This window comes from Musca domestica, unplaced genomic scaffold, assembly GCF_030504385.1.
Source record: "Musca domestica strain aabys unplaced genomic scaffold, Musca_domestica.polishedcontigs.V.1.1 118, whole genome shotgun sequence".
Classification (NCBI taxonomy): domain Eukaryota; kingdom Metazoa; phylum Arthropoda; class Insecta; order Diptera; family Muscidae; genus Musca; species Musca domestica.
This window is the reverse complement of record NW_026712149.1, coordinates 5,170-149,348: the sequence shown is the minus strand read 5'-3', so window position 1 is coordinate 149,348 and position 144,179 is coordinate 5,170. Positions and strand designations below refer to the sequence as shown.

General features: G+C 34.9%; 1 protein-coding gene across 9 annotated transcripts; it reads left to right on the top strand.

Annotated features, from left to right (window-relative positions):
* The first annotated feature begins 66,926 nt into the window (after positions 1-66,926).
* LOC105261542 (putative uncharacterized protein DDB_G0286901) lies at positions 66,927-143,761 on the top strand. Of its 9 annotated transcripts, none has more exons than XM_059132260.1 (5): positions 66,927-67,681; positions 74,783-76,279; positions 86,713-86,724; positions 128,865-128,906; positions 143,334-143,761. In XM_059132260.1, the coding sequence occupies exons 2-5, from the start codon at positions 75,088-75,090 to the stop codon at positions 143,744-143,746; spliced, it is 1,659 nt and encodes a 552-aa protein (XP_058988243.1). In that variant the 5' UTR covers positions 66,927-67,681; positions 74,783-75,087; the 3' UTR covers positions 143,747-143,761. The 9 variants fall into 9 exon arrangements, with proteins under 9 accessions (XP_058988243.1, XP_058988242.1, XP_058988244.1 ...); XM_059132259.1 differs by lacking the exon at positions 66,927-67,681 and adding an exon at positions 67,695-67,716; XM_059132261.1 differs by lacking the exon at positions 66,927-67,681 and adding an exon at positions 74,457-74,728 and having other exon boundaries at positions 74,890-76,279.
* Positions 143,762-144,179: the final 418 nt, after the last annotated feature.

Here is a 144,179-nt window from a genome sequence, read left to right as displayed (position 1 = left end):
AGGAAACCATTGAGAGAAATAATTTTCTACTTTGGGGTCCCGAAGTCAATTGTATTTGATAACGAGCGATCTTTCAATTCTCAGACCATTCGGTTTATGTTGGAAGACGAACTTGGCATGGAAATTTTTACGGCACCGCCTTATAAGAGCGAGGTTAATGGGCAAATAGAGAGATTCCATTCGACCTTATCGGAAATTATGCGTTGCAGTAAGTGTGAGCGACCCGATTACTCTTTTGAGGAGCTATTGCAAGATAGCGTTAACAAGTACAATCACACAATACATTCGTCAATTGGAAAGAAACCCGTAGATCTATTTTTTGGACGACCGACGACCTTTGGACCAGAGGACTACGAAAGGACTCGCCTTAACAACTACGAAAGACTCTTGAGGAAACAGGAAAATGATTTGGCAAATCATAATCGTGTTAGGGAAGAACCAAAAGAATATCAAGAAGGTCAGAAAATATTTGTCAAACAGAACAAGAGATTAGGAACCAAATTATCTAAACGTTTCAAAGAAGAAGTTGTAAAGGAGAATAGGCACTCAACTGTCCTGACTCAATCAGGGAGAATAGTCCATAAGAGTCATATCAGAAACTGACTTACTTATTTACCGGGTTTCCAGTTCTTAATTACAGGTTGCCTAGGGGTCACAGAAATATTGGACTACTCTCAATCAGAAGTGGTTCTTATAGAGAGTGGAATAGGAAAAATACAAACAGGGACATTCAAAATTTTGCATGTTATTAACATCAAGGAATATCATGACACTCTAGAGAGGATCAAGGACGACTTGGCCAAAGAAATTCCAGACAACCACCCACTACTCCCCTTCCTACATAATGACATCACTACCCTATCTCACCTTATAAATCGGCTAATGCCTGAAGAGAGATCTAAAAGATCTCTTGATGAGATTGGAACGGCGTGGAAATGGCTGGCAGGCAGTCCAGACCATGATGACCTTATGCTTTTGAAAAACAAAATCAATGAGTTAACAGACAACAGCAATAACCAGTTAATAATCAACAGAGATCTAATAGAAAGAATGCAGGAGATAACGAATGCGACAAATAGTATTTCAAAAATTTTAAAGACTAGTGAGGACTTCCGTAATACCCTCATATTGCAGGCAAAGTACAAAGTTGAAATTTTAAAGGAGGAAATAACGAATATTAATTCGGCCATTCATTTAACAAAATCCAACATTGTAAACACATTTATTTTATCGGAAATAGAAATTAGGAAAATAGAAGAAATATTTAATATTTGAACTCACTACTGACGCCTCGAAATACGCTTTAGGAGCAGTTTTATCTCAAGGCAATAGACCTATCACATACCTTTCTAGAACTCTCAGTAGGGCAGAAGAGGAATATGCGACAAATGAGAAAGAAATGCTGGCGATAATTTGGGCTTTAAAGGAATTGAATTGTTACTTGTATGGAGCAAGAAGCATAAAGATATTTACCGACCATCAACCTTTGACATTTGCGCTAAGCAACAAGAACACAAATGTGAAGATGAAGAAGTGGAAGGCACAGTTAGAAGAATATAATTACGAGTTAATTTATAAACCAGGTAGCACGAATGTAGTCGCGGACACGCTATCGAGACCACCAGTGACAGATGTTAACTCCCTAACGCCCACGGTTCACAGTGCCGAGGACTCATCGGAAGACCTAATTCCTTCCGCTGAGGTGCCAATAAATACCTTCAAAAATCAGATCATTATTGAGGAATCATCAGCTTCCTCATATGAATTTAACATTGTATTTCCCTCCTACCATAGACATATCATTAAAGAAACCAGTCTAGCGGAATCAGATCTGAAAGTCATATTAAAGAGATACTTAAATCCTACAGTAGTCAACGGCATCAAGACCTCAGAGCCAGTTATGCTTATGATTCAAGCACTGTACCCTCATCACTTCAGAAACATTAAAGTACGATTCGCTCGAACAATGGTTGAAGATGTTACTGATGAGGAGAGACAAAAACAAATCATTATTGAGACTCACAACAGAGCACATAGGAATAATGCCGAGAATAGGAGACAAATTTTAGAGAGCTATTACTTCCCTTCCATGACTAGGAAAATAAAGAATGTGATCAATATCTGTAAAGTATGTAAAGAAAATAAGTATGAGCGACATCCGAACGCTCCCAAACTTAATAAGACACCTATGCCAACTTATCCTGGGCATACAATCCACATAGATATCTTCTCTACAGACAAGTTTCGAGTTTTAACCGCAATAGACAAATTTACAAAATTCGCAGTAACCAGAATGATAAATGGCAAAGGCATTGAAGACATTAGGAAACCATTGAGAGAAATAATTTTCTACTTTGGGGTCCCGAAGTCAATTGTATTTGATAACGAGCGATCTTTCAATTCTCAGACCATTCGGTTTATGTTGGAAGACGAACTTGGCATGGAAATTTTTACGGCACCGCCTTATAAGAGCGAGGTTAATGGGCAAATAGAGAGATTCCATTCGACCTTATCGGAAATTATGCGTTGCAGTAAGTGTGAGCGACCCGATTACTCTTTTGAGGAGCTATTGCAAGATAGCGTTAACAAGTACAATCACACAATACATTCGTCAATTGGAAAGAAACCCGTAGATCTATTTTTTGGACGACCGACGACCTTTGGACCAGAGGACTACGAAAGGACTCGCCTTAACAACTACGAAAGACTCTTGAGGAAACAGGAAAATGATTTGGCAAATCATAATCGTGTTAGGGAAGAACCAAAAGAATATCAAGAAGGTCAGAAAATATTTGTCAAACAGAACAAGAGATTAGGAACCAAATTATCTAAACGTTTCAAAGAAGAAGTTGTAAAGGAGAATAGGCACTCAACTGTCCTGACTCAATCAGGGAGAATAGTCCATAAGAGTCATATCAGAAACTGACTTACTTATTTACCGGGTTTCCAGTTCTTAATTACAGGTTGCCTAGGGGTCACAGAAATATTGGACTACTCTCAATCAGAAGTGGTTCTTATAGAGAGTGGAATAGGAAAAATACAAACAGGGACATTCAAAATTTTGCATGTTATTAACATCAAGGAATATCATGACACTCTAGAGAGGATCAAGGACGACTTGGCCAAAGAAATTCCAGACAACCACCCACTACTCCCCTTCCTACATAATGACATCACTACCCTATCTCACCTTATAAATCGGCTAATGCCTGAAGAGAGATCTAAAAGATCTCTTGATGAGATTGGAACGGCGTGGAAATGGCTGGCAGGCAGTCCAGACCATGATGACCTTATGCTTTTGAAAAACAAAATCAATGAGTTAACAGACAACAGCAATAACCAGTTAATAATCAACAGAGATCTAATAGAAAGAATGCAGGAGATAACGAATGCGACAAATAGTATTTCAAAAATTTTAAAGACTAGTGAGGACTTCCGTAATACCCTCATATTGCAGGCAAAGTACAAAGTTGAAATTTTAAAGGAGGAAATAACGAATATTAATTCGGCCATTCATTTAACAAAATCCAACATTGTAAACACATTTATTTTATCGGAAATAGAAATTAGGAAAATAGAAGAAATATTTAATCAAGATGAAATCCCGTTTCAAAACATTGAACAAGCTTTAAATTTCGCACGAATAAAAATTGTAAACAATAGTACTAATATAATTTACATTATAAGCATTCCCAAAACTGTAAAAGAAATTTGTAATGTCATAACCATAAGACCTGTAAAAAATCAAAATACTGTTTTAAATCTTGATTATAAGAAAATTGTAAAATGTGAAAGAGCAACATTTGGAATTAAAAGTCCTTGTCAAAAAATAAATGGTATTGAATTATGTCTAGAATCTAATGTAGCCAATATAACAAACAATACATGTATTCCTAAATTAGTAACTAATAGCCCACATAATTGTTCAATAGTAAATGCAGATCACATTAATAATTTAGAGGAAATAGAACCTGGATTAATTTTGATAAATAACATAAAAGAAAATATTGTCATAAATGGAAACGAAAAAAATGTAACAGGAACTTATTTAATAAGATTTAGTAATTCTACAATTAGGATAGGCAACAAAAATTTCACCGTCGATGAAGCTGCTTACTCCAAACCGTTGCCTGCGCTACTAAAACACTCAGCTAGAAACAACTACACCGAAGAAATACTATCTCTACAACTACTAAAAACGTTGCACGTGAAAAGTAATAAAAGAATCGAGCGTCTAAATACTGAATTCAAGACCAGTTTATGTTTTAACATCAGTCTCATATTAGCATTGGTCATCCTCCTGATGGCAGTAAAAATGAGGCAAAGGCGCAAAACTAGTATGAAAATTATAAAAATGACCCCACATGAAGGAATGTCTAGACCTCAAATAGAAATGACTGTGTCAGAAAGCCAATTGGCAGCCGGCACAACAGAATCTGTTATCAAAACAAAACAACTAGCAAACCACAATATTAACTTGAATCAACGCGGCAGTCTTTATAATCTGCCATATTTCTAAACACATCAATCGAGACGCTTGATAATTCGAGAGGGAGGAGTTAACGGCTCACCCTAATAAACATCAAACTAAATATGCAAACCAACTAGTAAACATTCCCATCATTATGCTGCGCAAGCAGTCCGACAAATCAACAGGAATATGACACCAGGGCAGTCATCCGCCACAAACACGCGCACTAATACCAGCGCACCGCAAGTGATGACTCAGCGTAATAACGAGCACGACCAGGCTGCAGTATAATATTAGTTTTAAGTTGAAGTAATTCATAATTGTAAATCCAACAAGAGAGGTGCATAGCACCGCAACTTAAATGTTAGTAACAAAATAAAGAAACACCATAGCAGTGTGAAATAAACTTTAACTTCTAACATTAACTTATACTTATTTGGAAAAAAAAAACATGGGCTTTACCAGAAGGCTTTTAAACATTGTATGAAGGCCGCATTAAAAGATGGAGTTTTTGTTTGCGGATATTTAAACCGGTTACATAAGGTTTTACTCATTACTTGGTAAGATAAAAGTATGTAGCAAAAACCTCATTAACAAATAATGGGTTTATCAAGTACATTTTGGCACCAGTAACTTCCAGCAAGGAGTAACCTGACCCCTTAAGAGACATCGAGGTGTAGTAGGAAGTAATTATTTAACAATCTGCCACCAAGAGCCAACAAATAAGTTCAAAAATTTCACTCATTCTATTTTTAGAGCACAAGTGTTGAATTTGTGTTCAATTTCAGTTTTATACGCTCCACAATTCAATCTTCACTTTGTCATACCGTTTGTAACTCCTCGAAATACTCATGTAAGACCCAAGAAAGTATACAGGGTGAGATAAAAAACTGCAACAAAGTCAAACGCCATAACTTTTAATTTTTTTTTTATTTCATTGAACGAAAGCAAAAAAGGAGGGAAATAGCATCAAATTTTAGAATAAGTTTAGATTTGTTGGCATCATTTATAGCCTTTAAATGGCCAATGAAACTGTCACACGCTGCCCTAATGTTGCTCTGCGACATTTTGGCCCATTCCCGGCGAAGCGCTTGCTTGAGGTGATCGACACTTGGTATCCGGAGATTTTGGTGGCCATTGTGCGCTGGAAATGAAGCGAGGAACCTCATTTTGTAACCATTCTTACGTGGCACGTGCTGAGTGCGAAGGTGCTGAGTCCTGTTGGCTTTAATGCACGCTCCAGAATATTTTCCTGATAATATTCGGCATTTATTCTGATAACACGAGCGACGAGTGACCATCGGCTCTTATAGCGGCCCACACTATCACCATGGCTTGCACTAGAGTTCTGGTGGCCAACCGACGGTGAACATTTTCAGCGGACCTCTTTGGCAAGTAAACACGATCATTTTGTTTGTTTACAAACTGCTGAACAACGAATGTTTTCTCATCAGAGACAACCAAATTCGGCAGTTCACCACTTTCGGCCAAGCGAAGCAACTATTTAGCTATTTTTAGTCTATTTTCTTTCTGTTGCGGTGTAATTTCTTAACTTTACCCCGAGCTCATTTTTCAATATTTGCGAATGGAATATTGCGAAATGTTCAGCTCACGAGCCAATTTTCGGCCACTGCGACGCGGGTTTCGATCAAGTCGCTTCTTTACTTTTTGTACCATTTCTACTGATGTTGTTGTTTTCTTACGTCTACGTACTTGACGTCGGGCTACGGTACCAGTATCACGGTAACGGGCGATGGTACGAGACACAAAAAATGTATTTACATTTAAATGCTGGAGTGGTCAAAAGGTAGCCACTTGTGGTTTTCCAGCCAAATATAAAGAAATCACACTATCACACTTGAATTCCATCACGAATAAATTTTTTTCTGGAAAATTTTCACAAAAATTCATTTTTACCCTTGTTAACAATATAACGAGCTGTCACTGGAATAATTTTAAGAGCTGTCGGACGAGTGGCTTAGAAATGACAGCAGTTTGAAGCTGGTTGCAGTTTTTTTCATCTCACCCTGTATATCTAGCATCTCACGCACATTTCAACATTCTCTAAAAATTATCACGAGCTATAGTGCAAATATGGCACGTTGTAAGATTTATATCAGACATATAGCAGAGAGGAGTTGGATAATATTGGCCAACTCCTTCGGACCTACTCCTATAGAGTCTCAACATGATGAATAATAAATACGGGTACAAAAATATGTCTGAATTTTTTGTTTTAGAAATTAATCATTATGTTTTAGCTTAATGACAATGCATAGGGTATGCAGTTGGCATTTTTTGGGTAGCCGGTAATGTAGAGGGTATGTAGTTGTCGTTACTAGTAATGCTTAAAGTGATACATACCAATTTTATGCTTTTTATACCCTACACCACATAGTGGTAAGGATATTATGTCTTTGAGCATTTGTTTGTAACAGGGAGAAGGAAGCGTGATAGACCCATAGTTACTTCTGAAGATATTCATAGAATCACTACTTGAGTCGATTTGTACATGTCAGTCCGTTCGTCTATGTTTTTTGAACAAAATGCAGGTCGCATTTATAACCCGATTGAGATGATATTTTGCAAGCAATATTTGTTTTGGCCCAAGGACGAACCCTATTGAAATTTGTGATAATTGGATCAGATTAAGATATAGCTCCCGCATATCTTCAACCGATTTCTGGTTAATTGTGCACCAAAAAGCCAATATACGTCCTAATGACCTGAATTTCGGTACGTCCGAACGAATTCAGTCTGGAAGCAAGTACATAGAATTTGTAGAAAATCGGTTCAGATATAGCTATAACGCCCCTCACATTCGTAATATGCATTCGATAACAATGATATTTGGTACCAGATATCTTATTGAGCTCGGAAATATCTTTGCCAAATTTTATCGAGATCGGCTAAAATTTGGATATAGCTCTTAAATATCCTGGCTATATCCAAATTTGGCTAATATCAGCCCAAATGGAGTGAATTTCAATAGCAATGTGGTTTGGTATAAAATATTAAAATGTCTCCGTCAAATTTTGTAAAAATCGATTTTTCGATAGTTGCACTAATTTATGTTGGCAGCGAAACACTTGTCTAAACACCATAAGAAAACACCCCCACCCATGATGATGTCCCACTGCAACAAATACTTTCCAGAAATGACATTCATCTCAGTTCACAATGATTCATCGACAACAATCGATCATAAAACAAAATTTGACAGGTACCTCAAACGTGTTGGCAGCAGCGACAGCAACTACCAAATTATTCTTGTAGTTGGAAAATGCATCAAAGGAAGAAAAATGAAATGAAAACTAGAATGTCATTTGTGACAAGTGAAAAAGTAACAGAGTATAATTTTTCATTTGTCAAATCAAAGAGGGAAAAAGAAACCACAGAAAGTTTAATTTTTTTGTTTTTGGTTTCACCATACATACATACATTTATGGATGTGTGAAACGATGTATGTGTGTAGAGCTATTGGCTGCAGTTAACATTCCAAAGTAATTTAAGTTTTAAAAACACTTTGCAACATTTTTTTTTATTTGAAATGCCAAATTATAGCTGATTTGTTTGAAAAATGTGGTTGAAATCTTCAAATACCAGAAATCAGGAGGTGGCGTTGTATGAGAGGCCATGTAGGCCGATTTTCAAATCTAATATATATTTTTTAGACTTTTCAAATTTGGTTTTAAAAACCAGCCTTATTTTACATGTTCGATATTCCGAACTAATTGAGAACCCCATATATATATCTAAGTGCCATTGGTGTGCCATGTTTTGTTACTAAATTATGTTCAATGCCTCCAATGCCCTGCCGTGGACTTTAAGCATTTTTTCGTTATCAAATTTCCCTAATTTCAACTTGACTCTTTCCTTTTATGTTTCACATATGTTCGGTAGACTTCTTTGTTGCCTGGTGTAAAATACATATGAAATGATTGTTCTTGTTTTTCTGCCAGTGAAAGAAAAACAATTCTAGCATTACTGCAAATTTTCCTTTATTCTTTGGATGGATGGGGGAGGGAGGGCAAGTTGTTGGAAAATTGCAAATGGCGTTTTTGGCCATTTGACATTTTGAAGAAGAAGAAAAACAAAAACAAATGGAACACTTAAAATGCTAAACTTGGTTTTTTTCTGGCACATGACAATAGTTTTATTACTTTTTTTATAGGCACTTTACTTGGCATTGTATTAAGCGTCATAATAATGGCAATCTAACGAAAGTCGAGAGTAGGAGATTAAAAACTAAGATAAAAAATGTTTTATATATATTTTAAGCATATATTGATAAGATAACATTTGAAATAGTTTCAATGAGGAAACACTTGACTTTTAGAATTTTGAAAAAAAAACTTGATTATGACGACTTGATTTTTGGCATTTTTCCGCTGCGGTGCCTATGACAATCAATAGACATATTCAAGCATATATTATCATAATTTTTATGACGTCATTTCATTGATATTCTTTTTGGATAATTGATATGTTTGATCACCTTTTTACTGTCTAGGCTAGAGATAATTCCCCGAAACTAAGTTCAGTTAGGATTCAGTGATTTGTGATAACCTATCCTCAAAATAATGAAAAAATAATAAATGATACCCTACACCACTTTGCTAATTTAGTAGAGATCCAAATACAATTAAAAGTTTTTATGGGAAAATTCAATCATACACGCTATGATTATAATTATAATTTAAAATTCAAAGGACTAAATTGCCGAAGCATTTGTATCTTTTAAATTCGGACTTGTATTGCCCATTTGGTGCGAAATTAATTTGAAATCGGATAAAAATATATATGGGAACTATATCCAAATCTGAACCGATCTCGATAAAATTTAGCAAAGGTATTTCTGAGCTGCATTTGATATATTTCCCCAAATATTGTTGTTACACAGTGCATATTACGGCTGCGGAGGACAAAAATAACAAATCGGATTAACAATATATATGGGAGCTATAGCTATATCCGAACCCATCTTCACCAAATTTGACATACTAGCTTCTAGACTCAATTCGGTCGTAAGTACCAAATTCCTTCCCATTTGGACAAATATTAGACGTTTGGTGCACAATAAAATGTAAATCGGACGAAGTTATATATGGGAGCTATATCCAAATCTGAACCGATATCCATAAAATTTAGCAAAGGTATTTCTGAGCTGCATTTGATATATTTCCCCAAATATTGTTGTTACACAGTGCATATTACGGCTGCGGAGGACAAAAATAACAAATCGGATTAACAATATATATGGGAGCTATAGCTATATCTGAACCGATTTCGATAAAATTTGGCATACTTATTTTCGGGCTAATTAATTTGGTTGTATGTGCAAAATTCCATACTATTCGGGCTGATATTACACGTTTGGTGCACAATAAAAGGCAAATCGGACGAAGATATATATGGGAGCTATATCTAAATTTTTACCGATTATCTCCAATTTCAATAGGGTTCGTCCTTGGGCCAAACAAATGTTGTTTGCAAAATTTCATCTCAATCGGATAATAAATGCGACCTGCATCACCAAAAGGAACTATGGGTCTATCTCGTTTCCTTTTGCCTGTTACAAACAAATGCACAAAGACATAATACCCTGACCACCTTGTGGTGTAGGGTATAAAAAGGAAGGTATATTAACTTTGTCATTCCGTTTGTAACATCCCTAAATATTCGTCGTAGACCTTATAAAGTATTTACATATATACTTTTTTATATACCCTCCATACGATTGTATAAAAAAGAGTGTTTGCCGCAGGAGTGTTTGCCGAAGCACAAGTCGATAACCAACAATTAATGTTCGTAACAGTGGCTGAGTACATGATGTGTCCAACTTCCAATCAGAAGATCGCCAGTTCAATCCCCACTCAGGCAAATAACAAAAAAAAAAAAAAAAAGAATTGTAATGAAATTAACTAAAAACTTTCCTCTAGTGCTCCCAAAAAATGACTGATTTTCTTAATTACACTGTGCGACAAAATTTCCTCAATAACTACAGGAAAACCCCCCCCGTAGAGTATGAAGGTAGAAGATTGGTGTATCGGCGTTTTGAAAGTGTACTTCGCAATGTAATAGAGGGGAAAGTTCTCCCACTTGGACACTTTTTGAAATATTCGGGATCAGATTCCTTAGAATCTTTAGAATCAAATGTGGTTTTTGGTACTTTTTTTTTAAATATGGTTAAAACTCTCTTTAAACGGGTCGTTGCAAATAAAAATATCATATAAAAATTATTTAATTTGTTATAAAATTCTAGAATTCTAAAGGTCGCCAGAGTGTAGGATAGATATAACAAAGGGTTCTTGGAAAATTCAAACTTGAAGGTTACGAAAAGTTCTAAAATGACTCTGAACTTCTAAAATGGTACCATTTGGTATGAGAATCAAGATTGGAATCTATTTGATTTGATATATGAAGGTGGTTTTGAAAATGTGTGCGAACTGTACCATATGGCACTAAATTTGGTACAATTCTGTTTTGGGTGAATCAAGAAGCTGATAATTTGAAATGTTTGTGTTGGTGTCCCTGTTGGTGGTAGGTTTGCTTTAAATAGGTGACTTTGTAAATGTGTACTACAAGTGCACGAAAATTACGATATTTGGTACAATTTGGTATTGGGTTAAGAGATGGGATTGGAATCCTCAAATTTGTTATTTAGGTCTCTGTTGGTATCTGGAGGTGGTCTTAGAAATGTGGCACTAAATTTGGTATTGGTTTGAAGGGTAGATATAAAATTCTGAAATTTGATATTTAGATTACTGATGGTGTCTGAGGTTGATATTTGCTATTGGGTGAAGGGATAGGCCTGGAATCCTCAATTTTTATACCCTACACCACAAGGTGGTCAGGGTATTATGTCTTTGTGCATTTGTTTGTAACAGACAAAAGGAAACGAGATAGACCCATAGTTCCTTTTGATGATCTGCATAGAATCACATTCTGAGTTGATTTATGCATGTCAGTCCGTCCGTCTATCCGTCTGTCCGTCCGTCTGTCCATGTATTTTTGTAAGCAAAGTACAGGTCGCATTAATTGCCCGATCCAAATGAAATTTTGCACAAATCATTTGTTTGGCCCAAGGACGAATCCTATTGAAATTGGAGATAATCGGTCAAAATTTAGATATAGCTCCCATATATATCTTCGTCCGATTTGCCTTTTATTGTGCACCAAACGTGTAATATCAGCCCGCATTGTATGGAATTTTGCACATACAACCAAATTAGGCCTGAAAATAAGTATGCCAAATTTTATCGAAATCGTTTCAGATAAAGCTATAGCTCCCATATATATTGTTCATCCGATTTGTTATTTTTTGTCCACCGCCGCCGTAATATGCACTCTGCAACAACAATATTTGGGGAAATATATCAAATACAGCTCAGAAATACATTTGCTAAATTTTATCGAGATCGGTTCAGATTTGGATATAGCTCCCATATATAACTTCGTCCGATTTGCCTTTTATTTGGCATCAAACGTCTAATATTTGTCCAAATGAGATGGAATTTGGCACTTACGACCGAATTGAGTCTAGAAGCTAGTATATCAAATTTGGTGAAGATGGGTTCGGATATAGCTATAGCTCCCATATATATTGTTCATCCGATTTGTTATATTTGTTACCCACAGCCGTAATATGCACCCAGTAATAACGATATTCAGGGAAATATATCAAATACAGCTCAGAAATATCTTTGCCAAATTTTATCGAGATCGATTTGGATATAGCTCCCATATATATCTTTATCCGATTTCAAATTAATTGTGCACCAAATGGGCAATGCAATTCCGAATTTAAAAGATACAAATGCTTCGGCATATTTAGTCCTTTGAACTTTAAATTATAATTATAATCATAGCGTGTACGATTGAATTCTCCCATAAAAACTTTTAATTGTTATGCGCAGCTCTACTAAATTAGCAAAGCGGTGTAGGGTATCATAAAGTCGGCCCCGCCCGACTTTAAGACTTTCTTTACTGGTTTACATTGAGATCCCCGTTGGTATATGAAATTGAGATATGGAGGGTGTTTTGAAAATGTGTAGTATAATTGTTCGAAAAGTACTAAATGGTCCATATTTTGGTATTGGTTGAAGGAAAATTCTGACATTTGGTGGTGGTTTGTAAATGCGTCCTAAAGTACTAAATATCACTTAATTTGGTATTGGGTCATGGGATGGTGCTGGAATCCTCATATTTAATATTGAGGTCTCTTTTGATATCTGGAATTGAGATATGAAGGTGGTTTTGAAATGCGGTGTACTATAATTGTACGAAAAGTACTAAATGGTACTAAGTTTGGTATTGGTTGAAAGTTTAGAGAAAAATTCTGAAATTTGATATTTAGATTACAGATGATAGGCCTCTGGTCTCTGTTGGTATCTGGAATTGAGATATGGAAGTAGATTTGGAAATGTGTACTAAAATTATACGAAAAGTACTAGACGTTTTTAAATTTGGTATTGAGTGAATGCATAGATAAATGTCACTCTTGAGTGGTTATCAAGTTTTGTTAATGTGTACTATAATTGTATGAAAAGTACTAAATAGTACTACATTTGGTATTGGGTGAAGGAATATAACTGAAATCCTGAAATTTTATTCAGATGCAACAGTTGGTGTAACCACACGCAGACATGGAGCTTTTCTTTTGTAAATGTGTACTATAATTGTTCGAGAAGTACAAAGTAATACTAAATTGGGAATTGGGTGAAGGGATTGAGCTGAAATCCTGAAATTTTTGTGATAGTCCTTTGTTGAGAGAAGGGGGTGGTTTTGGAAATGCGTATTATGAACGTTCAAAAAGTGCAAAAATACCACAAAATGTGCCGTTGAGTTTTGGGATAGACTCATTTCTGAAATTGGATATTTAGGAAACTGTTGGTGTCTAGGGTGGAGTGGAGGAGGGGCTTCCGGACTTATGTAGTATAACTGTACGAAAAGCATGGTAATAAATTTGGGATTGGGTCTTAGGATAGAGCTGGAATTCCGAAATTTTATTGGAGGTCACTGTTGTTTTGAGAGAAGGAGGTGGATTAGGGAATGCGTACTATGATTGTTCGAAAAGTTCTAAATGGTACAACTATTGCCGTCGAGTGATACTTCCGCCCTTATATAATAGTATGAAAACTGCTTAGTTCTACAACATGTCCATGTAAGGATTCTGTTTAAAGTTAGTGCTTATACCACAATGTACTTTATAAACCGATGATGTTGTAATGAGATTGTTGTTTGATGAGTTGGACTCGGGATGTTTTGCAAGTTCTACACAAATGCCCAAATTTTTTGGAATGACTTCTATATAACGGTACTTCCTTATTTTCGGTATTTTGAAGTCATCGAGACTAATTTGACAACAAATAAGCGGTAATTTGACATTTCTTATATAATGAAACTTCCGAAGTTTAATACGAATAGGCTAAAATTTTCACATGGTGGAGGGTATATAAGGAGTTCGGACCAGTCGATCATAGCTCTGCTTTTCCCCCCTTGGGGTTCAAAATTGCCTTGCAATGCATATATAATATTGCCCGTCATATCAATAACTTAAAATGGAAATAGAATTGACAAGAAACCAATAAAAGAAAAATGCCATATAGCTACCATCTGCATTACCTTCAGCATAATTTTTTTTTCGCCCAGTTGTATTATTTATTTAAAATTTCTTATTTTGAACTTCTTCTCTCCCAAGGAGTCAACATCAGCACAATTTTACAATAGTCACCATTATAGGAGGAATAGCAAAATTAGAGCAACACACACACATACACACAGTTAAAGAAATGTAACAACATTTAGACAATCATTGGTGTTAGCCAACATTTACATTGTGTGGACGTCATTGTTGTTGTTGGTAGGTTCTTTCTTTTTTCATCTGGTGCAAAAGGTGGTGGTGTCGGCGGCGATGCCAACCAAACACACACACACAGACACATTGATTTTTACAACAAAAAACTAAAATCCAATTCATTTGCCATGTGATTTTCGTTTTTTGTTTTTTTTTTTTTTTTGCTGGCTATAGTCACAGGCGGGTTACTTGTCGTTGGCGTTGTCTAAAAATGCTACTTCAACAAGATGGCAGCGGTATCTGTTGGCCAAATGCCAAATGCTATTCAAGAACGGCCATACGATGACGACGCTGATGTTAGGCAGCAGCGACACTAACAACAACAACAACAACAACAACACCAACAATATATCGTCATGAAAGGCCAAGAAAAGTATTTCAATACAAATTTTCCCTTCCTCTATGGCGTTGGCATCACAACGAACTGAAACTATCGGCTCTCTATTGGTTGACTTAAATTTTTGGCCAAATAATTTGAAAATAAAAAAAGAACTTTTTTTTCTACTTCAAAACTTTAAATTGCAAAGTAATATTGCTATAATGTGTAGGAAATTGTCCTTGGCCATTGTAAGCTGTTTTATTTTGCGGTATAATTAATAATATCGAGTAAATAATAGCCCCAAGTAATGGTCGGGGAAAGTAAAGTAGCCAGACTTAATTTAAATATTGCAACATTTGGTTGTTGTCTTCAATAATAGTGAGTGTGATATATGCGATTATATTCCAGAATGTGGGCTTATATTCAGCATTTTTATATCCTTAGCCATACGGCTAGGGAGGTTATATATCAGAGGGCTGCAATGAGTATGATCGAGTAGGCTTGATCACACACAGTGGAAATACAATCAAACTCAATCAGTCGGTCAGATGCAACATGTTCATTCGAGTTACTCAAGCCAAAGGAAAAAGTTGTGATCAAACATGTATTGATCGAAGTTTTGTGATCGCAATCAAACAGCTCACATGAGTTATTTGTTTACGAACTTATGTTGAATTGTTCGTAACGGGTCGATCATCTATGAGGAGTCTTGTCGGTTTGATTCATCCCAGTTAAGTGAGTGATTTGATTTGATTAAAACACAAATGTTCGAAACTGAGCGAAATCATGATTGTAATTTTACAAAGGATTTCATAACTAAAAGCTGTCCCCATAAAAAAATTGGTGCAAATTATATTTAAACAATGTTTTCGTTTTATTTGGTTTTTTGGTGTGTTAGACTTCAGTGACTTATTTGAAAAAAAAAAAAAAAAAAAAAAAAACAAAATTAATTTTTTTAATAAAGAAACACATCATTGGTATTTAGAAAACTAAAAATGTTTAAATATTTTTTTTTATTTTACAATATTGGTCAAGATTTTTCACAAACTTCGACCTATTCGTTTATCTACACCTGTGTAGTTTCTACTTGCAACAATTTCGGTCGCACTATCACAATATTCTTCCATTTCAAATATTAAAAAAGTCAAAATAAACTGTCCCAACTTGATTAAATGGTTGGATAAACAATGACCCTGAGCGAACTCGATTCAAAGAAGACAATCACGGTTGTGATTGCTCATTTACATTCATGTGTTCGATCAACTCATGTTGCTGAACATATCAAACCGTCTCGAACGCTCATGTTTGATTGTGAGTGAAGTGATTCAAACTGACCGTTCGATTCGATCCGAAGCGAAAACGGTCATTTCATTCAGATCAAACTAAACGACTGCATCAACAAAAATCAGGTAAGAAACCGAGTATGCTTGAATTTTTGCATACTCGTTGCAGCCCTCTGTTATATATCATTTGATACGGCCGAAACGTTCCTAATCGAAATTACGGTTTTAGACACTAGTTCTCTTTGAAGCAAATCCGTTTCAGGACAATTGGAGTCGATCTAAAGATGTCAGTCTGTCCGACTGTGTCTGTCCGGCTGGCGCGAACCATAACATTTAAAAAGAGTATCCGATTTGGTCCAAACTTGGTACATCATAATATTATCAAAGTTAGATCGACTTCGGAGGTGGGCAACATCGGTCCACTCTTTCTGGGACATCTCCCGCAAAAGGTCGAAATTGTCAAAAAAAAAAAAAAAAAATATATATATATATATATATATATATATATATATATATATTTTTTTTTTTTAAGAAAGAGAAAGGATAATCCTATTTTGCTCCAACTTTGCAAATCCTAAAATTTACATCAGGGCTCAGGTGCGAAATGGACAATATCGGTCAACTCCATCAAGTACCTCCACCACAAAGGGTCACAATTTTAAATACTTATAACTCTTATAAAATGTAATGTATGTGTCCGATTGTCTTCAAATTGCACACATATATTACACAATATGTTTATTAAGCAAAGGTCTGCTGTAAAGATGGAATATATCGGTCCACTTCTTCTGGTAGCTCCCCAAAAAAGAGGTCAATATTTTGCATACCCATGAAGCCCATATAACGCGAAATTAACACCCGATTTCATTCAGACTTGGCACGTCTTAGTACTCCCATCAACACCAGATCTGTTGTCATTTCTAAGCCACTCGTCCGACAGCTCTTAAATTATTAAAAATTATTCCAGTGACAGCTCATTATATTGTTTAAAAGCGTACAAAAGCATTTTGGGGAGAATTTTCCAGAAAAAAAAGTTATTCGTGATGGAATTCAAGCGTGATGGTGTGATTTCCTTATATTTGGCATTCCAGCATTTAAATGTGAATAAATCTTTTGTGTCTCGCACCATCGCTCGTTACCGTGATACTGGTAGCTTAGCCCGACGTCAAGAAAGTGGACGGAAGAAAACAGTAACGTCAGCAGAAATAGTTCGAAAAGTAAAGAAGCGACTTGACCGAATCGCTCGTCGCAGTGGCCGAAAAATGGTTCGTGAGTTGAACATATCGCAATATTCCATTCGTCAAATATTGAAAAATGAGCTCGGGGTAAAGCCATTGAAATTCCAAAAAGTGCAAGAACTTACACCGCAACAGAAAGAAAATAGACTCAAAAGAGCTAAAGAATTACTTTGCTTGGCCAAAAGTGGTGAACTGCCGAATTTGGTTTTATCCGATGAGAAAACATTCGTTGCCCAGCAGTTTGTAAACAAACAAAATGATCGTGTTTACTTGCCAAAGAAGTCATCTGAAGAGGTGCACCTTCGGTTGGCCACCAAAACTCAAGCGCCGGCCATTGTGATGGTGTGGTCGCTCTCCGCTCGTATTAATCGACCGTGGCATCAGAATAAATGCCGAATATCATCGTGGGTGTATTAAGGCCTTTGGCACGCACACATTTTGGCCGCAGACCTTGGAATGTCCAGGACTCAGCACCATCGCACTCAGCACGAGCCATCCAAGAATGGTTACAAAATGAGGTTCCTGGCTTCATTTCAAGCGCGCAATGGACACCAAAATCTCCGGATCCAATCCGTTGGACTATTATGTCTGGAGTATTTTGGAAAGCAATGTTGGCACTAAAAAATACCAAAGTGTCGGTCACCTCAACCAAGCGTTTGGCTTGGAATGGCCAAAAATACCGCAGAGCAACATTCGGGCAGCGTGTGACGGTTTCATTGGCCGTTTGAAGGCCATAATTCGTGCCAAAGTTCAATTCGAACGAATCTAAACTTATTCTAAAACATCACAAATTTTGGTTTGGTTCCTATTTGCTTTTATCAATTGTTTCCTCGACCTTTTTTCGAGTTGATGGATGAAAGTAATATAAAATTTCGTTTCTGGCAAAAAGTGTCAAAGGAAGAAATATTCTATATAAAATTTCACTATAAATCTCAGAATAAACCATATATCTGGATATACTAGTTTTTAAGAAAATCACATTCGAAATTTAAATATTACAAGTGAAAATTAAGGGTTTTTTACTACGAATTTAACACGTTTCCAATCTTAGCTAAAATCTCCCTCAATACTTAATTTTTTGAGGTAAGTGTCAAAGGAAGAAATTTTCTAGGTCGAATTTCATTGTCAGTCTCTGAATAAAGAAAATCTGTATACTTAACATATACCATGAAAAAATATGTATAATGAACTTTGGTTTATACAAATCTTTTTTATTTTCGAAAAACTTATTATCTCCTTATTATTTCCAAATTTGCTGCAGTTTTTTCTATAATTTCAATATCCAATAGCAAGTCTGGGTTATGGAATATTCCAATTGGGTTTGATGGTACTTGGTTTGTTGATTAAGAACCCTCAAAGAGTTGCGTATTCTTAGACTAAACCTTTTCATCATCTATGTTGATTTTTATAAAAAAAAAATGTTTTATTCGACCAACTTTTTCTAAATTTGCTGCAAATGTTCCTGTTCAATACCTTGTTTGGTTGGCTTGTTTAAAATTCAGTGTGGATTTGTAGATGAAAAACCGTACAGAGTTTCTTGTTCTCAGGCCAAAATTGTTCTCGGTTTGTAGATGGTGTGGTTGACCATTTACAAAGAAGCCCCGATATTTTTTATGTAATTATTAGAATTCTTAAAATCTTTTCAACCTTTTTTCTATGTACATATATTTTTATACATTAACTTGATAAACACGTATTTTTAAAAATTAAAATTATAATTATTTTTCTCTTTCTTTTCTTTTTAGGTAAGTGTTGAGATGATTCCACGAAATTCATAGTGGTATGCACTAGATACAATTTTCCAAACGGCGGTTGAGTACACGATATTTTTATCAAGTTGTTTGGGTTTGCATTTTTCTACTCAACTTTTTGCTAGTAATTATGTATACAATTCAAATATTTGAAGATTTTCTAAATTAATGGCACTAATGCGCATATATGTGTGTATGTATGCATAACTTATATTTTGCCACACAGTTGGTGCCAACAATAACAAATACACACAACAATGTGAAGGCATTAGTCACATGAGTCACCGGAAACAGTGTTTTTTTTTCTCCTTAGGGCGATTCTTTGGCAGTCATATTTTATGCTATCTTTTTCGTATACAATTCATATACACAAATATTTTCTTACACGAAAAGTGACAGAACTAAAAAATACACTCAAAATGTTTTGATAAAATGGCAAGGATTCGGATGCATGTCGGAGTGTAAATTGGAGTGTGGTTGAAGAGAGACAAGAGAGGGAGAAAAATAAGAAGAATATGTCACTTTATTAAAAACTTTTTATTTTGTATTTTTTTATTGCACTGTGCAACAAAATTCAATATTTACGATAATAACAGGAAAAGTCCAATAGACTGTGAAAGTAGAGCTTAAACTAGAAGACATGTGCATCGGTATTTCGAAAGTTTACATCGCAAGGTAACCTAAATAGAGGTTATATATTTTTATACCCTCCACCATAGTATGGAGAATATATTAAGTTTGTCATTCCGTATGTAACTCCTCGAAATTTTAGACCCCGCAAAGTATATATATATATTCTTGATCAGCATAAAATTCTATGTCGATTTAGCGATGTCCGTCCGTCTAACTGTCTGTGGAAATCACTCTTGCTTCCGAACGAAATGAAGTAGGTTGATAAAATTTTACTCATATGTTTTTTTTGTTTGCAGGACTTTTGGTATTAAAAATGGGTAAATGTAGGTCCACGTTTTGATATACCCCCCATATAATGGCACCTCCCTTTTTACGGTATTTTGACGATTTTAGCGACATTTTCACCGGAATTGTTTCAAATTTGGTATTTGAAGTTCGTACTGGATACTACAGCCCATGACAGAAACTTGTCTGTGCAGGTCCACGTCTTCGTGTAGACCCCAAATAACGACACCTCCCCATATTAGGTATTTTGATGATTTTAGCGACATTATTAACCGGAATTGTTTCAAATTTGGTATTTGAAGTTCGTAATGGATACTACAGCCTATGACAGAAAATTGTCTGTGCAGGTCCACGTCTTCGTATAGCCCCCATATAACGGTACCTCCCGATATTCGCTATTTTAATGATTTTAGCGACATTATTCACCGGAATTGTTCCGAACATGGAATTTGAAGTTCAGCCCAAGACAGAAAATTGCCTGTACCGGTCCACGTCCTCGTATAGCCCCCATATAACGGTACCTCCCAAAATTCGGTATTTTGATTATTTTAGCGACATTATTCACCGGAATTCTTTCAAATTTGGTATTTGAAGTTCGTAATGGATACTACAGCCTAATGCTAGGAACACAATTGGAGCGAACGACGAATTTCGCCCTACGCGGCGACAAAATGAGCCGCGAAAATTCGTCGTATGGAACACAATACCGACGAAATTATAAAACAGCTGATGAAGTTGTTTACTTTTTGCTCATTTGTTGACTACAATGAATTATACAAGAACACATAATTCTTTACGTTCTCTATTATAATTTCACTTATGTCCATCTTCTCTATTATAAATTCACTGATATCCATCTTCACTCAGGCGCAAGTACACAAATAAATAAACAAATTAATTATGTTTTTTTTATACGAGTAACAGATAGTAGAGTGACCATAACAAATTTTAAAGTAAAAAGTAACTTTATTTACTAAAACACATAAAATTCGTACAAGTATGGCCACCTTGTACTATTTTGTTCGCCGGTCGCCGGCGTATGAAATAGAAATAAAGCTAATTGAGTTCGCGGCGACCGACGAAATTTTCGCCGGTGCCTTGATTGTGTGCACTTCCATATACACATATGTGTTTTATTTTTGACGACGAACATACGCCGCGAAAAAATTCGTCGTTCGCTCCAATTGTGTTCCTAGCATAATACAGAAAATTTACTGTGCAGGTCCACGTCCCCATATAACGGTACCTTCCTTCCGATATTCCCTATTTTTATGATTTTATGTTATTACCGATTTTTTTCAAGTTTCGCATTTGAATATTGTAATGGTTTATGACAAAAGTTGCCTATGCAGTTCCATGTCGTCCTAATAGACCCTAACATAACGGCTACATTTGGTATTTTTAAAATTTTTACAGAATTTTTAACGGATTTTATTTTTTTGAAAATTGACAAATTCGTTCCATATGTTGAAGGGTATTCAAAGATCGGTCCGGCCGAATTCGCAGCTTTTTTACTTGTTTTTTATACCCTCCACCTTGAAAAGGAGGATCCCATAAAGTATGTATATGCGCACATACATAAATACACCTATACCCATAATTCTTTGTGACTAATGTCACATGCGACAACTGTCTAAATTTCTTTTATTTATGTTAAAAAAATATATATTTTCTTATGTGTTGGCAATTTCTTATATGTATCCATAAAAGTACCAACAACAAAAACAATTTTACATTAACATTTGTTATGCTGCTCTGTCTGTTTTTGAGATTATATTTCCATTTCCTTTTGACACTTTTTGTTGGTTCAGTATTCGTTGTTGCTGATGTTTTAAAATCGTCTTGATTGAATATCAACCAACATGCATAGTTTCCATATTAGGGTGGCAGGGGAAAATTATGATATTTAAATTTTCGCTTATCCCACAACAACTGAGTAAACAATCTAAGGCGAATTTCAAAAGACAATGTGAAATGTAAGACTTTCTAGAGTTCATTTTCTGTTCTAAGAAAAAATGTGAAATGAAAATTGTTGTAAAGGAAATAAGTTGCAAATTAACAGTTTTTAAAATTTTCATAGGAAAGGAAGCCAGTTACTGGCATAATTATAGGTCGACCCTGAAGCCTAGCTTACTAGCTAAGTTTACTGTCAAACTACATAATTGAGATTTAAAATTCAGTAAAAGTCAAATAAGATTCGTGCATACACTACTAAGCTTATTATCAAATTGTTGTCAAAAGTAGTCTTCTTAGTCGACCACATGCAGGTCTTAATTATAAAAAAGGAATTTCAAGTTTCTTAACCAAAAATCGTAAATCTAATTGACCACCCTATTATACCGTGTTTTTTTTTTTTGGTGAATGAGCACTTATGTTTTACCCTTTTGCTGTAACATTTGTTATTTTGTGCAAATCTCATTTGTCTTAACCTTCAGAATTATTAAGACGTCAGACGCACACACACACCCAAACATGCATAAGATATATGCCTGCCCAAAACATACAAACATACATACATATGTGGTGACATCTCATAAGTTTTATTTGTATGTATGTGTGTCATTGTACATACATTTTTTTTTGTTCCTTTGCTGGCGGTTCTTTTGTATAGTTTTCAAAGAAATGACATATTCTATGGACGTTTTTCGTTGCTGAGTTGTCGGAAGCGATAGTATCTCTTTAAACTGATTCTATGTCTCGAATCTTGGAAAATTTGTTATTGGTGGGAAATGAATGATCTTATATTTAAGAAATAGATATTTGTATTAATTGTTCTTTTTAAATAAAATACTAGAATTTAATGGTTTATTAATATTGATTTAAATGTGGCTTTTATGGGGATATTAAAAAATATATATCAATATATGTATTTTTATGTATACTATTTAATAGTACATAAAACGTACTCAAAATACCAAATTTTGGCGAAATTAAATGGGAAATATAATTAAAACGTAAAAAATATTCGAAATCGGAGTTTATTTTCATAAAGGGATCATTCCAAAAGTGGATCGACATAACCATATTTTTTTCAGTTTAAGATTCTTGAAGTAATCTAAAGTTCTCTATAAATTTTCAAAGCTCTACATCATCCGTATTATTTATCTGAAAATATTGGTACCTCTTTGTATATAGTGCAGACTACATAAAGGCCTTAAAAAAATTGGCCTATCTCGGAGTTTTTATCTTCCAACCGCAAACTATAAAATCCACTTGGAATTTTCACAAAACTCAGAACAGGACAGAGAAAATTTTTCAAAAAAATCAGAAAAAGGGCTACATTTGTCCAAAATAAAATAGAATTTCTCATTATCCAAATTTGATGGTATATTTTTTCAATGGTACATATTTAATATACAAATTTCCTTTGCTCAGAGACTCGTAATGACTTAAGATGAAGATAATTTCTTCCTTTGACATATTTCCCTAAAAATGTAGTATTAAATAAATAGAAACGTGTTAAATTATCACTTTAAAGCTTAAACACACAATTTTCACATGCAATATGTAAATTTCAAATGTAATTTTCTGAAAAACTATTATACTTGGATATACGGTTTGTTCTGACATTTATAATAAAATTTTGTGTAGAATGTTTCGACTTTTGGCACTTTCTGCCAAAAACGAAATTTTATGTTACTCTCAAGCATCAACTCGAAAAAAGGTCGAGGAAAAATTGTTTAAAAACACAGATAGGAAATATAGGCGCATTTTTTGACGACTTTCTTACAAATATTTTCCTGAATTATAAGGGAAATAGAGATTTCTTTTCTTTGGGTACTTAAAGTGAAATGTGATGAAGAATTTTTTTGTCCCTGACGACATCCTTCTAAAATGATGCATTGCAGGAGAATTGTGTATACATTGACATGAAGTGTAGCCTTAACCCTAAAACGTGTTTTTTAAAACAGGTTGAGATAAAAAATCTGCAACCAAGTCAAATGCCATCATTTTTACCCTTTTTTTTTAAATTTTATTAAATGAAAGCAAAAAATGTCGAAAATAGCACCAAATTTTAGAATAAAATTAGATTTGTTCGAATTGGTCAACCTTGGCACGAATTATGGCCTTCAAACGGCCAATGAAACCGTCACACACTGCCCGAATGTTGCTCTGCGGTATTTTGGCCCATTTCCGGCGAAGCACTTGCTCGAGGTGATCGGAAATTTTGTATTTTTTAGTACCAACCTTGCTTTCTAAAATACTCCAGACACAATAGTCCAACGGATTGGTATCCGAAGATTTTGGTGGCCATTGTGCGCTGGAAATGAAGCGAGGAACCTCATTTGCGTGCCAATGGCTTTAATATACCCTCCAGAATATTTTCGCGATAAAATTCGGCATTTATTCTGATGCCACGGACGATTAATACGAGCGGACAGCGACCATCGGCTGTTATGAAGACCTACACCATCACCATGGCCGGCGCTTGAGTTCTGGTGGCCAACCGTAGTTGCATATTTTCAGCTGACCTCTTTGGCAAATAAACACGATCATTTTGTTTGTTTACAAACTTCTGGACAACGAATATTTTCTCATCGGCGAAAACCAAATTCGACAGTTCACCACTTTCGGCCAAGCGAAGCAACTCTCTACCTCTTTTGAGTCTATTTTCTTTCTGTTGCGGTGTAAGTTCTTGTACTTTTTGGAATTTCAATGGCTTCATTTTTCAATATTTGCCGAATGGAATATTGCGTTATGTTTAGCTCACGAGTCATTTTTCGGCCACTGCGACGCGGTTTTCGATCAAGTCGCTTCTTTACTTTTCGAACTATTTCTGCTGATTTTGCTGTTTTCTTCCGTCCGAATCCTTGACGTCGGGCTACGCTACCATTATCACGGTAACGAGCGATGGTACGAGACACAAAAAGATTTATTCACATTTAAATTCTGGAGTGCTCTAACGATAGCCACTTGTTGTTTTCCAGCCAAATATAAAGGAATCACACTATCACGCTTGAATCCCACAGCGAATAACTTTTTTTCTGAAAAATTCTCACCAAAACGCTTTTGTACGCTTGTAAACCATATAATGAGCTGTCACTGGAATAATTTTAACAGCTTTCGGATGAGTGGCTTAGAAATGACAGCGGTCTGAAGTTGGTTGGAGTTTTTATCTCGCCCTATTTTTAATATCGGTGATGACAATTAGTAAGTGCTTGGTCAGTAAAATCGAATTATGAATCACTATGCGCTGACACCGTATTATTTGAACTTCGCAGCGTAACTTTGTTTTTAATTCTCTGTGATTTATTGCCAAGAATATCTCCTATTGGCCCCATTGTATTATACAGCCATCAATTCAACACTCGCGAGGAAACAAATGTTTCAATTTATTTCGGAAGACATCATTATTTCAAAAGAAAAGTAATTTTATTGGAAATTTATTATCAATAAGAAAAAATAATAAATGTCAGTTCATGGCAAAATGAAAATGAAATTTTTAGTTTTATTCTTCACTAAGAATAATTGCAAACCTCCTTTGGAAAAGAAGCAGATAACCACTTAAGGTGCAGAAAGTCTTGTGATATTTTTGATAAATAAAAACAAAAATATTTATTGGAATTTTCCCCTCAAAAACAACAAAAATGAAATTATTGAGTCACACCCACTGCAAGATAGTAAAAGTTTCAATTTTTGAATGTACACACAAAATTTTTGCGCCGAAATTTTGGTTTATTTGTAGATATGTATGGTGTGGTATGTTCAAACGCCTGCACATTTTCGACGTTCTTAAATAAATTGTTGACTGTTATTAATTATAGTCAAATTTGTCATAAACATAAACAATACAATTTTTTTTTTGGTTTTTTTTTTGAGAAACAATTGTATTTGCGAATTAGTTGACAAATTTAGTTATTTCGGTCAAAAGTATTAAGAAGATGTTATTTTGGAAAAACAAACAACAATTGATAAAAAAATAATATACCAAAATTTTCAAATGCACTGGAAAATAGAAACGTATTTTTAATAAAATATTTTCTAAGTGGTTTGGAATGAATTGGAATTGGAAAAATAGATCATATAAGAGAAAGCATAAATTCTAAAAGAGAGCTGAGCAAAATGAGATCTTTAGAGAAAATTTGATTGCATTTTTTTATTATATTTGAACTTTTTTAAACATGAATTTTGTCTAAAATAATATTAAGGCTAATTTTTAAAGAATTAAATGAATTAATCATGGATATTGATTGGTTTGTTGTTTAACAAAAACTAAGAGAAACAGATCGCTTGCGCTTGAACACATTCTTGCTGAGAATAGTTCTAAAATCTAGATTTATGACCATAATATGTTCAAGACCATCAATGCCGGTCACTGAACTTCTTTCTTGGCAAAAACAACAGTTGTAATGCCATTTAAACAAAGGTATTCTTCATATTTACTAAAATACTATTCCATTTATTATTCAGAAAAGAAAATTGAAAAATCTCACTTTTCTGTGTATGTGTCTCACGAATTCATGTGACAACATTTTTGAAACAAAAAAAATGTGAAATAATAACTAAAAATTTATAAATAAACTCAAGACACTTTTGAAATATCTAAACAACTGCTAGAGAAATTATTTTAGTTGCTTCTTCTAAACATTTCGTTTTCCACAGAATTTTTCTTTTTGTAATTGCAAAAGCAACAAACAATACCAAACCACCCCCATATTTCTCTGAGTTGTCACAGTGATTTGTTAAGTTCAGGCTATGTTGGATTTAGAAAAAAAAAAAACAATTTAGAAAATACCAAAAAAATCACATTAAATATATGACAATAGAATTCGGAGAGTGTGGTATTGTTTCGAACAAAATATTCGATTTTAGGGAGATAGATATGTGAGATTTAAAGGCTATAATATGGAATGAGTTATAAGTTGTGATTAGGTACTTCCAACGATGGGGGATCTGGGGTCAGCTGGACGACAGCAGGGGGTTCTGAGATCAGTTAATCCACAATAATCGCATCTAAGAACTCGGTGACTCTATATTAGCAACCCCCATCGCCTACTACCCCGCTGCCGGCTTTTTTATAATGCTAGTCTATTAGTACGGTTACTCTACAGTAGTGACCTCTGTGTCATCAACTTTAAGATGGGGGATCTGGGGTCAGCTGCACTACAGTAGGGGTTTCCAATAGTTGCTACATTGAAACCTTTGAAGTCAGCTACCCTAAAGTAGGCGGCCGTGAGGTCAGCTACTGTTCAATAGTAGGTCCTTTCCTGTACGTAAGTTGTTTCTATGATCAGCTTCTCTGCAGTAGGGGAACTCTGAGATAAGCTATAGCACATTTGGGGGCTCTGATATCAGATAGTTTACAGTAGAGGGCTCTGAGGTCAGCTACTCTACAGTAATGACTTTTGAGATCGTCCACTCTACCGTAGTAGGCTAGAAAATATGCCACTCCAAGTAGAAGGTGTTAAAACCGGCTACAATACAGCAATGCCATCTGAGGCTTGTTATAGTGGAGCACAAGAATGTTAGGTCGGCTAATGTAGAGCAGTGAGGCCATTTAAAATATAGTAGCGACCTGTCAGGTCAGCTAAACTACAGTAGCTCTCTTTAATGTCAGTTATTCTTTGTTATGTCAATTATTATTGAAGTCAGTTATCCTACATTAGCACCTTCTGGTGGCAGATAAACTCAGTAGGGGCCTTTGTGGTCAGCAACATTACTGTGAGAGCTCTGAGGCCATCTGGCCTTCAGCAAGGGACTCGGAGTTTACATACAGTAGCTGCATCCATTTTACCTATTGCAGCTATTTCTGATAACTCTAAAAGTAGGGGTCTTTCAAGCTAGCTACTCCACTGAAAGGGATTTTGTATAAACTACTACACAGTAGGGGGCTGTGTGGTCAACTTATGTTCAATAATGACGTCTGACGTCTGACGTCCTAGGAGGCCACCTAGGGCGGCTACTCTATAAACGTGGCGTCTAAGTCTGGCTACTCTACCATTGTAGCATCTAAGGCAGGTTACTCAACAGCATTTGTATCTACTATCGTTACCAACTAACTATCCTTCGTTAGGAACAACTGAAGCCCGTTAATTTACTTTAGCGACCTCTGTTGCCAGTTTACCTACCTACAGCGTTGAAATCTGAGTTCAAGTTGTATCTCTCTTCTGTCAGAACAGTGGAAGTGGAAGTGGTCCCTTAGGGGCGTTTTTGGAGGATACATTTTATAATCTAAGCACACATCGGCCAGAATGAGCAAATTCGTTGTGTGGGTTTTTTTGGTGGAAAAAAATATAATTTCACGCTATCCTTACATTATTTAAACTGGGGCCTACACATAATGTTAGTGTCATATGTAAAGGGAATTTTCCCAAATTTAAATTTTATAATTTTCACAACATACTTTTAGGCGCACCTAAAGATTGTTCAACTAAAACAAACCAAATTTAGAATGTAGTTATGCTAAAAGTATATTAATTAGTACTAGTCTATACAGATTTTTGTATTTGTTTCTTTTTTGTTTTAAGTGGCTCATCAGGCATATTTGGTGTTGATGATGGCTCTGTTCTCTGGAAAGTATTATATATATCGAACTTATTGCGAATTAGCATATGCGAATTAAACACTAGAAACTCTCCAAGTTCGACTCAAGTCGAAAAAAATATATAAAGATTTTCTTTCTAAATAAGTTTGGGAGCGCCTAAAAGTATACTAGATTATATACTTATTGACACAATGTGTAAACTATTCATAAACATTATTTCTACTGTAATTCCAAAATAACCTTTGAACTTTCATACTTACTGTAAGGAAAATATTTTTGAAATAAAACTAGAATTGAAATAGCACCCTAACGAAGCGGTCGTGTTTCTTTTCTCACAGAAAAAGGGATAGAGTTGACAATCGAAGAGAGAGATTGGACTCTATTCTAATTTACACTTACTTTATTCGTATTTTGGGCCATATATATATATAATTTTTAAATGGAATTGATGTCCCTTTCAAAAATTCCAAAGACAGTGTATTTTGTAGCGATTGCATCCCTCGCTTTCGATGTCTGTCCGCCGAGATTCCTCATTCGCCACAGTGTTGCACTGCAATCTCTCTCTCTCTCTACCAACATGTCTGGCTGTGTTTTTCTTTTAATTTTCGTCTACAAATCATTCTATTCGTCTGGCTGCCTGCCATATTTGTTTAACTTCTCACTCGGATGTGAGATTTAATTTCTGTTTTGTTTTCTATCATTATTTTGTTATTATTTATTTTTTGTTTTTCGTTTTGTTTTGTTTACATTTTGGCTTGCCTTCATTAGTAATGAAATGTCAAAATGTGCTCACTTTATTGGAATGAACACACATAAAATTTAATTTTTAATTCATTTAATGTGCTTTCCATTTCTTTCCTCCTTTTTTTTTTTTGAATGCCCATTATTTTAAATTTGAGGATGAAATAAAGGAACAAATTATAATTACAAAGAAAATTTTTTGAAGGCTACAAAATTAATTTCAAACACATTTCCACAAGTGAAGAAGTTGTCAAAAATGTAATGACTATAAAAAATCATTAATGTGGGACTTTAATTTTTTTTTACTTTTTTTGCAAGAATATAATTTTTTATGGCTGGGTATGAGACACGTAAATGTCATGTTAAATGACATTTATTTGCTTTGATCAAAGTATCAAAATTTATTTCAAAACGACATTGAAAAAACAAAAATATTCTCTACATAGGAAATGGAAAATCAAGCCACCTATACAGGGTGAGAAGAAAAAACTGCAATCAACTTCAGACTGCTGTCAAATTTATTCCAGTGACAGCCCATTATATTGTTTACAAGGGTACAAAAGCAATTTGTTGAAAATTTTCCAAAAAAAAAAGTTATTCGTGATGGAATTCAAGCGTGATAGAGAGATTTCTTAATATTTGGTTGGAAAACCACAAGTGGCTATCGTAAGAGCACTCCAGCATTTATATGTGAATAAATATTTTGTGTCTCGTACCATCGCTTGTTACCATGATACTGCCAGCGTAGTCCGACGTCAAGGAAGTGGCCGGACGTCGGAAGAAAACACCAACATCAGCAGAAATGGTTAGAAAAGTAAAGAAGCAAATTAATTGAAATCCGCGTCCCAGTGGCCGAAAAATGGCTCGTGAGCTAAACATATCGCAATATTCCATTCCTCAAATATTGAAAAATGAGCTCGGGGTAATGCCATTTAAATTCTAAAAAGTGCAAGAACTTACACCACAACAGAAAGGGAATAAGCTCAAAAGAGCTAAAGAATTGCTTCGCTGGGCCAAAAGTGGTGAACTGCCGAATTTGGTCCTCTCCGATGAGAAAACACTCGTTCTCCTGCAGTTTGTAGACAAACAAAATTATCGTGTTTACTTGCCAAAGAGGTCAGCTGAAAATGTGCACTTTTGGTTGGCCATCAGAACTCAAGCGCCGACCATGGTGATGTTGTGGGCCGCCAAAAGAATAAATTCCGAATATTATCGCGAAAATATTCTAGAGGGTGTAATAAAGCCTTGGGCACGCAAACATTTTGGTCGCAGACCTATGCCCGTGAAGATAAATTGTAAAATATAAATGCAATGTGTTGGTGCGCAATGGGTTAATTGAAAAATAGTTTTTTTTAATATTAATGATTTTTACCATTTTTTTTGGATAAATCAACGTATTTTTAAATTAATTTAAATTAAATTAACTAATTAAATTAATTTAACAGGAAAATGACACAATTTCCCGACGAGGACGAATAACCAGAGTGGTGATGGCGGTAGGGAAACTGCATGGAAAATGCTGAATTGCACAAAAACTATGCTAGCTGCGTCATTGAGGCGGGTCTTAAATGAAAGGTCTCGAGGAGTACTTTCTGGCTATATATGCCTTATATTCCCAACTGATTTCAGATAATCGAATTTTTTCGATTTTCTAACCAAAGTGGCGGTTTCGGTAGGGAAACTGCATGGAAAATGCTGAATTGCACAAAAACTATGCTAGCTGCGTCATTGAGGCGGGTCTTAAATGAAAGGTCTCGAGGAGTACTTTCTGGCTATATATGCCTTATATTCCCAACTGATTTCAGATAATCGAATTTTTTCGATTTTCTAACCAAAGTGGCGGTTTCGGTAGGGAAACTGCATGGAAAATGCTGAATTACACAAAAACTATGCTAGCTGCGTCATTGAGGCGGGTCTTAAATGAAAGGTCTCGAGGAGTACGTTCTGGCTATATATGCCTTATATTCCCAACTGATTTCAGATAATCGAATTTTTTCGATTTTCTAACCAAAGTGGCGGTTTCGGTAGGGAAACTGCATGGAAAATGCTGAATTGCACAAAAACTATGCTAGCTGCGTCATTGAGGCGGGTCTTAAATGAAAGGTCTCGAGGAGTACTTTCTGGCTATATATGCCTTATATTCCCAACTGATTTCAGATAATCGAATTTTTTCGATTTTCTAACCAAAGTGGCGGTTTCGGTAGGGAAACTGCATGGAAAATGCTGAATTGCACAAAAACTATGCTAGCTGCGTCATTGAGGCGGGTCTTAAATGAAAGGTCTCGAGGAGTACTTTCTGGCTATATATGCCTTATATTCCCAACTGATTTCAGATAATCGAATTTTTTCGATTTTCTAACCAAAGTGGCGGTTTCGGTAGGGAAACTGCATGGAAAATGCTGAATTGCACAAAAACTATGCTAGCTGCGTCATTGAGGCGGGTCTTAAATGAAAGGTCTCGAGGAGTACTTTCTGGCTATATATGCCTTATATTCCCAACTGATTTCAGATAATCGAATTTTTTCGATTTTCTAACCAAAGTGGCGGTTTCGGTAGGGAAACTGCATGGAAAATGCTGAATTACACAAAAACTATGCTAGCTGCGTCATTGAGGCGGGTCTTAAATGAAAGGTCTCGAGGAGTACGTTCTGGCTATATATGCCTTATATTCCCAACTGATTTCAGATAATCGAATTTTTTCGATTTTCTAACCAAAGTGGCGGTTTCGGTAGGGAAACTGCATGGAAAATGCTGAATTGCACAAAAACTATGCTAGCTGCGTCATTGAGGCGGGTCTTAAATGAAAGGTCTCGAGGAGTACTTTCTGGCTATATATGCCTTATATTCCCAACTGATTTCAGATAATCGAATTTTTTCGATTTTCTAACCAAAGTGGCGGTTTCGGTAGGGAAACTGCATGGAAAATGCTGAATTGCACAAAAACTATGCTAGCTGCGTCATTGAGGCGGGTCTTAAATGAAAGGTCTCGAGGAGTACTTTCTGGCTATATATGCCTTATATTCCCAACTGATTTCAGATAATCGAATTTTTTCGATTTTCTAACCAAAGTGGCGGTTTCGGTAGGGAAACTGCATGGAAAATGCTGAATTACACAAAAACTATGCTAGCTGCGTCATTGAGGCGGGTCTTAAATGAAAGGTCTCGAGGAGTACTTTCTGGCTATATATGCCTTATATTCCCAACTGATTTCAGATAATCGAATTTTTTCGATTTTCTAACCAAAGTGGCGGTTTCGGTAGGGAAACTGCATGGAAAATGCTGAATTACACAAAAACTATGCTAGCTGCGTCATTGAGGCGGGTCTTAAATGAAAGGTCTCGAGGAGTACGTTCTGGCTATATATGCCTTATATTCCCAACTGATTTCAGATAATCGAATTTTTTCGATTTTCTAACCAAAGTGGCGGTTTCGGTAGGGAAACTGCATGGAAAATGCTGAATTGCACAAAAACTATGCTAGCTGCGTCATTGAGGCGGGTCTTAAATGAAAGGTCTCGAGGAGTACTTTCTGGCTATATATGCCTTATATTCCCAACTGATTTCAGATAATCGAATTTTTTCGATTTTCTAACCAAAGTGGCGGTTTCGGTAGGGAAACTGCATGGAAAATGCTGAATTGCACAAAAACTATGCTAGCTGCGTCATTGAGGCGGGTCTTAAATGAAAGGTCTCGAGGAGTACTTTCTGGCTATATATGCCTTATATTCCCAACTGATTTCAGATAATCGAATTTTTTCGATTTTCTAACCAAAGTGGCGGTTTCGGTAGGGAAACTGCATGGAAAATGCTGAATTACACAAAAACTATGCTAGCTGCGTCATTGAGGCGGGTCTTAAATGAAAGGTCTCGAGGAGTACGTTCTGGCTATATATGCCTTATATTCCCAACTGATTTCAGATAATCGAATTTTTTCGATTTTCTAACCAAAGTGGCGGTTTCGGTAGGGAAACTGCATGGAAAATGCTGAATTGCACAAAAACTATGCTAGCTGCGTCATTGAGGCGGGTCTTAAATGAAAGGTCTCGAGGAGTACTTTCTGGCTATATATGCCTTATATTCCCAACTGATTTCAGATAATCGAATTTTTTCGATTTTCTAACCAAAGTGGCGGTTTCGGTAGGGAAACTGCATGGAAAATGCTGAATTGCACAAAAACTATGCTAGCTGCGTCATTGAGGCGGGTCTTAAATGAAAGGTCTCGAGGAGTACTTTCTGGCTATATATGCCTTATATTCCCAACTGATTTCAGATAATCGAATTTTTTCGATTTTCTAACCAAAGTGGCGGTTTCGGTAGGGAAACTGCATGGAAAATGCTGAATTACACAAAAACTATGCTAGCTGCGTCATTGAGGCGGGTCTTAAATGAAAGGTCTCGAGGAGTACGTTCTGGCTATATATGCCTTATATTCCCAACTGATTTCAGATAATCGAATTTTTTCGATTTTCTAACCAAAGTGGCGGTTTCGGTAGGGAAACTGCATGGAAAATGCTGAATTGCACAAAAACTATGCTAGCTGCGTCATTGAGGCGGGTCTTAAATGAAAGGTCTCGAGGAGTACTTTCTGGCTATATATGCCTTATATTCCCAACTGATTTCAGATAATCGAATTTTTTCGATTTTCTAACCAAAGTGGCGGTTTCGGTAGGGAAACTGCATGGAAAATGCTGAATTGCACAAAAACTATGCTAGCTGCGTCATTGAGGCGGGTCTTAAATGAAAGGTCTCGAGGAGTACTTTCTGGCTATATATGCCTTATATTCCCAACTGATTTCAGATAATCGAATTTTTTCGATTTTCTAACCAAAGTGGCGGTTTCGGTAGGGAAACTGCATGGAAAATGCTGAATTGCACAAAAACTATGCTAGCTGCGTCATTGAGGCGGGTCTTAAATGAAAGGTCTCGAGGAGTACGTTCTGGCTATATATGCCTTATATTCCCAACTGATTTCAGATAATCGAATTTTTTCGATTTTCTAACCAAAGTGGCATATATAGCCAGAAAGTACTCCTCGAGACCTTTCATTTAAGACCCGCCTCAATGACGCAGCTAGCATAGTTTTTGTGCAATTCAGCATTTTCCATGGAGTTTCCCTACCGAAACCGCCACTTTGGTTAGAAAATCGAAAAAATTCGATTATCTGAAATCAGTTGGGAATATAAGGCATATATAGCCAGAAAGTACTCCTCGAGACCTTTCATTTAAGACCCGCCTCAATGACGCAGCTAGCATAGTTTTTGTGCAATTCAGCATTTTCCATGGAGTTTCCCTACCGAAACCGCCACTTTGGTTAGAAAATCGAAAAAATTCGATTATCTGAAATCAGTTGGGAATATAAGGCATATATAGCCAGAAAGTACTCCTCGAGACCTTTCATTTAAGACCCGCCTCAATGACGCAGCTAGCATAGTTTTTGTGCAATTCAGCATTTTCCATGCAGTTTCCCTACCGAAACCGCCACTTTGGTTAGAAAATCGAAAAAATTCGATTATCTGAAATCAGTTGGGAATATAAGGCATATATAGCCAGAAAGTACTCCTCGAGACCTTTCATTTAAGACCCGCCTCAATGACGCAGCTAGCATAGTTTTTGTGCAATTCAGCATTTTCCATGCAGTTTCCCTACCGAAACCGCCACTTTGGTTAGAAAATCGAAAAAATTCGATTATCTGAAATCAGTTGGGAATATAAGGCATATATAGCCAGAAAGTACTCCTCGAGACCTTTCATTTAAGACCCGCCTCAATGACGCAGCTAGCATAGTTTTTGTGCAATTCAGCATTTTCCATGCAGTTTCCCTACCGAAACCGCCACTTTGGTTAGAAAATCGAAAAAATTCGATTATCTGAAATCAGTTGGGAATATAAGGCATATATAGCCAGAACGTACTCCTCGAGACCTTTCATTTAAGACCCGCCTCAATGACGCAGCTAGCATAGTTTTTGTGTAATTCAGCATTTTCCATGGAGTTTCCCTACCGAAACCGCCACTTTGGTTAGAAAATCGAAAAAATTCGATTATCTGAAATCAGTTGGGAATATAAGGCATATATAGCCAGAAAGTACTCCTCGAGACCTTTCATTTAAGACCCGCCTCAATGACGCAGCTAGCATAGTTTTTGTGCAATTCAGCATTTTCCATGGAGTTTCCCTACCGAAACCGCCACTTTGGTTAGAAAATCGAAAAAATTCGATTATCTGAAATCAGTTGGGAATATAAGGCATATATAGCCAGAAAGTACTCCTCGAGACCTTTCATTTAAGACCCGCCTCAATGACGCAGCTAGCATAGTTTTTGTGCAATTCAGCATTTTCCATGCAGTTTCCCTACCGAAACCGCCACTTTGGTTAGAAAATCGAAAAAATTCGATTATCTGAAATCAGTTGGGAATATAAGGCATATATAGCCAGAAAGTACTCCTCGAGACCTTTCATTTAAGACCCGCCTCAATGACGCAGCTAGCATAGTTTTTGTGCAATTCAGCATTTTCCATGCAGTTTCCCTACCGAAACCGCCACTTTGGTTAGAAAATCGAAAAAATTCGATTATCTGAAATCAGTTGGGAATATAAGGCATATATAGCCAGAAAGTACTCCTCGAGACCTTTCATTTAAGACCCGCCTCAATGACGCAGCTAGCATAGTTTTTGTGCAATTCAGCATTTTCCATGCAGTTTCCCTACCGCCAACACCACTCTGGTTATTCGTCCTCGTCGGGAAATTGTGTCATTTTCCTGTTAAATTAATTTAATTAGTTAATTTAATTTAAATTAATTTAAAAATACGTTGATTTATCCAAAAAAAATGGTAAAAATCATTAATATTAAAAAAAACTATTTTTCAATTAACCCATTGCGCACCAACACATTGCATTTATATTTTACAATTTATCTTCACGGGCATCGCAGACCTTTGGCATTCCAACAGGACTCAATCGCACTCAGCACGCGCCACCCAAGAATGGTTACAAAACGTGGAAAGCAAGGTTGGCACTAACAAATATCAAAGTGTCGATCACCTCAAGCAAGCACTTTGCGGGGAATGGGCCAAAATACCACAGGACAACATTCGGGCAACGTTTGACGGTTTCATGGGCCATTTGAAGGCCATAATTCGTGCCAAAGGTGACCAATTCGAACAAATCTAAACTTATTCTAAAATTTAATGCTATTTCCGAAATTTTTTGCTTTCATTCAATAAAACGTAAAAAAAAATTAAAAATTATGGCGTTTAACTTTGTTGCAGTTTTTTTTATCTTACCCTGTAAAGGCACCTATAATGTGGATTAAACGGTTTTAGAAGAATTACTTCCATAATAACTAGTAAAATTATGTTATCCTATTCCATGGATGCGAACATAAAAATGCTGACTATGCTGGCAAAGCTTTTTCGTTAGCCAGTTTTAAAACAAGCCACGCTTGATGTACGTGATGATAAGTATAAATGTCCATTTTGAAGTTTGTATAATCCAAAATTTTCCAATTTTCATTAACATTAAATTTTCATTTTAATACCACTACCAACAAAAACCACTTGAAATGGCCACAATTTTTGCCTCACGTCAATTTGGAACCCAAACAAGAACTCACATACATTATCCATGACGTCTTTGTCATTCCCATGCATTACCTTTGCAACATTTTATCTACGTTATTTTTTGGCTACCACAATCCCAGCAACAGCATCATTTGATAATTAATGCAATAAGAAATACGACCATCTGACGTCAATGACTTGGTAGCATCAGTGCCAATGACTGGGGCTGCAATGGCAACAAACCGCCAATCGTCTAGGCTGAATCCAATGTAAACGGGAAAAGCCAACCCGCCACCAAAAGCGAAGGTTGGTGGTTGGTCATCCAAAGCATATGATCAAAATCTCAACAATTTTCATTGCATCATTTTTGTTTAATTAAAAAAAAAAATATGTTTTTTTGGCACTATTTCAAATGCAGCTTTCAAGAAATGCTCATATTTGGGTGTCCTTTTTTCAAAGTGCAAAAACAAACACAAAGAATTTAGATTGAGGGGAGATGTAGTTTTAAGCTATGTATGCCATTTCATTAGTCCTGATACGAAATAGGAATAAAAGTCATCCTGAGCCTGATCTATGATGCCTTACCCACTCAAGACATTTATCTTATTACACAAAAAAAAAAAAAAAAAAAAAAAAAAAGACGATGTCAGGAACCTGGGGCCTGAACCCCTTCGAAATGTTGACTCTTCTAATATTCTTGCAAAGAATTCTATAGATAGATCTTGGAATACGTAAAAGTCAAAATATTTCAGGCGAAAAAAGGCCGGAAACATAGATGCCAAAAGTTTTGATATTTAATGGAAATAGAGATTTTTTTTGGTGGTGATTTATAGTGAAATGTTATGAAAAATATGTTTGTTCTGACGTCATCGTTCTAAAAAAATGATGCTATTTTAGCATAAAATCCCATGAAGTACGATTTTAACTCTCATATATAAAATACCTAGAATTTGGGTAAGATTTAATCTTTTGACTTTTTCTTGGACCTATATTAGCATTTTATGACAATTAATTTTGTAGAGTATTTTGACTTGCAATGATGCCGTTTCAAGGGGGATTTTTAATTATTATTTTAAAATAGGACCAAAATTGCCCCTTTCTGACTGCTTTAAGTGTTTAAATATTCGACTAGAATAATATTTTTATCTGCAATATTGCCGACGACACTATATACCAACAATCGACGAATTCCAAGGAAAATTAATCTGAAAATAAAGAAAACAATTTAAAAAGCAGTAAGTTCGGCCGGGCCGAACTTTTAATACCCTCCACCATTTGCAACGAATTTGGAAATTTTAAAAAAATAAAATCCTTAAAAAATTCTGTTAAAATTTTAAAAATACCGAATATAGCCGTTATATTGGGGTCTATACGACGTGGAAATACATAGGCATTGTTTGTCATAAGCCATGACCATATTCAAATTCGAAACTTGAAATAAACGGTGAATAATGTAGCTAAAATCATCAAAATATCGTATATAAGGAGGTGCCGTTAAATTGGAGCTGTGCGAAGACCTGGACCAGCATAGACAATTTTCTGTCACAGGCTGTAGCATCCATTACGAACTTCAAATACCACATCTCAAACAATTTCGGTGGGTATTGTACCTAAAATCGTCAAAATACCGAATATAGGGAGGTACTGATATATGGGGCCTATACGAAGACCTGGACCCGTACAGACAATTTTCTGTCACAGACTGTAGTTCCCATAACGATCTTCAAATACCAAATTTGAAACAATTCCGGTGAATAATGTCGCTAAAATCATCAAAATACCGAATATAGGGAGGTACCGTTATATGGGGGCTATATGAAGACGTGGACCTGCACAGACAATTTTCTGTCTTAGGATGTAGTATCCATTTTGAACTTCAAATACCAAATTTCAAACAATTCCCGTGAATAATGTCGCTAAAATTATCAAAATACCGAATATCGGGAGGTACCGTTATATGGGGGCTATATGAAGACCTGCACTTACAATTCTTGCACTTACAATTGTCTGTCTGTCTGTCTGTCGGTTTGTTGTAATCTTTCGATCGAATTGAGATAGAAGGCTAAAATTTTGCATACATGCATAGTTTACCAGTAGGCAGGTTAAGTTCGTAAATGGGTCATGTCGATCCACGTTTTCGTATAGCTCCCATATAACGGTACCTCGCGATATTCGGTATTTTCATGATTTTGGCGACATAATTTATCGGAATTATTTCAAATTTCGTATTTAACGTTCGTATGACAAAAAATTTCGTATGCTGGTCCACGTCTTCGTTTAGCCCCCATATAACGGTACCTCCCGACACTCGGTATTTTCATGGTTTTTACGACATTATTCACCGGAATTGTAACAAATTTCGTAAAGTTCGCAATGGGTACTACAGTCTATGACAAAAAGTTTCTTATGCAGGTTCACTTTTTCGTATATCCCATATATAATGGTACCTCCTGATATTCGATATTTTAATAATTTTAGAAACATTATTCACTGGAACTGTTTCATATTTCGTATTTGAAGCTCGTAATGAGTACTACAGCATATGGCAAAAGGTTGAGGTCTTCGTATAGTCCCTATTGAGTGGTAGTTTTCAGATTTTTTTTTGGAAATTTTCAAGTTCCTTCCAAATGGTGGAGGGTATTAAAAGTTCCGCCCGGCCGAACTTAGCGGCTTTTTTATTTGTTGTTATTCTAAACGTTGACCACTTATGCGGGAGACAATGGTTCGATCTCTACCACCTTTATAACAGATCTTGTGTTGATAGAAATATTGGCATGTGCCAAGCCTGAATGGAATCGGATGTTAATTTCTTGTTTTATGAGCTTCATGGATATTCAAAATTTCGACCCTTTGTGGGGGAAGTACTTGATGGATTGGACCGATATTGTCCACTTTCGCACCTGACCTATCACAGATGCAAATATTAGGATTTGCTAAGTTGAAGCAAAATAGGATTATCCTTTCCCTTTCTGTGCAGTAAGTGGACTGATATGGCCATCTCCGGACTCGATCTAAGTTTGATAATAATAATACGATGTACCAAGTTTGGATCTAATCGTATACTCGCCTCGAGAGCTATCGTGTGCACCAGCTAGCAGCGGACAGACGGACGGACACCCCTAGATCGACTCCAAATGTCCTGAAACGAATTTGAATTAGATCCAGGGTCTAAAACTGTTATTTCGATGAAGCACCTTTTGGTCGTATCAAATGATATAGAGCCTCTAAAGCCATGCGGCATTCGCAGCAGATGGACTCGATTACTAACAAACCTTAAATTCTAAAAATAAAACAATTATTATTTCAAAATAACTCCTGGAAAGAATGTTACCAGATAAAAAGCAAGGGGACTGATGAGGATTGGTTGCTCTTTCCGAAATTGACGGTATTGCCTACCTTACCCCCTGGTAAACATTACCATCTTTCTCCACTAATAAATAAATGTTGTTTTTATAAAAAACAACAATAATGGAATTAAGCCTAATTATTTTGCAGCAGCAAAATACTACGGAATCCCGAACAAACAAGCCAACACTGTTCTAAAACAATTACTTTTTTTTTATCAAATTGTTGACTTGCGAAATACTTGTGTTGGTTAACATGTTCTTATAAAAATAAAGGTTTGGTAGATCGCTGTTTGTAAATAGTTACGGTTGTAAAAAAAAATTATGGAACTCCATTTTTTGGTAATGGAAATGTTTGCTGGGTAGCGTAGTTTCATTTGTGATTTTTTTTCTATGCAATTTTTGCCCAATTATCCGTCGATGTACAAAGCTTATGTACTCTCATTTTTTGTTGTTGCTAAACATCGCCCATATATGTAGCTATGAATAAATGTAAGTGTCAATATGTTGAAATGCATTTTGTTAAAAAAATATTTGATTTTCTTTTTTTGTTGCCTTTTTGTTTAGACATGGCGTTCTTTTTTTGGTTTTTTCATACGTTCGTTTTCATTAAAGAATTCTGCATCTGTGATGTGGATGGTTCTTCCGCTCGTCTGTTAACATGTCACTGTGTATTTAAATATTTGTAATTGCATTTTACATGAACATGAACTAAAATCCTCAAATCGAAAATCTGTGATTTGCCATAGTTTTGTGTGTGTGTGTGGGTCGGTGAGATATACCTCAGGGGTTTGTGCCAATGTGTAAGGTTCACATAATTGCTTTTGTGCCAAAGTACTACTGTAAGTAGGTACGTCTAGAAACCATAAATTAATTTTAAAATATGAAAAGTGATTTTTATTTTGTTGTCGTTGTTGTAGTTTTTGTTGTTTTTTCAGAAATCACAGATGACAAATCTTTTGATGATGTTTGCACACAATTATCTGGTCACAAGACTTCAATGCTCACACAACCAAATCACAAGAATTTTATAAATAAATTCGCATGCAATGGCTCTTGGCATGTCGGAAAGTGAATGGGTTATTTTCAATACCCACAAATATGGGGGTGATGATTATTAAATATCTGTTTTTTTTTTTCAATAAGTCGCACGAGATGTATTGAAAACCGCGTGATTCGTTAATATAGTAAAGCCAAAATTGCTTAATTGATATGTAGCTTAACTACGGTTTCAATAACTTTTTATAGGAGTTCTAAATAGTTATTTTTAATATACAGAACATAATTTACGAAATTTATTTTTTATACCCTCCACCATAGTATGGAGGGTATATTAAGTTTGTCATTCCGTTTGTAACACCTCGAAATATACACTTTAGACCCCATAAAAGAACGAAATGAAGTAGGTTGATACAATTGTACTCAAACGTGTATTATGTCTGCAGAACCTTTGGTATTGAAAATGGGCCATGTGGGTCCACGTCTTCGTATAGCCCCCATATAACGGTACTTCCCAATATTCGGTATTTTAATGATTTTAACGACATTATGTACCGGAATTGTTTCAAATTTGGTATTTGAAGTTCGTAATGGATACTACATCCTAAGACAGAAAATGAGCCACGTAGGTCCACGTCTTCGTATAGCCCCCATATAACGGTACCTCCCAATATTCTTTAAAAATTCACGAAATTTAATCGGAGGGTCCTCGAAAAAATATTCTTTAAAAATCCACGATTTTTGTTCTTTACGTCCTTGAAGAAATATCCTTTAAAAATCCATGATTATTAATCTGTGGGTCCTTGAAAAAATATTCCTTAAAATATCCTCGATTGTTGATCTGTGCATCCTTAGAAAATATTCTTAAATCCACGAATATTAATCGGTGGGTCCTTGAAAAAATATTATTTAAAAATCCACGAATATTAATTGAAGTGTCCTTGAAAAATTTTATTTAAAAATACACGGATATTGAAAAAATATTCTTTAAAAATCCCCGACAAGTGTGGGTCCTTGAAAAGAATATTCCTTAAAATATCCTCGATCTGTGGGTCCTTTAAAAAATATATTCTTTAAAAATCCACGATTATTGCTCTGTGGGTCCTTGAAAAATTATTATTTCAAAATCCACGATTATTCCTCTGTTGGTCCTTGAAAAAATAATTCTTAAAATATTTTCGATTATTGCTCTGTGGAGAAATATTCATTAAAAATCCAGAATTATTTTTCTGCGGGTCCTTGGAAAATATTCTTAAAAATCGACGACTATTGCTCTGTGTGTCCTTAAAAAAATATTCTTTAAAAATCCACGACTACTCCTCTGTTTGTCCTTAAAGAAATGTTCTTTAAAAATCCTCGACTATTGCTCTGCGGTTCCTTGAAAAAATATTCTTAAAAAATCCACGAATAGTACTCCTGTAATCCTTGAAAAATAATTCTTTAAAAATCTACGACTATTGTTCTGTGAATCCTTGAAAAAATATTCTTTAAAAATCCGCGATTATTACTCTGTGGGTCCTTCAAAAAATATTCTTAAAAAATCCAGAATGCTCTGTGGGTCCTTGAAAAAAATATTATTTCAAAATCCAAGATATTACTCCTGGGGTCCTTAAAAAATCTCTTTGAAAATTCACAACTATTGCTCTGTGGGTCCTTAAAAAATATTGTTTAAAAATCCACGACTGTTGCTCTGCGGGTTCTTTAAAAAAATACATTCTTTAAAAATGCACGACTTTTGCTCCATGGTCCTTGAAAGAATATCCTTAAAAAATCCATGATTATTGCTCGGTGGGTCCTTGAAAAAATATTCTTTAAAATATCATCGATTATTGCTCTTTGGGTCCTTGAGAAAATATTTTTTAAAAATCAAAGAATATTACTCCTAGAGTCCTTAAAAAATATTCTTCAAAATCCACGACTATTGCTCTATGGGTCCTTGAAAAAATATTCTTTAAAATCTACGTCTATTGTTCTGTGGGTCCTTTAAAAAATATTCCTTAAAAATCCACGAATATTACTCCTGGAACCCTTGAAAAAAAAGTCTTTAAAAATCTACGACTATTGTTCTGTGGGTCCTTGAAAACATTTTCTTTCAAAATTCGCGATTATTACTCTGTGGGTCCTTGAAAAAATATTCTTAAAAAATCCAGAATGCTCTGTGGGTCCTTGAAGATGTAGTCAATGCAGCAAGAACTGGAATCGGTAATTCAACAAATGTTTAAATTTTCGAAAGAATTAAATAATTAAAATAATTAGCTTGTGGAGTCTAACATCATCACATTATCAAATGTCCCCAGCACTACCTGATAAATTTTTGAAATCATTGAAATATATAGCCCCCATATAACGGTACCTCCCGATATTGGGTATTTTGATGATTTTAGAGACAATATTTATCGGAACTATTTCAAATTTAGTATTTGAAGTTCGTAATGGATACTACAGCCTATGACAGAAAATTGTCTGTTCAGGTCCACGTTTTATAACCCCCATGGTAACTCCCTATATTCGGTATTTTGATGATTTTAGCTACATTATAAACAGTTTTTTTTTCAATTTTCGCATTTGAATATTGTAATAGCTTGTGACAAAAGTTGCCTATGCAGGTCCAGGTCGTCGTATAGACCCTAAGATACGGCTACATTCGGTTTTTTTTAAGATTTTAACGGATTTTATTTTATTTTTTTTTTAATTGTTACATTTGTACCAAATGGTGGAGGGTATTCAAAGTTCGGCCCGGTCGAACTTACAGCTTTTTTACTTGTTTTATCTCAATGTAATTAAGAAATGTCTAAAAACGAATAACAAAATTTCATTTTAATTAAAACCCACTGAACATCTTCCTCCCGGCTATCTAGTAAATAATTTTAATGGCAAATTTTAGAATTCAAACAAACAGGTATTTTAATTTATTCCGTTGGCTAACGTCTTATTAAAAATAAATTGCAAGTCTAGCACATGTCATTTACCCTAACACAAAAAAAATATAATAATAAATTAAGAAAAATGTCATATTTGTTTTTTGCCACCATCAAGTTTGGCAATACGAGCAGACTGTAGCAATATTCGTAGCACACAATATTTTGAAATCTGACAAACGCGTATCAATGATGTTGATAAAATTGCAAATTATTAAAATTGTCTTTCAATGAAATTCAGTGAATGCCAATGCAATGACATTTTTACTAATTAATGTGGTGTATCTTTTTTTCTTTATATTTTCAGGTAAGAAGAAATAATAATCGGAAAATTCCTTAAATATTTTCAATATAAGTTCGTGAATGGTATGTAAATTCAATATGTATGTCAGTCCGTCTGTCCGTCCGTCCGTCCGTCTGTCCATGTATTCTTGTGAACAAAATGCAGGTCGCATTTATTATCCGATTGAGATGAAATTTTGCAAATATCATTTGTTTGGCCCAAGGACGAACCCTATTGAAATTGGAGATAATCGGTCAAAATTTAGATATTGCTCCCATATACATCTTCGTCAGATTTGCTTTTTATTGTGCACCAAATGTGTAATATCAGCCCGAATAGTATAGAATTTTGCACATACAACCAAATTAGGCCTAAAGATAAGTATGCCAAATTTAATCGAAATCGGTTCAGATATAGCTATAGCTCCCATATATATGGGTCATCCGATTTGCTATTTTTGTCCTCCGTAGCCGTATTATGTACTCTGTAACAACAATATTTGGGGAAATATATCAATTGCAGCTCAGAGATATCTTTGCCAAATTTTATCGAGATCGGTTCAGATTTGGATATAGCTCCCATATATATTGTTATCCGATTTCAAATTAAAAGTCCGAATTTAAAAGATACAAATGCTTCGGCATATTTAGTCCTTTGAACTTTCAATTATAATTATAATCATAGCGTGTATGATTGAATTTTCCCATAAAAACTTTCAATTGTATGTGGATCTCTACTAAATTAGCAAAACGGTGAAGGGTATCAAAAAGTCGGCCCCGCCCGACTTTAGGACTTTCTTTACTGGTTTTTCAATGGAATATTCGATATTTTCAGCTAACGAGCCATTTTTCGGCCACTGCGATGTGGGTTTCGATCAAGTCGCTTCTTTACTTTTTGCACCATTTCTGCTGATGTTGCTGTTTTCTTCCGTCCACTTCCTTAACGTCGGGCTGCGCGTCAGTATCACGATAACGAGCGATGGTACGAGACACAAAATATTTATTACACTTAAATGCTGGAGTGCTCTAACGATAGCCACTTGTGTTGTTCCAGCCAAATATAAAGAAATCACTCTATCACGCTTGAAATCCATCACGAATATTTTTTTTTTTTGAAAATTCTCACCAAAATTTTGTTGTGCTCTTGTAAACAATATAATGAGCTGTCACTGAAATCATTTTAACAGCTGTCAGAGGAGTGGCGATAAATGACAGCAGTCTGAAGTTTGTTGTTACTAAAAACACATTTTAGGGTTTTAGCCATACTTTGTGCGAGTTTGTGCAAAATTCTCCTACAAAACAACATTTTAGAAGCATGATGTCAAAGACAAAAATAATCTTCATCAAATTTTACTATACGTAACCAAGGAAAAGAAATGTCAATTTCCACAAAATAACAAAATCATATTCGCATCAACTTTCCCAAAAAAAACCTAAATATTGCCTAATTTTTTTGAGCAATGCTTCCTCGGACTTTTTTCGAGTTGACGCCTGAAAGTAACATAAAATTTCATTTTAGACGAAAGGTGCCAAAAGAAGAAAAATTCTACACAAAATTTCACTATAATTCTCAGACTAAACTATGTATCTAGGTGTAATAGTTTTTTATGAGAATTGCGTTCAAAATTATGTACTTAAAGTGAAAATTATGTCTTAGAGCCAAAATCTTCCCTTATACTTCATTGTTTGGTTTAAAGTAAAAATTATTCTGGATCAAATCGCATTGTGAGTCTCTGAAGAAAAGAAATGTGTGTACTTAATATGTACCGTAAGGCCAAGGAAACCATGTTACTGGCAAATCGCTTGCCCATGGTCAAATCGTAAAAAATACATTTAATCGAAGTTATCCTTACAATGGACTATTCCAAAAAGTCGCCCGATGTGTCCCATTTTCTGTTCCAATAATTCTTAATCTAATTCAAAGATCTCTATTAAATTTCAAAGGCCTATCCTACATATTGAGAAATATTTCTCAAACTGTATGTACATATACCCGCTGTTCGAACACTTATGCGTCAGAGAGGGGTCTGCGACCCAACTAATAGTACTACAACTGAGATCACTCACAACATTGATTCACAAGTTAAATGTAATTTAGAGGAAAGAAAAAAACTAGCTGCTCACAATGAACTTCAACGTAATAACGACGAACAATTAAATTCTATAAAATTGCGTTTGTTTAGCGGTTAATTGCAACTATTGAAAAGATAACATACAATTGCTGAACTTTGTAGCGCACAGTTTCAATGGACTCCATAACAGCGGACTGGTAATGATGCAATCTGTGATTCACAAATACATAGATACACATAGATGTTTAATTTCACCACATTCTAAATATTCTAAATGAAAGCCGGGAAATAGAATTGTATATAATAATTTGCGATAAGATAGAAATATTGTATTGAAACTTCGCTTTGCCGCCAAAATAATGTGCTCAGCAAATAACCGCCAATGCTATTGGGTCAATATGACACACAACAAAGGTACTTCTTCAATTTTAAATTTTAAAAAATTTATTTATAGAATTTACATGATATTACAAATTTTTAAGATCTTACTTTTTAAGACAAAGCTGGGCTAACCCATTAAAATGTAATGTAAACAAACTACCGTATGCATTAACAATAGGATGAAAATAATGGGATTTTTCTTGAATAAAAAAATACAAAGAAAAGGAACTTCTCATTACACTATGCGACAAAATTCACATTTTTCAATAGTTAAAGTATAAATCCAGCAGATTATGGAGTTACAGCTACACATAGAGGGTGCGATAAAAAAAAACGCAACAAAGTCAAATGCCATAATTTTTAAATTTTTGATTTTAGATTTTATTGAATGAAAGAAAAAATGTCGGAAATAGCATCAACATTTAGAATAAGTTTCGAGTAGTTCGAATTGGTCACCCGAGGCACGAATTATAGGCCTTCAAACGGCCAATGAAACCGTCACACACTGCCCGAATATTGCTGTGTGGTATTTTTGACCATTGCCGGCGAAGCGCTTGCTTGAGGTGATCGACACTTTGGTATTTTTTAGTGCCAACCTTGCTTTCCAAAATACTCCAGACACAATAGTCAAATGGATTGGTATCCGGAGATTTTGGTGGCCATTGTGCGCTGGGAATTAAGAGAGGAACCTCTTTTTGTAACCATTCTTGGTTACAAAATGAGGTTCTGAGTAATGTTGGAATGTGAAAGGTCTGCGGCCAAAATATTGGCGTACACAAGGGTCTAACACACCCTCCAGAATATTTTCGCGATAATATTCGGCATTTATTCTGATGCCACGGTCGATTGATACGAGCGGAGAGCGATCATCGACTGTTATGGCGGCCCACACCATCACCATGGCCGGCGCTTGAGTTCTGATGGCCAACCAAAGGTGCACATTTTCAACTGACCTCTTTAGCAATAAACACGATCATTTTGTTTGTTTACGAACTGCTGGACAACGAATGTTTTCTCATCGGAGAAAACCAAACTCGGCAGTTCAACACTTTTGGCCAAGCAAAGTAACTCTTTAGCTCTTTTGAGTCTATTTTCTTTCTGTTGCGGTGTAAGTTGTTGCACTTTTTGGAATTTCAAAGGCTTTACCTTATATTGCTATATGTTCAGCTCACAAGCCATTTTTCGGCCACTGCGACGCGGGTTTCATTCAAGTCGCTTCTTTACTTTTCGAGCCATTTCTGCTGATGTTGCTGTTTTCTTCCGTCCACTTCCTTGACGTCGGGCTACGCCACCAGTATCACGGTAATGAGCAATGGTACGAGACACAAAAGATTTATTCACATTTAAATGCTGGAGAGCTCTAACGATAGCCACTTGAGGTTTTCCAGCCAAGTATAAAGAAATCACACTGTCATGCTTGAATCCCATCGCGAATAAATTCTGGAAAATTCTCACCAAAATGCTTTTGTACGCTTGTAAAAAATATAATGAGCTGTCACTGGAATAATTATACCCTCAGCCATATGGCTACAGAGTGTATATATCATTTGATACGGCCAAAACGTGCCTAGTCGAAATAACGGTTTTAGACCACAGGTCTCTTTGGACCAAATCCGTTTCAGAACACTTGGAGTCGATCTAGCGATGTCTGTCCGTCCGTCCGTCTGTCTGGCTGGCTGGTGCGCACGATAACTCTCGAAGGGAGTATCCGATTTGGTCCAAATCTGGTACATCGTAATATTTTTGTCAAACTTAGATCGAGTTTGGATATGGGCAATATCGGTCCACTCCTTCTGGTACCTCCCCCACAAAAGGTCGAAATTTTCAAAAAAAATATATATTTTGCACAGAATGAGAAAGGATAATCCGAATTTGCTCCACTTTGCAAATCCTAATATTTGCGTCAGTGCTAGGTCAGGTGTGAAAATGGACAATATCGGTCCACTCCATCAAGTACCTCCCCCTCAAATGGTCAAAATTTTGAATAATTACAACTCTCATAAAATGTAATGTAAGAGTCCGATTGTCTTCAAATTTCACACATCCCAATATTTATATTAACCCAAGGTTTGGTGTTAAGATGAACAATATCGGTCCACTCCTTCTGGTACCTCCCCCACAAAAGGTCGAAATGTTCAAAAAATATATTCTTTGCACAGAAAGTGAATGGATAATCCGATTCTGCTCCAACTTTGCATATCCTAAAATTTGCTTCAGTACTAGGTCAGGTGTGAAAATGGACAATATCGGTCTACTCCATCAAGTACCTCCCCCACAAATGGTCAAAATTTTGAATGATTACTAACTCATTAAATGGGATGTAAAAGTCCGATTGTCTTCAAATTTCACACATCCTAATATGTGCATTAACCCATGGTCTGGTGTGAAGGGTGAATACATCGGTCCACTCCTTCTGGTACCACCCCCACAAAATATTGAAATTTTGAGTACCCATGAAGCTCATAAAAGGCCAAATTAACAACCGATTCCATTTAGACTTGGCACATCTGTCGCAATATTTATATCATATTTTTGGGTCCGATAGGAAATGGGCAATATTGGCCCATTCCTTCAGGACCTGCTCCATAGAGGGTCAAACGTTTGAATAATCTTAACACTAGTCAAAAAATATTTAAATAATCGAACATAGGCTGAGGGTATATATCTGGCGGCAATACCGACTGATATTTTTTAACTTGTTTTAACAGCTGTCGGATGACAGCAGTCTGAAGTTGTTTGCAGTTTTTTTTTTTTTTTTATTTCACCCTGTATATAAATTTGCATATTTTGTAAGGACATTATTATTCCTCCTCTATATTTTTGTTATATAAAAAAATTTCAAACAAAAATTGTGCGACTTCTATTCCGAAATGTTCGTCTGTATTGCAATATCTCATATGTGTGTGCATGTATTATTATTTTAGCTGTTTCTAATTCATTTTTTCTATTACAATAAAAAAATATAAAATACATTTTTATTGCCACAAAAAAAAAACTGCTATTCTCTTGAATGAACAACTTGTACATTTAGAGAACGCACAATTTGTTTGGACACGCTAGCCGGTCTAGTTCTATTCTTAAATAAGAATAAAATGCCTTTGCTACATATGTATGTACGTACATCCATACATATATTTTAAGTGAATGCAATGCAATTAGTAAAGCCACAAACAAATGAAAACAACAACAAAAAACTCGAAGAAATTTCTTTTGTACAAGTTTTCATCGTTGATGTTCTGAACATCAATGAAATTTTAAAATATTTCTGTTCAAATTGCCAGGACCACCGACCATATGTTCGTTTTGGCCCACCTACATCTAATTGTATCTAAATTGAAATATTTTTTATTGCCATTTGGATTGATAAGGTCTGACCGACATGCCGTGGTTTCAAATAATTAGGTTTTTGTTGTAATATTTATTTCAAATCAATCATTTTGATGTATTAAAAATAAATTGGATATGAAAGAAATAGTTTGTGTCTGTGGAAAATTTTAAGGCTTTCTTGCGATGTGAAGAAAGGAATATACATTCCATCAACCAAAAAAAATTGGAGATCATTTAAATTTATAAAACATATTTTAAAGATTGTAATGTGAAATAAAAATATTGTACACAAATACGTATTTATGTACAATATATTGATTTCACATTACAATAATAAACAATTAAAAAAGCAGTAAGTTCGGCCGGGCCGAACTTTGAATACCCTCCACCATTTGGAATGTATTTGGAAATAAAATCCTTATAAATAAAAATTCTATTAAAACTTTAAAAATAACGAATATAGCCGCTATATTTGTGTCTATACGACGTGGGCCCATATAGGCATTGTTTGTCACAAGCCATTACCATATTCAAATTCGAAACTTGAAATAAACGGTAAATAATGTAGCCAAAATCATCAAAATACCGTACATAGGGAGGTACCGTTATATAGGAGCTATACGAAGACCTGGACCTGCCTAGACAATTTTCTGCCTTGGGCTGTAGTATCTATTTCGAACTTCAAATACCACATCTCAAACAATTTCGGTGGGTATTGTACCTAAAATCGTCAAATTACCGAATTTAGGGAGATACTGATATATGGGGCCTATACGAAGACCTGGACCTGCATAGACAATTTTCTGTCACAGACTGTAGTTTCCATTACGAACTTCAAATGCCAAATTTGAAACAATTCCGGTGAATAATGTCGCTAAAATCATCAAAATACCGAATATAGGGAGGTACCGTTATATGGGGACTATATGAAAACGTGGACCTACATGGCCCATTCACGAACTTAACTTGCCTACGATGAGAAAACATTGGTTGTCTAGCAGTTTGTAAACAAACAAAATGATCGTGTTTACTTGCCAAAGAGGTAAGGTGAAAATGTGCACCTTCGGAACTCGCCGTTTGAAGGCCATAATTCGTACCAAAGGTGACCAATTCGAACAAATCTAAATTTATTCTAAAATTTGATGCTATTTCCGACATGTTTTGCTTGCATTCAGTAAAATTTTAAAAAAATGTAAAAATGATGGTGTCTGACTTTGTTGCAGTTTTTTATCTCACCCTGTATAGGAATTCCTATCATTTAGGTATGATTTTTACTTTTTACATCCTTTAGAATCTATAGAGGCTTTTATGTCTAATAATTTTGTAGAATATTTCAACTGGCTATGATCCCGTTTACAGTAAGTTTTTAACCATTTATTAAAAAAAAAACGCCAAAAAGACCCCATTCTTGACGCGCTTGAGGTTTAAAATATTCTACCAATATGTTCCTCCCTTCTTATTTTATAAGCAATATTCCCGAAGACATTATGTTCATAAAATGCACGGTATCTTAATCTGGAAATTAAAAAAAAAAAAATAATAATAATAATAATAATAATAATAAAGAGTAGAGAGTGGGAACTTGCCCCATGCTTTCAAACGTAGTTGTTTACGCTGCTTACGTGTCAAATTTTGGTTCAGATATTTTTAAAACTTTATTTTTTATAGATTATGGTATTTAATGCTCGGCCCAATCAAATATCCGTTTTTTATTATTGACAACAGTATTGCCATTTCTCAATTTTTGAAACTACTAGTTTTATGGTCACTGCACAATCTTAGTCTACCCTGTCGAGGTGTGTTGCCTTCATTTTTCCTTCAGGGTATTTTTTCCAGAATATATAATGGGTGTTTTTTAAGCCCGATTGAACTTGAAATTGTAAAAAATAATTCGACAGATCAATACGTGACATTATCATTTGAAAATGATTTCGGGCATATGGGCACCGCGGCTGTTCTTGACGAAGTGCATTCTGGATGTCAAATTTTTTGTCACTTTTTCGAGCACTGCTGGTCGTATGTGACGAATAACACGAACAATGCTGGCTTCCAAGGCGTTAATTGTTGCTGGTTTATCAGCATAAATCAGTGAATTCACGTAGCCACACAGGAAATAATCGAGAGGTGTCAAATCGCACGACCTTGGAGGCCAATTGAACGGTCCACTTCTTGAAATCAACTTTGATTTCAATAAGTCGATGGTTGCCTTCGCCGTATGGCATGTAGCGCCATCCTGTTGAAACCTCACCACATCTCCTCCGGATCAATGTCATCCATATTCGTAAACAAAAAATCATTGATCATGGTGTGGTAACGATCTTCATTGACCGTAACGCGAGCTCCGGCCTCATTTTTGAAGAAATAAGGTCCGATGATGCCAACCAGCGTGAAAACCGCACCATACGGTGCATTTTTCTGGATGTAATGGAGTCTGTAGAGTCTCTTGTGGATTGGTCTCACTCCATATGCGGCAATTTTGCTTATTAACAAACCCGTTAAGCCAAAAATGCGCGTCATCGCTGAACACAATTTTGCGATAAAACGACGGGTCATTTGCCAACTTATAAATTTGGATAATTTCGTAGCGTTGTTCAAGCGTGAGTCTATTCATGATGACTTGTCAGAGTATACTGAAACAAATAAAAAAGTTTCATCCAAATTTAATTTGTGTTACTTTTTACAATTTAAAGTCTTATCAAGCTTAAAAAACACCCTTTATAAAATACACTTTGACAAAATTAAACTTTTCAATTAAACGTTAAAAACATTAGCATCTGGCAATGCTTGTGTGTTCACGTTTCCATTACAAAAGCTTATGTGCTCACACACACACACACACACCCGCATACCCCCACAAATCACCAAAGCGCTCCCTAACGGTAAACATTATAACTACATAAACTAGGTTGTTGGACAAAACTATCTAACAATTTCGCTGGCATTGAAAAAAAGCTTTTTTTTCGATGAAAGCTTCCCTTATAAAGCAATGCTAATAGATGATGGCAGCCAACAGATATGAGACCAGTACAAACAAGCAACTGTAGATGTACATTAGAATAAAATAATAAAAATGTGAAAAAATATCTACATATTCCCCCTATCTACGGATATTTGTTAAGAAAATGTGATTTTTAAGAATTCAAATAAAATCTATGAAATGCATTTAACTCAATGTGAAAACAATCCTATACTATATCCAAACTTGTTTCCAAAAATAATATTTATTTTATGACAATAAAACCTAATTAAATATATTTTCAAAAAATATACAAAATTGCAGCTTAAATTGAATGTAATACCAAATTTGAATTCACTTATGTGGAATTTTTAAAAAATTCTAATCGCTACCTCATCAGCTTCATATCATCATCAAATCATTTCATTCGTAATTCGAGAATTACATTTATAATTCCAATATTTCAGCTGCCCTATTAGTCCAATTGTAATTCGAATTTTCTCATTTGTATTTCAAATTATCCCATTTGTAATTCGAATTATTCCATTTGAACTACAATAGAAAAATTCGAAATACAATTGGATTTTTCGAATTCCAATTCCAATGATTCGAATTTCAAATATAATTCAGAAATTACAATTAATATGTTTCGAATTACATCTGAAAAAGGTGTAGTCTTGGCATAGAATTTTTTCTTCTGCGGAATTTATCAAACAACTTAACTTGAAACACATGTTTTGGTAGCAGTTTCCATATTAAATCAGTAAGGAAAAGTCAAAAGCCGAGCAGGGCCGACTATATGATATGATACCTTACACCACTATGCTCAGTTAACAAAAAAATTATTTGAAGTAGATCATACCACCTTTGGTGCTTTGGTGCACAATTAAGTCTAAATCGGCTGAAAATATATACAGGGTGAGATGAAAAAACGACAACTAACATCAGACTGCTGTTAAAATTATTCCAGTGACAGCTCATTATATTGTTTACAAGCGTACAAAAGCATTTTGGTGAGAATCTTCCAGAAAATAAGTTATTCGTGATGGAATTCAAGCTTGATAGTGTGATTTCTTTATATTTGGCCGGAAAACAAGTAGCTATCGTTGTAGCACTCCAGCATTTAAATGTGAATAAATCTTTTGTGTCTCGTAACATCGCTCGTTACCGTGATACTGGTAGCGTAGCTTGACGTCAAGGAAGTGGACGGAAGCAAACAGCAACATGAGCTGAACATATCGCAATATTCCATTCGGCAAATATTGAAAAATGAGAATTTACACCGCAACAGAAAGAAAATAGACTCAAAAGAGCTAAAGAGTTACTTCGCTTGGCCGAAAGTGGTGAACTTCCTAATTTGTGGCATTAGAATAAATGCCGAATATTATCGCGAAAATATTCTGGAGGGTGTGTTAAAGCCTTGGGCACGCAAACATTTTGGCCGGATACCAATCCGTTGGACTATTGTCTGGAGTATTTTGGTAAGCAAGCGTTTCGCAAATATAAACTTATTCTAAAATTTGATGCTATTTCCGACATTTTTTGCTTTCATTCAATAAAATTTAAAAAAAAATGTATATTGTATTTAAAAAAAAAAAATGATGCAGTTCTACTTATCTCACACTGTAGATGTACTTCACACTTCATGCCTCATAGCCATAAGATATTTGACAGTGATATTCGGTACGAGATGTTAGATGTAGTCTGGAATACCTATATCAAATGTTAATGAAATCGATTAAAATTTGGATATAGATCCGATATATATTTCCAACCAATTTGATATAAATGATCCATGTTACGTTTGTCTAATTATATTGCTTTTTGGATAATACGATGAAGATCCGACTGGACAAAGTCTGACAATTTTGGACCAAATTGATTGATATGTGGGAACTATAACTCCATATGTGATACACCCTATTTTATATTTAAGCGTTCTAAATGCATTGATGTTTGGAACGAGAGGTCACATAGAGTATAAAAAAACTCTCTCAAGTTAGGTGAAAATCTATCCGGATTTGATCCAACCATCGGATTTCATTAGGATATCATAAGTGTGTTCTGTCCGACTTTTTCTGTTTTTTAAAGGAAGTCTCCGAAGAAGTTGTTTTTAATTCATTTGTAATAGAGAGATTATAAATTGCAAAAAAAAAAAAAAAAAAAAAAAAAAACAATTAAAAAAGCTGTAAGTTCGGCCGGGCCGAACTTTTAATACCCTCCACCATTTGGTACAAATTTGGCAATTTCCAAAAAAAAAACCGTTAAAAATTCTGTTAAAATCTTAAAAATACCGAATGCTTATACGACGACGTGGGCCTGCATAGGCAACTTTTGTCATAAATTATTACAATATTTAAATGCGAAACTTGAAGAAAAATCTGTTTATAATGCAGCTAAAATCGTCAAAATACCGAATATGGGGGGTACCGTTATATGGGGGCTATACGAAGACGTGGACCTGCACAGACAATTTTCTGGCATGGGCTGAAGTATCCATTACGAACTTCACATACGAAATTTGAAAGAATCCCTGTAAATAATGTCGCTAAAATCATCAAAATACCGAATATCGGGGGGTACCGTTATATGGGGGCTATATGAAGACGTGGACCTACATGGCTCATTTTTTGATTTAGGATGTAGTATCCATTACGAACTTCAAATACCAAATTTGAAACGATTTCGGTAAACAATGTCGCTAAAATCATCAAAAAACCGAATATCGGGGGGTACCGTTATATGGGTGCTACAGGAAGACGTGGACCTGTACAGATAATTTTCTGTCTTAGGCTGTAGTATCCATTACGAACTTCAAATACCAAATTTGAAATAATTCCGGTGAATAATGTCGCTAAAATCATCAAAATACCGAATATCGGGAGGTACCGTTATATGGGGGCTATATGATAACTTGGACCTACATGGCCCATTTACGAACTTAACCTGCCTACTGGGAAAAAATACATGTGTGCAAAATTTTAGCCTTCTATCTCAATTTGTTCGAAAGATAGCGTGATTACAACAGACAGACAGACACACAGACGGACATGGCTAAATCGTCTTAGAATTTTACGCTGATCAAGAATATATATACTTTGTTGGGTCTGACATGAATATTTCGAGGAGTTACAAACGGAATGACAAAATTAATATACCCTCCATAGTATGGTGGAGGGTATAAAAATAAATAAATAAATTATCTGTGACACACCAATGTTTCCGTTTATTTTTTCTACAGAGCAGAACAAATTCATATTTTGAGATTTTTTTAAAATTTTACAAAATATATCTAAAAAAACCTTTACGATTCACCCTAACAAACATACATACTACACTTCCCATACAGTGTAAAGTGTATTGCATCCATTCAATGTTCAATGTACGAGGAGAACTCACTCTTCGCTACGTAGTAATGGTCTCATTTGCTGCTCGTTTCTGTTATTAACAGATATTGTTATTGTTGTTTTAGCTGCAATCAAACAATCGTTTCGTTCTTTTGCTTGGTGCTTTTTTGGTTTTACTTATTGTTGTCGTTGTTGTTGCTTTCGCTGGCTATTATTGTATGGAGGGAAAAGCACGTGTTTCTCAAACGTGATAACGATACTCGCAAAGAAAACAAACAAACACAAATGTGATTCTCTCCCTCTCTCTGTCTCACGACACGATGTTTCAACCTGAAACAGTCATACCAAGTAGCAGTGCTACGTCTAATGTGTTTGCATTGATACGCTGTTGGCGTTTTCTGCTGTTGTGGTTCAGTGACGGCGCTGCTTCTGTCGCTGCCAGCGTTCTGTTTTGCAGAGAGAATTCCCCGCGTGCAAGCTACGCACCAATGTCACTCGAAAAAAAAATATACTACCTATGTACTACTTCATTTCACTTCTTCAGACATTTCTTTTGTTAAACATCATTTTCATAATTAAATAGGTATACGTACTTGGTGGTGTTGGTAGATCATCTTGGAAATCTAATTAATAAAGGATTCAATTTCGCCTGGAACAGGTGGGCGTTCAAATAGCCACAAGGAAGAAGCGAAAATGTGAATAACGATTTTGCGTATCTGTTGAATTACACACTGACTGCTACTTTTGTTGATATCAATTCCATCGGTGAAGTGAATAGCATGGTGTAATCTTCAAAACCCCGTTCCGATATTCATTATTCTGAAAATTGATATGGATTTTTTTATGAATTTGGACGTGGGCTTAAGTTTTTCCAATAGATATCTACTGACATAGGACACTGGGCGTATGACTAATATTCTATGGATATTTCAATTAAGTATACGCTTTGAGGAGTAAAATGCAAATGGTTAGGGGTGCAATTTACACTGTAATTTATTTATCAATTGTTATACCCTACTTCACACTGTGGTTCATTTGTTTGTAACACAACGAGGGGGTCTACATTCAATGATGATCATCAAAAGTACTTTTCATGATCTTCATTGAATCACCTATTAAGTCGATTTATATATGTCCATTCTCCCATGCATTTTAAGAATCCAAGCACAGGTCGGAGTTTGTTGTTCGGTTAAGATCAAATTTTGCACAGTTTATTTATTCGATCCAAAAACGTGCCTCATTGAAATTGATGATAATCTGTTCCGATTAGGATGTAAATTCCAAGTATTATATAATATGATGAAAGTCTAATGTACCCAAGGTGCGTAATATCTTTCCGAAAAAATGGAATTTAGCGAACCGATTCAAACTTCAAAGATAGTGTGTATTAACAAATAATAGATCAAAGTCGATCCGCACAGCATACATATGTGATAGAGGTGTGCCTTTAAATCATTTGGTGTAACTTCACATAGTTGTTGATGAGAAATTCGGAAAATGATAAAATCGTGATTTTATATCTTAAAAGTTACCACAACAAGAGCGAAGTTACCAAGTTACCAGCACTGAAAAAAGTTACCCATTTTGGTAGAATTCTACCAACTGTGGCAATCGTGCCTACAAGCGTAACATTTTAAGTTGATTTAACCATGTTCATCTGTTTGTCAATTTTAATCACGCCAGAGTTCAAAAGACTGAAGATAAGAATCTAAGATTTTGCTCAGAAGTATTTTTTTCTGCAAGCAGGACAAGTGCGAAGATGGGCAATATTAGTACTTCCCGGTATTCGGGCCCCCATACAATGTTACCTCCCCATATTCGACGAATAAAGAAAATAGTTTTGAATTCGGTATTTAGAGCTCGTAATGGAATCTATTTATAGAGTTCGTAATGGAAACATTATATACAGAGTGAGATAAAAAACTGCAAACGCCATCATTTTTACATTTTTTTTTTTAATTTATTAAATGAAAGCTAAAAATGACAGCTGTCTGAAGTTGGTTGCAGTTTTTTCATCTCACCATGTATAGTAAGTTTTTGTTTAATTATTTTTGGATTTATTACCAGCGATCTTTACTCCTCACTTTCTCTTCCAAAAATTCAACTCACTTCTTCCCCACCTAAAAAAGTTCTTCTTAATATTTAATAACGAACAGTTAACCATTAATCCGACGCATCTTTTATGTTGATTTGAAATGAGGGCACCGCAAAATGTCTTCATATCCTGTTGAACTATTAAATGTGTGAACGTGTTAGACTAGTGTTTTCGAAATTAATTTGAATTTAAAATGTCTTTCTCATCTTGTGTCGAAAAACGTGTGCATCATTCATTCCAACATGTGATAGACAGACGCACCGGCATCAAAGAACAAATGGTGTGAGTTGAGACTAAAAAAGTAAATTTGTTGCTGCCACAAGTTGCAGGTAAATATCCAATATTCCCCTACAATGATATGTTGGCACATGATGTCGATATGAATAGAAATGATAAACTTAGAAGTTTTAAAAGTAGAGCTGTAACTTATTAACAAGTTAAAAAGCAGTAAGTTCGGCCGGGTCGAACTTTGAATACCCTCCACCATTTGGAATGAATTAAGAAATTTTCAAAAAATTAAATCCTTAAAAAATTCTTTTAAAATTTAAACAAATCCGAATATTGCCGTTATATTTGGGGTCTATACGACGTGGACCTACATAGGTATTGCTTGTCATAAGTAATTACCATATTCAAATTCGAAACTTGAAATAAACGGTGAATAATGTAGCTAAAATCATGAAAATATCGTATATACAGGAAGGTACTGTTATATCGGAGCTGTGCGAAGACCTGGACCAGCATAGACAATATTCTGTCACAGGCTGTAGCACCCATTACGAACTTCAAATACGACATCTCAAATCATTTCGGTGGGTATTGTACATAAACTCGTCAAAATGCCGAATATGAAAGGTACTGGTGTATGGGTCCTATACGAAGACCTGGACCTGCATTGACAATTTTCTGTCACAGACTGTGGTTCATATTACGAACTCTAAATAAGTAATTTGAAACAATTCCGGTGCCTTTATAATAATATATAATAATAATAATAATAATAATAATAATAATAATAATAATAATAATAATAATAATAATAATAATAATAATAATAATAATAATAATAATAATAATAATAATAATAATAATAATAATAATAATAATAATAATAATAATAATAATAATAATAATAATAATAATAATAATAATAATAATAATAATAATAATAATAATAATAATAATAAAAATAATAATAATAATAATAATAATAACAATAATAATACTAATAATAATAATAATAATAATAATAATAATAATAATAATAATAATAATAATAATAATAATAATAATAATAATAATAATAATAATAATAATAATAATAATAATAATAATAATAATAATAATAATAATAATAATAATAATAATAATAATAATAATAATAATAATAATAATAATAATAAATATCAATATTTTGAAATTGATTAAAAAACATTTTTTTCGTTCATATCACACGGACTGTAGCTATATCATTTTATCGCTGATTATATTCAGTACTCAATTAATCTATTTAAATGTGTGATTTATTGGAAAATAATTGAAATAATTTATATGAGTTTTAATTGATATTTCCATTAAATTACACACAATTTTTTCGTCTACCTCAGCAGAGTTATTAGATGCATTATTGGAAAATTTTCTATTGAAAAATAAATAATTTAAATTCTTCTTTTTCTTTATAGGTAAGTTATTAAGACATTTGAAGAAATTATAACTATAAGGAACGTTCGTAAGTATTACTTAAAAAATATTTTAGCTCTCGCTTTAAATGATTTATATTCTACACAAGATCTTTAAATCTCTAAGAAATATTAGAAAAAACTCAAAAACAGAAACCAAACCAAAATTAATGGTTTAAGGGGGACATGAGTTATTTCACCGATTTTGTGCTAGAAGTTAAATTTAAAATTCAGTATTAATAATATACTTTATATTAGTAACAGTTTTCATAGCAACAAAAAAAAAAACAGTAAAAGTAAATAATATTAATAAACATTAAAAATTAAAAATTCGAGATTGAAACTTGCCCGCGAGAGGGATTGCTCGAAGAGTGCTAGTTTTACGCGGAGATTACTCTTCGCACTTTTCTTTTATGTGAGAGCGCTCCCGAGTCACTCTTTTTTTGAAAAATTAGATTGGAAGCCGAATCGCTCGAAATAGAGTGTGAGTTTGCTCTAAGAGTAAAATCGAGTGTTAAAAATTAACTTTTAAGCTGATTTGTGTGTAGCTGCAGACCGATTTTGAAGTTGCTGTAAACTGTGGAATAGGTGGGTAATCGTATACAATATCAGAGAAAAGAAAACCTGTGGAAGCAAGGAGCTGGCGGATTTGTGTACAAAAACACTATCATATGTTTTGTTGGCATAGATTAGCGACAATATTTTTCAATGTGTTTGGCTGTGTTTCGTTTTCTGCTGAGAATATACATATACATAGAAATAAAACAATGGTGTGATAATAACTGAAAAATTGCTCGGTATGAGAAAAAACTGCTCGTTTTTGAATGCATTTGGCTCCTACTCTAAAGCGCCCTTATTCGAGCGAAACCACAGGAAAGCTCATGCTCAACTTCGAGCGAGTTTCACTCTTTACTCAAATTCTAGCGTGTGTTTTTTTCTGAACATAACACGACATTCGGAATTTTGTTAGTTTTCTCTGAAATATGGTAATCCGATAAAGGGCCCTTGATAACGATTACTCCTAATATTCCGCTTTTTTACGATTTTTTCAATGGAATTGCCCTAAGTTTAGAATTCCAATTACGCAATTAATACCTACCCATTGAAATAGCTCTGTCCCTCTGTCCATAAATCTCAATGCATTGTATTTTGTCTGTTTTTTAATGAAATGATCTGCCTTTTTGAACTTCCTTTGCATATAAGCAAGCAGTTCTACCAATGGATACCTAGCCTCTGTGTTACTCTTTAACATATCTGTCTGATTCGTAAATAACTATATTACTATTCGATTATAAAACATGTGAACTAACACCTAAGTTCGGCCGGTCCGAACTTTTAATACCCTCCACTACTTGGAAGGAACTTGAATTTTTTTTAAATAAATATTCGTCGAAAATTACCTTTTAGATGAAAGCCGTTATTTGAAGGTCTACGAAGATGAGGACCTGCTAGTGCTTATTAGGACTTTCAAATACGAAATTGAAAAAAAAATGTCGTTGAATAATAGGTACAGTTATGTGTGTGGCTTACGAAGATGTGGACCTGCATAGAAAATTTTTGTTATAGGTTAAAGTATCCATTACGAACTTCAAATTCGAAATTTGAAACAATTTCGGTGAAGAAAGTCGCTAAATTCATGAAAATACCGAATATCGGGATGTATCGTTATACCAAGATGTTGACCCACATACACAATTTTTTTCATAAGCTGTAGTACCAATTTCGAACATTAACTACGAAAATTGAAACAATTTCGGTTTAAAATGTCTCTAATAACATAAAAAATACCGAATATTGGGAGGTTCCGGTCTTTAATGTCGTTAAAACCCTCAAAATACCGAATATTGAGAAGTACCGTTATAGGGGGGCAATACGAAAATCTGCCTACTTGCAAAATACCCATATGTGCAAAATTTTAGCTTTTTTCTCAATTCGTTCGAAAGATATTGTGATTACAGCAGACAGACGGACATAGCTAAATCGACTTAGAATGTTATGCTGATTAAGAAGATATATACTTTGTTGGGCCGACATAAGTATTTCGACAAACGGAATGACAAAGTTGAGCATATTAATATAGTATGAGGGTATAAAAACACTGATGAGACCTATTAATACTATCGATAGGTTTACCAGCTCTTGTGTAGAAAGTCCCAACCCTTTTTGAACAGACCTAACGTCTTTCGTGAATTTCTTACAAACAAATACACACACAAACGAACATAGTTCCCTGTACTAAATCCCCCCCCAATCCCCCAAATACAGTGAAAGGGTATAGAAAAAGACATTCAGCGAACATGAAATAGCTCATATGCTGACAATACATCTGACGGTTTTCGTTCAAAACCATTCAACGTCATATTTGTTGCCGTTTATTTTCCGTTGCCTTTTACATTCTCTGTTATTGATTCTCCTGTTGTTGTTTTTTTTTTTTTCTTTACTTTTCGTTTGTTTGGTTGCTGTTCATTGGCTTTGAGTGTGTCACAAACACGTGCTTAGAACATTGCTAAACAGTGGGCTTTAGGTCATACTGAGATCCACGTGACCATATGCGCAATACCAACGTGCGATACACCATCACAAATGCACACACTCATTCTCACTCACTAGCTGTAGATCCGAGAAATGCGAATAAATACCAATTTGACGAAATGCGTGACTCTTTATATAGTAGGTAGTGTGTGTGTATAGTTTAGTTTGTTGGCTGTGGGAGGGTAGTAGTAGTATCTTTGGAGCTGCTGTGACTGGCATTTTTTGTTTTGTTGTTATTTTTAAATATTGTAGACCATTCCATTCATACCACACAGACCTATCTCACAGAGAGTAATTTCTAGTCTCTAGTGTATGTGTGTGTGTGCCTGTATTTTTGATCGGAAAACAACACAGAACCTCATCTAGGCCTGCTGATTCTGTTCCCTTGCAATAGACCGGCTAAGGGTACGATATATATTGCGTTACTGACAGAACAACACTTGGCCATGCTAACACGCCGATGTTCGGTAATTGAATGACTTGCCGTTTAACAGAACTGTATTTTTCCACTCTCATTAACATGAAATTGTTGTCGTTGAATTTCTACACGAACTGCATGCATGCATGCATGCATGCTTGAGGTATATCAGAACTCAGAAATGATTGTGAGACCCAGAAATGATTCGCTCTCCCATAATAGCAGAGATGACAATTTTAACATTGCAATTGAGCATGATCGTTGGACGAAATAAGTTTTTTTTTTTAAAAAATTTAGATACAGACTTGGTTTAGGAAAAAAGGATACTGCAAGTCTACGAAAAAGTTCTTAATGGTTCTAATTTAAATATGAAGAATAGGAACTTATGGAATTTGCTACAAGGGTTACTGTGAGTTAGATAAGGGGCAGGGTTTTGAAATGCTTGTTCTATAGTGTACGACAATAAGTTAAGCTTCATTCCTACTCTTCATATTTAAATTAGTAACCCTATTCCTTCACCAAATACCAAATTTTGTATCATTTAACACTTGTCGTACTTTTTTGGTACATATTTCCAAATCCACCCTCCACAAACAGGGATCCTAATATCAAATTTTAGATTTCCAATTATATTCATTCCCCAAACATTAAATTTTGTACCATTTAATACATTTACGTACGTATTTCCAAAATCACCTCAAAATCTCAATTCTGCGCTTTAACAGCGATCTTAAAAGAAAATTTCAGATATCAACCACCATCCAATACCAAATTCTGTACCATTTAGTACTTTTCGTATACTTGTCGAATGCATTTCCACATTCATTTCTTTTGATTAATCCTACCCACCAGCAGTGACCCCTGAAGCTAAATTTCCAATTTCCAGTTCCATCTGTTCACCAAAACTAAATATAGTACCATTTAGTACAGGTCTTATAATTAGTACATAATTGCAAAACCCCCTTCGTTTATCTAGCCTACTTTTCAAAAACGTAATTCTTATTCCAATTTTCCAGATAATAGCTTAGTCTGTCCTCATAATACCAAATGGTAACACGTTTATTGCTTTTTAGTACTTTTAGTACTTATATAATTCGAATTTCCAAAAAATCCATTGATACATCTATCCTACACCCTATTAAGGACCCTTATTCCAAATGTCAGAATTCCAGCTATTTTCGTTTAACTGATATAATGGATTAAGTTTTTAGTAACTTTGGTACACTTATAGTTCGAATTTCCAAAACCCTTACCTTATCTCACCCTTCCCTGCCAGCATTGATCCACATGCAAAACTTCCTCATTCTGGCTTTAGCCGTTTCACCTTGGCGTTAAAACGGTTAGTCAAATTACTTATTGAAATATTTTCAAAATACATATTTCGAAATGAATGCAGTGTTCACAAAAAAGATCGGTTTTACATAAAAACTTTGCCATTGACATCATCTGTCATATGAAGTTTTCGAATTTCGGTTGTTATATTCCAGAGAATATTTTTACACGTACTGAGATATATATGGTGTTGATATAAGGAAAACGTGCAGACATAGAGTTTTGAATTTTTTTTTCTAAGAAGTTCAGAACTTGGGTTTGGACTATTAATATCAAAAATAAGGTACTAAAATATAGGTATAGGTAAAATATTGGTAATAGGTATAAATATTATAAGTGTGATATTGGGGTGGAGGATTGTGTTATATAAATGTAATGGAGTAATAAAAGATTTTTTCTTGTAATTTTTTTCCAAACGGATGCTGAAAGCACATCAATTGAAATAATTTAGTTTTGCCACACAAGGACTATCTTCTTTTTTTGGTGAGACCCACAATTTCGACCTACTATGTGATTGCCTAGTTTGAAGTGATGGGCTCAGGTCTTGAAGTCATTAATTTTGGTATATACAGGGTGAGATGAAAAAATTGCAACTAATTTCAGACTGTTGTCATTTCGAAGCCACTCGTCCGACAGCAGTTAAAATTATTCCAGTGACAGCTCATTATATTGTTTACAAGCGTACAAAAGCATTTTGGTGAGAATTTTCCAGAAAAAAAGTTATTCGTGATGGAATTCAAGCGTGATAGTGTGATGTCTTTATATTTGGCTGGAAAACCACAAGTGGCTATTGTTAGATCACTTCAGCATTTAGATGTGAATAAAGCTTTTGTGTCTCGTACCATCGCTCGTTACCGTGATAATGGTAGCGTAGCCCGGCGTCAAGGAAGTGGTCGGAAGAAAACAGCCACATCAGCAGAAATGGTTCGAAAAGTAAAAAAGCGAAACCCGCGTCGCAGTGGCCGAAAAATGGCTCATGAGCTGAACATATCGCAACATTCCATTCGGGAAATATTGAAAAATGAGCTGGGGGTAAAGCCATTGAAATTTCAAAAAGTGCAAGAACTTACACCGCAGCAGAATGAAAATAGATTCAAAAGAGCTAAATAGTTGGCCGAAAGTGGTGAACTGCCGAATTTGATTTTCTCCAATGAGAAAACATTTGTTGTCCAGCAGTTTGTAAACAAACAAAATGATCGTGTTTACTTGCCAAAGAGGTCAGCTGAAAATGTGCACCTTCGGTTGGCCACCAGAACTCAAGCGCCGGCCATGGTGATTGGTCCGCCATAACAGCCGATGGTCGCTCTCCGCTCGTATTAATCGACCGTGGCATTAGAATAAATGCCGAATATTATCGCGAAAATATTCTAGAGGGTGTATTAAAGCCTTGTGCACGCAAACATTTTGACCGCAGACCTTGGACATTCCAACAGGACTCAGCACCATTGCACTCAGCACGCGCCACGTAAGAATGGTTACAAAATGAGATTCCTCGCTTCATTTCCAGCGCATAATCCGTATACCAATCCGTAGGACTATTGTGTCTGGAGTATTTTGGAAAGCAAGGTTGGCACTGAAAAATACCAAATTGTCGATCACCTCAAGCAAGCGCTTCGCCGGGAATGGGCCAAAATACCTCATAGCAACATTCGGACAGCGTGTGACGATTTCATTGGCCATAATTCGTGCCAAAGGTGACCAATTCGAACAAATCTAAACTTATTCTAAAATTTGATGCTATTTTTGACATTTTTTGCTTTCATTCACTAAAATATAAAAAGAAATTAAAAACTATGGCGTTTGACTTTGTTGCAGTTTTTTTTATCTCACCCTCTATAATCATATTGTTACGAATTTTGCTAAGCCAGGCCTCAACCAATTTTTTTTTGTAAAACCCATTTCCTTTCAAAGGTTTCCATGCACCACAAATTTACCTGTACATAATCCCTAACGACCACAGCGCGATACTTATCCCTCTATCGTGTATTGGTTTTCCACAATCCACATACACCCCAAACTATAACGAAATTAATAAGTAGCGTTAATTGAGTGGACACATCACGTGTATTTAAACTTGTTTGCTGTCAAACATCTATTTTCAGAATTGGCTTTCACGTTGTTTGTTTGTTAGCTATCTGCATGTCTTGCCAGTACAAAAAAAAGGAAAAAAAATACTGGAAGTACAAAAAATTGCCTACACGTGCGCAACAGCAATACGATAGCAACACCACATCAAAAGCCTGCAAGGTACCATAAAGATAGAGAGAGGGAGGAAGAGGGAAGGGGGCCGTCTAGGCTGGCGAACAACATCAAACCATAACGTCAATCCGTTGATGAAACCGAGAGTAGATGTTCTGTATGAATGAACAGATATTTGTTTGTAAATGCTCATACCTCATGCCTTGGCTTAGTACCAGGTATCTGGGTTTAGTTTTTTAACGCCACCCACCCCCCAAACGCCCAACAAACACCAAAACAATTGCGAAATTTTTCCATACCTAATTCTATTTTTAAGATTTTTTGTATTATTTTTATAGTTTTTGTTTATGACATTTCTTGCTTTTGCCTTAGAAAAGTAAAAAAAATATGAAATATAAAGCAAAAAGTCTGGAGAGAGAGAGAAAGAGAGTGAATACGATTTCACATTCTCAGAACAAAGTAAATAAATATCTGTGCAGCAGCGCTGTTGCCGCTTAATGAGGAGCCTCGGACAGCACAGTAAATGCCACCCACAGAAAAACAACCCTTCCCTTGCAGGTAAACAATATACTTGTTGGTGTTATTATTGCTGCGGCTGGATGGCTGGCTGGCTGTCACTGCTGCTGCGACTCTCGCTTTGGCCACTGCAATTGGCTGCATAGAATTGACGACGACGACCCCCTATCACCGGAACTGCTCACGTTGAATGGGACAGTGCAAACGGCAATGGCTCAAAACTGAAACGACGTATTCGTTTGCCGGTTTTCTGGCATTTGATCGCAATGCTTTAAACGGGCCGGAGAATTCTCAACGTGAAGCGCATCGAACCGATAAGCTAGAAATTGAATCTAGCAAAAATATGTTCATAATAATGATAAATCAAGAAAAAAATAGCAACAACCATTTTAAATAAAGCATTTAAAAGCTTCTAAACAAAAACAAAGAGAAAAAAACATAACAGAGGAAAATAAAATCTTGCAATAAAAAAAAAAATCATAAAATGAAATTATGTGAAAAAGTTTTTGATAAAAAATAAATAAATAAAAATTTCTTTTTGTGACTAAAAGCAATGCAAATCCCTTAAAAAATAGGGAGAAAATCAACACAAATATCCACTTTTAATACTTATATTGAACAAAAAAAAAAAAAAAAAACCAAACTTTAAAGAGAATTCCACAATCGTACAAAAATCGTTTCCGTTTTCTTTTAGCCATCGGTATGACGGGCTTTCACCAAGTTATTTCCGTTTCCGATTTTACTCACGAACAGATTTCAAAAACACAAACCTTCGTCTTGCGGGACATGTTTTGAAAGCCGTTCTCCCTCAGCACCGTTCAACGTCTTAAAGTTATGGATTTACACTCAAATAATGCTCTATTCTATTTTTTATATGTTTGATAAACAAAAAAAAAAAAAAAAAATCAGTTTTGTTATTATTTATTGTGTTCTCTTTTCATAAATAAAAAATAATTTTCTCATCTCAAAACCAATATGTATATGTTACACCAAAAATGCATCATTTCCCTAATATGCGTGTTTTGTTTGCAAAATAAAAATACTGCTCTTTATAAGAAATAAATTTTGAAAATTATCAAGTGTATTATCGAGCATATGTTTTATATTGAAAAAATATATATAAGATTTGTATATTTTAAGTAATATTATTAAAATTTCGAAAAAAAAACGTTTTTATTAAGGGAAAACAAAACTCCAATATAAATATTTTGAAAATGTGACCCTCTTTCAGTGATTCAACAAATGTTTTTTTTTTTTTCAAATATTGGCCATATTTTGATTATTATAATTTTTTTTTTTTTTTTTTTTTTTTTTGAAAATTCATTGTAACGTCGCACAGCGGGGTGAAATCACAAAACATGGAGATTAATTCAAAAGTTAAATTCGTCTTTTGGATTAAATGTTTTGAAACTATTATAGAACATTAAATTCTACTTCAGTAACGAAAATTTCCAAGTCATACGTTGTTTAGTTTTTTAATTATATAGTGGCAAAGAAGAAGGAAAAAATCTGTCTTTGGTTTTTTAAAGTGCAATAATTTAGTTTTTTTTTTCTAATCATAAGTGATCATTTTAAAATTGAAACATCGATTACAGATAGTTATCAGTATTTTAGAATAAAAAAGTTTAAAAAATAATTATGTAAAAATATTTTAAAAATTAATTTAAAATATGACCATATTTTCGCCATATCCGAAAAGTACATGGAGTTTAAAAAAATAATATCGAGAAGGTCTTAAACTTTTAATTTTGTATTTTGGTATGGAATGTCATCTTTCATAATCAACCAAAAACTCGTGCCTTTTTGCCGTTTTTTTTTTATACCCTCAGCCATATGGCTACAGAGGGTATATATCATTTGATACGGCCAAAACGTGCCTAGTCGAAATAACGGTTTTAGACCCTAGGTCTCTTTGGACCAAATCCGTTTCAGAACATTTCGAGTCGATCTAGCGATGTCCGTCCGTCCGTCCGTCCGTCCGTCTGTCTGTCTGTCTGTCTGTCTGGCTGGCTGGTGCGCACGATAACTCTCGAAGGGAGTATCCAATTTGGTCCAAACTTGGTACATCGTAATATTTTTGTCAAACTTAGATCGAGTTCGGAGATGGGCAATATCGGTCCACTCCTTCTGGTACCTCCCCCACAAAAGTTCGAAATTTTCAAAAAATTTAATTTTTGCACAGAAAGAGAAATTATAGTCCGATTTTGCTCCAACTTTGCAAATCTTAATATTTGAGTCAGTGTGAGGTCGGGTGTGAAAATGGAAAATATCGGCCCACTCCATCAAGTACCTCCCCCACAAATGGTAAAAATTTTGAATAATTACAACTCTCATAAAATGTGATGTAAGTGTCCGATTGTCTTAAAATTTTACACATCCCAATATTTATATTAACCCAAGGTCTGGTGTTAAGATGGAATATATCGGTCCACTCCTTCTGGTACCTCCCCCACAAATATTTTTTTTTGCACAGAAAGAGAAAGGATAATCCGATTTTGCTCTCACTTTGCAAATCCTAATATTTGCATCAGTTCTACGTTAGGTGTAAAAATGGACAATATCGGTTCACTCCTTCAAGTACCTCCCCCACAAATGGTCAAAATTTTGAATAATTACAACTCTCATGTGATGTATGAGTCCGATTGTCTTCGAATGGCGCACATCCCAATATTTATATTAACCCAAGCTCTGGTGTTAAGATGAAGTATATCGGTATACATTTTATGGTACCTCCACCACAAATGGTCGAAAATTTGAGATATATATTTTCTGCACAGAAAGGAAGCAATAATCTAATTTTGAAAAACATAACGCTCAAAGAAAGCGAAATAAGGATTAAACTCTTTTCAAATTTCACACATACAAATTATTTTTGCTAACACCAGATCTGTTTTGAAGATGATCATATATATCTGCGAACAACTTCTGGTACCTCACCCACAAAGAGACACATTTTTCAATATTTTTATCTGTCATAAATTGCGAAACAACTCAGTGATTCTTTACAATTCCTATATCCATCTGCTATAATAATATTTATATCATATTTATGTAGGTCCGATACGAAATTGACAATATTGACCCATTCTTTAAAAACCCACTCCATAGAGGGTGAAGAGGGCTGAGGGTATACATCTGTCGGCAAAGCCGACCGATACTTTTTTACTTGTTTAATTTAAAAAATGGTGAAAATAGGCAATTGATTTTGCGGTGAATGTACTTTGATCTAGTTCTCTGCTTTGTTTGTTTGTTTTTTTTTTTTTTGTTCTTTTTAAACCAGTTTCATTTGTATTTTTATCCTATTCTAACCTATATAAAAATAATTTAGTCTCTTCAAAAATTAGTGGTGAGGTTACCTTTCTTACCCTTAACTTTGACTGATGATCCAATTTAAAACAATGAGAGAGATTTAAGAGAACACCATAGTCATGATTTTTTAAAAATCTGTTACATGTTTTTTTTTAATATACTCTGGTCTGTTTCAGATATGAAGATTTAATTGTCAGTCAATTTGGAGGATCTAAACCCATTGGGCCATACAGAGACCTATGTTATGTGTGGTTTTATATTGGCATTTTTTTAGTTTTTATCAACTGAAAAATGAAAGATCGAATAATAAGTTTGTAAAAAAACTCTCTCTGAAACCATTATATAGGGTCAATAAAAAAGTGGATTTCCCTTTCGCTTCTCAAAACGTCTAAAATTTGGTAGTGCCGTTATATTTGGTCAACAAAATTAAGCAGGGAGAGATTCTGACAGTTCTGAACTCAAAATGTCAAGTTACTCATGAATGGGTTTAGAGTTCTGTTCGAAACCTTCAAAACATCGAAAATCAGGAGGTACAGTAATGTGGGGTGGAGCAATCTTAAAATTGTTTATCAATGATAGATTATATCTACTCCTAACTCCAAATGTCAAGTTACACATGATTTGCTTTAGAATTATGTACAAAACAATCAAAATGCCAAAAATTAAGAAGTAACGCTATATGGGGGCCTTGCCGAAACGTGGACCGACATGTCCCACTTTTAATACCAAACATACTAAGGGTAATATAAATGTCTGAGCAAAATTTCAAAGCGATAGAATGCTTCCCTGAATTAATCTCCGTTTTTTGGGGATCTCACCCCACTGTGCGTCGGCTCTGTGGCTCGTAGTGCCATCCTGTTGAAACCAAATGTTCTCAATATACTTCTCTTCCATTTTTGTGGGCAAAAATTCTTTCAACATGGCCCGTTAACGTAGCGGCCAATACTTTCTCATTTTCGAAGAAAAAAGGCCTCTGAACCAAAATCCGCCCCAAGTAGAGGTTCGTTTTGGGTGACATGATTTTGAAAGTGATGTTGCAATATTTTCCAACGCAGTTCAAGTGTATGTACAACCATATAGCGGGAGGATAAAACCAATTATCTTTCAATTGAGACATGAGCTAAATTTTACAGTTCTCTAAAAAAACGTTAGAATGCCGAACCTATATAATACAAAAAAAATAAATAAATAAATATATAAAAATATGTCACCCCAGCAAAATTTGTTTCTAAGTTTAGTCATCCGATTTAAGTACAGAACTTAGAATTTAAAAAAAAAAAAATATTAATGACGATTTTACAACAACAATATTAATGAAATTAAAAAAAATATTAGTTCATTATTTGCTGATTTGAAAAATAACAATATTTCAAAAATTGAGAGAATTTGTGCAAGATATAATAACTTACATAAAAAATGATGAAATTATGCTGCAAATTATAATATTTTTTGTTAAAAATAGTCGTACCATCGTTTGGCTTCAACATTTAAGACATGTCAGAGTAATGATCGCAAACCACCTTTATATAGGAAAATTTACTTTTCATGTAATGTCAGATCGGTCAGATATTAATCCCCAGATGCAAATTTCATCGGACTATGAAATTTTAAAGTAGAAATAATTGACATATCACCGTTTTATTCGCTTAACTTTGTCCAAGCCCGGCGTTTTTCAAAGATAATCCTGGTAATTGAAGTAGAATATATCACCTTTATATCGATAACACAAGCATTGGTGTAGCTCCAAAAATTTCGAATATATGACTAAATGGAAACGTGTGTCAAATCTTTCCTCGTGCCATAAAAACCATTATATCCAACTTTTGGCATACCAATCACCAGATCTAGACTAGTTGAGTCAATGTAGCTGCACGTGGTCCAACCGCCCGTTAGATTATTCATTTTGAAGAACGTCAAACGATTCTCACCGAAATTGCCATTAGATGATGATGGGTGATGATGTAAACAAAACTTGCACCTGATTTAGTCGTTGTTCCACAATAAGTTTTGGTCGGGCAAAAACGACTCCATTTTGGTGATTGAAATGATGAATAAATCAAGACAACCCCTTCCTGGCGAAATTACATTTAAAACAAGGAACCTTCCGGTTTCTTGCCATAAAGACAATTTTTGATGTAGAAGGAAATATAGGGAAATATGCATGTAGACAATTCTACATTTTACCATAGAGTTTAGAATTTCTAATATTATTCTGAAAGGGGATGAAATGTGAGACTAGTTATGAACCTTTTATAAGCTCGAAGAACCGGCCATTCAATTTTCAACGCTTCACAATAGGATAAACGTAATATTTTATATCGCATAAGCCGTATTCCTCCGTATGTCGCACAATAAAAGATACCAGCAAAAGCCCGCTAACTTTTTCAGCGAAAAGTCCACATTAAAATTTTAGATTCGTTCCAACAGTTCGTGTTTGGCCCTTTTTAGTACTAAAAATTCATAATTTGTTCAGTTTGACAAATTCCAGTATTTTTATACAATTACAGGGTGAGATAAAAAAACTGCAACAAAGTCAAACGCCATAATTTTTAATTTTTTTTTATTTTATTGAATGAAAACAAAAATGGTCGAAAATAGCATCAAATTTTAGAATAAGTTTAGATTTGTTCGAATTGGTCACCTTTGGCACGAATTATGGCCTTCAAACGGTTAATGAAACTGCCATACGTTGACCGAATGTTGCTCTGTGATATTTTGGCCCATTCCCGGCGAAGCGCTTGCTTAAGGTGATCGACACTTTAGTATTTTTTGGTACCAACCTTGCTTTCCAAAATACTTCAGACACAATAGGCCAACGGATTGGTATGCGAAGATTTTGGTGGCCCATCTTGGTCAGCGCCTGTTGAGTGCGATGGTGCTGAGTCCTGTTTGAATGTTCAAGGTCTTCTTCAATACACCCTCCAGAATATTTTCACTATAATATACTCGGCATTTATTCTGATGTCACGATCGATTAATACGAGCGGAGAGCGACCATCGGCTGTTATGGCGGCCCACACCATCACCAAGACCGGCGCTTGAGTTTCGGGTGGCCAACCGAAGGTTTCACATTTTCAGCTGACCTCCTTGGCAGGTAAACACGATCATTTTGTTGGTTTACAATCTGCTGGACAACGAATGTTTTCTCATCGTAGAAAACCAAATTCGACAGTTCACCACCGTTGGCCAAGCGAAGTAACTCTTTAGCTCTTTTGAGTCTATTTTCTTTCTGTAGCGGTGTAAGTTCTTTCACTTTTTAGATTTTCAATGCCTTTACCCGAGCTAATTTTTCAATATTTGCCGAATGGAATATTGCGATATGTTCAGCTAACGAGTCATTTTTTGGCTCGTTTCTATAGTTTTCAAATTAGGCGCAAATGTCCTTGAATTCCCTTTTTATTTTTGACATAAAATAATTCAATAAAATTAAAAACAAAACGAAAGATTCAAAATAAACGAGAATTTTTTTTGTATCTCTTAAAATCTTAAAATACTTCTTTGATAAATCCTAAAACTGCTTTCGCAAAAAATATTATATTTTCCTCACTTTTATGCGTCATTGAGTTACTAAATAATATAATAATTGTTGTGTGTAATATTCAAAATTATTTTCTTTTACTTTGTATACCTTAATAATTTAGATTTTATATTTGAAAACGGAAAATATTTTTTGTTCCATTAAAAAATTTCCGTTTTTTAATTTTTTTTGTATTATTTCCAAAAATTCAAATATATTATTAAAATCATTGATTATTTATGCAAACAAAACATGTCTATTAGTACACCAAAAAAGTAGCTTTGTTTTAGTTATTTAAAATGAAATTATTTTCATATAAATAAAATGAAATTATTTCCCTGTCGTACTCAGCAATGCAAACAATCACCTATTCACTCACACATACGTACCCATATTGACATTAGCGATTCTAACGAGAAAAGGTATGGCAACGTGATCACTGCAATATCATTAAAGTATGACGCACATATCTCGCCATAGGTGCAAGTGATCGATTAATTAATTTGTATATAATTTTTTTTTTTTTTATATGTAAACATATTGTTTTTTAAGTTAAGCTTTTCTCATTACAAAAAAAAAAAAAAATATATATATATATATATCATTCATGATTCCCATCAGACAAGTATATATATATATACTTCATTGTTATCTTGTAAAAGTTCATTTTTTGTTATCTATTAAAAATACGAATTCTCAAAACTTATATTAATGTCGCATTTGCAATGAGAGCACCCAAATTTCAGATATTGGAGCGAATTTCCCCCCAACCTATTTTTTGTGTATTTCATTAATTTTTTTATGTGTGACACACGGAAGCAATGAAATTGGAAATAATTTTAAAAAGCCCCATCCACAACCGTCAAATCGCCAATTAAAGCGTTCAGTGAGTTTCTAATCCTAACGAATTCGTTAAATTTCTTTTGTGTCTCCGAATCAGAAAAAAAACTAAACTTCAATTTATTTCAAATTAAAATGCAAAGCTTACGCATGGGTTTCTTGCAAGTTCTGTGGCTTTTAAAGAAATACCATTTTCTCGAGTTAAAGGTTCTAAATACCTAAACGGACTGAATGCGATAAACGCTTAACAGCCAAAGCGCCGTAGCCGAAAACAAGTGAGAGTGATATATATTTGAGTAATTCATTGGAGAAAATTTTCGCCTATCTTTACCAAACTAATTACCGGCAAGAAAGAGAGCAGAGTAGGAGGTCCAAACGGTAGGGAGCTTAAGCTCTTAGGCCATCATGGCTTCGGAGGCCTCACAGTGTAGTGGATTTTTCCAGGATCACGGAAACACGGCGGCCCTAAATCAATATTTTCAGCATTTAAATTCCCAGTCATCGGTAACAGTGGGCGGCGGTAATTGTGCCAGTGATAGTGGCAATGAAAGATCGTCGGCGGATAATACTCGCAGCAGTGTCAGCAGCAATGATTCATCAAAGTCATCAACTAATTTGGGTGGCTCTAGAAATAGTGGTGGAAGTACTGGCAGCAGTAGTGGTCAATGGCAAAATATGCCAACGCAACAGCAGCAGCAACAGCAACAACAGCATTTACAGCAACAGCAACAACATCATCAGCAACAACAACAGCATCATCAACAACAACAACAGCAACTTCATCATCAACAGCAGCAGCAACAACAACAGCATCACCATCAACAACAGCAACAGCATTTACATAACCAAAGCCTAGCGCAAAGCCACCAACAGCAACAGCAGCAGCAACAAATACAACACCACCAGCAACAACAACAACATCACCAACAGCAGCAGCAGCAACAACAACAACAGCAGCAGCATCAAAACCAACACCATTCCCACAGTCATCATCAACAACTCTCTGCAGCTCTCAGTCAAACCCTACAACAAAACTTAGCTGCCTCGAATCCCAATGCTAACGCCGCTGCTGCAGCCGCCGCCGCAGCAGCGGCTGCCGTTGCCACCAATCCACATTCAATATTCGGTAGTGGTAATTTCCATTACAAGACAAATAATTCCTGGTCCATACCCTCACTATCGTGCTATCAACGACTCTACAATGAAAATGCTCACTATCAGCGTAACTATAACGCCAACAATGGCGGCAATAATTCCGCCGGCAGTGGCGGTAGCAGCAATGGCAGCATTAACAACAACAATAGTTCCAGTAATAACTCCAGCGATACAACTCACGGCGTCACAGTGACACAGTGCAATAACAATGGTGGTGCTGGTTTAAATGGTGGAGGAGGTGGTGGTGGTGGTGTTAGCGGCGGCGTTAACTCTTCTGCCATAAACAGTAGCTGCTCAGCGACATTTGCGGAAGCTTCGGCAGCCGCTGCAGCTGCGAATAATACAGTGCAGCAGGTGGCAAACGCCGTTGCGGCAGCAGTCATTGCCAGCGAACATCATCACATAAACAGTTTAAAGTCCCGTTTTCAGCCATCAAGCTCAGGTAGGCAACACAGTAAATATGGGAAGGAGTAGTATTTCTTAGAAATGTTATAAAGGAAATGTTCGTAGATAATAAGTACTATTATCGTATGATAATAAGTACTCCGTAGTATTCAAAAATTACTATCAAAGATACAAATATGATGAGCAATGTTGGCTCATGTGGCCTCCAAAATGTTTGCTGTGTAGATAGTCTCGATCTGCTAACTTTGTTTAGATTTTTTAAGGAAATATGTGTTTATCCTAGAAAAAATACCCCAGAAGCTTAAAAATATCTAGTAATGTAAGGGTTCACCTGGTCATAATATGCTTTTAACAAACTTGAGATCTACGCCTGAGAAGAAGGTTAGAGTTTCTTCTATCTGCCACCCACCGAACAGCATATGTCACCTGCTTGACAGCACTATTGTCCCACCTTGAGGTCAGATAATTTTTACTGTAGTGGCCAGTCAATTTACCTACCTTCTAATTAATATAAGGGAGCAAGTTCTTCAGATTGCCTGTCGGATGGCAATATATATACCTTGCGAGCGGTTTACAACTGCTACCTCTGAAAGCTTTTTTGACGAGAGCCTTTTTGAGGCGGCAGACATAATAGCTCATAGGTGGTTGGACTATATCATCGATTTGTAGATCAATCGACTGGGAATCACTTCATTCCCCACCATATTAAAAGGTCTTGGGTCCCAAGCTTAATAAATGCACGTTTTTAAACAAGGGCTTTCTTGCCGTCAAGAACGACTCTCGAGTTAATGGCTCTCGATGCCTTCGAGGATAATCGACATGTATAGAAAAATTATACTATTCTCACTTCTCTTACCATTTCGGCTGCTTTCTTGATTGCAGGAATCAAGACTTACGGTGCCGATTTCTTTTTGACCAAGAAAGTACTGCTTATTTTGAGTGTCATATCCGCCATATGGCTAGAGAGGATATATATCATTTGATACGGCCAAAACATACCTTATCGAAATAACGCTTTTAGTTCCTAAGTCTCTTTGAATCAAGTCCGTTTCAGGGCATTTGGAGTCGATCTAGCGACGTCCGTCTGTCTGACTGGTGAGCACGGTGAGGTCTGACGTGAATATGGAATATATCGGTCCACTCCTTCTGGTACCTTCCCCCCCAAACAGGGTCAAAAATTTAAATATCCATGAAGTTCATAAACCATGAAATTAACATCCAATTCCATTCAGAGATGGCACATTTCAATATTTCTACAAACACAAGATCTGTTATAAAGTTGGTAGAGGTCGGACCACTAGTTCTGATACCTCCCCCACAAAAGGTCAAAGTTTTGAATAACCAAAACGTTTATAAAATCCGAAATAAACATCGGGTTTTCTTCATATTTAACGCATCCCATTATTTCTACTAACATAAGATCTACTATGAAGATGGGATATATCAGACCACTCCTTCGGTAAGTCCCCCACAAAAGATCAAAATTTTGAATACACATTAAGCTCATAACACGCGTTATTAATATCCGATTCCTTTCACACCTGGTACATATCAATATTTCTATCAACAATAGATATGTTATAAAGATGGTAAAGATCAGATTTCCTCTGGGCACAAAACGCTCAAAGATAGCGAAAAAAGCATCCAACTCTTTTTAAATTTCAGACCTCCAAACATTTTTGCTGAGAACTTGAAGTTTCAAATTAAAAATGCAGCAGTTATAGAAGAAGTCTAATCGAAGCGGAGAAATCATAATTCAAAGATAACGAAAAACCACAAAAACAGTCTTGGACAAACACATTTTTAATAAATATATGTTAAAAAAGTAATGAGATGAAGAGATATCGATAGGCACATCAGGTAGTCACATTTCACAGAACGCCATTCAATTCCATCTAATACAAAAATTTTGTTTTATTCTACTTTTACCAAAATGGGTGCCAATATTCCAAAATAATGTCGTAAACCTCCCCGCAAAAAATGCAATTACATTAGGTCTCATTCCTACATGCATCTTCATGAAGGATGAATACATGTGTGCGGAAGTCACAACAAATGACCATCGGACATAGTTCAATGTATGGTTGTTTGTTTTTATTATTACCATATTGCCATAATTGACAAAATGTATGAAAGCCGAATACTCACACACACACACACATACAAACCAAATGCTATTTAGGGCTAACTTTCATTTGTTTAATGTAAAAACTCCTGGTTCGGATTTAGCACAAAGAAGCATCTCTGTAAATGGCTAATGATAAAATTGGCAAGCTGTGAGTGATTTTTGGAAAAAAAAAACATAAATTAGAATTTGTAGTAAATATCTGCCTTAATCACATTTTCTATGTTCAAAGAAGTTGAGATTAAAATAAAATATTTCCGAGGCTAGGCGTAGAGGTAAGATTCTAATTGTCTTTAGATAGTCAGTTTTAAATTCCAGTTTATTAATTTCATGAATTTGTTTTTTTTTATGATCACAAAAAGTATTGGAGAGCAAATTGCAATATTTTGTAAGGGGTAAAGCAGGGCAGACCATAGTTCCGAAATTGGCTGCCAATATCCATCAGTTCCTTTTGGTTTTTTTATGTGGTTATATTCTCTCCTGGAGAATAATAATCTTAAAAAATGCCAAGTGGTAAACTCTATACCAGGGTAATTAAAAGTATCAGTTCAACGAGAGTAATTTTGGAATTTGTTGTAAGAATTAGAAGTGGCTTCACAATTGTTCTGCTCGTTTGCAACTTGGAGAAGGAAGCGAGATAGACCTAAAGTTACTTTTGAGGATCTTCATAGAATCATTTCCTTTATCGATTTATGTATGTCAGTCCGTCTGTCCATGTACTTTTGTGAACAAAATGCAGGCCGCATTTATTATTCAATTAAGATGAAGTTTCCAAACAATATTTGGTTGGCCCAAGGACGAACCCTATTGAAATTGGTGAGAATCCGATACGATTTGGAATTTTAATACCCTCACATGCGTAATATTCACTCCAGAAGAATGATAATTGGAACCATGAACCTTATGGAGCTCAAAAATACCTCCGTCAAATTTTATTGAGATCAGATCAGATTAGAATATAGCTCCCATATATATCTTCGATTTCGATTTCGGGTTAATTGTGCACCAAATGGATAATATCAGCCCAAATAGAATGAATTTTGGTAATCCCGGCTAAATTTATCCTAAAAATAAATTTGGAAATTTGAAAATCGGTTCAGATATAGCTATAAGTCCCATATACATGTTTCATCCGATTTGGTGTTAAAGTAATAATAATAATATGCACTGCACAATAATAATCTTTGGTATCAGAAATCGGATAGAGCTCAGAAATGAGTGTTTAAAATTTTGTCAAGTTCAGTTCAGATTTGGACATAGCTCCCACATATATCTTTATTCGTTTTCAGGCTTATATAAGTCCAAATAGACTGAATTTAGGCACTTCCGACGGAATTCAGCCAAAACCAAGTGCTTTAAATTTCGGTAAAAATGGTTCAGATATAGCTATAGCTGCCATATGTATGTTTCATCCAATTTGTAGTTTAAAGTCCTTCATATGCGTAATATGCACACCACAACAATGATATTTGATACCGGACATTAGATACTGCTCGAAAATACTTCTGCCATATTTTTTCGAGATCAGTTCAGATTTTTATATACGTTCGATATACATCTTCATCTGATTTTACGGTTATTACTCACCATATATGTAATCTTAGCCCAAAATTGAATAGATTTCTTCATATTCAACCGAATTTTACCATTTGGTGAATCTGGTGAAAAAGCGCTTGGGGATGATGTCTTACGCAGAAGACCAAAGGAAACCATGATCTTCCCTGCCTTAAGCCTTGGTGTTTTAATAAAACCAACAACATCAATGGAATTGAACCTGACTACATTAAAACAAACTGAAATAAAAAATTCAAATAAACATTTATTTGTTATGATTAATTTGCATTTTATGGCAACTTTTACCCATGGAAAGAATACAGAAAAAAACTTTCTTTTCATTTGTTTTTTTATTTTTCTTCAAAGAAAAAAAAAACCCAAAAATTTAAATAAATATGGCTAAAACAATGATATGCGCAAAATGCTTAACCTTAGAGACAAAGTCAAAGTTTAACAACAAGACATTAGTATCAAAGACTATGTGACCACGGACCCTAAACTTTGCTCAATCATAGCTTTACAATGTTGAGCTTTTTGCCATCAAATATCAAATACTTTAATATGTTGCTGGATACATCACAAAACTATTATTTTTTTTTTTTTCAAAATAAGGAAATGAGTGTTCAAAAATATCCGATTACGGCTCAAATCATATTAACTTTTGTTTTCTTTCTCGCTATCATTCCCATTTCTCTGAAAAAACAAACGCCCGCAAAAAATTTGTATTTATTTTTACAGCTAAGAAGAATGGAGAAGATATGCAAAACACCTTGCCTGAACCACTTTTAGCCAAAATGAAATATTCAAATAAATGCAGTGAGAAAAATCAAACAGAAAATATAGAAGAATTGAAAAAAAGGCAACAAACCCAATATGTACGTATGTATGTATAACGTCGGCTTCTCGCCTGTAATCCATTAAACGTGAATCTTAAAATAGCATCAAAACACAGACAGTCATAGTGTTAGTCATTTGGTGATCTGAACTATGCCATGAAAGGCAAAAACTAACAGTTTCAACAGAAATTTAAATACTTTCGATTTCGTTTTAAAATAACCATTTGTACTAATGACATGTTAACAATGGCCAGTATAGGGGTAAGAAAATCGCAAATTGCGTGTTTGCATTGCAATTGTACAGCACAGTCTCAAATTGGATCTTTTCAAGAAGAAATGTGAACTAAGTGCAGATCAGGTAGGATACAATTGAATCACGATGCACATTAAAGTACGAGAGGCTTTAGAACAACTTGAAACGCACAACTCCTCTGCATAGACAAAATTGACGGAACATTTCAAGACTTGCCACCCAACTTGCTCACAGGAAACCATGCAATGAGGTTAACTGTGAAAGCGAGGATGATGAAAAACCAGTTGAGGAACTTCTCTATAACTCATTTGCACCAATACAAACTAGATTCCAAGGTAATATAAACATTCTCAAAGATCATTTCTATACCCTCCACCGTTTGTAAGTCCTCGAAATACTCATGAAAGACCATATAAGGTATATATATATATATATATATATATATATATATATATATATATATATATATATATATATTCTGGATCAGCCTAAAAGAATCGGTTTAGCGATGTCCGCCTATTGCAATCATGCAATCTTTCGGACGAATTGATATAGACGGCTAAAATTTTGCACACATGTGTATTTTGGCAGTAGGTTCAGTTCGTAAATGGGCCCATATAATAGTACCTTCAGATATCTGGAGGTATTGTTTCAAATGTCATATTTGGAACGTCCACGTTTTCGTATAGCCCCCGTATAATTATTCCTCCCAATATTCGGTATTTTGATGATTTTAGCCACATTTTCCAATGGAAATGTCTGAAAATATACAAAAGGAAGTTATTTGTGGGTACTTTACCCCCAGACATAGACTTGCCTATATATGTGGGTCCACAATATCATATATCCCCCATATATCGGCAACTTCCGATATTCGGTATTTTTAAGATTTTAACAGAATTTATATGGATTTTATTATTTTTTTTTTTTTTGAAAATTTCTAATTCGTTCCAAATGGTGGAGGCCCGACCGAACTTACTGCTTTTTTACTTGTTATTTTTTTTATATCCTACACCACAAGGTGGTCAGGGTCTTTGTGTATTTGTTTGTAACAGGCAAAAGGAAACGAGATAGACCCATAGTTCCTTTTGATGATCTGCATAGAATCACATTCTGAGTCGATTTATGCATGTCCGTCCGTCTGTCCATGTATTTTTGTAAACAAAGTACAGGTCGCATTTATTGCTCGATTCAGATGAAATTTTGCACAGATCATTTGTTTGGCCCAAGGACAAACTCTATTGAAATTGGAGATAATCGGTCAAAATTTAGATATAGCTCCCATATATATCTTCGTCAGATTTGCCTTTTATTGTTCACCAAACGTGTAATATCAGCCCGAATAGTATGGAATTTTGCACATGCAACCAAATTAGGCCTAAAAATAAGTATGCCAAATTTGATCGAAATCGGTTCAGATATAGCTATAGCTCCCATATATATTGTTCATCCGATTTGTTATTTTTGTCCTCCGCAGCCGTAATATGCACTCTGTAACAACAATATTTGGGGAAATATATCAAATACAACTCAGAAATACATTTTCTAAAATTTATCCATATCGGTTCAGATTTGGATATAGCTCCCATATATAACTTCGTCCTATTTACATTTTATTGTGCACCAAACGTCTAATATTTTGCCAAATTGGATGAAATTTGGCACGTACGATCGAATTGAGTCTAGAAGCTAGTATGTCAAATTTGGTGAAGATCGGTTCAGATATAGCTATAGCTCCCATATATACTGTTCATTGGATTTGTCATATTTGTTACCCACAGCCGTAATATGCACTCCGTAACAACGATATTCAGGGAAATATATCAAATACAGCTCAGAAATATCTTTGCCAAATTTTATCGAGATCGGTTCCGATTTGGATATAGCTCCCATATATATTTTTATCCGATTTCAAATTAATTGTGCACCAAATGCTGCGGCATATTTAGTCCTATAAACTTTAAATTATAATTGTAATCATAGCATGTATGTTTTAATTCTCCCATAAAAACTTTTAATTGTTATGCGCAGCTCTACTAAATTAGCAAAGTGGTGTAGGGTATCAAAAAGACTTTAAGACTTTCTTTACTGGTTTTATTTAATTTTTATCGCTACCGCAAAGTGGCTGAAAACAATTTCCCGGTTGAATCTCTTTTTATACCAAATAATTTTTGATTCTTGTATTTACACCTATATTTGACATTTAGTTCTAAAGGACCACAAGTTTTTACAAGATATTTCATTTAAAAACTACTTATAAGAAAGTAGTAACCTGCTTGGCCTAGTGTGTAACAGAGAGCGAGAGATAGAGAGCGAAACGAAATTTACTCATTCCTATTATTATAATTCTTTAATGGGATGTGATAAACAGGCGTAGTTAACTCTTATGTGGTAAGCAAACATGCAACACTTGCTCCTCAGTCTGTAGTCTAGTTATCGTCCCCTAACCAAACTTAAACATACCACATGTGGCAACCGAAGCTTATATCTAATATATTTATAATGACCTCGAAGTTGGACTGCTTTAAAATAGGTTCATTAGTAACATTCTTAGTAACATCTGTCGCCCTGTCTCTCTCTCTCTCTCTCTCTCTCAGTTGTCACTGAATGCCTCATAAGCTTGCGGATCCGGACAATCTTTTTCTCTAGTTATCCCCTTTTACTCCTCCATGATATTCTATCTAAAATGGTAAAGGGAATCATAAGGTCATTTGTGTTTTAAAATAAAACAAAAATTCAAATTATTTTCTTTTTTCAGTGGGTGTCAAAATCATCAACTTAATTATCATTTTTTTGTGGAATAGTTCAGCATGAAAATGATGATCACCGCGATTATTTCCATATTTTAAAATAATTTCTAACTTTGTAAAAAAAAAAAAAAAAAAATATAAACGAAACGACGTTCACGATGATGCCATCAGTGAAGGTGAAATTCATGGGCGATATTCCATTATTTGTGTAGCTTTAACTGAATGAGTTTTAGAGAAAGAAACTATTATGACATATAGTTTATAAGCGAAAGTGGTTTGGCTTTGTATTAGAGAAAATCGCAAATCATAAGATTATCTATGCAAAACTTTTAAGAATATTGGAAACTTAGTGCCGTAGGTCGTGGCATTAGATTTGAAAAGAAACCAATGTGTATCTGAGGAGGGATCAATTTATATATGTATGTGTGCGTGAGCTAAAAGCAAGGAGATATATAGAAATGATAGCTCGTGGACTTATCTAGGAATACTATCAAGGATCAAACATGTTATTTAGACTAATTGAAGCAAATTGCACACAACCATTAGTCTCAACCACATTCTTCAGATCCTTTCAAAAGATCACTGGATTCTGGGAAAATACGGATTTGGTGGAAAACAAGTAAAAACGCACCTTAGTGGGGCCGGACCGAACTTTTAATACTTTTTCAATGAAAACCGTATTATGAGGCCTATACGAAGACGAGAACCTACATAAGTAATTTTTTTTTTCATTGGCTGTAGTACCGATTCTAAACTTCAAATACGATATTTAAAACAATTCCGTTGAATAATGTCGATAATGTCATAAAAATACCATAAAATTGGGGCTATGCGAAGACTTGCACCTGCATAGGTTGTAGTATCCGTTACGGATTTCAAATACGAAATTTGAAACAATTCCGGTAAATAATGTCGCTAATATCATCAAAATACCGAATATTGAGTGGCACCGTTAAATGGGGGCCATACGAAGACGTGGATCTGCGTACGCAATTTTTTCTCACAGGCTGTAGTACCCATTACCAACTTTATGTACGAAATTAAGAACAATTCCAGTCTATAATGCCTCTTAAAATCATCAAAATACCGAATATTTGGAGGTATCGCTATATAGGGGCTATACGAAGATGTGGACCTGAGTACGCAATTTTGTGTCATAGGTTGTAGTAACCATTAAGATCTTTCAATACGAAATTTAAAAAGATTTCGCTGAATAATGTAGCTAAAATTATCGAATATTGAGAGGTGTCGCTACATGGGGTAAGGGGGTTTAAAATGGTCCATTTACGAACTTAACCTAACTTCTGGCTAAATATACACATGTGTGCAAAATTTTAGCCTTCTATCACAATTCATTCAAAATATGGCGTGATTACAACACACAGACGTGCATAGTTAAATTGACTTATATACAGGGTGGGATAAAAAAAACTGCAACAAAGTCAAACGCCATAATTTTTACATTTTTCTTAAATTTTATTAAGTGAAAGCAAAAAATGTCGGAAATAGCATTAAATTTTAAAATAAGTTTAGATTTGTTCGAATTGGTCACCTTTGGCACGAATTATGGCCTTCAAACGGGCAATGAAACCGTCACACTCTGCCCGAATGTTACTCTGCGGTATTTTGGCCCATTCCCGGCGAAGCGCTTACTTGAGGTGATCGACACTTTTGTATTTTTCAATGTCAACCTTGACTTCTAAAATACTCCGGACACAATAGTCCAACGGACTGGTATCCATAGATTTTGGTGGCCATTGTGCGCTGGAAATGAAGCGAGGAACCTCATTTTGTAACCATTCTTGGGCGGCGCCTGTTGAGTGCGATTGTGCTGAGTCCTGTTGGAAATCCAAGGTCTGTGGCCAAAATATTTGCGTGCCCTAGGCTTTAATACAAACTCCAGAATATTTTCACCATAATTAATTAAATTAATAATTAATACGAGCGGAGAGCGACCATCGGCTGTTATGGCGACCCACACCATCACCATGGCATTACCACTTTCGGCCAAGCTAAGCAACTCTTTAGCTCTTTTGAGCATATTCTCTTTCTGTTGCGGTGTAAGTTCTTGTACTTTTTAGAATTTAAATGGCTTTACCCCGAGCTGATTTTTTCAATATTTGCCGAATGGAATATTGCGATACGTTCAGCTCATGAGCCATTTTTTGGCCACTGCGACGCGGGTTTCGATCATACTTTTCGAAGCATTTCTGCTGGTGTTGCTATTTTCCGTCCACTTCCTTGACGTAGAGCTACTCTACCAGTATCACGGTAACGAGAGATGGTACGAGATACAAAAGATTTATTCAAATTTAAATTTTGGAGTGCTCTAACGATAGCCACTTGTGGTTTTCCCGCCAAATATAAAGAAATCATACTATCACGCTTGAATACCATCACGAATAACTTTTTTTTTCTGGAAACTGCTCACCAAAATGCTTTAGTACACTTGTTAACAATATAATAAACTGTCACTGGAATAATTTTAACAGCTGTCGGACGAGTGGCTTAGAAGTGACAGCACTCTGAAGTTGATTGCAGTTTTTTCATTTGACCCTGTGTATACTTCGCTGGGTCCGACAAGAGTATTTCGAAGAGTTACAAACGGAAGAACAACGTTATGGAGAAGAGCATAAACATATTTTTTAAAAAATTGTCTTTGAAAATTTTTATTTTAAGTTTCTGAAAAATATCTCTAATAAATTAAAAAAAAATACCATATCAAATTATTAGAGTCGAATAAAAAATTAATGAATAATTTTCCTTTTCTGTCATTTCAGGTAAGAAAAACCAACATCTCTGCATAATGAACATCCGTTCACTATATTTGGCTTTTTTTCTGTGGCTTTGTCATGTTCTGATCATTGTTTGCGAGCTCCAACATTTTTTTGAATGTCCTTGTGTATGTATCCTATTAACGTTTTCATTTTCAATTCACAATATTTCATATAGATTTCGATTGTGGTAAGTAATTTTTGTTTTATTTTTCGATAAGAATTAAATAAAATCAAAAAAAAAAAAAAAAAACGGAATGAAAGCCCTGACGAAATGCCTATTAGGTATTAAGGATAAAATACGGATATGATATCCATGTGACCGAAATTCCTATTTAAGCCAATGAATTTTGTATCACAAATTTACGCCATAAGCTTTATTTTACACTCGAAATTACATTTCAAAACCTAGGTTAAGAATTAAAACAAAAAAATCACTCAAATCAAAAATTAAAATAAAAAGCTTTCATCGTACATACACACACACACACTCATCTACTAACACAACACCAAACCAAGTTTAACTTTCACTCATAATGAAAATGAAAACGCTGCTATAAATAACCAAAAAGAAATTACAACAGCAAAACAGAATGACCAACAACTGAGACAGAGTAAGCAACAACAACAACAACAGACATACGAATCTACAGCATAACGTAATAACAAGCCGAGACAATATGCTTCCGCATGCTACTGTGTAACTGATGACTGGCTGTTTGGTTGGCTTGGCTTGGCTTGGCTTTGGCTCATTGTCTGTCTGTCTGCCTGCACGTCGGTATCAAAGACTGGATTACAGCGCTAAAAGTTGTTGCAGCTTCAGTCTCAACGAAAGTTTAATTTCATCTAGCGTGCATCTTCTCTGTGCATACATACATACACATATGTATATACCAATGCTCTGCATGATGATGATGATCATGTGAATGATGATTATGGAGCACTGTAACACCAGTATCTTAACTAGTTTTCTGAGTACCCTATCAGAAATGAACTATGGCTTTTTGGCGGTTTCTGAGCCATAGTGAGAGTAAATTCCAATGTTGACGTAAAGCTTTGAAATGCTGATACAGTGTCTAAAAGCAAAACTTATGTAGAGTTGATTCCATGTCAAGGTGGATTTTTTTTCTGAATTGGATTCTTATTAGGCAAACAAGATTTCTACAAAGGAAAAAAACATCTGAGAAAAGCCATAAATATATATTTTATTTTAAAGCCAAAACTTTAAAAAATTTCTAACCAGAAAAAGCTTGGAAACTCTATAAGTCAAATAACCCAGAAAAGGTTATTTTAAACAAACTAACTAACGGAAGGATAGAAATAATGGTTTCTAAAAATATATATATAAAGCAACAGAAACTACGTACCTCTTCATCAAATTCGGAACTTGGACTAACAAAAAAAAATCTTTTAATACCCTCCACTTTAAGGTAAAGGAAACATTAGACCCCATTATGACACACAAATACCAATTTTTGGACAAATTCATGGGAAAAACATCAAAATACCGAATATCGGAAGGTACCGTCATATGGAGGCTATACTAAAACGTAGACCTATACATACAATTTTTCGCCACTGGAGCTAGAACCCATTATGACCAACAATTTTTATACCCTACACCACAAGGTGGTTAGGGTATTATGTCTTTGTGCATTTGTTTGTAACAGGCAAAAGGAAACGAGAAAGGTCCATAGTTCCTTTTGATGATCTGCTTAGAATCACTTTCTGAGTCCGTCTGTCCGTTCGTCCGTCTGTCCATGTATATTTGTGAAGAAAATGCAGGTCGCATTTATTATCCGATTGAGATGAAATTTTCCAAACAACATTTGTTTGGCCCAAGGATGAACCCTATTGAAATTTGAGATAATCGGTAAAAATTTAGATATAGCTCCCATATATATCTTCGTCCGATTTGCCTTTTATTGTGCACCAAACGTGTAATATCAGCCCGAATAGTATGGAATTTTGCACATACAACCAAATTAGGCCTAAAAATAAGCATGCCAAATTTGATAGAAATCGGTTCAGATATAGCTATAGCTCCCATATATATTGTTCATCCGATTTGTTATTTTTGTCCTCCGCAGCCGTAATATGCACTCTGTAACAACAATATTTGGGGAAATATATCAAATGCAGCTCAGAAATACCTTTGCTAAATTTTATCGAGATCGGTTCAGATTTGGATATAGCTCCCATATATAACTTCGTCCGATTTACCTTTGATAGTGCACCAAACGTCTAATATTTGCCCAAATGGGATGGAATTTGGCACATACGACCGAATTGAGTCTAGAAGGTAGTATGCAAAATTTGGTGAAGATCGGTTCAGATATTGCTATAGCTCCCATATATATTGTTCATCCGATTTGCTGTATTTGCTATCCACAGCCGTAATATGCACTCCGTAACAACGATATTCAGGGAAATATATCAAATACAGCTCAGAAATATCTTTGCCAAGTTTTATCGAGATCGGTTCAGATTTGGATTTAGCTCCCATACATATCTTTATCTGATTTAGAATTAATTTTGCACCAAATGGGCAATACAAGTCCGAATTTAAAAGATACAAATGCTTCGCCGTATTTAGTCCTTTAAATTTTATATTATAATTTAATCATAGGGTGTAAAATCATAAAAATCCCATAAAAACTTTTACTTGTTATGTGGAGCTCAACTAAATTAGCAAAGTGGTGTAGGGTATCATAAAATCGGCCCGCCCGACTTTAGGACTTTCTTTGCTGGTTTTTAGACAAATCCGTGAAAAAATTTGGTAAAAATCAAAGAAAGAAGCGAGCAATGAGCATTCTTAACAGAGCACGCTTTTTATACCCTTCCCATATGGCTACATAGAGTATATAATCATTTGGCCAAAACGTGCCTAATTGAAATAACGGTTTAGACCCTAAGTATCTTTGGACCAAATCCATTTCAGGACATTAGGAATCGATCTAGAAGAATCCGTCCGTCTGTCTGTCTGGCTGGTGCGCACGATAGCTTCCGAAGTTAGTTACCTTATTTGGTCCATACTTGGTATATTGTAATATTATTATCAAACTTACAACGAGTCCTTCTGGTACCTCCCCCTGAGGTCATAATTTTCACAGAAAATAATTCACCATATAGAAAAAGGGAGAATCATTCAATTAATTGCAAACTGTACAAATCCAAATATTTTCTGATCAGTGCTTATTGCAGTGTAAATATAAAATATGGGCACACTCCATCAAGTACCTCGCTTACAACGGATCAAAGTTGAGTCCATTGTCTCCAAATTTCACACATTTCAGTATTTCAGCCAACACAAGATGTAACGTGAAGATGGGATATATCGACCCACTTCTTCTGATACCTCCCCCACAAAGGGTCAACATTTTGAATAACCATAAAGCTCATAAAACTCGAAATGTGCATCCGAATTCTTTCAAACTCTTTATTTATTTTATTTTTATTTCTTATAGGCATCTTATTTAGGAGCCGATAATATAGATAGTATTGATATTTCAAAATCATTTTTTTGCCAACTAAAATTTTAATTTTAACAACATTACATTTTATTTTCCGTCTTTAATTTTAGAAAAACACACTTTTCTAATTCTGAAACTTCAAATGTATATTTTCATTGCCTTTGAATAAGTTCTTAATTCTAAAATCTATTATTTCCCCTTTAATAACAATTTATGAAAGCTGTTCTCCATTTGTCGCCATAAAATATTTAAAAAAATTCCACCCATCGCCACTTTTCAGGCACACAACCACTGTGCCCCGATCACAACGGTGAGAGAGAGTATAAAGAAAGTTGCTGTCTGACGTTTCAGCTTGCGAAAAGCTTGAACTTGTTGCAGTCCAAGTGAAAGAAGAGAAATGCTCATAGCTGACATGAAAGCTTACTCCCGAAAGTTTTCGACAAGGGCGACAATTGAACAAGCTCGCTCTTTGACTGGCTGGCTAAGCGCTGTCTGGTCTGACTGACTGACTGGTTGGGAGAAAACTGAAAATACAACAAAACTCAAAATAAAAATATTTATGAAAACAAAAAAGAAATATATGTTTTGGTTTTGTTGCTTGTTGCTGTTGTTGTTACGGCTGCTGTTTTATCTTTCTACGGCGTCACTTAACTCTTTCTCCCAGTTTGGGTGTACATACAGTGAGAGCGAGAGAATTTTGGTTATAATGCGGTTCTGTTGCTTTATTTTGTTGTTGTTTATAAAGTTTTTTTTTGTTTTGTCAAGTTGGGTTTTCAAATTCCCTCTGCATAATAAGGTGGTGGGCTATCTGCCTGGCCAAGACTTGTGTATTACCACACACAGAAATATGCAAACAGACATACGAACACGTTGCGCTTCTGTAGTGTGAACCGCCGTTTCTGTTGAACTTTTACGGGATCGAAGAGCTCACTCTGCAAACGTGTGGCAATGGTACCGGTAGTATTAACGGAAATCGGTCGAAATAGTGCAACTTGTTTAACGGGCTTTTAAATAATTTGAAAATTCAAAAAAAAAAAAAAAAATAAAATAAATAAATAATAAATAAAAACAGCAAAAAGAAAATTTTTGACAATTGCAAAATCAATCATTTTTCGTTTGCAGTGGAAATTCAAAAAAAAAAAAAAAAAATAAATAAATAAAAACACACACCCACAAAGCCTTGCAATTGAAGAGAAGAAAATTGTGCGACAACGGAACAAGCTTATCTAATAAAAAAATAATGTTTGAGTACATTTAGTATGATTATAGCTTATACATATCTATATATGGCGAAAGCATAGGTATATAGAAAATAAAAATACACCGAAAAGTGATAGCACCAAGAGATCTCAGTTTTGACAAACAAGAGCAAATTGATATTTCAAACAACAATCAAAATCAACTACATACCTATATATTTATATACAAACATGTATGTATGTCTGTATCAAACAACAATTAAAATAAGCAAAGACAAAGCGTGTCTTTCAAAGTGCACAGAATTTGTTCGGAAATCCAAAACCCACAAAATCACAACCACAAATGTCAAAATTGAAATTAACACACATTGTCCAAACCTGATCTAGTTTCGGAATATAAAACAAAATACCTACATTAAAATTCTAAACATTAGAATAAGAGATAAATTTTCAAAAAAAAAAAAAAAAAAAAAAAAAATTGTAGAGTTTTGTGAAACAAGTGCAGGCAAAGAAAAAAATCAAGGTTAAATTTGTTTAAAGATGTTTGTTCATTAACTATGAGTTAAATTAAGTAAATAATGAAATTAATAAAAAATATTTACAAAATATGAATTACTTTCAAAAAGGAATTTATTTTTGAAAGTTCACAAATTATAAAGAAAAATTAAAAACCAAATAAATATTAAAATAAATTCAATTTATAAAACTAACAAGATTATTCAAAAAAAAAAAAAAATAAATAAATAAATAAATAATTGGTGAACATTTTTAACTACAGTACGAGCTCAATTTTTGCCATCAGCTAACATCAAATCTTGGGATTAAAAATTGTATTAAATGAAAGGAAATTAAATGTATGAAAAAGTAAAAAAAAAATATTTTCAAAAAGGCTCCAAGGTTTTAATTGTTATCGTCTATGTCATTCTTAAACAAGGTCATGGTCGATCTCAGACAAAACCATCATTGTGGGGTATAACCGAAAATAAGATTTTTTTTAAATACTATTATATATTAAAAAAAAGTGAATATGGATATTCGAAAAAATAGGGTGTGTAATTTTTTACACTAAAATGGTCTGTGTGGCCATCTGAATTACGGAAACTAGATTTTTTAATATTTATTTGAAAGCCCCTAATACCATAAAAAAAGAAAGTTAAAAAAATATAATTTTAAAAATTATAGACAACATAATAGTGAAATAAGGATTGTTTAGAATCTTTTGCGAAAATTGTTGAACATTTTTCGAATGGCTTTGAAAACTTATCAACAATAAAAAAAAAATAAGCCCTTAATCAGAATTCCAGATCAACAATGGAAAAATAAGTCCTTAATCAGAATTCCAGATCAACAATGGAAAATAAGCCCTTAATCAGAGTTCCAGATAATCTATTCTGAGTTGTGGCGTAAACAGAGTGAGGTCCTGAAAGCCCGGACCGCCTCTCAAATGGTTTTCTGCATTTTCTTGCACATTTTACATGGAAATTGTTTTTGGGCTATATATCTCCCTGGTTCTGGGCACATGGAAAACAGTGTGTTTAATAAAATATATGTGAGCTTTTCATACCCTACACCACACAGGGCTCAGGGTATTATGTCTTTGTGCATCTGTTTGTAAAATGGAGACGGAAATGAGATAGTCCCATACTTACTTTTGAGAATCTTCATAGAATCACTTTTTGAGTCGATTTGTGGATATTCGTCTGTCCGCATATCTGTCTATTCATGTATTTTTGTGAACAAATTACAGGTCGCATTTATTGTTCGATCGATATGAAATTTTACACAAATCATTTATTTGACCCTAGTGCGAGCTGCATTGAAATTAAAGATAATCGGTCAATACTTAGATATAGCTCCTATATCCGATTTGTAGATCAAATAGGATGGAATTTGCCACATACGACCAAATTGAGCCTAGTATATCAAATGTGGTGAAAATCGGTTCATATATAACTAAAGTTCTCATATATAGTTGTTGCAAAATGGTTAGGCTTAATCCCTTTATTGTTGTTTTTATAAAAACAACGTTTGTTTATTAGGGGAGATCGATGGTAATGTTTACCAGGGGGTAAGGCAGCGAATACCTAGGTTTCGGAAAGAGCCACCAATCCTCATCAGTCCCTTGTTTTTTGTCTGGGATATTTTCGCCAGGAATAAACAGGAAAGTATGTGAAATTTGGTGAAAATCGATTCAGATATAACAATAGGTCCCATATATATGTTTCATCCGATTTTGTATTTAAGTCTCTTGCATTTTTAGCAAAAAAAAAATTGACTTCGTGCTGTATGTATAGAAAATGGTTCACCACATAAAATTCTAACAAGAAATACCAAAGTGTGCCTAATAAAATAATGGATTTAATTAGCAACATATTTTAAAACCACTTATCTCAAGGAATTTCGGTGAAATTCACCACAAGTACAACGAGTATAACAATTACAACATTTTTTTTTTATTAATGTTTTTTTTTCAGAAAGAGTAACTGAAATAGCAAATCTGTATCAAAACGACATTTAAAATCACAAAAAATACAAATAAATAAATAAATAATTTTAGAAAGAAAAAAAAAAAATCACTATAAAATTTGTTTATTATTAATGCTTAACTGATTAAAGTACAAAATATATGTATATACATGTTGAACAACGGAGCGAACGTGTTTTTGTGAATGAATTTCTATCTGGCCAAAAGTTCTGATGTTTATTTCCGACTTGTTGCTTAACCAGATTTATGCGTGATCTATCAATGAGAATGGATTATCAATTGCCACCGCAATCATTACAGCTGGGCTCGTTGATGAATGGCCCATTGGCGGCAGCGGCAGCTGCACAACACAATGGAGCGCAGCTACAAATATTGCAACTGAATCAGCATCATCACAATCAGCAGCAGCAGCAGTTACAACAGCAACAACAACATCAACAACAACAAAATATCAATAATCAACAGCAACAACATTTGCTTAATCACATGAACAACAATGTTAACAATAACAGTGGCAACAACAACAGCAGCAATAATGGATCTACCCAACCCTTACCGTCTTTAAGTTCTTTACCTCTGCAAGTAATGCATAACTTGCCACATTTATTGGCTGGCAGCAATGCTGGTGGCATAGCTGGTGGAGGTGGAGGTGGTAGTCTTTCCAGTAGTCCCTCCAGTAACGGCAGCAGCCTTAATTTGCTCAACAACAATTTAAATCTTAGCCCCAATAACAACAACAGTAATACATTAAATGCCAACAACAACAATACCCACCCAACCAATAATCACAGCAACAATAATGTTGCAACTCACACATTGCTGCGCAACACCATGCAACATGTGGCCAATGCCAATCAGCAGCTGCAACAAACCATAAATAATCTTAGCAATAATTTGGTCTCATCACTGCCGCCAAGTAGTCAGTTGTTGCAACATCATTTGCAACATTTGGCCAATGTCAATAATGCGGTGGTCCAATTGAATGGCAACAACAGTAGCAGTAATAGCTCATCACCGTTGAGTAATGGCAGCAATAACAGTGGCATTAACAATAACAATATGTTATTAAATAACAGTGGGAACAATAACAACAACAGCAACAGCAACAATTCCAACACCGCCTCCACCACCAACAGCAGTAACAATAATTTAGCCCAGCATCTCAGCGATAATGTCGTAGCCCATAATCTGGTCAATGGTTTGGTGGGAGTTTTAAGCAATGTTCAAAATCAGAATGGTAATTTAGCCAACAATAACAACAACAACAGCAATACTGTGAATAATCTCAATAACAACAGCAACAATAGCAATAATGTGAATTCCAACAACAACAACAACAATAATAATAACAATCCAAATACCCCCAATCTCGAGGATAACAATCGCTGGACACAATTTCAAGTGCAACAGCTGTGGAAACAGCATGCCTCCTATTTGAATGGTATGACAAGTGAAACACAAATAATAATATCTTATTCTTATTTTTTTTTTCTTAAATATAGCTTCAAATTGTTATTAATATCCTATAAAAAAAAATAAAAAAGAATGTGTAAGAAACTCTTAAAACATTTAAAAATCTAAGTAATAAGAAGTCTTATCTGCTGAAATATTATTTCAACAAAAATAAAATATTTGAGAATTTCTTGTAGCAGGAAATGTTTTTACCTTTTCAAAAATTTTCATATTGGGAGTAATATTCCAGTCCATTAAAAATTTGCTCTTACCATCTATCCCCAATTTGACCGGCATCCATATTGCAAATGGTTGCTTAGACCTTTGTGCATCATGGTTTTCTTTGTCATTGGCACTCAATAGGTTAGGACAATAAATGTATTTAAATTGACTTCTTTTCTCAGATGTTGAAAAATATAATGGAATTGGCGCATTGCCTAAGGTATAATCAAATAGTTCTAAAGCACCAGTTATAGCCTTAACCCATTATGAATTTTCTAAATTTTCCATTTTCTTCTAATAACATAAACCCTTTTGATCGTAAGAAATTCTAATTCGATGAAATCTTCGGCAAAAAAACTTGAAAACAAGTCATAGTTGAATCGGTATAGGTATAGAAAAATATACACCCTTTTTATACCCTCCACCATAGTATGGAGGGTATATTAAGTTTGTCATTCCGTTTGTAACACCTCGAAATATACATTTTAGACCCCACAAAGTATATATATTCTTGATCAGCATAAAATTCTATGTCGATTTATCAATGTCCGTCCGTCTGTGGAAATCACTCTAGCTTCCGAACGAAACGAAGTAGGTTGATAAAATTTTACTCAAATGTTTACTATTTCTGCAGGACTTTTCGTATTGAAAATGGGCCATGTAGGTCCACGTCTTCGTATAGCCCCCATATAACGGTACCTCCCGATATGCGGTATTTTGATGATTCTAGCGACAGTTTTTACTGGAATTGTTTCAAAATTAATATTTAAAGTTCATAATAGATGCTACGGCTTAAGACAGAAAATGGACCATGTAGGTCCCCGTATTCGTATAGCCCCCGATATTCGGTATTTTGATCATTTTAGCGACATTGTTTACCGGAATTGTTTCAGTTTTAGTATTCGAAGTTCGTAATGAATACTACATCCTAAGACAAAAAATGAGCCAGGTAGGTTCACGTATTCGTATAGCCCCCAAAGGTACCCCCCGATCTTCGGTATTTTCATGATTTTAGCGACATTATTTACCGGAATTGTTTCAAATTTCGCATTTGAAGTTCGTAATGAATACTACAGCCTATGACGTAAAATTGTCTGTGCAGGTCCACGTCTTCATATAGCCCCCATATAACGGTATACCCCGATATTCGGTATTTTGATGATTTTAGCGACATTATTTACCGGAATTGTTTCAAATTTCGCATTTGAAGTTCGATATTACAGCCTATGACAGAAAATTGCCTGTGCATTATAAACAGATTTTTTTTTCAAGTTTCGCATTTCAATATTGTAATAGCTTGTGACAAAAGTTGCCTATGCAGGTCCACATCGTCGTATAGACTCTAATATACGGCTACATTAGGTATTTTCAAGATTTTAACAGATTTTTAAGGAATTTTATTTTATTTTTTTTTTGAAAATTGTTAAATTTGTACCAAATGGTGGAGGGTATTCAAAGTTCGGTCTGGCCGAACTTACAGCTTTTTTACTTGTTTTTAATTTTTTTCTTTTCAAAATTCTTATCTCATGTAACTTTATATATGTTATATAGAAAATGTTCGATACTTTATACTGGGATATAAAAAGGAAGGTCTTAATCGTTGATATTTAAATTTTTCGGATATAATCTAGTTTTTTTTTTAACGGTATTATGATCGTAAAGCACGTTTATATAGAAATGCTCATCCGGTTTAACACTAACACTTTACTAAGCACTATGAATTTTACAATGGAAAATATACGATAAATTTATTGCGATTTGGCGAAAGTTACTGTATGCAAATGCTCTGTTGGGGGTAAGGCAATACAGAGACAAATACGATACTATATTGACCTGATATTCATTCATATGCCCTTATGTTATCCACCAATTCTCAACTCCAGGACAACTCAGGAGTTGTCCCGACATAAAATATATCTTTTCTTCATTTATACATAAGCATAATTATTACTTTAACTTTTGATATATGGTTACTTAATCTTTTATAGGTACAGGGTGCGATAAAAAAACTGCAACATAGTCAAACGTCATAGTTATACCCTCCACCTTGGAAAGGGGGGTATATTAACTTTGTCATTCCGTTTGTAACATCCTTAAATATTCGTCTTAGACCAGCAAAAAATTCATAAAATTCTAAGTCGATTTAACGATGTCCGTCTGTCTGTCCGTCTGTCTGTCTGTTGAAATCACGATACAGCCCACATTATTTGACGTAGAGCGCCAGACCTATTTGCATTGTGTCTAGGATGGTTGGAATTGAAAATGAGATATATCGGTCCACGTTCTGGTATAGTCCCCATATAACGATACCTCCCGATATTCGGTATTTTGATGACTTATGCCACATTGTTTCACGGATTTGTCTGGAAATTGGTATTTGTAGGTCATAACGGGTCCCTGAGCGTGTGGCAAAACATTGCTTGTATAGGTCCACGTTGTGGTATAGCCCCCATATAAAGGTAGCTCCCGATATTCTGTATTTTAGTTTTTTTTTGCCACATTTTTTCACGGATTTGTCTAGAAATTGGTATTTGTGGATTTGTCATAATGGTTTCCAGCTCCGGTGACGAAACATTGCATGTATGGGTCCATTATTTGGTATAGCCCCCATATAACGGTACCTCCCGATATTCGGCATTTTAATGGTTTTTGCCACATTTCTTCTAATGTTTCTTTTACCCTAAGGTGGAGGCTATAAAAAGTTTGTCCCGGCCGAACTTAATGTTTTTTATTTGTTGTTATTTATTTGTTTTTTTAATTTTATTGAAGGAAAGCAAAAAATGTGGGAAATAGCATGAAATTTTAGAATTAGTTTAGATTTGTTCCAATTGGTCACCTTTGGCACGACTTATGGCCTTCAAACGGTCAATAAAACCGTCACATCCTGCCCGAATGTTGCTCTGCGGTATTTTGGCCCATTCCCGGTCCAGTAATGGAGGTAATCGACACTTTGGTAAATTTTAGTTCCAACCTTGCTTTCCAAAATACTCCAGAAATGCAGCCTCAGTTTGTAAACATTCTTGGGTGGCGCGTGCTGAGTCCTGTTGGAATGTCCAAGGTCTGCGGCCAAAATGTTTCCGTGACCAAGGCTTTAATACACCCTCCAGAATATTTTCGCGATAATATTCGGCGTTTATTCTGATGCCACGATCGTTATGGAGTCCCACACCATCACCATGGCCGGCGCTTGAGTTCTGGTGGCCAACCAAAGGTGCACATTTTCAGCCGACCTCTTTGGCAAGAAAACACGATCATTTTGTTTGTTTACAATCTGCTGGACAACGAATGTTTTCTCATCGAAGAAAACCAAATTCGACAGTTCACCACTTTCGGTCAAACGAAACAACTCTTTAGCTCTTTTGAGTCTTTTTTCTTTCGTTTGCGGTGTAAGTTCTTGCACTTTTGGGAATTTCAGTATTTGCAGAATGGAACATTGCGATATGTTCAGCTCACGAGTCATTTTTCGGCCACTGCGTCGCGGGTTTCGATCAAGTTGCTTCTTTACTTTTCAAACCATTTCTGCCGATGTTGCTGTTTCCTTTCGTCGTCGGGTTACTTTACCGGTATCACGGTAACGAGCCATGATACGAAACACAAAATATTTGTTCACATTCTGGAGTGGTCTAACGATAGCCACTTGTAGTTTTCCATCCAAATATAAAGAAATCACACTATCACCCTTGAATTCCATCACGAATAATTTTTTTTCTAGAAAATTCTCTCCTAAATTCTTTTCTACGCTTGTAAACAATGTAATGAGCTGTCACTGGTATAATTTTAACAATTTTCGGACGAGTGGCCTAGAAATGACAGCAGTCTCAAAATTGTTTGCAGTTTTTTCATCTAACCCCGTATATAGTAGCAATTCTTTGGAGAATTTTCAAAAGAACTTCCCTGCGTTTCAGTTTCTAAAGAAACATAATCAAAATTAAAAAAAAAAAAAACTAAATTATAGAAACTATTGTTGAAAAGACTCTTTTGCACATCACAAATAAAACAAAAAAATCGAAGAAACCTTTTAAAATACCAAAAAAGTCAATAACTTTTGACCGCCTGATGCATAATACCGGGAAGTGTATGACCAAGTAGGAAACAAAAACAACAAAATACCAAAAAACCTTCACCGGCCAGATGTCAAAGTCAAAGACAAAGCTGAAAAAAAATGGACTCAAGTAGATTATTTTGTTGTGTAGGAAAAAAAAGTAGATAAACTACCCAATTGACAATAACGAAAGGAAAGTGATTCCAGGCGGCAGTGTGGCTGCCTAGCCATCAGACCTTAGGCTTATAATGGGTGGGTTTTTGGTAAAAACCAAAAAAAAAAAACACACACACAATTTTTTTTTTTTTTTGCCTTTGACTCTGTTCGCCCATACAGCCAAAGAAAGAGTCTAGAAAGAAAACCCTAAAATCAAACTGATTATCAAAGCATGGCAATCACCTTCATGGTGACATTTATCTGGGCGTAAATAAAGACAATAAATGTCACATCAACTACCTCCATGCAGTGACAAAAGTAAATTCAAGGGTTTTCTTTTAGCCAACCAGTCATAATGTTACAATTGCAGCAGCAGGTTTTGTACGTCTCGCAATTGGATCAAATCGTTTGTGAGTATGTTCATTTCGTTTTGTCTCAATTTCGAGTGCCGAAAAAATTAACGGAGAAAAAAAAAAAAAACATAAAATTCACATTTCTCCAAAAGCTGCGCCGTCGAAGTCGACGCCATTACTTTAGACAAAAGTAAAACAACTTTCGATTTTATTTTTCATTAATTTCATGTTGAGCGAGTTTTGTTGTTTCTGTTTGTTTTCTTCAACATTTCATGTTGTTGTTGTTGTCAATTTTTTGGTGGGTAATTTTTAGTTTATTTTATATTTGCCATTTCAATTTCATGACATTTTTATTTGGAGCTTTTTTATTGCCTTGGTATACTTTTTAGCCAATTTCCGAAATATCGATTTAAATGCATCGCTTCAAGTGATGGGAATTTTGCCATGCCGAAGTATTCTGATTGTTGCTCTCTGCCAGAGCTGCAAGAATGTTAAAGTTTTTTCTACAATAACCCAATTTTTCTTTATGATATCGAAAAAAAAATTGCAAAACTAGTAGATTCTTGCAGGTTTTGGAACAGAGCATGGTATTTATTTTCAGTTAGAAGTTGGGTGTTGGAAATTCTGCATTTAACTACCCTATACCACTTGTAGGTGCAATGGTAAATCTAATGAAATATATTTTTAGAAGCTATCCTTAAATATAAACATATTTCAAATAAATTGTGCACTGCTGGTTATAGTTCCAAACATTTGGGCGCCATGTGTACCGTTTAGCCTATTAAAAATTAATGTAAACAAACTAGATTTTCATCACCTCTGGGTTGAAAATAATGTTATATTCTTTCGAAACATTTAAATTAAAAAATATATTTCCTTATTACCAAGTAATGAATAAAAGCTTCATTATAGGTTATGTGTTCGAGACTCTGTGTCGGAAACCCCAAATAATAAAATATGTTGAGTTGTTGATGTAAGACTTTAAACAATGCCTTTTTCATTGAATACATGTTGGCAACAGTAACTACTTACAAATCTCATTACTAAGCCATTTTTTTAACCAGATAATTTCGCTTGAGATATGTTGTCATTCCTTGGCCAAACATAATAGTGATTTTTTATAGAAGCCACATAATATCCGTTTATTTTTTTGACTTATTTGTGATTAAAGCATAATTACTTATTTCGGGTTACATATCCCTGTTAAAATAATGGATTCGTCATTTGATTAGTAATGGACATTTTTGTTGGTATTATAACAAAAAATTGGTTGGTGTAATGTAATGTAATGGTGGTTGCCATGGTGCAATGTAATGTAATGACAACCACATACCCTCTGCATTACCAGTAGCCAATAAGTAATCACAGCATGTATTTTGACAGTGGGCAGGCTAACTTCGTAAATGGACCATATCGGTCCACTTCTTCGTATTTACCGATACCTCCCGATATTCGGTATTTTGATGATATTATTGACAGTATTCACCGGAATTGGTTCAAATTTCGCAATTGAAGTTCGTAATGGGTACTACAACCTATAACTGAAAATTGTCTGTACAGATGCAAGTCTTCGTATAGCGAGAGTCTTTGTCTTTGTAGTGCACGTCTTCGTATAAGGGTACATCTCTTTATTCGGTATTTTGATAATATTTCCGGCATTATTCAGCGAAATTGTTTCAAATTTCGTATTTGAAGTTCGGTACTACCGCCTATGACGAAATAAAAAAAAAATAAGATGAAAAAATTACTTATGCAGGACCACGTCTTCGTATAGCCCCTATACGGTTTTTATTTGAGCGATATTTTTCGACGTTTTTTTTTTTTTGAGAATATTTAGGTGCCTTCCGAATGGTGGAGGGTATTAAATATTCGGCCTGCCCGAACTTAGCTTCTTTTTTACTTGTTTTAAACTATTTATTGGCTCTTGATGGCAGATTTTTAAGGACTTACTTCCTACGACAAGTCTATGTCAAAACAAGGCGTTGAAATGCCTTATGGGCCTTTATAACCCCATTATTTGGTAATGAGATGTTTTGTACGGATGTAGATTTTGAAGTACTTACTTCCTATGACAAGTCCATGTCAAAACAAGTGCCTTTATAGCCCCATTACTTGGTAATGATATGTTTTTCTCGGATGTATATAATTTTGCTATGTAAGTAAGTTTAATATCGTATTCACTCAGAATGTTGAACTAAGTTTGAGATTTTCACGATTCTGGAGCGGATAGATGCTCTCCCTGCAAAAAAGGAATTGTTTATTTGGATTGCCATTTTTTTTTTTTGAAGTGCTACGAATTAAATGAAAAATTTTTTCTTCAGGATGTTTTAAAAATTTCCCCCATTAAATTTTTAAAAAATTAATATCTTATTAATTTTTTTTTTGACACCTATAAACTTTATTTGGTCCTAATTGTGCGAAATTGGAAAATAGGCGACCTTGTTTTTTTTTAATCGATCCTCCATTCACTTTCAACGAGTTATTCAACGTATTTTTCCAAACAATAACAGAGGCCATTAAAATCAGTTTAAACTTCAACTTAACCCATGATAATCCTACAAAGCCACTCAACAAAGAAAGAAAATTAAACAAAAGTCTTTGTTGTGGACCTCTTTCACTCTCCGTATCATAAAAAAAGAGATTTTTTGTTCCTTGCCGGGAAAGCCCTCTTTTAGACGCATTGTGCCATTATTGAAGCACTCACAAAGCTGAAATGTCTAAATATAAACCTTCTTTTTTTATCAAAATACCATAAAAATTTTCATCAGCTTTTGCCGGAAAAGAGAAGAAGAAGAAGAACAAAAACAACATTTACTTTTAAGCTGGATCAGTTTTACTTTCATTACCCCATCAGACATGACAACTATTTTGGTCAAAACAAAAACAAAAAATCTCTTTTACGTTTCAGACGTAATAACCATCAATGTGTTGAGCTGCTGCGCATGCGGCTCTGCACTTCTTGGTGGATTGTTGTGGGCTCTATATTTTTGGTAATGCCGGCATAGCAACCTTCCCAAAAAAACTGTAAATTTGTATGTATACATGTAGAAAATGTGCGAGAGCGGACCAGAGTTTGGGGGTGTGGGGGGATAGTTTTGTTTGCCTTGATTTGCCGTTGGTCGTCCAACGCTTGAGTGATATGACTGTGAGTGCTTCACAAACTACGTGAAACTTTCACTTTTTCGGCAACGTTTTTTTTCATTTTCATGTCGCTCTGTGTGTAATGGTATGTGTGTGTATTTAAATGTTGTTGTTTCCTCTTTCGGTTTGGTACCCAAAAATATATTTATTCATTGAGATGGCATTTGATTTGATATTCAAGATTTGGTGTTGGGATTTGATTAAAGATGAGGATGCTTCTAAGGGAATTTCTTGACGTTGATGGGAAATGAAAATGCTCAAATTTTTAGCAGTGATGACAAAAAACACTACTAAAAATTACCAAAATAAGCATTTTAGAAAAGCCCTAATTTCACGTATTTTGATGTTCTATGTAAACATTAAGCGTTGATATGCTTTCCAGTAGGTAGTTACTGGCGACCGAAATGAACGTAATAAACCTAATGTTTGGTGAAGAGATTTTGTTGCTGGGAAGGCTTATGAAAAGCTATATCACCTTGGAAAGAAGGCTATATGACCTTGTTATTTGGTTTGTAACATCCCTAAATATTCGTCGTAGATCCCATAAAGTAAATATATTCTTGGGCCTGCAAGCTAATTTATACAAGATAGGATGTGCAGATAACAGCATACAGGGTGAGATAAAAAACTGCAACAAAGTCAAACGCCATATTTATTATTTTTTTTTTTTAAATTTTATCGAATGATAGCAAAAATGTCGGAAATAGCATTAAATTTTAGAATAAGCTTAGATTTGTTCGAATTGGTACGAATTATGGCCTTCCAACGGCCAATGAAACCGTTACATGCTGCCCAAATATTGCTGTGTGGTATTTTGGTCCATTCCCGGCGAAGCGCTTGCTTGAAGTGATCGACACTTTGGTATTTTTTAGTGCCAACCTTGCTTTCCAAAATACTCCATACACAATAGTCCAACGGATTGGTATCCGGAGATTTTGGTGGCCGTTGCGCGCTGGAAATGAAACGAGGAACCTCAGTTTGTAACCATTCTTGGGTGTAGCGTGTTGCGTGCGATGGTGCTGACTACTGTTGAAATGTCCAAGGTCTACGGCCAAAATGTTTGCATGTCCAAGGCTTTAATAAACTCTCCAGAATATTTTCGCCATAATATTCGGCATTTATTCTGATGCCACGGTCGATAAATACGAGCGGAGAGCGACCATCTGGTGTTATGGCAGCCCACACCATCACCATGACCGGCGCTTCAGTTCTGGTTGCCAATCGAAGGTGCACATTTTCAGCTAACGTCTCTTGCAAGTAAACACGATCATTTTGTTTGTTTGCAAACTGCTGGACGACGAATGTTTTCTCATGGGAGAAAACCAAATTCGGCTGTTCACCACTTTCGAAAGCGAAAGCTCTTTTGAGTCTATTTTCTTTCTGATGCAGTGTAAGTTCTTGCACTTTTTGGAATTTCAATGGCTTTACCTCGAGCTCATTTTTCAATATTTGCCGCATGAAATAGTGCGATATGTTCAGCTCACGAGCCATTTTTCGGACACTACGATGCGAGTTTCAATCAAGTCGCTTCTTTACTTTTCGAACCATTTCTGCTGATGTTGCTGCTTTCTTCCGCCCACTTCCTTGACGTCGGGCTACGCTACCGAGCAATAGTACGAGACTCAAAAGATTTATTCGCATTTAAATGCTGGAGTGCTCTAACGATAGCCACTTGTGGTTTTTCCGCCAAATATAAAGAAATCTTGAATCTCGCTTGAATTCCATTTCCGAATAACTTTTTTTCTGGAAAGTTTTCACCAAAATGCTTTTGTACGCTTGTAAACAATATAATAAGCTGCCACTGGTATAATTTTAACAGCTCTCAGACGAGTGGCTTAGAAATGACAGCAGTCTGATGTTGGTTGCAGTTTTTTCATCTCACCCTGAATGCAAGGGGAAGATGATGAAACGTTATAGTATTTTCTCTGTTAATGCCCAAATGTTTGTAAATATCAGACCCCAATTCTTAGGGAATGACTCCATACCAGAAAACTAAAATCTACAAATTGCCCGTCTTTTTCAATAACTTTAGTCTAGAGCTCACAACAGGTCTATTCTGGCCTCTCCACCAGGATATGTGGTGATTTTCGCCCCTCCTTCAACCCAACCGAACAAAAGATTGATTAAATACCTACATAAAAACGATGTTTAATACCCTCCACAGTGAGGAATAAACTTGTTAATTTTCAAAAAATACTTGGAAAAATACCCATCAAATTGCTAAAATACTGAATATTAGGCGACACAGTTATGTTGGGGGGCTCTATGAAAACGACAGCCTCTATATTCAATTATCTGCCAGAGATGACGGTCCCTGCTGTGCACTCCATGGATATGGACCTGCATGGACTCCGTCAGAATGTGAATATGAAAAATAAACATTTTACAAATGTTATTTCCATTTTCATATAAATTTTTTTAAAACCAGAGAAAGCCCAAATATCTAGTTTACTTACAAATTTGGATTCGATACAACGTTGCATTCCAAGAAACACCATACACCACAATATATAACTATGCCACTATTACGGGGTGTGGCGATTAAATTCGCACAGAAGGCTGTTATCATCCAAACAACTCCAATTTGCAGTAATTTCAAGTCTGGTTGCATGAAAACGCACCATCTTTGACTTAGTTTCGTTAACCCAGTTTTTTTTTTTAAAACACCAGAAAAAATGTTAACTGAACGCCAAACACCTTATATATTAGCAAACTAATTAAAAAAGAAAATAAGGAAGTGACCAATATTTTTGTGCAAAAAAAAAAAAAAAACAACTGCAACTTAAAATCAAGCAAAGAAAAGTGGATACGCTGCCAAGTGTATAAGTATAATATAATCGCGTCGTACAACAGCGCCACAAAGCTAACGTAATTGTTGAGCAAAAAATGAAAATAGCTACTTTGAAGCCAGTCTGCAAAATGCTATAATGCACGGCATATTAATTGATGTTGTAGTTGTGTGATTTGTTGTTGTTGTTGTTGTTGTTTGCAAGCAAAGAAGAAAGTAAGAAAATATGTAATTATTTTATAAAACGAAATGTAATAGATAATTTTTTTATGCATTTTACTTTAACCCATAATCAAGCGTTGTGTTTGCTCGCACCAGCCGTTGCGTTAGTAGGTCAACGTTTTATGACGTAACATATGTAATGGGGAAATTTGTAATAGAAAAAATTATTAAATAATAATACTTGCTAGCTGCATTAATTTGTGATATGTGATATATGCATTATTGCTGACTATTTCGTTGCCAATAAGGACAAAATCAATAGGATACCCTGCATGCGGAAATATATAAATACTCAGCCTGTATTCAAGGGGAAAACTAGTCTTAAAACCCTTGAATATTTTTAATATATTATATGCACAATATTCGAAAACTTGGACCGTTATGTATAGCTCGTTGTAAAGACGTATTTTACCCTCTGAGAGCATTAAATGTCATTTTACAGCAATTCGGTTAAATTTTGGCAAAAATACCGAAAATAAAATGTAGGGCCTGCAAAAGTAATTTTTCGTCATTGGCTGTAATACCGATTTCAAACTCCAAATACGAAATTTAAAACAATTCCGTTGAGTAATCTCGCTAATATCATCAAAATACCAAAAAAAAAAAAAAAAAGCAAGTAAAAAAGCTGTAAGTTCGGCCGGGCCGAACTTTTAATACCCTCCACCATTTGGTACAAATTTGGCAATCTCCAAAAAATAAAACCCGTTAAAAATTCTGTTAAAATCTTAAAAATACCGAATGCTTATACGACGACGTGGGCCTGCATAGGCAACTTTTGTCATAAATTATTACAATATTTAAACTTGAAGAAAAATCTGTTTATAATGTAGCTAAAATCGTCAAAATACCGAATATGGGGGGTACCGTTATATGGGGGCTATACGAAAACGTGGACCTGCACAGACAATTTTCTGGCATGGGCTGAAGTATCCATTACGAACTTCACATGCGAAATTTGAAAGAATCCCTGTAAATAATGTCGCTAAAATCATTAAAATACCGAATATCGGGGGGCTATATGAAGACGTGGACCTACATGGCTCATTTTTTGATTAAGGATGTAGTATCCATTACGAACTTCAAATACCAAATTTGAAACGATTCCGGTAAACAATGTCGCTAAAATCGTCAAAAAACCGAATATCGGGGGGTACCGTTATATGGGGGCTACAGGAAGACGTGGACCTGCACCGATAATTGTCTGTCTTAGGCTGTAGCATCCATTGCAAACTTCAAATGCCAAATTTGAAATAATTCCGGTGAATAATGTCGCTAAAATCATCAAAATACCGAATATCGGGAGGTACCGTTTTATGGGGGCTATATGATAACTTGGACCTACATGGCCCATTTACGAACTTAACCTGTCCACTGGGAAAAAATACATGTGTGCAAAATTTTAGCCTTCTATCTCAATTTGTTCGAAAGATAGCGTGATTACAACAGACAGACAGACAGACGGACAGACAGACAGACAGACAGACAGACAGACAGACAGGCAGACGGACATGGCTAAATCGTCTTAGAATTTTACACTGATCAAGAATATATATACTTTGTTGGGTCTGACATGAATATTTCGAGGAGTTACAAACGGAATGACAAAATTAATATACCCTCCATAGTATGGTGGAGGGTATAAAAAAAAACAAGGTAACGTTATATGCGAGATGCACGAAGACGTGGATGTGCATATATAATTTTCTGTCACAGGTTGAAGTATCCATTTCGATCTTTAAATACGAAATTTGTAACAATTCCGGTGAATAATGTCTCTAAAATTATCAAAATACCGGATATCGGGAGGTATAGTTATATGTGGTTGCTATACGAAGGCATGGATCTGAATACGTTATCATTTTATTTCATTCGTATACCTTTATACACCGTTTACTTACAGATTATTTGCTAACTTTTGGCAAATTAATATACTAAATTACAAATCATTGTGTTGAAAACGTGCCAGAAGTCACAAAAATGGCGACAATAGGGAGGTACTGTTTTATGGATAGGATACCACAACCATAGCTTTGAAATACTCGCATAGATTCGATTAAATATTAAAACTTTCTCTAATTCGAGTGGAAGTACTTCTGTGAGCTAAAAAAGAAATCGAGTATACACTTCCTTCTATACCAATGAAATAAGAGCGGAGAGGCTTTGTTTTTTAATGAGCGTAAAATCCGCTCGAAATATACATTTTCTCACCGCTGCAAACAATACCAGAAATTTTGAAGAGCACTCCTCTTCGACAGAGCAGAGTAACATAAAAACCAATTTCCTAAAAAAAAGAAGAAAATATGGAAATTGCTCTCTTTGAGTAAATGAGCGAAAAATCGAGCAGTATCATCGTTTTTGGGTAGAAACTATATTTTCCTCCAAAAACCAGGAATGACAATTTGCAAATGTTTTGGACAAAAATACAATAAGGAAAAGTCAAAAGATGTGATTCCTCAACATATTTAGTAGAGTTACTGGTAACAAATAAACTTTGAGAATTTCTGTGATATAGATCATACCAACCATAATTGTTTTTGAATGCGTATTATGGCTTTAGAGCAGTTATAATTTGAAACCAAAAGAAACTTATTTATGTGAGGTATATTCTACTCTGAATCGACTCCCACTAAATTTGACAGAGGCATTTGTGTCTGAACTGATTTTCACCAAAATCCAAACTTTGAGCTGATATTACACTTTTTAGGCACAATGAACCTAAAATCGGATGTAGATATATATAGGAGCTACGTCCAAATTCGAACTGATCTCTATAAAAGTTTAAAGATGTATTTCTGATAGCTGGTCCTAAATATCACAGTTGTGGATTGCATTTTTCGGATGTGAGTGACTTAAATACAAAATCGATTAAATATGATAACTGTATCCAAATCTGAACCGATCTCCATAAAATTTGGGAAATATATTTCTGAGCTATATTTGATTTATTTTCCCGTATGTCGTTATTATCGAGTGCATATTACGGAAGCGGAGGTCTAAAATAATAAATCATATGAACTGTATATATAGGGGAGCTATATATATCTTAACCGATTTTCAGAAAATTTGATGTACTTATTTCTGGGCTCAATTTGGTCGCATGTGCAAATCCCATCCTATTTGGGCAATTATGGGGCACAGTAACAAACAGAACGGACGAAGATACATAAGACGAAGATACTAATTTCAATAGGAGTTGTTCTTGGACCTAACAAATTCTGCAAATTTTCAACTCGAATTTATGTGAATTCACCACACCTAATATTTTAATTTTGGCACTCAATTTTAGATATACTAAAAAAAATTTCCTATTGTCGTATGTCGAACTTGGTTGCTAAAATATTATTGGCAGATATTTTGGTTTTGATAGATTTTCATCTAGATTTAATATTTTTAGGTTCACGATCACGAGCCTTCTAGATTTAACGGTTCTTTTAGAGCGAATTTTATATTTCATTTTTGTACTAATTCTGTCATTAAAACTCTGCCACTTTAACTCATTACTTGGCAATGAGTCAGATCTTTTTTTTTTGCCATGTAATTTTTTTTATTATTATATCCTAAGCCAGGCTACAGAGGGTATATATCATTTGCTACGCCCAAAATGTGCCTCATCGAAATAACCGTTTTAGAATCTAGGTTTCTTTGGACCTAATCCGTTTCAGGCCATTTGGAATCGATCTAGAGATGTCCATCCGTCTGGCTGGCGGGTGCACACGATAACACTCGAAAGAGTATCCGATTTAGTACAAACTTGGTACATCGTAGTATTATGGTCAAACTAAGATCGAGTTCGGAGATGGGCAAAATCGGACCACTGCTCCTGGAACCTCCCCCATAAACGGGTCAAAATTTTAAATAATTATTATTATAATTACAATCATATATTTAAATAACTGAACATTGACTGCCGCTGTCGTCAATAGTTTACATTATATTGCTAATTTTAAATCAACCTTTTTGCCGAGTTTTTAATACATTATTTGAAAAATCCCGCCACATAACAAAAATTATTGGCGTATGAAATAATAACAACAATTGTTTTTTTTTTAACGCATTCACACGAAATATCTGTGCGTGTGTTTCGATTTTTTGTTCAACGTGCTTTGTTTAATTTATTTTCATTTAGTGTTTAATTCAATTAAAAATGCGTAACAGCAAATGAAAGAAAAGCAAAAACAACTACAACAATATAAAATTACAGTAACACAATTTTTAAACCAGCAACAACAACAACAAAAATGATTGAATTGTAATAAAATAATGAGAATCGAAATAAACTAAGTAACCCAACACAAGGAATTTGTGTGATAACCTGGAATATATCTGAGAGAATGTAGGGACCGTTTCACGTGAATCTATGCTCTTGGCCACAAGCGAACAAGTTTAAAATCAAGCGAATACAACGGGGAAAAATGACAATTTTAAGCTCTCCGATTACACTTTCACTGATTTTGTTTTGCATAGCCACCACGGTGCAAATTTTATATATGTAAGTACATAATACATAATATTAGGGTGTTGTATTATGTTGATTCAATTCAATGAAAATTTAAAATTAAAACAAAAAAATATTCATGCGAATATTTATTATCAGAGATTGGATTCTTGTTCTATGAATTTAAAATTCCCTTTATTTGAAAACTTTTCAACTTTCGGCGTTTTAAAACTTTTCATTTTTACATTTTTATAGAATAAGAATTGATCACCAGTAGTAGTGCGATTTTCTAACTAGTTAACGACGGAATTAATGACAATTATCGATAACATCAATTTTTCGATTGCTCATATTTTTGTAGTTAAGAAAATTTGTCGCTAATCTAACGGTGAAATTAAAAAAATTAGCAATTGTTAAAAATGTTGTCATATGTTAGTTCTCTTTTATGTCAACATTTTGCGTTTGAAAATTACAGATTTTTATACCCTCAGCCCTATAGCTTCAAGGGGAATATATCATTTGATACGGCCAAAATGTACCTCACCGAAAAAACGGTTTACCCTAGGTTTCTTTGGACCAAATCCGTTTCAGGACAGTCGGTCTATCGATGTCCGTCCGTTCGTCGGTCTGTCTGGCTGGTGCGCACAATAACTCTCGAAGGGAGTATCCGATTTGTTCCAAACACGGTACATCATAATATTATTGACAAAATTTGATCGTGTTAGGAGATGGCCAATATCGGTCCACTCATTCTGGTACCTCCCCCCACAAAATGTCAACAATTTCCAAGAAATTAATGTACTGCACAGAAGGAGAAAAAATATTTCGATTTTGCTTCGACTTCGTAAATCCTAATATTTGCATCAGTGCTAGGTCAGTTGCGAAAATGAACAATATCGGTCCCCTCCAACAAGTACCTCCCCCACAAAGGGTCAATATTTTGAATAATTATAACTCTTATAAAATGTTATGTTAGAGTCCGATTCCATACATCACAATATTTTTATTAACCCAAGGTCTGGTGGGAAGATGGAGTATATCGGTCTACTCCTTCTGGTACCTCCGGCACAAAGGGTCAAAATTTTGGAATATTCATGAAACCCATAAAACACGAAATTAACTTGGCACATCTCAATATTTCTATCAACACAAGATCTGTTATTAAGATGTAATATATCGGACCAATCCTTCTGGTACCTCCCCCACAAAGGGACACATTTTGAATATCCATGAAGCTCATAAAACACCAAATTAATGTCCGATTCAATTTAGTACATCTCAAATCTTGTATTTCCATCAACACAAAAAAACAACAAAAATAAGTTTGCCAAATTATATTATAATAGGTTCAGATTTGGATATAGCTCCCATATATATTTTCGACCGATTTCGTTCATTTGATGCCTCAAACACAATATGAATGTTCGATTCCAATGAAATTTGGAATGTGTGACGGGATTTAATCCGAAAATAAATTTGTCAAATTATATTGAAATCGGTTCAGATTTGGATATAGCTCCCATATATATTTTCGGCCGATTTCAAGCATTTGATGCACCAAACACGCTATGTATCCCCAATTTCATTAAAATTTGAAACGTGTGATAGATTTTATCTAAAAAATTGATTTCCCAAATTATATTGAAATCGGTTCAGATTTGCATATAGCTCCCATATACATTTTCGGCCGATTTCATGTATTTGGTGGACCAAACAAGATATGTATTTCCAATTGTAATGAAATTTAAAATAAGTAACGGAATTGGGAGCCAAAATGAATTTGTCAAATTAAATTGAAATCGGTTCAGATTTGGATATAGCTCCCATATATATCTTCAACCGATTTCGTTTATTTGATGCACCAAACACGATATGTATGTTCGATTTCAATGAAATTGGGAATGTGTGACGGGATTTTGATTAGAAAATAAATTAGTCAAATTATATTAAAATCGGTTCAGATTTGGATATAGCTCCCATATATATATTATCGGCCGATTTCACATTTTTGACGCACCAATTTCAATGAAATATGAAAGGTGTGGCGTAGATTGGTGTAAAAGTATTTTTTTAAATTATATTTAAATCGGATCAGATTGGGATATGATTTTAATAAGAACCATTGACCCACAACGCCTTAGGCTAACACTTAAAAACAACACAACAATTGATTTGATTACGGCGAAGTGTGTTGCTATCTCGAATTCACTAATTGCAATAGAAATGCCACTCAACTTCAAAAGATTGCAGTTTACTGCTCGCTTGGTATTTGCTATGAAATAAATAAATCCGAAGGACAAACCCTTCGTGTATGTATGCCATGTTACTGCTTTTCTAATGGTTTTGGTTATTTACGCATTAAAGTAGTGCAATAATTTTTTTTTTAATTTTTAAATTTGTTTTTTTTTTTTTTTAACCAACATATATTCGTAAATAAAATTTTGAATGCATATAAAATCAAAAGGGGTAGCGAATCGCACCGGGTTCAGCTAGTATTAAATAAAATCCGAAAAAATCATCCGGAAGTCTTCACTACTTCGCACATCCAATTATTTCTACTAACACAAGATCTGCTGTGAAGATGGGATATATCGGTTTAATCCTTCTGGTAGCTCCCCCACAAAGGGTCAACATTTTGAATATCAATGAAGCTCATAAAACGCCAAATGAATATACGATTCCATTCAGTATTGGCACATTTCAATACTTCCGTCAACACAACATCTGTTATAAAGATGGTAAAGATCGGACCATTTCTTCCGGTATGTCGCCCAATTGTATTCAAGATTTGGAAAATCAAAACGCTCAAAGAAAGCGAAATGATTGATTGCTTCAAATTTCACACATACAATATACCTGCTAATACAAGATGTGTTGTGAAGATGATATATATCTGCGAACCCCTTGTCTTACCTTAACCCACAAAGCATCACAATTTTCAATACTTTTATCCATCATAACTTGCGAAACAAGTCAGCGATTCTTTATAACTTGCTATATCTAAATATTTCTCTCAACCAGAAACCTGGGATGTATATGGAATTTATGATTTCGCATAAAATTGGATGAAATTGTTAGATTTTCTTGTATTTTTGTCCATACCAATATTTTTATCTTTATTAGGGGAAGTATGAAAGTGGAATAATTCGTTAGACTATATCTCGAAACTCTCGCACATTTTAACATTTTCTAAAAATTGTCGTATATCTCATATAAAGTGAAGGAAGTAGTCGAAATTGACTATATTGGCCCATTCCTTCGGAATCTACTCCAAAGAGGGTCAAACATTTGAATAGTCTTAGCAGAAGTCCAAATATATTTAAATAATCGAAAATTTGTTGAGGGTATACATATGTCGGGAAAACCGACTGATACTTTTTAACTTGTTTTTTTTTTTTTTTTACAAGAAATCGTAGACACCCCACTATAGGTTGATTTGGACAAAATAAATTCATTTTCTTTTCTGAAAAAAATTTTTTAGAAGGGAAATGTAAAGATGTTTTTATAATCGAAATATGTTAGCCTTGAAGAAGTAACACCTGCGCAAACAAACTGCCCTGTTTTTATTTTCAAAATCTCATTGTTTATTAATTGATAAATGTAATTGTTATTTGGAAAAAAATTTATATGTAATTTTTTTATTTCGTGGTCTACCCTAATATACACTGCTATGCATTTTGTGTGTTATATCTTCCTTGCTTCTTTTCTTTCCTTTCCTTTCCATTGCATTGCATTTCTTTTCTGGTTTTGATGTTTGGTTTAATTTTTCTTGCGATTGCGCAACCAATATTATGTGTCCATATATGGTTGCGGCCGTTCAGTTAGTAGGCATTGCGCTTCCATATTAAGTCCAAGGCACAGTAACCAGTCACGAATAAAAGTTGAAAACCTGTGCAAAGACATGTTTTGGTCATAAGACGTTGCAGTTCGTAGTCCATGACAATGTCTATGGGAGAAGCAATGCTAGTTTCTTGCCAAGTGGTGGACTAAAACAAAAATCAATGCACACGTACATACATACACACATGAATATAAATATATATATATATATATATATATTCGTATATTAGCAGCAAATAGAGTTTGTACTCTTTTGTTTTAAACCCCAAAAATTTCATCTAGTAATTATTAAGTTCTTTGTTAAAAACTGTACGTGTCAGATATGGCCAAAAAGCTCGGCTAGTTCTGAATTAGTACAAATTATTATTTTTTTAACAGAAAAATTATGGCAAAGGCACTAAGATTTTGCTGTTTGTAGTAAATTAAAAACAAACAGAGATTCTCAGTCATAGGAAATACTGAAGGTGAAATTTCGGTTTCAAGTACATGAAGTTGAACTATCCACTTAGAACCCGAAATGTCAAATTACAAGTGATTTGGTTTGGAGATTGCGTCCAAAACTTCCGCAATACCGAAAATAAGGAGATACCCTGTAGCTATAGGTGGTATCGTCCATTTTCCTGAAAATTATAACCTCTATCTTGATATCGACGATATAAACTAACTTAGAATTCTAAACTGATAAACGAGAAAAAACCAAAGACGTGGAAGAGAATTGTAACTAATCTACAAATACAAAGCATATGGCAGTGTTGTTGCTTTGGCACTCTAAATCCATCGGTCCCTCTCATACTGTTCACAGCAAACAAGATTTTTATGCCCGTAGCCATATGGCTATAGAGGGTACATATCATTTGATACGGTCAAAACGTGCCTCATCGAAATGAAGGTTTTAGACCACAGGTCTCTTTGGACCAAATCCGTTTCAGGACATTTGGATCTAGCGAAGTCCGTCCGTCTGTCTTTCTGGCTCGATGATGAGCAGTTTAACTCTCGACGGGAGTATCCGGTTTGATCCAAACTTGGCACATCGTAATATTATCAAACTCGGAAGGATAATCTGATTTTGCTCCAACTTGGCGAATCCTAATATTTGCATCAGGGCTGGGTCAGGTGCGAAAATGGACAATATCGGCCCACTCCATTAAGAACCTTCCCCCCAAAGAGAAAAATTTTTGAATAATTATAACTCTTATAAAATATGATGTAAGAGTCCGATTACTTCTTCAAATTACCCACATCACAATATTTTTATTAACCCAAGGACTGGTGTAAAGGGGGAATATGCCAGTCCACTCCTTCTGGTATCTCTTCCGCAAAGGGTAAATATTTTGAATATCTATGAAGCTCATAAACTGAGAAACTAAAATCCGATTCCATTCAGACTTGGCAAATCCGAAATAAACGTCCGGTTCTCTTCATATTTCACACATCCCATTATTTCAACTAACACTAGATCTGCTGTGAAGATGGGATATATCGTTCCACTCCTTCTGATACCTCCGTCACAAAGGGTCAACATTTCGAATATCCACGTAGCTCATAAAACGCGAAATTAACATCTGATTCCTTTCAGACTTGGTATAACTCAATATTTCCATCAAGACAAGATCTGTTATAAAGATGGTAGAGATCGAACCATTTCTCCTGGTACCTCTCCCACGTAGGATTTAAGATTTTGAAGAACAAAACGCTCAAAGAAAGCGAAATAAGCATCAAATTCTCTTCAAATTTTACACATCCAAATATTTTTGCTAACGCAAGAAGATGATATATCTATGAACCCCTTCTGGTACCTCAACCATAAAAAGTCACAATTTCCAATACTTGTATCTCTCATAACTTGCGAAACAAGTCAGCGATGCTTTACAACTTGCTATATCTAAATATTTCTCTCAACCAGAAACCTGAGATGAATATGAAATTTATGGTTTCACATAAAATTGGATATTGGAATTGGAATTGGATTGGATTTCAATAAAGTGAAGGACGCAACCTATATAGGTCAAACCTGGCACGTCGGAATATTTTTATCATATGCATTTAAGTCCGATACCCAATGGACAATGTTGGTCCATTCCTTCGGAACCTACTCCATAGAAGGTAAAAAATTTGAATAAGCATACCAGAAGTCAAAATATATGTAAATAATCGAACATAGGCTGAGGGTATACCTCTGTGGTCAAAACCGAGAGATACTTTTAAACTTGTTTTATTAGAAATATATAAAGCTAAAGCTAATACGTCAGCTAAATTAGGTTCATGCCAGTTTATAAATATTGTCCCTCCAATATCGCATTTAATTTATATAAAGCTTAAATATTCTTCTCAATTTAAGGCGGAAAGCAATCCTGCTACATATCCAGAATCATGTTGGGTATAATTGCCAACTGATCCAATTTTTCTTTTAATTTATGTTCCATTTCAGTTGAAACATTAGTCAAAGAACCGAGTACCCTCAAATTCTAATAATCTACCAACATTGTTGACTAAAAAAATTAAATGAATGTTCTCACATAAAAATACGCCATACAAAATAGATTAAAAAAACTTTCTTTCAATTCCGATCAGCATCAAAACAAAAACAAAATATAACGTAACGTAATATAAAGATTGCTGTTGCTTTTGTTGTTTACCAACAAATGCGGAATAATTGCAACTTCATTTCGTTTTCAATTTCATTCAAAACATTGTTTGTAAAACACAAAAAGAGTGCCAAATGCAAACAATACTATGAGAAAAAACAACAACAACTGTAGACTTAAATAATTATGGCATTACTTGTTGCTATTGTTGTTGTTATGAACCAAAACAATAATAAATCAGAAACTGCATAATAATGCATTGAGCGAATCTCTGTGTGTGTGTATTGGCATACACATGTTCAGGTTAAAACAAGTTGGCCAAAACACGATGATAATTCACAAGAAATGGTAGTAATAAATACATATATTCAGAAAGACAGACAGACGGACGGACAGACACACAGCCCGACAATAGCAGCAAAAGAAATGAATGAAAGTGTTACACTTTCCGTGCTTCTTTTTTATTAACACAAACATTTGTTCGCTTTGTTGCGGTTTGCAACTGCAATGTTGTTGGCCGCAATTGCAGTAACAAATGTGGGTAATCGGTTATTGTATGATTACCAGCAGTCGACACACATAAACATTTAAACTTTTCGACTTTTGACTGCAGGGGAAAACCCCACTTTTCGAATTAGATAAAAATTGATTTTTAAATTTTGATCGTTTACCTCAAGTCGCTTTCGATTTTAGACTTTTTGTTGTGGAACTTAGCCAATAAATCATAAGATCGGTTTTTCAACTTTTATTTAAAGAATAGAATATTGAAAAGAAATCAGTAAGGAAAAGTCAAAAGTCGGCGGGGCCAAATTCACCGAAATTCACTCCATTTGGGCTGTTATTGGCCACAATAAACCTGAAATAGGATTAAAAATATATATGGGAGCTATAACCAAATCTTGGCCGTTGTCGATAAAATTTGGCAAAGGTATTTCCGAGCTCTATAAGATATCTTGTACCAAATGACATTGTTGTCAAATGGATATTACGAATGTGAGGGACTTACAAACCAAATCAGATGAATCATATATATGGGAACTATAGCTTTATCTGAACCGATTTTCACCAAATTTAATGTAAATTTGGTCGGAAATGCCAAAACTCAGGTCATTTGGACTGATATTAGTCAATTCGTTCACAATTAACTCGAAATCGGTTGAGGATATATATGAGAGCTATATTCAAATCTGAACCGATCTTGACAAAATTTGATACACTTATTTCAGAGTTGTATCTGATATTTGCTACCAAAGATCATTGTTGTGGAGAGCATATTACGCATGTGAGGAACTTAAAACCCCAAATCGGATGAAACATATACATGGGAGCTTTAGCTAAATTGTTGAATCGATTTTCTCCAAAATTTGATGTAATTGCTTCCAGACTGAATTCGGTCGGATGTACCAAAATGTAGGTCATTTGGGCTGATACTGGCCGTTTGGTGCAGAATTAACCTCAAATCTGTTGGAGATATATATGGGAGCTATATCTAAATTTTAACCGATTCTCACCAATTTCAAAAGGATTTATCCTTGGACCAAACAATTATTCTCAAAAGTTCATCTCAATCGGATAATAAATACGATCTGGATTTTTTTTTAACAAAAATACATGGACAGAAGGACGGACGGACAGCCTGAATGACGTGCATAATTCGCCTCAGAAAGTGATTCTATGAAGGTCCTCAAGAGTTATTATGGGTCTATCTCGCTTCCTTCTCTATGTTACAAACAAATGTACAAAGACATGCCACTATGTGGCGTAATGTATAAAAAGTGGATTAATCGATCTTCAAAAGTCCATTAGTCGATCAATCGAAAATCGACATACTTATCCTAACGGGGGGGTTTTGTTAATGTCTCTTCAAAGATTAAATATTTTTATGTTTGATCGAAAAATTCTTAGTCGATAAAATCACGGCTCTCAGGTCTTCCTTCTCATTTTCGTATTTTTTTCATATGAAAAATTAGTAGAAGTGCAAAAATGCCTCAATCGAACTTAAAGGCATGAACATGTTCTTGTCGTACATGAACCGAATATCGGTTTTTATTATTTTCCCGCCGTATCCAATAAAATTACTATAATATAATGCCATGGTTGGTTGAACAAAATAGCGAGTAGATTTTTTTTCATATTTATTACATAACCCTTGTTTATGTATTGCACTCTAGGGTGGAAAAGGAGAAATGAAAAACCAATAAAAAAAAAACATCAGTGTAATGTAAAAAAAAACTACACACAAATCAATTTTCACTTGTTGCGCATACGCAGAGTACAGCAACAAAGGCTTAGGCCAAATTCAGGCAAAACCACTCTGCATTCAATGGCTGAGTAGCTGGCTGCATTCGTTTTTTTTTTCTTTTTCTGTGATACATTATGCCACCTCTATTTTGCCTTGATATCAAACGAGGCTAAATCTAATCACGTTCGTTGCTATTTTCCTTCTATGTTTCCATTATTGTTTGTTGGCGAGATTGCAGTAGTTGGCTTATTTTCTGCTGTGGTGGTGTGGTGGGGAGGGGAGAGCAGGGGTATTTGTGTGTAACAAAAAAAAAAAGTAGTCCATTGCACATGTGCAATGCACAATTGTAACACTCACGCGACCAGCTGCTGCTATGAAATTTACCTTCATCGCTTGCCAATGAAATTGTGTTAGATCTTTCGCAACTTGGTAACGAATGTGATCTGACAGTTCGTTGTAGAGTCCAATGAACTCATTATTTTTTTCTAGGCTATATTGGGAAAATGGAATACATTGGTCTACCATCAGGTATATCATGTTGGGGTTATCTCATCACGTATTTTGCAGAGGCGGTAATGATAGTATGTTCAGGTTCCAGGTTTCGAAATCTAGAAAAAGATATTAGAAAAATATTTTTTTCCAAATATCACCCTCCAAATATTACCCTACATCACATGGTGGTAAGCGTATTATGTTTTTGTGCAATTGTTTGTAATATGGAGAAGGATGCGAGATAGACCCATAGCTACTTTTGAGGATCTTCATAGAATCACTTTCGATTTATGTCTGTTAGTCCGTCCGTCCGTTTCCAAACAATATTTATTTGGCCCAAGGACGAGCCCTATTGAAATTGGTGAGAATCGATTTAACTTTAAATATAGCTCCCATATATATCTTTAACCGATTTCGGATTAGTAGTGCACTAAATGGCCAATATCAGTCCAAATTACCTGAAATTTTGCACTTCCGACCGAATTCGGTCTAGAAGTAAGTACATCAAATTTGGTGAAAATCGATTCAGATATAGTTATGGCTCATCTGTTATGTTGTTTAAGTTGTCACATTCGTAATATGCACCCCACAAGAATGATATTTGGTACCAGATATCAAATATATCTCAGAAATACCTCTGTCAAATTGTATCAAGATCGGTTTAGATTTGGATATAGCTCCAATTTATATCTTAAACCAATTTCTGGTAATTGTGCACCAAATGGCCAATATCCACATGAGCTGGAATTTGGCATATCCGACGAATTCAGTCTAAAAGCAAGTACATCAAATTTGGTGGAAATCGGTTCAGATATAGGGTGAGATAAAAAAAAAACTGCAACAAAGTCAAATGCCATAATTTTTACTTTATTTTTTTTTTTTAAATTTTATTGAATGAAAGCAAAATTTATCGAAAATAGCATCAAATTTTAGAATATGTTTACATTTGTTCGAATTGATTACCTTTGGCACGAATTATGGCCTTCAAAGGGCTAATGAAATCGTCAAACGCCGCCCGAATGTTACTCTGAGGTATTTTGGTCCATTCCCGGCGAAGCGCTTGCTTGAGGTGATTGACACTTTGGTGTTTTTTAGTGCCAACCTGACTTTCTAAAATACTCCAGACACAATAGTCCTACGGATTGGTATCCGGAAATTTTGCTAGCCTTTGTGCACTGGAAATAAAGCAAGGAACTTCATATTGTAACCTTTCTTGGGTGGCGCGTGCTGAGTGCGATGGTGCTGAGTCCTGTTGGAATGTCCAAGGTCTGCGGCCAAAATGTTTGCGTGCCCCAGGCTTTAATACACCCTCCAGAATACTTTCCCGATAATATTGGGCATTTATTCTGATGCCATGGTCGATTAATACGAGCGAAGAGCGACCTTCGGCTGTTATGGCGGCCCACACCACACCATCACCATGGCCGGCGCTTGAGTTCTGGTGACCAACCGAAGGTGCATATTTTCAGCTGACCACTTTGGCAAGTAAACACGATCATTTTGTTTGTTTACAAACAAAATGCTAGACATCGAATGTTTTCTCATCGGAGAAAACCAAATTCGGCAGTTTACCATTTTCATCCAAGAGAAGCAACTCTTTAGCTCTTTTGAGTCTATTTTCTTTCTGTTGTGGCGTAAGTTCTTGCACTTTTTGGAATTTCAGTGGCTTTACCCCGAGCTCATTTTTCAATATTCCACAAATGGAATATTGCGATACGTTCAGCTTACGAGCCATTTTTTGGCCACTGCGACGCGGGTTTCGATCAAGTCGCTTCTTTTCTTTTCGAACCATTTCTGCTGATGTTGCTGTTTTCTTGCGTCCAGTCCACTTTCTTGACATCGGGCTACGCTACCAGTATCACAGTTGCGTAGCGATGGTTCGAGACACAAAAGATTTATTCACATTTAAATGTTGGAGTACTCTAACGATAGCCACTTGTGGTTTTCCAGCCAAATATAAAGAAATAACACTATCACTCTGGAATTCCATCACGAATAACTTTTTTCTGCAAAATTCTTACAAAAATGCTTTTGTACGCTTCTCAACAATAAAATGAACTATCACTGCAATAATTTTAACAGCTGTCGGACGAGTGGCTTAGAAATGACAGCAGTCCGAAGTTGGTTGCAGTTTTTTCATCTCACCCTGTAAGTGTTCAATTTGCTGTAATTTTGCCATAACCAAAATTTTTTCCTGTATTAGATGAAGTATTGAAATGGAATACTTCGGTCGACCATCGATATCTGACAGCTAACACACATTTTAACATTTTATAAAAATTATCACATAGCTCTTATAAAGTGAAGGAAGTAGTTTATATGATCCAATCGTCACAATACTTATACCATATTTATTTAGGTCCTATAGGAAATTTACAATATTGGCCCCTTCCTTTGGAACCTACTCCATAGAGGGTCAACTATTTGAATAATCATAACAGAAGCCAAACATATTTAAATAATCGAATATTGGCTGATGGTATACATCAATCGAATCACCCGCCGGACACTTTTAACCTTGTTTTTCATTTCAAATTCGGTTCAAAATTTTTAAAGAAAGATCAATAAAATATAGCCGCATTTCATTTCTTTGTAAATAGTGGGTGTACATATCCCGAATCCTCCAATTTGTAGAATTTTTATAAAACTGTTACATAAAATGTATAAATTAAGAAAATAAAATATTCTGTAAAGATTTTATTTCACTTGTCGGACATACCAAACATTCCCGTACTCAAAGCCTTAATTTACTGTTACGCTACCTTCTCAAAACATACACTCATCATAAATTATGTTAAGGTAGTCCCACTCCATGTTGGCCACACAAAAAAAAAAGACGAACTACAATCCAAAATTCCATCATGCTTTCTCAGTTCTGAGGCTATCAATGAAAGTGAAAACGAAAAAAAAACCGAGAAGAGAACAAGTTGAAACAAAGCTTTTGAAAAACCGGTAACACAAAAGCACCAGCAAAGAATCACCACAACAGCAACAACACAACAATGCTTATTTTTTATATGCTAAATAAACAAATTATGTAAATTATATTTAATGACCGAAATCAAAATTTACTAAAAGAAAGAAAATTATACAAAAACACAAATACAAAACTTGTCAGATTTTTTTTTTTAAATCTGCTGGACGATCTCACTTCGAATTAAAACAATGATATTCAAATGGGAAATTCAGAAAAATGAAATGTACAAAACGACAAAATCTCAGTTTTTATTGTTTTTTTTTTTTGTTGTTGCTGTGTTGCTTTCTGGCCATAGTGAATTGGCTTTCAACCAATGACCCAATTTTTGATATGTTAACCGTTTCTTCTCTCATATTCTTCTTCTTCTTCTTGTTCGGTTTAACTGCGCAGTCGTAAAATTCATGTTAAACAACCATTCACTGCTCTCTTCGCATTTCTCTATACCCACCTTATTTTGTTTTGTTATATATATACACTTTTCTGTGGTATACATATATACCACAGGTAGGCTTTACTTTCTTTTAAGAAATTCCATTTAAGGTAGAAACTAACCAAAGAAATGAAATCACAAAAGAATGATAAAAAAGACTGACTGACTGACCCTTTGTCAAAATAAATAAAACTCCAAGTTTGTGGAAATATTGTAATTTGTCATTGTCAGGCAATCGAATGATTTCAATGCCTGAGGATAAATGTAGACCTAAAGATTTTTGGGATTTAGGACACCTATGCCCATTAATAATTTTGGGCACAGATCTACGATTAGATATTTACCTTCAGGTGTAGGTGCATTCTTAAGGTATACATTAAAGACTTTCTTTCCTAAAAAAAATACTACAATCCGGGCTGCGGTCTTCAGATTTTCAAGCAGTAATCCCGAAAACACTTTTATATTTAGGCTATGAGAAAAAAAGGAGGCACACTACTTTCAACCTGCATGTAATGCAAAATATAGTTTATTTGCACTACTATATAACCAATTATTAGGTACGTAAATAGTTTAGTGAAATTGAAGTCGACTAAATAAACTGCTTTTTATACCCTCCACCTTGGAAAGGAGGGTATATTAACTTTGTCATTCCGTTTGTAGCATCTCTAAATATTCGTCGTAGACCCCATAAAGTATATATATTCATAATCAGCATAAAATTCTAATTGTGTCTAGGATGGTTGGTCTTGAAAATGAGATATATGCGTCCACGTTTTGTTAAAGTCCCCATTCGGTATTTTAATGATTTTTGCCACAATTTTTCACGGATTTGTCTGAAAATTGGTATTTGTTGGTCATAATGGGTTCTAGCTTCGGTGGCAAAACATTGCGTGTATTTCGTATAGCCCCCATATAATGGTACCTCCCGATATGTGGTATTTTGATTATTGGTTTATCTAAAAATTGGTATTTGTTGGTCATAATAGGTTCTGGTTGCTGTAGCGAAACATTGTATATATAGGTCCATGTTTTGGTATAGCTCCCATATACCGGTACTTTCAGATATTCGGTATTTTGATGATTTTTGTCACATTTTTTTCACTGATTTGTCTAAAAATTGGTATTGGTAGTTCATAATGGGTTCTAGCTCCGGTGGCAAAACATTGCATGTATAGGTCCACTATTTCGTATAGCCCCCATATAATGGTACCTCCCGATATGCGGTATTTTGATGGTTTTTTGTCAGATTTTTTCGCGGATTTATCTAAAAATTGGTATTTGTTGGTCATAATAGGTTCTGGTTGCGGTAGCGAAACATTGTATATATAGGTCCATGTTTTGGTATAGCTCCCATATACCGGTACTTTCAGATATTCGGTATTTTGATGATTTTTGTCACATTTTTTTCACTGATTTGTCTAAAAATTGGTATTGGTAGTTCATAATGGGTTCTAGCTCCGGTGGCAAAACATTGCATGTAAAGGTCCACGATTTGGCATAGCCCCCATATAATGGTACCTCCCGATATGCGGTATTTTTATCGTTTTTGTCACATTTTGTCTCAAAATTGGTATTTCTTGGTCATAATGGGTTCTGGCTGCGGTGGCGAAACATTGTATGCATAGGTCCACGTTTTGGTATAACGGTGCCTCCAGATATTCGGTATTATGATGATTTTTGCCACATTTCTTTGCGGATTTGTCTAAAAATTAGTATTTTTGTGTCCTAATGAGTTCTAGCTCCGTTGCCGAAATATTGTATGTATAGGTTCACGTTTTTGTATAGCCCCATATAGCGGTACCTCCCGATATTTATGATTTTGCGACATTTTCCCACGAATATATCTAAAAATTGGTATTTGTGGGACACAATGGGTTCTAATGTTTCCTTTACCCTAAGGTGGAGGGTATTAAAAGTTTGGCCCGGCCGAACTTAATTTTTTTACTTGTTTCTTTTATCGCTGGAGGCGGATAATTTTTAATTATCGATTATTATTTTTATTAAAATCATATGTTTGACAATTCTATTAGTTTTCTATGTATTGGTGTACATAGGAGGTCAATCAATAGTATAAAACCGGATTTAATCCGGTTTCATATTTGAATACCCGGATCAAATATTCGCATAGCTAATTCTCTCTGCCAAGAAAAAATTACATCCATTTGGTCGGCATAATGGTATTTGAATGTCAAAATATCTCATCTTATGGCATATCTGCGACGGTTCTGGAAAAAAAGGAAATAAGTTATAAAGACGAAATTTTAAACAAAAATGTCTTAATTCAATTTACAGGTTATTTCAGAAATAGGCATTGTCAGCCCGCCGTTACTCAAAAGTTTGACTCACTGCGAATCTATTCTTTGGAGTCCTTGTTATATTCTCCACTCTTCCAATTTTTATATTGTTTGTTGCTGGAATTTAAGTTTCAATCCTCTGATTTGTAATTAAACCAGAGCTCCGATGTACTCAGTTTTACTCACGAGTGAAAATTACTTGCAAGCGGGAATGGTCGTAGGAGTTTTACACAAAGTTTACTCTCCACCCTAGTCTTTTATGTGCAAGCGTAAGTCAGCACTCCTGTTTGAACAAGTAAGAGCGGGAGTCAAAATTGTTTGACTCACTGCGAATCTATTATTTGGAGTCCTTGTTATACTCCTTACTTTTCCAATTTTTATTTTGTTTGTTGCTGGAATTTAAGTTTCAATCCTCTGATTTGTAATTAAACCAGAGCTCCGATTTACTTAGTTTTACTCACGAGTGAATATTACTTGCAAGCGGGAATACTCGTAGGAGTTTTACACGAAGTTTACTCTCCACCCTAGTCTTTTATGTGTAAGCGTAAGTGACCGCTCCTGTTTAAAAAACTAAGAGCGGGAGTCAAAATGATCGAAATAGAGTACGAGTCGAGTAGAAAAATTATTTTATGTGCAGGTTTGTGTGTGTGCGCATATGTAGTAGCACACAGGTTTTAATGGTGTTGGCATCGTTTACAAATGCAATGAAGAGAACAGTAGCAAAAGAGTATTGCAAAGACTGCTGGCTTTTGAATATAAAAACATCATATGCTCTTTTGAAAGACATTTACGACAATACTCGGCTGTTGTTTTCGTTTCAATTTCAGTTGTGAGTTTAGAAAATACATTCCCAAAAAAAATTTTACATCTATCAATTGGACGCTGAGTCTCAAATTCACAACTTTCGGTATTGAGTAGGATGTGCACTGTCTAAGACAGCATTACTCATTGCTTGGTAATGAGAATAGTAAAAAATTTGCTTTAACCTTTTTAAAGGAATAAAGCATTATTCTCAACCTATTAATGATGTCGATGGTCGTTTGTTTGCATATCCCTATAAGGCGTTATGCAACTAATACAGCTCCCACGTTTTTGTTGGGATCAATTAAATGGTTTTTTTTTTTTGAATCTATCAAAATAGCAACAGGTGTTAAGTTCGGCTGGGCCGAAACTTTAATACCTTACACCATTTGGAAGGAACTTTCAAAATTTAAAAGAGGCTATTGAAAGGCTAAGGTGTTACTTATGGGGCTATACGATAACATGAATTTGTATGGACAATTTTCTGTCACAGGAAGCGGTGCCAACTCCAAATTCCTAATTTGAAATAATTCTGTTGAAAAATTTAGCTAAAATCATCAAAATACCGAATTTTGGGAGATACTATTATATGGGGACTATACGAAGGCTTGGAAGTCTGTATAGGATTTTTTTTTGTCATAGAAGATAGTATCCATTACAAATTTAAAATACTAAATCTGAAGCAACTCCGGTGAGAAGTGTGACACAAAATATCAAAATACCGAGTATCTGGAGCCGTGAAACGTAAAATTCTACAGACAATTATCTGCCAGCGATGACGAACTCCAAATACCAAGTTTATCAAAATATCGAATTTTGGGAAACTTGGGAACTATACAACGGCGTGGAAAACTGGGCACGATTTTTTGTCATAGTAGGTAGTACCCCACGTGAACTCCAAATTCGAGATAATTTCGGGGAAAAATGAGTCAAAAATCATCAAAATACCAAATATCTGGGGGTACAGTTATATGGGGTCTATACCAAAACTTAAATGTATATGGACAGTTTTATGCAAAGATGCTTCCTATATTGTGAAAACACCAAATACCAATTAAAAAAATTAGATTGAAATTGTGACTAAAATTCCCAAAATAAAAAAAAACTAAAATCCAGCGGTACAGTTATATAGGGCCTATACCAACACATGGACATATATTGCCCAATAGGTCCTGCACACCTAAAACACATCTGAGTTAAATTTCATCAACCAAATGAATGGTATCACATGGTCGGCCCCGTACGACTATAGCCTTTGTTTACTTGTTAATTTTAGAATTTTTATAGTCTATCGTTCCCGTACTTTCTGTTAAAGTAGTTGTCTCAGAGAGAATTTCACCTTTGTCTTTTTCGCTAGTTTTACCATCAAAAAGTGCAGGAACACAAAACGAGCCATTTTTTATGCTTTCATCATGATTAGTATTTTTCGCCTCTTATAACTTTTTTACCTTATTCAGCTCTTCGATGCTGTTTTTCCTCTCAATCTTAGATTAGTGTCGGTTCTTTATAGTTCTCTTTACTTTTATTAAAACGTGGGACTAGGTCTGTGGAATACGGTTGCAAAATGTTTAAATTACCCTTTTCGTAAGGAACATATTTACATGAATGTACGAAAAAAACCTAAAATCCACCGGTTATACAGGGCCGGTTATACAGGGCCTAGATCCTGCACACCTAAAACACATCTGAGTTAAATTTCATTTCGTTCAGAAGCTAGAGTGATTTCCATAGACGGACAGAAAGACAGATGGACATCGCTAAAACAACATCGAATTTTATGCTGATCAAAAATAGATAAACTCTGTGCTGACTAAGTTAATACTTCGAGGTGTTACAAACTTAATGACAAACTTCATATACCCTCCATACTATGGTGAAGTACGTTTTATATGGATTACTCTTAATTGGGAAACTTCGTGGATGCCACCGTTAATAAATGTTAATAGCCTGAAACATTGTCCAAACTTGATCTACACTGTGTATATGAAGCACTTAAATACCATGCTTGACCTTGAACAGAAGTTTAGCACTAATATCTGATGACCCCTTTGCAAGTAAATGTCTATGTAACTTAAAATGCGTTTTCTCGAGGCTGAACTCTTTCAAATTATAATAAAACCCTTTTTAAAATATCTTTTATCTTTATGCATACAAACTCTCCATCTGAATTTCTTACACCAAAAAAAAAAAAAAAAAACATCCATTCTTTGTTTCGTGATACATTTTGCAGTGAAAGTGTTATTAAAAGTAAAAGTATCAAAACTTTGAGTCATTTTGTTACTGGGTGCTGTGCGTGTTTCCAAAAATTATATGTATATAATTTTGTATTCGTTTCTGTTTTGTCTTTGTTTTCATTCTTCATTAACGTTTTTTCGCCATTGACACTCATCATCTAATCCCTATGCCATGCCAGACATAAAGATCATCGTTATCGTCATCATCTTCATCACAATTATCTGTTGCCCAGCATCTTCTGAATCGTTCAACTCATTTAAATCGAATGTCGTTAAGTTTGCTTCTTCTCCCCACCCCACCACCGTTATGTCCGTTTGCGTTTGCCAAAAATGTTTTTAAACAAAAAAACACAAAAACAAACATGCGTGCCAATTATTTGTTTTTGTTGTTTCATTTTTCTTTAATTTTTTCCCAATGATTTCTGTTCACTTATCTTTTTTTTTCTTGAATTCTTTTGTTTTTCCAGGCAGGAAATCTCCATTTTTGGGGTTCATTTGCAAAACAAACGGTAAATTTTTTTCTGTTATAATTTCTTGTTTGAGTTTCTATTTTTTTGAGTTTTGTTATTTTTTTTTTTTTTTTTTTTTTGTTTATATTTGATTGTTTTTTTTGGTTAATGCTGGCTTGCATTTTGTTTAAATTTGTTAATGATAAGTGGTTTCTTTGTAATATGTCATTGAAATACAGTGTAAGGTGCGCTGCTCGGCATTTTAAATTCATTTTTTTCAAATATGTTTTAAATGATAGACACTGCGTCTCAAATTCACAACTTTCGGTATTGAGCAGGATGTGCACTCTCTAAGACAGCATTACTGATTGCTTGGTAATGAGAAAAGTAAGAAATTTGCTTTAACATTTTTAAAGGAATAAAGCATTATTCTCAACCTACTAATGATGTCGAAGGTCGTTTGTTAGCGTTATTCAACTAATACAGCTCCCACGTTTTTTGTAGGGATCAATTAAATATTTTTGTTTGTTTTGAATATATCAAAATATCAACAGGAGTTAAGTTCGCCTGGGCCGAAACTTTAATACCATACACCATTTGGATGGAACTTTCAAAATTTAAAAAAGGCTATTGAATTATTTTTTTTCAAATATAAATTAAATATTAAATTATTTTTTTTTTTTTCAAATATGTTTTAAATGATAGATGCGAAAGTATCTATAAAAATATTGCTTTGTTCCAGAACCAGCATGAGTACTAGTTGTGCGAATTTTTTCAATACCATAAATGTAAAATCGGATAGCGTAGTAAAAATGTTTACACATTATTTAGATTGTCAATTCCTTTGATTATACGTCAAATAATTGACGAATCTTCGTAAAACGCGTTATTAAGGCACCTGTTTTAGAGAAAAAATTCTAAAATCGGGGAAAATAATATCTAAATTCTCAAAAAATGGTAAAGATTTTTTAAACGTAATACAAGAAATCCTTTCCCAAACCCAAAAAAAACTAGTAAATCTTTGAAGGTGGATTTAAGAGAAAACGAGCAAATACGGCTATTTAGAAAGATTTGGTCGAGTAAAAAATTGTAGCATTATTGCCAGCTTCTGATGGACAGACATGTTAATATTGAAGGATAGATACAACACTACAACACTATGTGTTGGGGGTATAATGATTTGGCCAGATATTACATAACACCTCGAAATATTGGTTTCCCACATAGGAAAGTATATATGGATCTTCCTTACTCGCTGAGCTGAGTCGATCTAGCTATGTATATCCGTCCGTCTGTCCATGTTAATTTGTAATCACTCTACAGGTCGCAATTATGGCCCGATCCTCACGAAATTGAAAATGGAGGTGGGGTTAGGGCCAGAATAGAGACCTATTGTTTTTGGAGATGATCGCTCCAAAAAAAATATACATATTATATTTAGGGGTTGAAATGGACTAAAAACTGAAAAATTTCCTGATTTTGCAGTTTCTCTACAGGTTGCAATTATAGACCAATGGAAGCGGAAGTTAGCACGGGGCTATGGCTTAGGGTTGGGCAGAAGCCTTCCAATTTGATGGTCATCGGGTAATATTTAGTGGGTGAAATAGATCATAACATTTGTGTTAAATAAAAGTCAAAATTTCCATAAACCGCGAATATTTTTAATTCCGTCGAAATTACAAATAGACGAAAAGGTCAACTCTGACCGTTGCGTAGATGCCAATAGTAAATATATCGGATATATAGCGAAATATATACAATCTGTATATACAAAACGAGGGGATGTTAGCTAGAATGCTTATATCTCAAAAATGGCTGGACCGATTTTGACAAATATTGTCAATTCACAATGGGTAGAATGGACAACTATTTTTGTCTGAAAAATGCCAACATTACTTACAGGCGATATCCGAAATACACAAAAGTCGAACGTTTGGCTTTTTTATGCTGATTTCGTTGACGAATGTAGCCAAATATCGCAGACAAGAAAATCATATTAATGGGTTTAAATTTGGAGATACAGAGGGTCCTCTTGCATTTGAAGATGATCGCAAAATATTAGGGGTTCAAATGAACCAAAAACAGAAAAAAATTCCTGATCACACAATTGAAGCCATTCAACACGCCTGAGAAGAGCGTTAAGGGCAGGGAAGAATTCTAGCATTTTGGATGACCATTGGATTATATTTAGCTGTAAAATGGACCACAACAACTACGGAATGCGTAAATATTGGGCAAATGTCCGTGGTCAAAATTTTTAGGGTAATATCTGGACAGTGCACCGTGACATCATTTCAAAGGCGAAATCTTCCAAAATGGATTTGGACATAAGAGGGCTTCTAACATATTGTAGTGTATCACATGGTCGGCCCCGCACGACTATAGCCTTTGCTTACTTGTTAATTTTAGAATTTTTATAGTTTACCGTTCCCGTACTTTCTGTTAAAGTAGTTGTCTCAGAGCGAATTTCACCTTTGTCTTTTTCGCTAGTTTTACCATCAAAAAGTGCAGGAACACAAAACGAGCCATTTTTTATGCTTTCATCATGAATTAGTATTTTTCGCCTCTTATCAATTTTTACCTTATTCAGCTCTTCGATGTTGTTTTTCCTCTCAATCCTAGATAAGTGTCGGTTCTTTATAGTTCTCTTTACTTTTATTAAAACGTGGGACTAGGTCTGTGAAATACGGTGGCAAAATGCTTAAATTACCCTTTTCGTAAGGAACCTATTTACATGAATGTACGGAAGGAGATCCTAAGGCCCGGCCGCCTCCTAAGCGTCATTTTCTGAATTTTTTTGTAAATTTTAATTGGGAAACTTAATTTTTGGTTGTTAAGCTCCTTGGAAATGGTTTCAAAATGCATATCTGCTTAAACGCAACTAATATTGAGGGGTATGGTCTTACCACCCACCCCCTTGTGGGGTATGTACCAGAAGGAGTTGACCTCTATATCCCATCTTCACACCAGACCTTGTATTGATAGAAATAGTGGGATGTACCGAGTATGAAAGGAATATGATGTGAATCGTAATTATTTCGTATTTTACGAGCTTTATCGGTGTTCAAAATGTTCACCCTTTGTGGGGGAGGTACCAGAGGCAATGGCCTGTTCTATTCGTGCTTCATACCAGATATTGTGTTGTTAATAATATTGATATTTGCGAAATTTGAAGGCATTCGAACTCTTATTTCACATTTTATAAGATTTATAATTATTCATAATTTTGACCCTTTGTGGGAGAGGTACATGAGGAAGCTGGTCGATATTGTCCTTTTCCGCAATTGACCTAGCACGGAAAAAATATTAGAATTTGCGAACTTTGCAATTATCCTTTCTCTTTCTATGGAGTCAATTATTTTATTTGACAATTTTGATCTTTTGTGGGGAGGTACCAGAAGGAGTGGACCAATATTGTTATAATACTATGTACCAAGTTTGGACCAAATCGAATGTTCCCTTCAAGAGTTATAGTGTGTAATAGCCGTCCAGCCAGATAGACGGGCACCCTTAGGTCGACTCCAAATGTTCTGAAACGGATTTGGTCCAAAGGGGCCTAAGGTCTAAAACCGTTATTTCGATGAGGCGCGTTTTGGCCGTATCAAATGATATACACCCACTATAGCAAAATAGCTGATAATTAGGACCTGTATGGACAGTTGCATGTTGCAAGGATATTTTCAATCACCTGGGAAAACAAACTGAAACTGAAATGTAACTAACCCCTCAAGAATACCTTAATTCGGATGCTACCATTATAAGGTGGCGATACCAAACCGTCGAGCAATATCTCCCATTTCCAATACCAACAATTCTATGGGTTTCAAAATCGTGCTGGATAAAATCGAGTATACTCAATTTTTCGATGTCACTCAAATAAGAGCGAGAATGCTTGCTCTCAGACTAAACCTTTACTCTATTTCGAGTGCTTCAACTACTAGTCTAACTTTTTAGGCAGGAGTGACCCAGAAATGCTTTCATATATAAAAAAAGTGTGAAGAGCAAACTCCGTAGAAACTAAAATTGAGCAAATGCCCGGAATTTTGAACTTAATATATTGTATTGTGGAGGGTATAACAAATTAAGAAAAATTTGGTTTTTAAGTATTTTTCTACCAAATTTCTAAAGTTTCCCATTCTTAAAGACAACAGTCCTCGCCATGTAAATAAATAAAAATGGAAGATATATCGTTAGCTGCTTTTTTCAATTGACTTTAAATTCTCCCAGACATTTTTAAGAGCTTTCTAAAGTAACAGAAATAAGCGTTTTAAGCTGTAACTTTGTACCGACATATCTTCAAATCTTGTACCAAAATTCGCTGTAAATACCGTCGACTGATACCCATTTGCGTGGCATGTCGTCTGGTCGATGTCGACGGCGCTTCCATGACAACCTCGGATGCAATAGCAATATTCTCTGTAGAACGGATATTCCGGGGTCTGCCACGCCTGGCAGCATCTTGTGTTGTACCAGTCTCTTCACCAGTAAGTGTTGGACGGCCAGGACTCCTGCGACGAAATACACGTTGTGCCAAAGTCACCCACGGATTATTTGTCAAATAAATAGTCAGTAATATTTCGCGTTCTGGAGCAGTGTAGCGTAATATTGTTTATTAACGTATATTTAGCATGTGTTTACCGAAAAAATGTCGAAACAGAACTGACATTGGGGGCCAATCGTAGAATTTATAGCATTTTCTGATAGGAAGATTACTCCTGAGCCACCTTGTTGCTAGGTCACTTTCAGAACATGCAGACCCAATGATATTTAATTTTAGCAATCTTTGTACACAATACCATCATATATACGGTAGAGGGTAAATGTATAAAAATTTGCCTAGCTTAAACTCCTACAATTTCATGCGGCTTAAAAAAATATTAGACCACTAATTCCTCAAAAGAAACAACAAGTCTTTGTTTGACCACAAATCATTTCACTACAGCAAAACGTGTTGTTTTATTCAAACCCTAAAATGAGACTTCCAAACAAAAATAAAATCCCCCAACAACAACAAGAACAATATTTGACAAAGACTATGCTATAGAATATGGATTTGCATCATTTAGCCAAAAGAATACAAACTTCGTCATAAAACAATGACATAAATCCTCATTTCTTTAAACTAATGTGTGATACGACAAAAGAAAGAAAGAAAAAACCGTCAACAAGTATTACTTCATATTGAACACGTTCTGGGGCCCCAGAAAGCAAAACCCGTGTTGAGGGAATTCAACGGAAAATAAAACAAAGAAACAACAAAATAATAAAAGTTATTATTACTCAACCGGTGGCCTGTCGTCTTTTTTTTTGTTTTTTGTCTTCAACCATGTTTGCTAGACAAGTTAGTACATAAATTCTGCACAAGTACACGAACACTGTAATCGTATGCTTGGCCAGCTCTACACACCAGCAATGAGACACAACGTCTTGCAAAGCGGTCACAAGAAACTGGTAAACATAAATATGTATGACATAAAAACAACATGGCCAAAACAAAAAATTTCGCAATATTTTGCAAAAGAAAGCTTTTCCCATTCACACACACACACACACACACACACACACACACACAGGCACTCGCCCATAGAAATGAAGGCAGGTTTTACGTCAAAGTTCGCCACAAAACAAAACAAAAAAAAAAAACTAAAACTCCAGCAACATTAACTAATCGCAAGCGCGCAGCACTGCTCCACTGAAGTTGCTGGGGGGAACCGAAAGAAAAAAAATCACAACAGCATAAAATTGAAAGTGAGAGTGAATAAGAAAGCGGAAACTTTCAAAAGATCTTGTGATGCAGATACTGAAATTACATGAAAGCGGGTAGCCAACTACCCAAACAAACCGAACCGATCGACCGAATGAAGGACGGACGTGTGGAACAGTAACTCAGCCAGCAGACAACTCGACGTGACGAGACTTCCTAACTCCAGGGCACACAGAAATATCTCAGCAATGATCATTAAGTAAAATAAACGAAAAAAAACGGCATATAACTTAACAGCTTCTGCAGCACCAGGCCTTGTGAACAACCTATTAAAAATGACATTACCATGGATGATGATGACGTTCGGTTTGTGAGTGTCAGGAAATCTTTTGGAAAATTCCCGCCTAGAGGCTTAAACTGGTTTCTCGTCATCTATGATTGAAATGTTGTAGTAAAATTTGTTAATTCGTTGGTGTTAATTTTTAATTACTGGAAAAATGTCAATTCCAACAAGAAGTATCTTTTATGGAGTCTTAAAAGACTTTGGTGGCAATTGTGCGCTGGAAATGAAGCGAGGAACCTCATTTTGAGTGCTGAGTGCGATGATGATGAGTGCTGTTGGAATGTCCAAGGTATGCGGCCAAAATGTTTGCCCAAGGCTTTAATACGCCCTCCAGAATATTTTCGCGATAATCTTCGGCATTTATTCTGATTCCACGGTCGATTAATACAAGCGGAGAGCGACCATCGGCTGTTATGGCGGCCCACACCACACCATCACCATGGCCGGCAAGTAAACACGATCATTTTGTTTGCTTACCAACCGCTGGACAACGAATGTTTTCTCATCGGAGAAAACCAAATTCGGCAGTTCACCACTTTCGACCAAGCAGAGCAACTCTTTAGATCTTTTGAGTCTATATCGTTCTGTTGCGGTGTAAGTTCTTGCACTTTTTGGAATTTCAATGGCTTTACTCCGAGCTCATTTTTCAATATTTGCAGCTCACGAGCCATTTTTCGGTCAATGCGACGCTGATGTAGCTGTTTTCTTCCGTCCACTTCCTTGACGTCGGGCTACGCTACCAATACTATGGTAACGAGCGATAATACGAGAGACAAAATATTTATTCACATTTAAATGCTGGAGTGCTATAACGATAGCCACTTGTAGATTTCCAGCCGAATATAAAGACATCACACTATCACGCTTGAATTCGCCAATAATTTTTTTGCTGGAATATTCTCACCAAAATGCTTTTGTACGCTTGTAAACCATATAATGAGCTGTCACTGGAATAATTTTAACAGCTGTCGGACGAGTTACTTAGAAATGACAGCAATCTGAAGTTGGTTGCAGTTTTTTCATCTCATCCTGTATATCAAAGGAATATAAAAAATTCAACCGATCTCGATAAAATTTGGCAAAGATATTTTTGAGCAGTATCTGATGACCGATATCAAATATCGTTTTTTTGTATTGCATATTACGCATGTAAGGAACTTAAACACAAAATCGGATAAAACATATACATGGAGTTATAGCTATATCTGAACCGAGTTTCTCCAAATTTGATGTACTTGCCCTAGACTGGATTCGCTCGGATGTGCCAACATTCAGATGATTTGGCCTGATATTTGCCATTTAATGAATAATAAACCCGAAATCAGTTGACGATATATATGGAAGTTAAATTTGAACAGATTCTCACCAATTTCAAAAGGGGTTCGTCCTTGTGCCAAAAAAAAAAAATATTGTTTGGAAAGTTTTATCTCAATCAGATAATAACTGCGACCTGCAGAAGGTTCTCAAAAGTAGCTATTAATCTATCTCGCTTCCTTCTCCATGATACAAACAAATGCACAAAGACATAATACCCTTACCACTATGTGGTGTAAGGTATAAAAATTGTGGAAAACTGCGAAGAAAAGTCAACAGATCATATCTGATCTCATGGTCTTAAAAATCTATTCCAGAGAATTTTCTTGTACATTGAATCGATAAAAATCAGCTAAAACCCTATAAAAGTGTTGGCAGGCTGGCCAAGTTCGAAGATGGGTTATATCGGTCCACAATATCGAAGATAGTTGTTTATAAAGACCCACGATATCGCATAGCCCCCATATAATGATACCTCCCGATATTCGGTATTTTGATGATTTTAGGTTGCGTTATTAACCGAACTTGTTTCAAATTTCGTATTTAAAGCTCGTAATGGGTACTACAACTTATGACGGAAAATTGCCTATGTAGTTCCACGTCTTTATTTAACCCACATATAATTACACCTCCCTTTATTCGGTATTTTGATGGTATAACGAAATTTTTTACCGGAATTGTTTAAATGTTCGTATTTAAAGTTCGTAATGGGTACTACAGCCTATGACAAAAAATTGTGTATGCAGGTCTACATATTCGTATAGCCCTTATAAAACGATACCCCCGATATTCGGTATTTTGATTATTATAGGGACATTATTCACCGTAATCGTTTTAAATTCCGTACTTGAAGCTCGTAATGGGTACTACAACCTAATGCGGAAAATTACCTATGTAGGTCCACGCATAACGGCACCTCCCATTTGTTAGCTATTTTGATGATATTACCAACATTTTTTCTTGGAATTGTTTCAATTTCCGTATTTGAAGCTCGTAATGGGTACTACATCCTATGATAAAAAATTACTATCGCAGGACCACGTCTTCGTAAAGCCCCTATAAACGCTGTTCCCTATAAACGCTGCATTATTTTCGATGGGTTTTTTCTTTGGAAATGTTTTAAGTTCCTTCAAAATTGTGGAAGGTATTAAAATGTCGGCCCGGCTGAACTTAGTTGATTTTTTACTGCGACTGTTCTCGAACACAAAAGCTAGGCAAAATTTGATTTTAAAGAATTGCCATCAAATTCTGACATTTCTACCAATGTTGTTCCGCACACGTATTTTCTGGACGAATTTCTCTGAGCGAAAATTTAAATTTTTTCTCAATAACTAGTTTTACTTTTAAAAAAGTACGGGAATACAACAAGTGTTTAGTGAGTTTAACCATAGACAAATTAAGGTATAGACTAAAAAGTTTTAAAATTTACCCCTTCCGGCAGATGTCACTATTGTTGATCATGGTCCAGTCAAGTCACTCAGGGCTAGTGAAGTCACTCGACTTCGAAAACAATTTATTCATTTTCCTGCTATTTAAGTTCTATATTTTTATATTTCACGTCATATTTGGATAATGTAAAAATAAACAAAGTCGCTGTTTCATTTTTAATTGATAAATAATAAAGAATAATAAAAATATTCAATATTTTGTATTTTGAGAGAATTGAGTGAATAGACTTTTGCTCTCTCACAGCATGAACGACATCTATTGAAGCACTTTTTTCGAAGATAACAGATGAGACAACTTTTTAGTCTATACCTTAATTTGTCTATGGTTTAACTACAAAGCAGAAGATTGAACCAGCATCACTTACTTTCTGTCTGTTTTGTAAGTAGTTACTGCTGCCAAAATTTACTTAATACACCCATTATTTGGTAAGCAGTTTTTTTTACAGTTTACTGTATATAACAACAAAATGGCCCTCAGTAGTAAACACCAACAATACCAAGCAATTGAAAAATCTCTTTTGAAAACATGAAAAGCATTTAAATTTGATCATTAAAAGCTTCATTTCATGTCTTTTGCCGAGATCTGTATGTTGGTATTTGTCTCACGGGACCATTATTGATGGATGATGAATCAGTTGGACAAAAACAAAAAAAGAACAACAAAGCTCAAAAAGACATTTGCGTTAATTTTGCCAGTCTACGGCTGGTGTCGGCTCTTGCATACCTAATGACAAAAAGAATACAACCAACGACTCGTAGAGTTACTTGGACATGGAAACACAAGCAAGCAAACATCTGATATTCAGTCAAAGCTTGTACAAAAATTTCACTTTCGCTTTTACAAATGTTGCGGCTGCTTTGGTATGGAGTTTCTTTTTTTTCGTTCGTTTTGTTTCGACCTTTCTTTTGGTTGGTTTGCCTTCACGTTTGCTTCTTGATTTGAAATTGTGACTTAATGCAGGCTGGAATATTATGTTAGAGTGTAAGATACACACACACACACACACACAAACACTTATGCAGGCACATGTACTGTTATGTATATGTGCCGTCATGACAAAAATATTACCGTTGCCGGTAATCGTGTAGACTCGCTTCGAATGTATCTTTCTTTACATCAGTCATGTCATGCTTTCTTTACCTCCTCTACCATCCTCGGAAACGTAATGATAAGACCCGAAATCTAACCGGTTTACTTGTTCCCTGGATTTGAGAAGGTGTGTAAATTTATATTTTTCTTTTCATATCTCTCTTCTTCTCTTTCTTTCCCTTTCGAGTATATTTTCCTTTTGTATTTTTCATTTCGTATGCGGAAATAATGTGCAAAAAATTCATGACTTTTGGACTTTGGTGTGTGTGTGTGTTTCAATATTTTTTTTTTTTCTATTCGAGTGCCCAAAAACAACAATATTTGAAATTTTAATATCATCACTGTATTCAATGGAGTAATGAGAGTTTTTTTCTATTATATTTCATGTAAATAAACACATAGACAAAATAAGGCAAAATTTGGGAGATTTTTAGTTAAAATTTTGAAGAAAAATGTTTAAAATTAGTTTAGAAATAAAAGTGCGATCGGTCGATCATTTCAAATCAATATTTTCACACAAAATCACAGATAAATTGATATAAGATTAAAGGTATTTGAAAATTTAATAATTTGTACAAATTGTTTTTGGAAATTGTTGGATAACACAAAGAGAGAGAGAGAGAGAGGGAGAGAGTAATCTTTGCTGTTGTGTCACCAGTGTTGCCAATATTTTTCTGTCTCTCGTCCTCAAAATCAAAAAAACGTTTTCCCCAAATCTCCTCAAATTTGATTCAATTTCCTCAAAAAAAAAAAAAAAAAAAAAAAAAAAAATCCCCAAGCATTTAACAAAAAACGAACAGAGTAAATTTATTTGAAAAAATATTTGTACATAATATTCAATTCATATACTAGTTTATCTTACATACTTTACATGTAAAATAATATAAAAATAGAAAATAACAAACAAATAGAAAATTTTAATTTAATAGACTAGAGTTTTCAAAGTTGCAATGCAATCACATCAAAATTGTCAAGTTCCAAATCGTCAGCATTTTCAGTCTCATTTGGTTTATATAAATTCTTATAATTATTTTATTTCTAAGTTTGGGTTTCACCGAGTTTATAAGTGAAAAAACTCGTTCTACACATACATCGCTGGTTGGCACCTTCTATGTAAAACAATCATGCAACTTTTAGCACTTTAAATGCAAATACCAACGAGATCCCCACTAAATCCTTATGTCCCCAACTTTAATTTTTCGTCCCCAATTTGAAAAAAATATCCCCTTTTTGGGCAAAATTCCTCAATACTGGCAACACTATGTGTAACAATGAGTTTGAACATTTGGCTCTTTAGAAATTTGCATGTTTGATCATCTGTTTGGAAGATGATGTGGCACCGTTTGTAAATTTTAAGCACTAATTTGAATACTTTAATTACTTTAGCGTGAAATAATTCATTTTTAACTTAAAAACGTTAATTTCACTTCGGGTTTTTCAAAAATTAGATAGGTGTGTGGTAGGTACATTTTGTTTTCTTGCTGGATTTTACTTAAGGCCAGATTGCACATTATGTTAAAGTCATACGTAAAGCGTGATTTTCTACATATATCTTTTGCATTTTTATAGCATACTTTCAGACACTCCCCAGAATTTGTAATCTGAAAAGAAATAGCATTATAGCACACAATAAATTAATATAAATATACTAAAAGTAAGGAATAAAATAAAATACAAGTGTATTTTATGGCAATTTATAATATATAGTTTATGAAGTATAGCGCAACTTTTAGGCTTGGAAATTGTTGGCGTCAACTCCTTAAAGTATGCCATAAAAATAAAATATGAAAAGTCGATTTACAAAGAACTTTAACATCATGTGTGTATTCGGGCCTTAAATTACATTCTATAATTTTTTGTAAAATTTTTCTCTAATAGTGCAAATTTTTGTAGCAGAAGCTATTGAGCAAAATTCCACTTATCTGCACAACAATGCAAATGCATCTTAAATGTTAGGTACGCGACTCTGCGGGCCAATATTCTACTAATTTAGCAATTTTTTTGCTAGGTAAGCAGTCCCGAAACAAACTAACCTTGGAGCTAAACTTGAGAGAAGGAAACCCAAAATGGCTTTCTTTTCTGCTATTTTTTATTTTTGCTAAGAGATGGTGGTGAACACACCAAACTACAGATTAGTTCAACAGGAAAACCAATCCGCTATGATTACAGAATTTATCATGTAGACTGCTCAGCATACTCTCCTAATTTCTGCTAATAAATATGTCAAGTAATAAATGTTGACATTTGACAGGAAAAAATACTCGTTTGTCAGCCAAAATGATATAGAAACAAAGTATTTTGTAAGAAAAAATAGGATAAAACAATGAGCTTTTCATGCACATTTGGACGAATTTTTTTCTTTGTCAATTTTGCTATTAACAAGTAAAAAAGCAGCTAATACTCTGCTCCATTTGGAAGGAAATTGTAAAATGTGAAAAATCTCTTAAAAAATCAGCAATAATTTCAAAATTCCAAATACCGGGTGTTAAAGTTATATGGAGCTATACGAAAATGTGGACTTAAATGGTCAATTATCTGCCAGATAATGTTCCGCCAAGTACCAATTATTGGTAAGAAGTTTTTCTACAGTGTACTGTATAAATGGTCAATTATCTGCCAGAGAAGGTTCCGCCAAGTAACAAATTTGAGATGTTTCTTTTAAAAATGCAGCTAAAATCTTTCAAATACCGAATATCTGGAGGTACAGTCATAAACTTGGACTTATATAGACAGTTCTATGCAGGGAAGTTTATTACACGCGGGGAACACGAAGTTACATTTGAGGTACAGTCATATGGGGCCTATACCAAAATATGGTACATACCAAAAGTCCAGCTGAAATAACATACAAGGTGAGATGAAAAAATTGCAACCAACTTTAGACTGCTGCCATTCTAAAGTCACTCGTCCGACAGCTGTTAAAATTATTCCAGTGACAGCTCATTACATTGTTTACAAGCGTACAAAAGCATTTTGGTGAGAATTTTCCAGAAAAAAAAGATGAAATTCAAGCGTGATAGTGTGATTTCTTTATATTTGGCTGGAAAACCACAAGGGGCCATCGTTAGAACACTCCAGCATTCAAATGTGAATAAATCTTTTATGTCAGTACCATGGCTCGTCCCCTTCGGTGGGCCCCCACAACTCAAGCGCCGGCCATGGTGATAGTGTGGGCCGTCATAACAGCCGATGGTCGCTTTCCGATCGTATTAATCGACCGTGGCTTCAGAATAAATGCCGAAGGTTATTGCGAAAATATTCAGGAGGGTGAATTAAAACCTTGGGCATGTAAACATTTTGGCCGTAGACCTTGGACATTCCAACAGGACTCAGCGCCATCGCACTCAGCACGCGCCACCTAAGAATGTTTACAAAATGAGGTTCTTCGCTTCATTTCCAGTGCACAATGGCCACCAAAATCTTCGGATACCAATGCGTTGGACTATTGTGTCTGGAGTATTTTGGAAAGCAAGGTTGGCACTAAAAAATACCAAAGTGTCGATCACCCCAAGCAAGCGCTTCGCTGGGATTGGGCCAAAATACCACAGAGTAACATTCGGGCAGCGTGTGACGATTTCGTTGGCCATTTGAAGGCCATAATTCGTGCCAAAGGTGACCAATTCGAATGAACCTAAAATTATTCTAAAATTTCGGTATGCTATTCCGTCATTTTTGCTTTCATTCAATAAAATTGAAAAAAAAGAAACGTAAAAATGATGGCGTTTGAATTTGTTGCGGTTTTTTTTATCTCACCTTGTACATTGTACAATAATGAATTGCTCACTTTGTATTCCGTTTATTTGTATTTTTTACAAAACCCATGATAAGTGTCCACTCAAAAATTCATAAGAGTATTTTTCAAAAACCCGTTAAACTTAGTTACACTTTTCACCAATATTCTCGTTTAACGTTTCATTTCGTAAATTGCGTGTAATTCTCATATTTGTTATTATTAGAAAAAAGTTTATTTATTTTAGTTATCTTCTCTTCTTCTTCTTCTTCTATCGTATCACTATTTTTATATGGGTCTCGATATTTGACCAAGTGTACGAATATTGTTCTCTCAAAAGCAGTTGAAACACACAATGTAGTACACAATATAGATAACCTGAGAGAGATGGGGGAGGGTTAGAGGCTATCTTCACAGCGATGCAACAACGAATATAAAAACCTTACAATGTAATTAAAACATTCATATTTGCTTAAAGAACTAATAAACGAAAGCGATAGAAAGGAACTAATACAACTGCAAAATGTTCAGTAGTAACGCAAAACCGCTTCGAAGAATAAAACAAAGTACAAAAAAAAATGTAAATCGCCAAAGCTTAAGAACTTGAACATGAACTTGAAATGGAATAGAAACAGGAATAATGAAATTGTATGAACAAGTGTGAAATAAAACATCAGAAAAAAAATGTTTATGGAATAAAGGCCAATGCCACCGAGACAGACAATGACCAAAGTCACACACGAGTACTGTTGTTGGAAAAAATTGTTTCTGTTTCTAATATTTCCTGCATGAGCTATTTGGAATTAATGTTTGCTTTCCCGTAATGGCTAATCGTTATTTGTGTTCTTTTAATTACAGGTAAATCCACATCGAATAGCAAAGAGGTAATTTGTCCCGATGACAAATATAAAGAAGAAGGTGATCTCTGGAATGTTGAGGCTCAGACCGCATTTTTGGGCCCCAATCTGTGGGAGAAAACTCTGCCCTACGATGCTGATCTTAAGGTAACACAAGTTAGTATCATCACCATCGCTCGCTCTGTAGTGGCTGCGTCAGTGTTTTCTTTTTTCTTAGTCAAAATACATATACTTATTGTTGTACATATAATTTTTCAGTATAAAATATGGATATGGATGGCGGAACAAAAAGAACAAAAGGTCAACATACCCATATTTTATGCTCATCATACAGTTGTGGTCATAAAAATAGCAAACAGTTGGAATACAATTTTTTTTTTAAGATTTAACACTAGCAAAATTACCATATGCTAAATGTGTAAAAATTAATTAGGTCAATATTTTCAGAAAAGGCTAAGCCTAAAAATATTGCAGCACAATTATTATTATACACTCCACCATAATATGGAGGGTATATTAAGAATGTCATTCTGTTTGTAACACCTCGAACACCTGCAGACACAATTTTCCGCCACATGTAGTAGTACTCGTTATGAACTGCAAATACGAAATTGGAAACGATTCCGGTGAAAAAAAATCCCGAAAAAATAACGAAAATCGTTAATCGGAATCAACCATATATATATATATATATATATATATATATATATATATATATATATATATATATATATATATATATATATATATATAGGTTGATAACGATTTTCGGGATTTTTTTCACCGGAATCGTTTCAAATTTCGTATTTGCAGTTCATAAAATTTTGTCTGCAGGTCCATTTGTTCA

Excerpts from the sequence above, each read along its gene's own strand:
- LOC105261542 (XM_059132260.1), top strand. The coding sequence starts at position 75,088 with ATGGCTTCGGAGGCCTCACAGTGTAGTGGATTTTTCCAGGATCACGGA. Across the intron at positions 128,907-143,333 it reads GTTCATTTGCAAAACAAACG|GTAAATCCACATCGAATAGC; the intron begins GTAAATTTTTTT and ends TTTTAATTACAG.